The sequence below is a fragment of the Cydia amplana genome, chromosome 7 (genome assembly GCF_948474715.1).
Source record: "Cydia amplana chromosome 7, ilCydAmpl1.1, whole genome shotgun sequence".
NCBI lineage: Eukaryota > Metazoa > Arthropoda > Insecta > Lepidoptera > Tortricidae > Cydia > Cydia amplana.
Window position 1 is genome coordinate 19,887,458 of NC_086075.1, and position 144,179 is coordinate 20,031,636.

The window sequence follows — 144,179 nt, forward strand, 5'->3', positions numbered from 1 at the left end:
TCAACCTTTTCAAAGTGAAGTAATGGGTTGTGACGATAACTACATTTATCACAGCGAACAGTTGACTTACAATGCTTCATACTATGGGATGGCTTAAGGCACACGATACACAGTTTATTCTCTTTCACCTTGGAAAATCTATCAGTTGGCTTTAATTCTAGAAAACTGGGACATTTGCCCAGCTCATGGCCAGCAACCGCACACACTGGACAATTTAACACAGTTGCTGAGGGCACAAGAAGTGAAGATTTATTTTTACTTTTATTACCACTTGACACAGCCCTAGCGTCCGCCACCTCCAAGGCACGGATCTGTTTCTCGACAAATTCTTGCAAATTTCCAAATTGAGGGATCTCGTTTGAGTTGAACTCAAGTAGGAAAGCCTCCCGTGTTGACTTATCTAATTTTCCCCATAATAAATGAAAGAGCATAAAGTTTTTGTCCGGTAAACCAAATCTGTCTAATACTTGTAACGTTTCTTTAAATATACGATTTAATTTTTCTAATTCAACTGCAGATTTAGATTTGACCTGATCGCAATGCAACATTTTTTCATAATAACCAAAAGCTATCTGTCGTTTCCTGTCATAATAATCATGCAGCGCATTGTAAGCGTCAATGTAACTTTCGTCCGAAATTGGGTAGTTCTTAATTAAATCTAATGCCTTACCTTGACATGATGTCAGCAGGTAATGGAGCTTTTCAATATTCGAAATGTTTCGTTTATGAATTAATGAATCAAACAATTCTTTAAATGACAACCAATTATGTAATTGACCGTCAAACTGTTTAATAACAATTTTAGGTAACTTGGCCGAATTGTTTTCACTTTTAAATAGTTTATGATCATTTTCATAACATGTTTTTATGGCAGGAACCAGTTTCCGTAACCTGGTCAAAACTGACTTTAATTTTTGTTCGAAATCGACAGTAACCGAAAACTCCGCATCCATGTCTTTCGTTTTAAGCATAATTGCCTTTTGAGCGCGATGAAAATCATTAATTATAGGATTTAAATCACTTTCACAATAACCTTCTAGATTTACAGAGTCATACAACAATTCTATCCGCATGACCGCGTAACTCCGCTCGACCATATCCATGTCCACATCTCTATTGTTTGCGTCACTGTCCGAAACCATTTTTCACGCAATAACCACTGTTTTTATCGAAAATACAACGAAAAAACGAAACGAAAAGCAAAAACAATGTTATTGTCGCGTACTTTGACAGTTGACACAAGTGACAGTGACAGTTATCCGAATTGTTGTCACATGCACGAGACTACGATACGACCGAATGGATGAGCGGAATGATCTGTTACAATGTTGCCAACTAAAATTCTACTATTTTCTACTACTAAAGCCACTTCCTGTCAGCCATTAACCGAACTGAGAAAAATAAAGTTTACCCACAAGTTTATTACAAAAATATTACGACACGACAAATATGATATTTTAATGTAAAAATAGGTAACTTTTCAATGAATCCGGCCGAAGGAACAATGTTTAATCGAGAAATTGAAATAGAATAATATTAAGTGGACTGTATGAATTTACATTAAAGACGAAAATTTCTTTGCTATCAAATATTTCAGTATATCGAATTCACGAGAAATAACAACTTAGAACAGTGCACAATCACAAATGATGGTGAAGGTTCGCGCTGGTTCAGGCTCGCTTCCCGAGGATTCCAAGGTGGCGGACAACGTGCGAGCTCGGCTTACCGTACCTTAACCTGGAATACCTCCCTGCAAGGCCTGCCACTTATCCACGCGCACAATGCAATTGGCACTTCTCTAAATTACTCCGAAAATACAGAATCTGATCGAAAGTTGGCTTTACAATAGTTTTTTCACAATTTTAACTTGGAGCAACGTACGTTCAGTCGTCCAATTAGAAAGTTAATGGCTGCCGGAAATGGTTAGTGTAGTGGCTAACCCTACCGGATGTCAAAAGCTAATAGAGATGTCCCCAAAACCGATATTCATACGAAAGTTGAACAGTCCTTTAAAATAAAGGAATAAGAGGCAAAAAAAACGGTGATGATGATGATGTTAAAATACATACGAGTTAGGTACCTATAGGTATATACTTATTTATACAATTTTAGTGTGAGGGATTAAAGAGTTTTCATCTTATTTTTGTCACCTCGGTATTACACACCTACCACCTATGTTACTTTAATAATTAAATGTAAATAAGTATATCTGACATACATACATACATACGAACATATAATCACGCCTATTTCCAGGAGGGGTAGGCATCAGAGACCACGGATTTCCACTTGCTACGATCCTGATTGACCTCTTTCGCTTCCGTTACTTTCATAACATTTCTCATACACGCTCGCCGGTTTAGGGTGCTCTCGACCTGGCCTTTCTTCAGGATTTCCCCGATCTGATCGGAGAAAGTCCGCCTAGGTCTGCCCCTTCCAACTCTCTCTTCTATACTTTCCCTTATACACTCTCTTTGTCAGTCTGACATAGGCTATAATAAAAGATAAACAAAGCTTGTACTGGTGAAACACTCATTCATTGTATGTCAATTTGCGCTGGCACGAGTGTACTCGTTGAAAACTTCTCGTATTTTATCATTTTTCGCGGTTTTCAATGGCCTTTAGAAATGAAGATTTTTTGTGCGCTTTGTTTGTATCGCGGGCTTTCAATTTGATTCACAAAATGTCTGTTTTATTTTTGCAGTTCAGTAAAAAAACTGGCAAAAATTAACAGCCCAGGAAATTCAGGTCGCTTTAGGGGTTTTATTCTATTTGCACAAACCGAAACGTATTTCCGGGTAGTTTTGAGAAATAGGCTATTCTACATGTTTTACAAGTGTTCATTCATATAGCTTCGATAGCCAACTGGTATTTTTATTTAATGAATAAATAGAGTTAGACCAAGAAAAGTCTGCAGCGATTTTGACAGCCCTCGCAGTGCCAGTGTTATTTTAAATGTCAAACTTCTATGAAATGATGACGTATAAATAACACTTGCACTGCGTGGGCTATCAAAATCGCTGCAGACTTTTCTTGGTCTAACTTTATCGCTATAGGTATGCAAATAAAAATTGTTTGAAATTTAAATGATAAATGTTCTCAAAAGGCAGCCGCCCTCTTGTGACGTCATAATAGCAGTGAAAACTTTTTGTCGTTGTTAACTTGTTACAAATTAAACACTTGTTTCTGCTATAGTGACGCCAATAACGAGAAAAAAGCGGCCAAGTGCGAGTCGGACTCGCCCATGAAGGGTTCCGTATTTAGGCGATTTATGACGTATTAAAAAAAACTACTTACTAGATCTCGTTCAAACCAATTTTCGGTGGAAGTTTACATGGTAATGTACATCATATATTTTTTTTAGTTTTATCATTCTCTTATTTTAGAAGTTACAGGGGGGGGGGACACATTTTACCATTTTGGAAGTGTCTCTCGCGCAAACTATTCAGTTTAGAAAAAAATGATATTAGAAACCTCAATATCATTTTTGAAGACCTATCCATAGATACCCCACACGTATGGGTTTGATGAAAAAAAAATTTTTGAGTTTCAGTTCGAAGTATGGGGAACCCCAAAAATTTATTGTTTTTTTTCTATTTTTGTGTGAAAATCTTAATGCGGTTCACAGAATACATCTACTTACCAAGTTTCAACAGTATAGTTCTTATAGTTTCGGAGAAAAGTAGCTGTGACATACGGACGGACAGACAGACGGACAGACAGACAGACAGACAGACAGACATGACGAATCTATAAGGGTTCCGTTTTTTGCCATTTGGCTACGGAACCCTAAAAACGGTGATCGACGATTTGAAGTATTGACATGAATATATGTTCTTAGAAACCCTTGCCCTTTGACCCGTACGCATACTATCGGCGTGACTCAAATTTAAATAAAATACGTCAAATATATATGCTAAAGATAGCTAACTACTTGGATCGAATATGTCAGTGTCAAAAGTTGAACAAAAACAAAAACATCAGCTTTGACACTGACATATCCGATCCATATTGTATCTTTAGCAAATTGACGTATCATAAAGTTCAAATCAGCCAGCCTATTATGGATAGCTTTATCCATCTTTATCCACGTGATAAAATAACTGTCACTGTTTAACACCGTGGGAAAGAAAGTGACGGACACCGTTTTATCACGCTGTCACGTAGACAAGAACGACCATCATATCCGTACAGGCCGTATTACCTACAAGGTTTTGTTTGTGTAAATGTGTAATCCTAAAAAAGTAAAAACTCAAGCACGCTATAAAAAGAACAGGAACCTCACAAAGAGTTTAGTATGAAAGCGTTTTCATAATTCAGTTGAGTCTTGTTTGGACTCGTAGCTTTTGATACTGCGAAAAATCCATCCAAAATTGAAGCTGAATTTTAGCCTGGCAAGGCTTTGTGCGGCGCGTGTTTTGGGGTCGTGAAAGCGTCTACATTTCAGGTTTAAGGAAACCTGAATTTTGACGTTCGAGGAAAGTCTTTGAATACAAGGATCAAAAATTCACGTAATCTGTCTGGTGTTGTATGGGTTTACATGAGTCTTAAAAGCTTAAAGGCGAATGTAGTTTTACCCTCTTATTCATAAACGCGCTATAAACCTCAATTAGCTAATACATAATCGTTTGTCGTTGTAAAAGTTGGCAACACCATTTATAGGTCATAGACTAGGAATCCTCTATACGGAGTTTAGAGCAATTATTTCATGAAACCGATGCTGCTAAAAATACGGGGGTGCGGGGGGACGAGGTGAGCGAATCCCGTGTCGTGATTGGTCCGTTCAAAGACACGGACCAATCACGGCTCAGGATTCTGACACTTTGACTCGAAGATAGAGTAAAACTACCGTATATAGTGGCAGAGGGGGTAGCGTTACTATGCTCAGTCTAGAGGATGTCTTGTCTGTGTTTATAGGTACACTAGCGACCCGCCCCTGCTTTGCACGGGTTTACAAATTATACATAAACCTTCCTCTTAAATCACTCTGTCTATTAAAAACCGCATCAAAATCCGTTGCGTAGTTTTAAAGATCTAAGCATATATAGGGACAGACATACAGCGGGAAGCGACTTTGTTTTATACCTACTATGTAGTAGTAATCAAGTTTAATCTGGAGTAAATATTCAGAATATTTAATACGAGGCGAGGCATGCTACAACTTCACTTTTCCAGGGCGAAGTAAAGCTGTGGTAATGTGTAACTGGCATATCACCCATTATTGTAAAATTATTACATGAAGCAATTATGCAATCAAAAAGCCCCATACTTCATTTTGCATTGCACAATTTAGTCGCATTTTCTAAATTACGTTAACGCAAAAGCGACTTTGTGGGCTATAAGACAAAGTTTAAATTTCTCTGAAACATTGTATAGATAATTGACTGCGAAGTAAAGTAACGTTCTTAAAGGAATAAAGTCACTATATCTATGGAGTACTCAGTCGCTTAAGACATTAGAGTTCCGATGTGTTGATGTCTTAGTGTAGCACGCAAGCTTACACAGCAGGTTTTAGAATTTAATACTCTTTGTTCTCTTGCTATGTCTTACTGTTAGTAAATGTATTAAAGCGAGGTATGTTTCGTTTCGTGTTCGTAGCCTATTTCGAAGGATCACGTTTCAAGTACCTAGTTTAAGTAACTCTTGATAAGATCTCTATTTAAACACGCATACTTAGCTATTGAAAGTATTGGCTTTTTGTAATTAGGAATTATAATGTAATCCTGAAAAAGTATAAAAATTACATTTGTTTGTGATTTTTTTAAGATGTGGGAGGAAAACGGGCGGACGAATCGCCCAAAGACACCCGCAACACCAGAGGGTTTGTAAGTTGGTACGTCGCCGGACTTTAAGATGGGAATACGCTGTTTTCTTGAAAGTTTGAAGGTCATTTTTGTCCGAAAATACCTATCACAGGCAACAGTTTATTCCGCTACTCATTACGAAACATTATTAATTTAAACATTGTTTTAAAGTTAGATACCATGAAAATAACAACTAATTCGGAAAATACCGATATCAATAAATATCAAATTCAATAAATCTAATTTCCGCGAAGGTCTCCAATTTCCATCAGCCATTAGGCTCCCCAGTGTGTTAAATTAACAATTGTGTTCCCCACTACATTCGTAATGATAAATAACTATGCAATAATTCTCGCTGTGCCCACATTACGCGTTATATACGGCGCACCTGCGCCGGCTTAGCTTTAAGCTCCACCAATCGAGCTTAATTGGGCTTTTATTAATAAACTCGGTTAATTGCGAAACAAGTAAGTATTTGTGTAATACGAGTGTTTAATTGTTTATTGCATAGGTACTTAGACATAACACTTTAAACTCTCGCGTTTTGTACACATATTTAATTACAAAAACGGGTCTACCGTGATATAGTTTCAGTCTTTCCGTGATCACAGCTGGTGCAACTCAGCTGAAACGTCGAAATTTAAGGTAAAAACAATGTAACGGTAGACCTGTTTCTGTAATTTAATATAGGTACTTAGACATTTTGCCAGTTACCTACCTAAAGAACAAGTTGCCTTGATTAACATACGTTTTCCCGGTCGGTGACTTCTAATATAAGGCAAATATCATACGGCTACGCCCTGGGCTATAACCGCGAAAATCGGATTTCACAAATTGCGGGCATATTTCTCTGTCACTCTAATTCGCCTTCATTGGAGTAAAAGAGAAAGATCCCCGCAATTTGCGAATTTCGGTTTTCGCGGTAGCCCCGCTGTTAATGAAATCACGTTCTCCTCACGCTACTCCTCTGTACTCATCAAGCCAAACCGAAAACCAAAGTCCATTTAAAACTTAAATTATCCTTATACCCTAATTATCCCCAGCCACTGTTCCGTTGCTCGACGAATTCTGTTTTTGCTAATCGTATTTGGTGCCCATCAAAGTTATTATTAATTCAGAAGCGAGAAATTAATTGAGGTTATGTTTAGGTGGTTAAATCATCAAATTTTAGAATTCCTAGGATATGAACCGTTGAAGCAAAAGTATCAAACACGCTATTTGTTAAAGATTATCACTAAGACCCGAATTTATTACTTACTAGCGACCCGACCCGCAGCTTCGCATGGGTTACCAAATTATATCTTCCTCTCGAATCATCTATTTAAAAAAAACCGCGTCAAAATTCGTTGCGTAGTTTTAAAGATCTAAGCACACATAGGGACAGACAACGGGAAGCGATTGTGTTTTATACTATGTAGTGGATACTCGCTGCGTACTGTCATACCGGGATGGGAGCGAAATCGTTGCGCGCTCGCGGCGAACTCGCTACGCGCCCGGCTCGCTTTTAACTCGCTCGCAAATCGCCAGCGCCCTTCAGAGGAATCAAGTTGTTCGATAGTACGTACCTTACATTGGTTATGTAGCATAATTTGCTTGGCGAAAATGCCAAGGAATGGAATTCCTTGCCGGCGTCTATATTTCCGAGCACATATTACCCGGCAACCTTCAAATCAAGGGTGAACAGGCACCTTCTGGGCAGACTCGCTCCATCGTAGGACACGTCTTCGCCTCGGCTAGTCTGTGGCCATGAGTCACAGACAAGACATCCTCTAGACTGAGCATAGTAACGATACCCCCTCTGCCACTATATACGGTAGTTTTACTCCATCTTCGAGTCAAAGTGTCAGAATCCCGTGCCGTGATTGGTCCGTGTCTTCGAACCCCCCCGCACCCCCGTATTTTTGGCAGTATCGGTTTCATGAAAAAATTGCTCTAAACTCCGTCTAGAGGATTCCTAGTCTATGCCATGAGTAAACCCATTAATTATATAAAAAAAAGTACTGTCATTAGGCTTTTTGATAATACGTAGCTATTTTGAGCACTAGACATATCGACTTTCGAAGTATTGTCATTAGGCATCTTGTACAAAGGAATTTTGAATTTAGAAAATGAGATCGTTTGATTAAAAGTGTATTAGGACATGAATCTTTAGGAATTTCGTACATTAGACAATTTGATTTTCGATGTTCTGTCTTTAGGAATTTCGTACTTAGGATTTTTGATTTTAGAAATTACGCTACATAACCCTTACATTACCTATAATAAAAACGGGTAACTCGCTAATGTCATTCAATACTTACCCGATATAAATATCTGAACTCAGACATAAATATCTGAACCTCACGGAACATTTGTAATTAAGATTTCACATATTCACTTGAGGTTGCAGCTTAATTACTACAGAAACGCGGTGAACCAATTTCCCACGGACAGACAGGTGCCAGCGGCACTCATACCTGCCCTACGTACTATCCGTCCATTTACGGCCTAATCCATTCAGTCCAGAAATAACCCAATTTCTCGGAAGCTGATGCGCCGGCAAAGAGGCGTTTGCAGGACACGGACTATTTGCCTTATAGATGGAGCATAATTTTATGGCACCAAATTTAAAATCAAATTCAAAATTTGTATTCATAAAATACCGATGGACACATCATTATATCATGTTTTTTTAGGGTTCCGTAGCCAAATGGCAAAAAACGGAACCCTTATGGATTCGTCATGTCAGTCTGTCTGTCTGTCTGTCCGTCCGTATGTCACAGCCACTTTTCTCTGAAACTATAAGAACTATACTGTTGAAACTTGGTAAGTAGATGTATTCTGTGAACCGCATTAAGATTTTCACACAAAAATAGAAAAAAAAAAACAAAAAAATTTGGGGGTTCCCCATACTTAGAACTGAAACTCAATTTTTTTTCTTCAAACCCATACGTGTGGGGGGTTATCTATGGATAGGTCTTCAAAAATGATATTGAGGTTTCTAATATAATTTTTTTCTAAACTGAATAGTTTGCGCGAGAGACACTTCCAAAGTGGTAAATTGTGTGTCCCCCCCCCTGTAACTTCTATCTATCGGTTTTCAGATAGGTATGTTTAATGTTTAACGTATATGGAGGCCTAATTCTAGATATAACAATCACATCAGAACTTTATGCGTAAAGAGGTAACAGACAGACAGAGAGACACAGTTACTTTTGCATTTATAATACTGTTTATCTTACATCTTTAAACGAGCAATACTTGTATATTTATTTATTTATATGTATATAATATTTTGAGGAACTCGGAAACGGCTCTAACAATTACGATGAAATTTGCTATTACCTTGCTAATTAGGTCTTACCTCTGGGAAAACGCGCATTTTTGGGTTTTAATATGTTTTCCGAGCAAAGCTCGGTCTCCCAGATATTGTGCAATAAAGTGACATACATACATAATTATAATGTTACTAGCTTCTGCCCGCTACTTCGGCATCGGTTTGAATGATGATGATTGATTGATTGACAAAAACTATCCTATTTCCTTCCCCGCGCCTTAACTAGCTCCAAATAAATTTTATCTAAATCGATTCAGTCGTTTAAGCGTGAAGAGGTAACAGACAGACAGACAGCCGTATGCGAACAATATGATACGTCAAATATCAGATATTGAAACGTAATGGATCGGATATGTCAGTGTGATGTTTCTTTGTGTCAAAAGTGATGTTTCTTTAAACGAAAACGTAACTTTTGACACTTGACACGGCTAAGAGTTAGTTTCGCATAACGAGTAACTGATGAAATATTTTCTGTTATAAGACGAAAACGGGTTACACAATAAATAGGTATACAAACAGTACCTATGTACACATAATGCATGTCTGGAGTTCCGGCGTTGATGGATGGAGACGAAACATAAGACTTTCCGCCCAATTCGAACAATGCATATAAGATGTCACAGCGATACGATAACAAAAGTGACGTTTTTCGTTGAAGAAATGTCACTTTTGACACTGACAGATCGGTATCGTATCGACGTGACATCTAATAAGCATTGTTCGAATTGGGCCGTGAATTCAGTCAGAGAATATATTAGCTAAGACATCAATAATAATAGGTACAAATACTTATGCAGTTTTTCAACCCTCAATAAGAAGGGTAAAGGAGAGGAGAGGTTGTCAGATTTTGTCAAATCCTCACATTACACACACAAGCAAACTTTACGCACACTACCTCAATTAACTGGGACAAGTCAATGACTCCTAACTTTTTATTTATTGATGTAAAAGCGTTTCATTGTAAAAAGACGAAGGAGAAATGACACATTTTATTCAGCTTTCGGTCTATTACACGTGTGACGTATTTAAATGTAATTAATGCGCCTAATTCATTCGATTGTCATTGAGATATGTATTTTATAAAGTTAAACCAAATAAATCTGAAATCTTTAAGTCAAAGTCAAAGTCAACATATATTTTATTCATGTAGGCCTAGCAACAAGCACTTATGAATAGTAATTAGGTGTTACATAGACATATAATGCTGTTTATTACTAAGCATCTACTCTAAGGAGTTCATTTTTCCGAGGCGTGTATTCCCACAGCTGACTTGGAGCGTTTATGGCAAATAGAATATAATTAATTTCTAATACATAGTTGATATTTTTAGTTTAACGGATATATCATAATTTTAGTATTATACAAACTAGAATCCAAAAAAATTACATAGTTATAACTAACATGCAACAGAAAGTTTTCCAACGATCCCATCTGATTGTGTAACGATTAATTTATTCACAATTTATGCAAATAAATTAAAGGCACGAGTTGTAACACAAACAGCTCGTTTCGATAAGCGAGCGACGACCCCCGACTCAGCAGTTGGAGCAAGTATCGAGCAAATCTATGCATTAGTATGCGGGAGTGTTGTATGGGTGCGTTGGGATTATTTAGGCCCCTCGCCGACTTGAGCGGGTGCACGCCGGTGAGCGGGTTAGCGAAAAATGGTATGAGCAACGCTAACTGGCGCGGATGCGCGCGATGGATTTTTTCCACGACGGTAAAGTTGTGGAAATAGTACATTATTGTCGAGGTTCGGAAGTAGCTACTTGCAGGCTGAGGATTCGTTTTAAACGGACGACCTTGGGAGTCCGTTTAATTGAATCCGAAGCCAGCAAGTAGCCTTCCAGCCGAGTCATATATAGTCCTTTTCTCAAAAATGGTGCGAGAAATATAAATATTTTACAGAAGCAACGTTCTAATTCTCACAGAAAAAAGCAAAACCATTAAAAAGATATAAAATGCTTGCCGCCTTTAAAAAAAGAAAGTGTATTTTTCTGCTGAAAATACGCCAACGTATTTGAGACACCTAAATAGTCGCGGTACTAACATTATAATAATAAGTGCTGATCATCTGTTTGGCTGTTTAATGGACCTATGCCTTCATTTGATATGGCCATTTAAAGTTTTAAAAAGTTTGGAACTCGTTAAATAATGCGATTTGTATGCAACATTGCAGTCCCGAAATCGAGACTGCAATGTTTTTAACTTTTTAATTTTTTGAATGACCATAAACTATGCTATGCACTTCGCGACCTATTTTTTAACCGGAAACGTCGACTTTGTCGTCCATTTTTGAGAAAAAATTATAAAGTGAGCCGATTTTTCGAATAAGTTTGAACATGATCGGCTCACTTTATATTTCGTTAAATTTATTTGCGGGCGTGCATCCCTCAAGTCGCCGAATGGACTTACATGCTTATTCTGATTTTAATAATACCTACCTTACCTACTGACATCATTCAGAAATCGTGACATCAAAGTGATATTTAAATGGTGTCAGTCGCGCGTGCATTTCGCTCGTAGGTACTTACTTGTCCCTACATGTATTGGCGCGAGCGAGACGCACGATAACTAAATGATATCATTTAGATATCATTCCAATGTCAGTGTGACGTTCGAATTGGCCTGTTAGTTTAAATTGGCCTCCCTGTCGAAATAACCTCAATGCACCTTAACATTTCCACCTGCGACTTTACAATACAAGCGCGTGTTTCAGAACCTGGTAAGTTGCTTAATATACACGTTAGAGGATTTCTGTTTTGCCCTGTGGTTGACTGGTAGTTCTCTACCATATAATGCATTAAGTCCGCCATTTGTATTTGTGTTTATTATGCAATAGTTTTAATTAATAAATAAGTAACATAATAAACTTAATTTTGTGGATGAGGTCTTGGTGGCTCAGATGCCAGAGGCCGTGAGTTCAAGTCTCACCCAAGACAGTAATTTTTCCACTTTTAAATTTATTCTAAGCTTAATAGCATCGTTCGCAAACGTTTCTGCTTAAAAAAAAGTAACAATATCCTTGAGGGGGCTTAGCAAAATGTTGGTAATTAAGTTTTATATTGAATTTATACACCTTTTACCTAATCAAGGGGAAATGCCCTAAAAAAATTCACATGGAAACTAGACTATATTTGCAAGGGCACCGTACCCAAGCTATGTGAAAAATATTATACATAGATAGGAGGTTCTTTGGTGAGAAACGTAGGTACTCGGTTTTCCCGTAAACAGTCAGAAACTCAGAACCCGGGCCAGATACGTGTTTGCTTTGTATTTGTTTGCCCAGGTCGGGTGTTTTGAGCGATGGCCTAAAATTTGCTTCCCATGCATAGGCAAATGGGTCTTTTATACTAAAATCGTGGGTTGATGTTGCCACGGCGGGATTTCATTTATCACAGAAGCTGAATTTTATTGACTAAGATCGAGGTTTGAGTAACCGAGGTTCTTCTTACTTTTCAATTTGTACCTAATGTAGGGTATGCATTTCAGATAAATCGCCGAAAACACAAAATTTCGACTTTTTTATTTTACTTGGGTGGCTGCCGTGCCTTAACCTACCAACGGAGCGGCATCTGACGTCTACGAGAGTTCATTAAATAACAACAAGTTAAAAAGAGTTATGTATGTATGTATACCTATCCTCGTAAGACCCAGGGCAATTTTCGCGCTTTTGAATTTGGATCTCTCTTTTATTTCCATATGAGTTCAAAACTCGAATATAATTTGTACTTGTACAAGTGCACGGGGACTTACGAGGCTATACTTTATTGCATATAAAAATAAAAACACGAGAAACACAGTTACAGAGTAAATTAAATATAACAAAGGCGAACTTATCCCTGTATGGGGTCTCTTCCAATTAACCTTACTCGTTAGTTATCACCCGGCATGCTTTTATTGACCATAGAAATCTGTTCCTGGCTGTCGGGCTAAATGTAAGTCGTGGAATGCAATAACCTCCTTTTCAAGTTCAAATACCCTTTCAACCGAGCGTTCCGCGATAACAAATAAAAAAGTAAACGGTATATTCTGCGTGAGCGATAAGACAGCTCCCTGAGACATAACATATCAAGCCGTGCGTTACGTTAGTGGAATACTCGTAATGGTTGAGCAATAACACGAACGCAATTGTGTCCTGAAGAATAAAAGATAAAGACATACAGAAGCACGGTTTCATATTTAACAATTTTGAACTCAAACATTCGCGTGTGCTTTTAACTCGTAGCTGGTCGTCATTTGGAGCGAGGGAGACGGGGCGAATAAGAACAAAGTTACATAATTTAGATGTAATTTTGATAACGAATGTAACTTTGAATTGGCTGGTACTTTTTTGTAAGTAAAAAAATAAAATAAACGATAGAGTCTGTGCGGAAAGAGAAGAGTCGTGGAATTTATTGGGCCCCATACATTAGACTCTAAATGTTTGCGCCAAAAAGGCAGCCGCCATTGTCGTGACGTCACTATAGCAATAACAAAGAAACTATGGAAAGAAACGTCAAATGTGCAGTACAAATTTTCCGCGTTGTAACAAATTTAACACTTGTTTCTGTTATTGTGACGTCACTAAAAACAAATGCATTTTCGATTAAATATGTGACACACAGATAATAAAACTATTAACACCAAGTCTTAGTATTATTACTCATGGTAAACTTTCATAATTTAATTTCGATAAATGAAACTTCCCTATTACTTTAATCTGGGGGTTTTCACTACGTCTCCATGCTCCAAATGCGACTACTGTGGCCTCCTCTACTAGAGCTATATAAATTACGCGAAGCTACGGACCAATATCGTGACACGCTTGACATGTTTAAATGTTGACGCTACCTGATGGATGACGCAATATGCGAGCGCAAGACGATCGGACATATTTTGAACATTGTGCGTAGTAGAATTTATATGTGTTATTTATGAGACTGTACGAGGAACTTGAGAAATACCGTAGTGACATAACATGGATCTTAAGAACAGCCAATTTTCGTATATGAAGAAAATTGCTAAAGACGCGGTATCTACTACAAAAGTTTGTTATTGTGCTAAGGTTCAAGTACCCACAATGTTCAAAAGATGAATATAATGCGACACTGGAGGCCAATTTGAACTAAGCTAATTAATTTGAATTTGTGGTTGAAGTTTATAATTTTTTACTTAACCGAGCATCAATATTAGCAGGACGGGTTAAACAAAAACTTTGTCCCATTGTAAAGTAAATAAATATTTTTATCTAAATAGAAAGTATGATAGTCTCGTAGGGAGAGTAATCTCTGAACTAATAGCGCAGCATTCTTCTTGCGGGCTTAATCACCTCAGATTAGTTTTACTTACCGCAACTTATTCCGCCTTGAACGAGGAAAGAGAACCGTTCCTTGCAATTAAATATTATATAAATTACATCGACCAAAGTAATTACAATTCTAATGTAATATTAGAAATACGTTTTTATGTTTTTTTTGTTGTTATATATATATATATGCAAAAAATCTTTAAAAAAATTAGTATTTAAAATCAAGAATTTTCATCCCACGGGTCATCCACTTAGGGTGTAATAAAATAAATAAGTGAAATGAGGATGGGGCACGCGATGGTTCAACGACTTCTACGAGAAAAAATGCTTGATTAATAAAGGAAGGACGCTTACCACTCGGAATTACATACATTGAACCGCATTGGGCCGCCATGAGCGGGACAGCAATATAATTACGCACGTGCGATAGAGATAGGAACAGGCGGGTCGATGTACGAAATTGCGCATGCAAAGCGTCTTTTTTTTCAGGAAAAAAAATTATATAAAATAAAATTTTATAAAATTATATTAAAATCTTCGCTGGCAAAATGGAAACATGCGTGGAAACTATGATTGAAAATATTCCTTAACATGTGATGAAGTCAAAAGAAGTTTTTAGTTTTAACATAAGATAAAAACACGAAATAATATTTTCATGGAATCCCACATTCATTCTATAATAATTCCGAAAATACAAAAGGAAGGCGGTAGATACAGAATCCTGTCGAATATTTCAGCACAGTCGCGCTAGAATGCATAGCTTGACAAACAGAAATATATTTATTGGAAACTGTTGGTGGATATGGCTTTTTGCATTTAGGAAATGCAAGCATAGATTATTTAATACCCTACTACAGTAGATACTGTATTGTCAATAAAATTATATTAGATTACTATGACTAACGTCCAAATTGATTAAGACAAGAGACAAGAATTTTGTTTTTTATCAAGATGCAAAATAGCCAAAAAACAAAACCCGTCTGTTGATATTCGTAAATGCTGGCTTACTTATATTATACGCTCACTACTCCCAACGGTGACATGAGAGCGTTGCCAGCAATTTAGTTTTTGCAGCAGTTTCGTTACAACTCATAGAATGGGTCGTCATTCATAGAAATCGTAAAAGAGTACTTCTTCATTAACTAAATGAGCACAAGGCTAGGAATCTAGTTCCAAAGACGTTTAAATTTTACTTTAAACTTTCGTGAGTCATACTAACATTTTATTGATTATAAATACTTTTTTGTATTTTCTTCAAGAGTGGCATATCTAAGTAAAGATGAAATAATCCATGATTAATATGTGTGTAGATAAATCCGTATAATTATGTAACGTTCTGTTCATACTTGCATCATTAAAGCTCTCGTGTGGTGTTTTTATGAAACTCACTTTTAGCTCGTTTCATAAACCCGCACTCATATTTTAATGCGTTTCATTATGTAGCAGTCAATTAAGTTAATTTAAGAGTGGCGTATCTATGTAACGATGTGAAAAATCCATGTTACAACGCTCATAAAATATGAATAACAAATAGATTCGATTGTTTCCCGCATGGGCGCGCTGCGTTTGCTTTGTTATCCACTTCGCGGCGTAAATCCGAGCCGAATAACCCGAATACGTGATGCGTTTTTATTTTGCGGAATGAAACTAATAAAATATTGGTTTTAATGTCCCTTGTTGGTGTTTTATGGGTTAATTCGCATATGATTTTGAATATAAAATGTGTTAACTAGTGTAGAAGTCAGTGCGAGTTTTTTTAGAGGGGGAAACGCAAAATTGTAGTTTTTATACATAATAATAGACGGAATCTAGACTACATTACTAGACTACCTATTTAATAAATAACTGGTGATATAACCAAGGGGTTTTAACTAGCAAAATTTTGAACAAAGTAATACTTTTAGAGTTGTTGAGGTAAAACGTAAAAACCCGCGCGATCGGCAAATCTTCCGTCGCCAACTTCGCGCGGCCTATCTTTTGTTCCTTTCTAATTTCCCCTCTTAAGAGATGGAATTTAAGTTAAGCCATCAGATGCCCCGCCACGTGTAAACTAAATTCCTAGGTATATAATATATTATATTCATATTCATATTCTTTATTTGTATTGATCATACATTGTCACAGCCGCGTTATTTACATTATTATATACAATGGGTATGTCAGAAATATAATATACAATTAAAATTAGGTATCATTGTAAATATTAGAAAAATGAACATAATTAAATTGTCAATAATAGAGTAGCTATACCCCGTTCCAATACGTCACGAATAATAATATATATCCTAGGTTTTCATGAATAAATGTTAACTATTTGACCGTTAATCTTGAATTTTACTCCAAATGTAGTGAAATGTAACGCGCATGTAAACTCGCATGTAAAACGTAGGTATACGCGCAGAAAAATATGCTGGTCTGAAACCGCCCTGTGCTTTAAAACAAAGTAAAATTTTTAATGAATATAAAATATTCAACAGCATTTATTAAAGTTTTTCCTAAACTTTACCAGAAAACACAAATTTCGGTCCAACAGTATTTTAATTACGAACGACACGAAAAAATCCACCGACATTTTATTCAGGCAAGTTTACCAGCAATTTCTCATTGAGTCTCATTCATTTTTAGCGCGGCCTAAAACAAGGAGGCTGACTCTGTTTTAACGATTTCATATAGTTACCGTCTTGTTTTGATACGACCTTGCTCGTGACCAATCAGCGTTGATTAAATTAATAGTAATCTTTTAAAGCACGTGGCATGCACTTATTGGTGCGCGTGAGATGCCTGGGGGCCTAGCCAAGATGATAATCGTTGACAGAAAACGCCAGCCAAAACTGGAATAATGTATGGAAGTAGTCACGTGACTTATTGTAGTATCTGAGAATCGCATCCGTCATGACGTTTGACGATGTACCTACGATTGTTATCTTAACAAGTCCCCCTGACACGACTCACTCAAGATTGTACCAAAATGATATGAAAACCAACTTACATTAACTATATTAGCTAAAACCAAATTCGAACTTACGGTCATATCAAAATGATGTGACGGCCTGATTCGAACTTTAAGATACGTCAAAAATTTGCTAAAGATACGACATGGATCGGATACATTATGTCAGTGTCAAAAGTCTCGTTTTGGTTTGAAGAAACGTCACTTTTAAATAAATAAATATCTAAAGAAAGTAATGAAACACACGGATGACGGTTGACAAGTAACGGGATTTTATTTGAAAGAAGACCAGATGCATAGACACATGTTATACATATTCTTAACTAGATGGCGCTAGTAACCCTATTTCAAGCTTATTTTGATATAAATAACAACACCCCCACTATATCAAAATAACAAATAAACTAATATATAACAGGTGTAAACCAGTGAAACAATTTTTTATTTTATTGTAACAGCAATTCTACAGGCAAAAACACAAGTTATTAAATATGTAACTAAATAGGTATGTAAAATGATTTACTAACAAGAAACATTAATAAAAAATCATTTCTGAACTACACCAAGTGTTTTCATAAACCTATAATGTTTCACCTCTGGTAAACCTTTTGTTAACAGGTCAGCGGGCATGTTAGCGGTTGGCAAATACTTTGTTTCCACAATATCATTATTAATTACTTCTCTAATGAAATTATATCTAACATCAATATGCTTAGAACGCTTATGTGACTGATGATTATTTGCCAGCTTCAATGCACTCTGACTGTCATTGTATACTACAATTTTATTACTAAAACCCATCAGTTCCACTTCAAGGTTTTGCAAGTAAATGGCTTCACGGCAAGCTTCTGATAAAGCCATGTACTCACTCTCACATGAGCTCAAAGCAACAGTCCTTTGCTTTTTGCTCTCCCAAGAAATAGCAGAACCAGACTTCATAAAACAAAAACCTGTATATGACCGTCTGTCAATGGCGTCACTCGCCCAATCTGCATCTACAAAACCTACCAGTTCTGCTTTTCCTTTGGAATATTTCAAACAATAGTCTTTTGTTCTCAATAAATATCTTAAAATTCTTTTAGCATAGTTCCAATGAACATGTGAATAACAGTTATTAAATTGACTTAAATAACTAGTAGCATAAGAAATATCAGGTCGAGTTAATACTGATAAATACATCAAACTACCTATAAGTTTTTGATATGGCAGTTTTTCTTCACTATTATTTGTTTTTTCAACATTCAATTTACATTCTATAGGAGTCTCAACAGGATTGCAATCTTCCATATCAAACTTTTTCAACAACATCTCTATATAATTCTCCTGATCTATAGTAATGACATTTTTATCTTTATTTATATTAATTCTCATGCCTAAGTATTGTTTTACTTGACCCAAATTCTTTAATTTAAACTTTTGACTCAGTGCCTTTACAAGATTATCTTTTTCTGTACTATGATTTGAAAATATCAAAAAATCATCAACATAAACACCAACAATAGTTTTCAAATTATTGTTATGATTTTTTATAAATACACAAGGCTCAAGTTTACTCTTAGTATATCCTAAGTTACACAAGGTTTCATCAACCTTTTTATACCAAGCAAGTGATGACTGCTTTAAGCCATAAACAGCCTTTTTTAATTTTAACACTTTATTTGTATCAGTGACAGGAAAACCTTCTGGCAAATGCATAAAAATGCTTTCTTTAAGGTGACCATTAAGAAAGGCTGTCGTGACATCTAAATGAGTGATATCCATTTCTAACTGTACACTCAAAGCAAACAGTAACCGCAAAGTTGAGTGCCTAATAACAGGAGAAAAGGTTTCTTGATAGTCCACACCAATCTTTTGCGTAAAACCTTTAGCTACAAGCCGCGCGCGATATCTCACTCTATTGTCACAATCACGTTTCTTTTTTAAGACCCACTTACACTGCACTACACTCGCGTTATCTGGAGCATCGACAACTTCCCATACCTCGTTGTCTTTGAAAGACTGCAGTTCATCTGCCATCGCCTGCAACCACTGTTGTTTCTCAGGTCCACTGATAGCGTCTGCATACGTCATCTCATCTTCTCCCACGTAGCTGCTGGTGCATGTATTTGCAAAACCATACCGCTCAGGTTTTTTCCTCTGTCGCTTCTGTCTCTCTTCATTGACAGCGGCCAAACTCTCCGTGACCTCTTCTAGTCTCGGTGAAGCATCTTCTGAAGACAATTGATTCTCAGATTTTAACTGTGACAGAGCATCTGTTCTATAAGTTGTCTCTTCTAAAAACTGCTGCTGTCCTTCCTCTTCATGCTGTTCACCTTCATCATCCACATCAAGGTACTCTGATTCAGACTCACTGGAGTTAGACTGGTTAATCGGCTCTAATTTAACCACAGATTCCTCTGTCAACTCCCCCACTGAATCTGTGTTTTCTATACAAACTGTGACTGTATCCTCATTCTTCTTCTCTAAAATCACTACATCTCGACTTGTTGTGATTTGGTTCTTTACTGGATCATAAACTCTGTAGCCTTTTATGTTCTCAGGAAATCCTACAAGTATGTGTTTCTTGGATTTTTTGTCCCATTTTGTCCTTTTTTCTTTCGGGATGTGTACCATGACAGGGCTTCCAAAAATGCGCAAACCTTCTAAATTAGGCTTTTTTCCTGTCCACATCTCGTATGGAGTTTTTTCTATCCCCGACGCTACTGACCGGTTCTTTATGTATACGGCAGTATTGGCAGCTTCTGCCCAGAATCTTTTATCTAGGCCGGCTTCAAACAAAAGACACCTTGCTCGTTCCACGATCGTACGGTTGCTTCGCTCGCTAAGACCGTTCTGCTCGGCTGTGTAGGGGTTGGTTTTCTGGTGCACTATGCCTTCATTCTTTAAGAAATCTTCAAATTCTTTACTACAGTACTCACGGCCTTGATCCGTTCTTAAAAATTTGATTTTCTTGTTTTGACTGTTTTCCACCATTGACTTGAACTCCTTAAAATAACTTAGTGCCTCACTCTTGGCTTTAAGGAAATATATGAAAGTCATTCTGGTAAAATCATCAACAAAAATAATGAAAAATCTGGCACCACCAATTGAATTTTTCTCCATAGGACCACAGATGTCACTATGAACAACTTGAAGGCTCTCTGTGGCTCTTGTGCCTTGTGAGAAGGGTAACCTTGACTGTTTTCCTTCACAGCACACTTCACAGTTTAATTTACTTCCCGTGAAAGTTCCAGGGAAATCTATTCCATTCACCAATCCGTGCTTCATCCTGTTCAAATCAGCGGAGTTAATATGACCAAGGCGGCTGTGCCATGTCTGACCATCAGCTGTTGACGAGGATAACATACAGCTCGGTGTTGTTTTCAGTTTCAACTTGTAAACACCGTTGACTAGGTCTGCTTCTGCCACCAAATTCCCTAGTTTGTTGCGAATCCAACATTTCTTAGGACCGAAATTTACAGTATTTCCATTTTTGGTCAATTCACTGACTGATAATAAGTTAGTCGTAAGCTCTGGCACGCACAGGACGTTTGTCACGTTCACTTCATAACCGTGACTTGTCGTAATTTCCATATCTCCGGAACACAAAACAGGAACTTTTGTACTATTTGCTACGATAACGTCTGGAATATCCGGCGAAAACTCTTTATTTTGCAGCCAAGTTTCATTCGCCGTAAAGTGCTGACTCGCACCGGAATCCACGTAAAAATCACTTTTACTGAAGTCTCCACTAAGAAAAACAACGCTAAACGTGTTTGTCTGCTTTTTCTTGTCTGTTTTTTCATTTAACAGTGGACATTGGCTTCGATAATGCCCTGCATTCTTACACCTGTAACAGGTTATGTTCTTCGTGTTTACATTTGAGTTTGACGTTTGAGAGGTTTGTTGTCTATGCTTGCTAGTGTTGTTACACTTCTTCTTCAAGTAACTTTTTGCAACTAATGCTGAATTGCATTCCGTTTCACTTACTTGACTTGATTCCATATCGAGCAATTTGGTTTTTATTGAATCGGCCGTTATGCTGATTCCAGAGTGCTCGATGGCCATAATCATAGGCATAAATCGTTCTGGTAAACCAGCTAGCATCAATGAACCTACCCACTCATCATCGATTTTGAAACCTGTACCGGTTAATCTCTGCGAGGTTTCAACTATTTGTGTCACATAATTCGTCATGTTTTCACAGTTTTCCAATCTGATGGATATTAAATGACGAAGCAAAGTAATTCTCCGCGAAAATCCTGAATCGTCGAACAAAGTCTTCAACGTTGCCCACAATTGCTTCGTGGTCTTTGCATTCTTTATATGCACAAATAATGATGAATCAATCGTCAAAATCAGTTTAGCTCGTGCTTTTGCATCTGCAGTTTCTACTGCTGCTGTTGCAGTCCCGTCTGCTTGCGGTTCTTCCTTCAGATACTTGTTCGCGCCTTCAAGTATCAGCAAATTTTCTACTGCGAACGCCCAATCGTCGTAATTTTCGCGACCCTTAAGCTTCGGCACGTTCGTCAGAAAATTGGAAGTCATTTTCACGCACTAAACACGAAAAACACTAATACTTTTTAATTAAAATACGGGATTAAAGCCCATAACCTCTAAAGAAAGTAATGAAACACACGGATGACGGTTGACAAGTAACGGGATTTTATTTGAAAGAAGACCAGATGCATAGACACATGTTATACATATTCTTAACTAGATGGCGCTAGTAACCCTATTTCAAGCTTATTTTGATATAAATAACGACGTATCTTAAAGTTCGAATCAGGTCGTCAGTCGTTATCATTTGCGCGTACATTTTCGCTCGTATGTTTTCGTATAGTACGTATCGGCGCGAGCGAGACGCAAGGGTAAATGACATATAAATGACATCGAAAGTAAGTTTAGCCTCAAGAAGACCAATAAAGACTTCACAATTTGGTATGATTGGTCACGACTTTCACTTCACCAATCAGAGTGAGCGGTCTTCAAGGTCGTATCAAAACCAGGCCAAAATCATAAAAAAATCTGAAATCTGAATTTGGCTCAAGGTCACAAATTAGAAGTTGGTTTCGGGCACGAGTAAATCAAAACTTTGGTCCACAATTATCATAAATCTTGGAAGGGTTCGGTTGAGAGAGCTCGTGGGATAAAACATGCAAACTAGTTTTGTTAAGGAGCAATTAATATAATAGTGTTATCAGTTTTATGCGTGAGGGGTCTTATTTGCAGCATTGTTTTGTCGTGTGATACCATCAGTGTTAAATCGTTTCAGGTTCTTAGTGAAATTGTGTCTTTAAGTCTGTGAAGTTGCTGATAATTTTTTTCAGGGCAATTTAAATCAAATTACTAAATAAAATTAAGTGTTCAACGTAAACCAATATTTACGTTAAACATTCTAACTAAGTTTATTCACGAAAAAAAAACATACATTCTTAGATAAGATAAGATAAAGGATAAAAGATAGTTTATTCAAGTAGGCATAATTACAATGCGCTTATGAACGTCAAATAAAGCTGGGTAGACCGGCTCCAACCCTACACCTCTGCCCCGAGAAGATTTAAATCCCCCCTCAATTGGAGGAGGGTATCCCAATATGGGACCGGCAACAAACTCGGCGGGACACATCTTTTCAAAAATAATTACATCTTATAATTAACACGCATTACGAGAAAATAAGGAAAAAAAATACAATTTAAATTACTATAGAATTCATGCAATTATACACATATAGTGTAATAGAAATTTGATTTCAAAATATACATATGTACATGGAATCATACAAATTCTTACTTGTGAATAATAATATAAAATTCCACGATTAAGGCGTAATTCTAGGACGATTTTGATACTTTTGTTAGATTTTTCGTTTAAATTGAATAATATATGTATAATTATTAGATTTTGGTCACATTCATCAGCCCCTATGAATACTAACAACAAATTATCCAAGGCATATCGCGTCTTAACTGCAATCCAATATAAACATGACCTTCTTTTATAAAATTGTTTTAAGTCAACAGTTCGCCATTTCCACTGTTATTTGACAGATTTATTAATAACTTTGAAATTTCGTTGACATTCTCCGGAGGCGAACCGTAATTTTATTGCGCCATTAGACGACATGAATTATAATATACCTATATTTCGTTAGAATTCCGAAATTATTTACAAGTAAAAGCTCTTAGCAAATAATTCCTTTATTGCAATTCTACGAGGACACGTCTTGGCATGCAAATGGCGTATAATAACGTTTTGGCTGGTCAGTCAGATGCTGATGTTTTCTATGGGACAGCCAAATTTTTTTTTCGGGATGTCGGGGTTGGTCTCATAGTAATATTGCCGGTAATAAAAAAAAACATCTTGTTTATATAGTATCATATTTGGGTGTTTTATAATGTGTCACAGAGTAAAAAGACACCGCATAAGGAAGCATTTGCGAAGTTGAATTCTTCTCAATAACTTAATTTTGTAGAATAAATAGATAATAATAGGTAATTTTGACGACCGGTCTGGCCTAGTGGGTAGTGACCCTGCCTGTGAAGCCGCGGTCCTGGGTTCGAATCCCAGTAAGGGCATTTATTTGTGTGATGAGCACAGATATTTGTTCCTGAGTCATGCTTGTTTTCTATGTATTTAAGTATTTGTATATTATATCTATCGTTGTGTCGTGGGGCTTAGTCAATTTGTGTAAAAATGTCCATTAATATTTATTTATTTATTTAATACTTACACGAGGTCGAACGAGAACATAAGAACACTGACACTAAAATCTGAATCTGATTATGATTGACATCTGTATTTACAATATATGTATGTATATACATAGATTGTATAATGTGGTAAGTATGTCCCACAATAAAAAAGAAAAAATATATTAACATTTTAGACCATTATTTAAATTATTTCGTGAGATGAAAATCAGAATTAATTTGATTTAACGTTTGATTCAATTGACATAGTTCTGATAAACATTGAAATAAATTGACAATATTTCACAGAAAGTTTCTTTGTTGAGATTCAAATTAAGTAAAATTATCTGAATTCAGTAATACCGCACAGGACGTCCATGAACACAGTCTGAAAACTTATATAATAATCGTGGGTAGCTTGCAGGTAAAACCCGCCATATTAAATCGGACCAGCATTATTTGTTGGAATTTCACTGCTCCAGTGGAAATCAGATTAAACTCGGGGTATTTTGATCTGACCCGAAATAATAAATTCATATTTTTAATCATGGACCAGCCAGATATTTATTATTCTGTATGTATGAGAATACATATTACATTGTTAATGTATTAAATATTTTGGTATCCGAATTTTTATGTTTGGTGAACTTTTGGTAATAACAAATAACATTTAAAACATTTACAAATGTTTTCAATTTTTTAATTATAAACAAAAATTGTTTATATAGTACCAGAAAGAATACATGGTTAGTAAACCATGTATTCTTTAAGTATAACCTAACTGGTCCTTGCCAACAACACCGCTTCACAACTATGACAGTCAGTAAGAAAATTTGCCTCTCTATTTATCTGTACCCTCGTGCAGCCCAATGTACATTAGGATGTACACTCAGTTTCAATGGAATGTCAACCTTAAGTAAAAACAAAGTAGATGTCGGCCTCGGCTGGGCGGAGCTGGAGGAGGCCGCGCTGGACCGCGAAAAATGGAAATCCCTTCTGAGAGCCCTATGTCCCTGATGAGGGATAACAGGATACCATCATCATCATCATAATAATGTTTTTTTTAATAATACAATGATGGTGGCAAACAGGAATACGGCCCGCCCGATGGTAAGCGGTAACCGTAGCCCATGGATGTCTGTGACGTCAGCAACAGTGATGTTTTACAATTGTCTCACCTGTCACCGTGGTGAAATTGGGGCCTGGAGGCCTAGCCAAGATGTCAATCGTATGTCGACAAATACCAAACGAACGAAACGAAAAGAAAAATGAACTGGCGGTCTAGCATGAGTTGCGTTCTCGCGCGCGACTTCGATACTTGAAGTCGCGCAAGATGTATGTAGTCGCGCGCGAGAACGTAACTCATGCTAGACCGCCCGGAATGACAAATGCTACGAAAAGCCATGTGACTATTTTGATTATCTTTGACGTTTCCTATCAACGATTGCCATTTTGGCTAGACCCTCATAATTCATAATTCATATAGTTATTACATATAGGGTCAGTAGGTACACAGGTGTAACATAAAGCACTATCACTGCCGTATTCGAACTTCAAGATAGTGAATATCTTATAAGAGACGACACGTACTAGATCCATTCTAGATACGTTATAGTTTAGATTTCAACTAGTTCTCTTTTGCAGCGCAATTCGGGCAACCAATCTCACTTTTACGATAGATCGTGTTAGATATCTATTAGATGTGAATTAGATCTCTAAGTAATATCTTGTGGAGATCGTTCAAAAGTATCTCCAGAATCGCGGAAATGTCAAATTTGACAGGTTAGATCTTAAACATATCGTTATCGTATCTTGGCGATGTCTAATAGATATCTATTACAAAATCCGAATCGGGCCCATATTATAGGTAATAGTTGTTTCACGTGGGCCCTGTTAGGGCACGGCAATATCGCCGTTTTGTCGCCTAAATAGTGTTTAGTTTTTTAAGTTTATATAAAATGCATATATATGTTAGTCTGTAAGGTATTTGTAATATGGGCCTTGTTGCCTGATTTAAAATGTTAAATAAAATAATAAATAAAATAAAATAAATATTCTTAAATGATCTATTGAGTGTGTATGTATCTACACACTCAATAGATTTAAGAATCTATTGAGTGTGTGTGTGTGTGTGTGTGTGTGTAGGTACAGTTATCAATGTCTTATCATTTTAAATTGTTATATACCTAGTTGTAAATATCTGGAGAATACAAACGATTTTGAACCAATATTCATGCCCAAGGTGTACTATGACTAAAATATTCACAGAAATTTTTTTACTTATAACTATCGGACAAGCAATTCCGGTAAATATTTGTCACGACGTTCTCTTTACTAAGTCTTTGATAAATTTCAAGATAATTGCTGTTTATGTTTCTGAGAAAATAAAAATTCAAGAGAATTTTCTGTTGCTGAAAGGTTGTTAGAATATTCTTTGGCCTATTTCAGATTTTGGTAAATGGTCAAGTTATTTTTACTGGATGTAAATTTGAAGGTTAAATAATTTCTCTCACTTTAAAGTATCATTAGTTTTAAGTAACACAAATTATTAAGGAAACATTTTTTTTTTTGATTTATCAATCATAAATCATTTATTTGCATGACTAGGGTCAGATTAAAAATCGTAATAACATAGTCGTACCTAAAAGTTTTTGATATTATTTGAAGATTATAAATGTTTACCGACTCGTAACTTATAGTATAATCTGATTTTGACGACCGGTCTGGCCTAGTGGGTAGTGACCCTGCCTGTGAAGCCGCGGTCCTGGGTTCGAATCCCAGTAAGGGCATTTGTTTGTGTGATGAGCACAGATATTTGTTCCTGAGTCATGGTTGTTTTCTATGTATTTAAGTATTTGTATATTATATCTATCGTTGTCTGAGTACCCACAACACAAGCCTTCTTGAGCTTACCGTGGGGCTTAGCCAATTTGTGTAAAAATGTCCATTAATATTTATTTATTATTTATTTATTTATTTATTATTTATTTATTATCAACTGAAATTTAAATATGAATTGAGGTACGAGCTTGCTAACTATTAGTTTGTATTATAATTATAAAAATATCAAAATATATGAACAATTAATTAACAGGTCAATCCGAACGTGCACCTGTCATCAAATCGATATTTGAATAATAAGTTAAATATCATTCTGATGTCAGTGCACGTTCGAATTTGCCTGTTTAACGGCACGATTCGGGAAATGAATTAGACATTTACTAGATATGAAATAGTAACGATATGTGACGTTCCACGGAAAAAGGTACCTCATGGCCACAATAATATTGGAGCGGCGTTAATAATAGCGTAAGTGCCAACCGCCATAGGGTACCTTTTGCCGTGGAACGTCACATATCGTTACTATTTCATATCTAGTGAATGTCCAATTCATTTCCCGAATCGCGCCGTAACTCATAAACCGCGTAGCAATGCTACGGTTCTGCCTTACAATCCGTAGCACATCTACGTCTACTTACGTCATCTTTCGTAGCTCCGACTACGACTACGATTAAATTGCAGTTGTTTTGTAGTTTCAGTGTGGAGTGTAGTCGGGCGCGGAAACTTTTTGCATCCAGCGGGTGTCTTCGACTGTTAAGAACAGTTTAGAATAATCCAAGTGAAGGGTGGCCATGAGTTTAAGAAGGGCATTCTCAAAATAATTCCCAAGGAATAAGAAATAAAACTGTCTGAAATTAATATTGCGTATTGCGCATCGCATTATTCGCATTAATCTCAGCCCTTTACGTAGATTTTTCTGGCAGAAAAGTGGAAAACCTAATTATTTTAATAATACATAACCTTTACTATTACAGAAAGATGTTGTTTTGAGTTTTTCAAATTCAAAACACTCAAGGATTATGAATAATTCAATGTACTTATTCATGTTTCAATTTCAAACTTATATTTTGTGATAACAGTTTTGAATGATTCACAGCGAGCTTCACTAGGCTTATATACCCGTGAACAAGATGCATGTAACTGCGTCGAAATATCGGTAGCTTGAAAACAATACAAAAGGTAAACACGGTTCATATCCCGGTCGATATATTTTGTGAATATTTTTATACATTTTATATTTTTATACAGAGAACGATTCTATTACCATTGTACTCTCCTCTTAAAAATCTGGGTCAATATGTCACACATGTTAATTTCATTTATTGTGTGTTGTTCAACCTGCGGCATATTGCGATACTAGAAAAACATTGTTTACTTTCTTTCATCCCTTTGTCTAACAAAATATCACGTGTTTTCTGCCATATTGCGTTGTTATTATTTCCGGAATCAAAGCACACACAATATTGCATTTTTGTTTTATGAATAATATGAAGAAAATAGTAAATAAATAAAAATAGGATACTCCCTACATAAAAGTAAATAAATAAGAAGTATTTTTAACTCTGCTCTTAATTAGGTAGAACAGGATAAACAAACTTCTTAAGTGTATTTTAGTGTTTTATGTAAATGTGCTCAATTTTTCCTAACTTTTTAGATAGATAAACCTCTAAATAGATTATCCGTTAGATACTGCAAATATATCACGTAAAATAACCTAAATAAAATTAAAAGAGACTAGAGGAAACAATTGATATAATAAATTTTACCACACTTATTAAAGTCTTTACTGTGTCTACCCGGTGGATAGACATAGCCTCCTAAGGGCCAAGGTCCTACCTGTAGTACTTCTTCAGTTCGATGGAATTTAAACCATATTTAATTGAATCAGAGTTGCATTTCTTTTAACCTTTTCATTTAATCTTTGTCCGTATCCGTGATTTTCTGAACCCATGGTCACCCTGTCAACTCTTGCATGTAGCGGAGCACTAACGCCCGTTTGTCCCGTAATGTCCCGAGCTCGTGGTTAACGCCTCGCTACGTGGTGCACTTAGTAATGTTGAGCTTGTTAGGCTATACCACAATATGCGCCAAAATGGGTTCATTTTAAGAGCATTTCCCTAGAGTAGGTACGCTTTGATTTATCTAGTAATGCTAGTAAGCAACTTAGTAATTATCGATATTAAACTTTCGTGAGACACATTTTAAACTCAGGGCCCGAAACATGTCGCCAATAGCGACTAAAAATTCAAGTGAGTGAAACCGTTGTCGTATCTAATACCTTTAAACATATATTTATTTATTTATTTCTATATATATATTTCGGGGATCTCGGAAACGGCTCTAACGATTTCGATGAAATTTGCTATATGGGGGTTTTCGGGGGCGAAAAATCGATCTAGCTAGGTCTTATCTCTGGGAAAACGCGCATTTTCGAGTTTTTATATGTTTTCCGAGCGAACTCGGTCACCCAGATATTAAACAGTTTAAAGCACATAGAAACTCGCGTTTTTTCCTACGCGAAATATTTTAAAATTATAAATTATACGGAGGAGCTGTTACATTTGACAGCTACGCCCGAATATCCAGTTTAAAGTAGTAATTTGTTTGACACTTTTTTTTCTAATTCATTTCAGAGCGCGCGCAACGCGCATATGACATCTCTGAAATTACATGGTATGTGAGGTACATTTACTACGTCCGCGGTTTTCTTAACACCCGTCGCTAATGGGTCTACTGGACAATTGCCTTCATTATGAACTTTAACTTGTTCACATATTAGCTCACAATTATAGACAACCCGTCTAATAGACCCTATCGCGAAATTAATTTTATATTTTTGAACTTTTTCGTTAGGTATTGCGCGACGATGCCGTTTTTAGGGTTCCGTACCCAAAGGGTAAAAACGGGACCCTATTACTAAGACTCCGCTGCACGCTGTCCGTCCGTCCGTCCGTCCGTCCGTCCGTCACCAGGCTGTATCTCAGGAACCGTGATAGCTAGACAGTTGAAATTTTCACAGATGATGTATTTCTGTTGCCGCTAAAACAACAAATACTAAAAACAGAATAAAATAAAGATTTAAGTGGGGCTCCCATACAACAAACGTGATTTTTGACCGAAGTTAAGCAACGTCGGGCGGGGTCAGTACTTGGATGGGTGACCGTTTCTTTGCTTGTTTTGTTCTATTTATTGTTGATGGTGCGGAACCCTCCGTGCGCGAGTCCGACTCGCACTTGGCCGGTTTTTTTTAGTACTTTCACGTGAAAGTTTGAGTTAATAAATAAACTTTACAAAAAACAATATCATAAGCACGTACCATATTCCGTAATAATCTAACCAAACATAACGCAAAATGCTGCCCACATTCTATCGACGTGCTCCCAAAATAAGTATACCTATAGGCATATTATTTTCAATCAGTTTAATATGAACCTTATTACCAAACGCTAAGGTTCATATTTCTACGCGTGCTGGTAAGATATATTGGCTATACGAAGTTTCCTTATAGTTAATTCAAAGAAAACGTGTCCCTGCTATCTGTCCCTCTATCAGCTTATCGCATTTTGGGAGGCGTGTGTGCTTTGGTATGCCCATACGGGGCGTTGTTGCGATATAAAACGTTCGACATGAACATGATAACTAGTGTAACTTTGTACTCATTTTTGAAATCAACTTGCATACGAAATTCCCTCATGGTAACAATTTTACATATTTTTTAGCAACATAAAAATCTTGAGAACGAAGGTCGGTGACGCAACATTTAGAGATTTTTCTGAAAGCATCATTTAGAGTATAAGGGAATTTTGCTAAAGGCTCATCTACACCGCAGATGACCGGTTTTGTGTTGCAACCACCACTGCAATAGTAAGCAACAAGGTAAGTTACCTAATGTTACCGTTTTGCACGGCATTGCTCCACAAAAGTTGACTGCGGTGCGTGTGGATGCATCGTTAATGTAAACCCAGGGTCAATAAATAAACGTGCGTAAAGTTTAGTTAATAATGCGTTTATACACTATTGGCGAGTTATTCAGACTAAACAACGTTATAAGATACCCATATAAATAAATCCATATAAATGGAGTGGTAAAAGCAGTCATGTTAAATTGTCCTCGAAGCATCATCACATTGGCAAGCGTTTTCGCTCAAGATTCATTCCCGTACAGCTGGCCATACATTACGGCCGTTAGGATCCTCGATAAGCCGCCACAGGTACAGATTAGATGGCCCAAGTTTCGATGGCTTCTTGTTTCGGAGTCGCTTAAAAATGTGCTACCAAGGCACTTTGGCCTTTAATGCCGGCTTAGGCGTGGTAACGCGGTTCAGGGATAATAATCACTGGGAATTGGAAGACAATTGACATCGGGAAAACAGGTAAGAAGGAATAAAAGAACTCAACATACCTACTTGACAATAAATAGGTACTATATTTAACAAAACAAAATTTACAATAGACGTACCTATCATGAATTAACTTTACATCAGGAGTTTCAATAACATTCAATCTAACAGTTCCTATTACATAGTTTGGAAGGTTGGGTGAGAATATTTGAATTGTTACCAACTGAAATCAATTGGCTGACAGAGAAGTAGATAAAGTTTGGTTAAAAGTCCCGACTAGATGTAACCGAATAATATATATACATACACAGTTACTTAAATTTGCAATACAGTCCTAATAGTGCAACGTAGTGAGTAGAGTCTGTGCGGAAAGAGAAGAGTCGTGGAATGTATGGGGCCCAATACTTCCACGACTAACACTACTACTAAAATTATGTCAAGAAATAAGTTAAGAGATAAAGATAAGAAACTAAAAAATCTTATAACTTACATTATGACAAGAAAATACGATTTAAAAAAATGTAACAAACAAACCAAATAAAAAAACTGTCTAAAATGATAATGATACTGATGCCATTTGTATATTGTTGTATCATTTTATAACTTTAATATTATTATTAGTTTTGCTCACAACAAGTATATTACCGTATTGTAATATCTTTAGTATTAAAGATATTAACTGCAGAATTTCCCTTGTGTTAAAAAAAGTGAAAAAATTGTTTAAAATATAAAATACTCCCGGTTTCTTCCAACACCCGGTTGATTTCTTTTCTTTGTCGCACCGTATTTTATCGTCAGTTGCTTTTTTCCATTTATGCCAGCGAAGACTTCTTTTGAGTTTCAAGGAACTTGTTTGTTGCTAGCAATTGCGAATATTTTACAAATAATTTATTTTTTAATAGTGTCTATTCCAAATAGTTGCTGTCTATGTATTCCTATATCATATAGGTATGCAATGTATGCATTCTTTCTGCCAAGCTTGTGCAAAGTTAGCGTGGTTAGGGACTATTAACTATTTATGCTTTTCATACGTTATGTTAGTGAGAAATCCGTCGTAAATGCTCGTTTTTGGACCGCCGTTCACCAAAGTCACAAGAGGGAAATAATTTCCGCCAAGAGTGGGAAGAGGCACATTTTCATAACACCGTCGCATCTGACAACAGGTGACTTAATGTCCCGTCGTTTGTTTCCTTTATGTCTCGCTAGATGACACCACAGTGCAGACTCACAAAGCAGTAGGTACGTGCAGATTATTGCTAATATTTTTTTGTTCTTAGGGTTTACTGTATATCAACTTCAACCATGCTAAATTTGCATATACTTGGAATTAATTATGCATACACCTACTTGTCCATACTAGACGTAGTAGTATTAGCTCCATACTTGACGTAGCACTTGAAAACTTAACATGGTGAATTTTAACTTAGTTACATATATATGTATCATATACATGGCATCCGCATCAAATTTATTTGATTAAATAGTGATGCTACAAATTCAAGCAGGTACCAACTGAATTATGATGCCTATTGAGTTGTGTCATGATTATAAGTATATAAATAAGGTCAGAACACAATTTTGCTATTAACTCACTTCATATCATAATATCTATATCGTAGGTACAGGCAAGCTCTAGTGTAGAAACTCTGTATGATAATGTGAATATGTTGTGTAAATAACTATTCTTATTCTATTCTTATTCTTATATCACTTGGACATTCAAATTTATTTCTTCTTCTTCGACCTATTATATCTTATAATAATTTAATTAATTAACTGTACTGTTCTTACAATAGTTACTGCCACTTCGTAGCATCGTTACGCGGCCAAGGCATCAAATTACATAAGATTCGACGTAATTTTTCATTCCCACGCAACGAGAAAAGTTGGGAACGCCATTCAGGCGACCTGACTGCCTTAATTTTATTTAAGTGTCGCAATTATTCCCTGAGTGGTGCCATGATTGCTCTTCCGAGACAATTTTACTGTAAATTCCCGTCTGTTTTATAATTAGACTTGAATAATAAATATTGTAGTAGGAACATGAAAATATTTTTGACTCTCGATCACAAAAGAATGTTCTAGTCCAGTGATTCCCAAACTATGGCCCCTACTTTTGGTATCTTTTGAAACCTACTTTTGAAAGAAGAGCCAAAAGCCTGCACCCCTAGCACACGATTGGTGCGACAGTAACTATGTTAAAAAAAAGAATAGGGATGGGTAGGCTATCTCGCCGCGAGATCATGTCGCGCCAATCATGTGCTAGCCCGGCTGGAGCGATATTCTGATTTTACAATTTGTTAATGCAACTCTCGCGCACTAAGCAGCGTCACCGTATCACATTTATATCAAAACCTTAACAGATTTATAAAATCAGAACGGTCGTGGCTCTTTGGTCAAAATAAAGTTTTAAGACCCTGATGGGCCCTATTAAGGGTCAGCAACGCGCAAATTACACTTTTGAAGGTGCGTGCTTGATTCCCTTGTGTACAAAGGTGCGGTCCCCACACGTTCTTAATATGTTGTAATCAGAGAATGTGACGTCACGGGCTTAATGACGTCATCAGTCGTGCACACGTAACATAAGAGTAAATCGTGACGCAATGCTTTTAACGGGGGATTTAAAGCGTAAGCGTAATGAGTGCGCTTAAAGCGATGAAACGTAGGTACCTACATTATGTAGGTATGTACGTTATAAGCGATTTCACAGTTTAAAATATGACCTTGTTACATAATTGATTTTTGTTACATAAGTATATTGATCTGCAAAAGCAGAAATAAACCTATAAGCGACACTTTTTGGTCGATTTTTTTTCTATGGGGCACTTATATATTTCTTACTAAAACTTGTTTCGACGTAAGCAAATACGTACCTAGGTAAGTAACTAAAAAACCTATTAGGGGAGCCGGGGGCTTAATGTAACAGGGGTAAGTAGTAACGCCCAATTTTGACGGGGAATAAAAAAATAAATTTAAAAGTGGAAAAAACAGACGCACGCAGACGTCGCAGTCGTTCGCAGACGTTTCTGCTTGTTAAAAATTAAAATGGGGAATAAAAACATTTAAATAATTTTTTTGCTGAATTACTTTCTTATAACTCGAGGAATAGCGTAATAATAAACACCGCCATTGCCCCGCCAGACATTGAAGCGAGTGGATGTGCATACCAGCTCTGTTTCGACCAGGTATTGAAAAAAAATTTACGGGGTAAGTTGTAACAACTTCCAGTTTTTCAAAAAGTGTCTGGTGTAAAACATTTCAAAATTATTTTGTAATCGGAATTAGTGCTTGGATAAATACTTTACAAACCCTCATACTCAGAATCATAGAATTATACATATTTTAGACAATACAGGCCTTTTTCCTAAAACTGTTACAACACGCCCCAATTACGGGGTAAGCTGTAACAACTCTCAGTTTTTCAAAAAGTGTTTGGTGTAAAAGATGCGTAAACCATTAAAATCATTTTGTAATCGGAATTAGTGCTTAGGTAAATACTTTACAAACCCTCATACTCAGAAACATAAAATTATACATAGTTTAGACAATACAGACCTTTTTCCTAAAACTGTTACAACAAGCCTCCCGCTCCCCTACATACCGAAGAGAATGAATAACGTCAAAACGTTGCACTAAGTTTCCGTTTGATCCAACTCGAAAGGAAATTAGTTTGACTATTCTATCGAAGTTAAACCTAAATACGAAATACAGACACAATGACGTTGAATTTCAAATGCAGATTTTGCTTCAAGAAGCAACATTTGCATCGATATTATCTGTCGTCTTGGCTGTTTGATTTATTAAAGGTTCACTTCGTCTTCGAATAAATCATTGACTGCTAACATAATTATTAAGTTTTAATTGAAGTTCCATTTTGGACGCCGTACCGAGTGGTCGTGCCCAGAGCGAACAAATAAACCTCATAAACGCGCAACGAAACAATAGCACCCATCGCCAGATGGTCGAGCATCGCCGCGCCAACATCTAAGAGCCATCTCGCGCTAAAGCTCTCGGGTCGCTTGCTTACTAAATTACAGAATCCCGTGAAAGTGTTTATAGTTACGGTTATCAGCGCACCCCAATTATAAAATATTTACGTTTACAAGTGCGTTAATCTGTATGCGGCCCGTGCCTGCGCAAGCCTACCGTGACGATCGTAGGTGCGATCGCTGCTTCATCAGCGGTCCAACGTCGAGACGCGGCGTCTGTCGTCCCCGCCTACACCACGGCCAAACTTGGTGAGATCGCTCCGAATCTGCTTGCTCATAGGCTAAAGACGCCCATCAGGCCCTAAACCTAAATCCCTACCCTAGGTAGGCAACCTAACTACGACTAAAACTAGGCCCATAATACTACCCTAATCTACATAATAACTAGACATCAATCATATAGGTGCAGAATAATATATATATGTTGTATTCCAGAGAATCAATTATCATAAAACAAACTATATCGTAACTACTTACACATAACAGGAACGATATTTGGTATTACCTACCTACTTTACTCACAATAACCCGAAGGCATATTGCTCCCCGGAAAGCCCGAAATATCCACATCTGCCACAAAAAAAAGGGATTTCTCTCTGCAACTAGTTGAAACAATACCAACGCAACTTATTTGTAAAAGAGTACACATCTGGCACTATTCATAGTAGTTCTACAAAATACGGTCATTAACAGTAATAATTACGCAAGGCACTACCTACGCAAGGGTTGTTTGCCTGCCATTGTCTCCATTTACAGGACGCCAGCGTGAACATAATAAAACAGACGGCCACAAAATCCGGGTTCCTTAGACAATTCTATTATACTGACAATAACGCCAAGATCCTCACAAACTTCATCAAAGAGTCCCGTATGCAATACGAACGAATAATCTTAAGAGACATGCTAAATAAGTCAGGAACAACGCCGAGGCCCAGTAAGATTCGCGATACTACTATACTACACGGCAAAACAATAACCAAAAGGATAAAATGCCTACGAATGTGCTACCTAGGACACATCCTAAGACGGCCGTCTTAGGATGTGTCCTAGGTAGCACAACCAAAAACCAAAACCAAAACCGCACCTCCTAGAAGTAGCATATATAACTAATAGAGCCAAAAAACTTGAAGTTGGCAGACCACTCTACACTTGAACTCGCTGAAAACTCGCTGACACAGAACATGGACTATTACACCAGGCATCCATCTGAGTGGATCAACATGGCAGACGACAAAGGCGAATTCATCTAAGCAGCAAGAGAAATATATCAACTGGACGAAACCGACAGCGAATCAGACGAAGAAGAAACAGCACCTCGAATCAACGAGCAAATGCCATCTCATGAGGACATCGACGCTTGATACAAGATACTACGAAGACCGAAACGGAAACGACGAGCAGCATATCACCAACGCTCTCCTTCAACGACATAACCTACCCGACCTATCTTCCAATATTGGCTTGAGGCTGCATAGCCGGCTGATTGTAACTATCCCTCCCCATCCCAGAGCGTGTCACTCCCTTAAAATTTCGTCCCCTGGTATGCCGGCTAGTCCGGAGCGGGCATGTCCCCGGCTGGGTGTGGCGCATTCTTGTCTTGTCTTGTCTCTCTGCCTTGACTGCTAACATAATTATTAAATTTTACCCTTCATAGTACATTACCTCCTGAATTAAGTCCCAATAACAGGCCAACTCGAACGTACACTGACATAAGAATGATATTTGAATCATGTTAATTTAGGTAAATAAATAAATATTATAGGATATTCTTACACAGATTGACTAAGTTACCGTGGGTCTCGCCCGCGCCCATACATGTACGAACCAAATGTATCAGTTAGACGTCATTTTGATATCAATGTATGTTTGAGTTGGCCTTTAGTACTAATTATTATCATGGTTTTTTATCATATTTTTTAAGAGCTCGCTTTTTATCGTTGGACAACTTTTCATTTAATTCTATCCCGGGCAATCTTTTTGACTTTTTGATACAACACGACTTTTATTTTTTATTTGACTGGGTCAATGTAAGTTCTTCTTGGCTTTTCTCTCTTGTTGGCATGGGTAAAAAACTGAAACATAAAAATATTATGGAAATATTTTACACAAATACCGCAAAACTTAAGAAATTGTTGATTTTACAAGTATTTTGTTGGTAACTCTATTACTTTTTTTTATCAAAATCAAGATATCAATAGAATATAGATTCATCCTTAATAATCGCGACACAGTGATAAGACTGTCAATTTTCATATACTCGTAAAACTTCTCATTTAGCGATTTTCCAGCAGCAATTTTAAATGTCACATTGTGGTCAGTTGTTAAAGTTAGAAAAAAGTGATAACATTTCCGTCAACTATTCCAAATTCTACAACATGCTTGAAAAAGGTTCCTTATACATATACTTATACGCATGCGCCAAGACTCCTAACGGCCTGCCAAGCCACCGACCGAGCAGTTGGTATCCGAACTCGCCGGGGCCCTGCGTCCCGACCGTTGAAAACGCGTTCCAAACTTTCGAACTTCGAACACACACTTTTTGTTACTGGCCAGTGTTTTTGTGTAAAATGCGGTTGGACGTTGTGATGAAGTGGGAAATACAGTTGATAGTGTTGGGAATTTCAGTGTTGTTCCGCTGCACGGATTCCATCGGTAAGTTTTTAAATGTAAAATGTTAGTAATATTATTACTAAGTACCTATGTAATTATATGAACTTTTTTCGAGCCGATATGGACTATGATTAGTTTGTTGGCCAAATTACTTCAAAGATGTCGCTGTTCCCGACGCAAACTAGATAACAGTAGTATTATGTAGAGCCTATATAAGACGATGTCATATTTCGGAATAAATGACTGGTAACGTAGCAACTTGTTTAAACAAACTTATGTAGGTATGTTATTTAATATTTATAGATATAAATTATATATTAAATGACTAAAACAACACCTTAAAAATGATATAGTTCGCAAGGTGGCTACAAAATGCAAATTAGCAACATATATCGTCCCACAAAAATCAATGATGATATCCACAACAGGCTAAATAATAATTCAAGTTAAATTATAAGTAAATAAATAAATAAATAAATATTATAGGACATTTTTTTACACAAATTGACTAAGCCCCACGGTAAGCTCAAGAAAGCTTGTGTTATGGGTACTCAGGCAACGATATACTATATAATATACAAATACTTAAATACATAGAAAACAACCATGACTAAGGAACAAATATCTTTGCTCATCACACAAATAAATGCCCTTACTGGGATTCGAACCCAGGACCGCGGCTTCACAGGCAGGGCCACTACCCACTAGGCCAGACCGGTCGTCAAAGATAAGTAGGTAATTAAAAGTTATCAAATAAAGATCCAGGGCGTTAGCGTTGTTAGGTGAAGACGCCGGTTCGCATCCAGCCTCGGCCTTTGGAGGGCTTGCTCGCTTTTTCTACAGTTTATAATTTATAAATAAGTAGTTTATAGTGTGTGTACTTCAAAAACATTTAGTTATTTTACAAAATAATTTATCTGGATCCGTAAGTTATAAGGTTTCGTCTGATTAAACTTGTGTGATAATATACCAATTTGTTCAATTTGAGCTAAAATGTGGAACACACTAAATATGCAACGCGATTTCAAGCGCATATGCACACTGTCAGGTTTTGCATATTTTAGCCGATCCTACACATACTAGTCGGACTTGCAAAACTGAAACGGCCTGTTTGACGAACAAACTATTGAATTTGTTATATCCTTTAAATTATGTATTTTTCCAACGATCTAATACTAAATAAATTATAAAATACTACATAAACATATATAGTATAACACAAATTCGTTTCCTGCTGTCTGTCTGTCCCTATGTAGGTATGCTTAGATCTTTAAAACTACGCAACAGACTTTGATGCAGTTTTTTTTTAAATAGATAGAGTGATTGAAGAGGAAGGTAGGTGTATAATTTTTTAACCCGTGCAAAGCCGAGTCGCTAGTAAAATATCTAAAATGCATTGAAACCAGACCAATATCTACTGTTACATAAGTACAATGGTCCCTAATTATTAGGTGAAAAAGGAGTTTTATAAGCTACATTGTTTCCATATAGTGGTCTAGTCCAGATAGTCTAGAGGATCGTATATTCTACGAAATGAAACATTTTGGTTTGTAAAATTATGAGCGAAAACGAAACAAATACAAAATATTTTAATTCGTCATATCCGTGGTGATATTGAACCGAGTTCCCCGAACGCGACACACTGAATATTATTTAATGTTTTCGACTATTTCCAGGAAACAAACAATAACGGTTTTTTTTTCTTCTTTATTATTTCGTCGTTTGGACGATTTTGTATGAAGCAGAAAAATCTGTGAACCAATTTACATAGACATAGACATAGAATAAAATTATTTAACACCACATTGAAAAATGTTTACAGGCAATGCTATTTACGGTTTAGATTCACTTGTTTTTAGTCATGTCGCACGAGTGACTAAAAACAAGTGAGGCTAAACCGTAAAATTATTCAATGTTCACAACAGTTTAAAATTTAAACTGTTGTGAATTTAAACTTTAAATTCGGTCTGCGAACAATGCCATGATGCTATGATGATTTTGACTTTTAGAATTATTTCAAGCTTAAAGTTGTAAAAAATATTGATTCCTAAGCTCTTTAATATGCAAATAGGAAAGTGTGATTGACTATACAATCAACTTTTGCTTGCCTCAATAAAAATGTTAGGTACGTAGTTAAGTTTGAACGCAATCTGGTTGCTTTCCATCTGCGAACTAATTAATCTTTTAACTCTGGGAAAAAAATCGAAATACTATTTGAGATGAATAAGTTCTCATCTAGTCAGAGAGTCTTCTGAGGTTCTGCCGTTTCTCAAATACTGTTGTTTAATACTAACACTAATAAATAATTTTCCTAATGAATTAATATCTTATGAAAATATTCGCTGCATCGGCATTTCTATTAATTCTTTATGGTACATTTTGCACTTTCTTTTGTGTTTGGTATTTCCGGATCGATACGACATATAAGAACAGAATTTTCTTCCATCTTTAAGGCTGGCAACGTACTTGCAATCCATCTGGTCTTGAAGGTAACCGTGGACGACGGTAATTCCTTACCATCAGGCGGTCCGTTTGCTCGTTTGCCTCCTATATCATAAAAGACAAAATCGTGTAATTGAAAAGAGTTTTATTGGGTAGACTAGGTTTGTTTAAATTCGTCCGAAGCAACAAATTGGTTTTAGGTATTCGTAAAGCCTGACCAGTAATATATGATCATTGTCAAGAGGGCGCTGTTATTCTCATGTATAGGGTGACAGTTCAGTATAGTATGAAAAACTTAGTTCCAGTGTAATTCCGCAACATGGCGCGTCATCATACTTATATTCCTGGTCAGGCTTTAACATTGTTATGCTTACCCATTCTATGATAAAAAAACAAAAATGGATCATAGGCTATACGCTATGAATTTGAAAAATCAACTCTCGAATATTAACAAAAACAGCAAAAAATCTTTGCCGGCCAGATTGCTTTCAAAAATATTAAAATTCGAGCAATCGTCTCGCTTGTAAAAATATTGGTGCCGGCGTTATTCCCGAATCGAATGAGCCTTATCCGACAATCCGAAAATCGATAGTCGATTCGATAAAAATGCCAATTGCGATTATGAATATTCAATAGAGGCGGATAGGGAGCGAGGGCTTCTTAGGAACATTTTAAATAGAATTCCCGTGGACGATATTTTAGATTATATTAATTTGTACTTTATAGATATCAGTTACCGTAAAAACCCGTTTAAAGTAAAAACATGTTTATCCTAGTTAAAACTAGTTTTCCGTAAGGCCTCGGCGATAACTTGTTTTAGCTAGATTTTTTTCAGACAAAACTAGTTTTTTCAAAGTGCCTAAAAATATAATTAGTACAAGCAAGATAGAGTATAATAAACTATATGTATAATATTATAGGTATTCATTTCTTTTTTTGATGATTAATTAAATAGGTAATGTATGAAGTTAGTCAGGACATTTGTAATAGTATCTGTCATCCCGAAACACGTTTATGTTTGTTTGGCGTTTGTTGCGATGATAATGTTTGCGGTTTAGACCCCCTGTACACAATGTACATGGTATGGACCATGAGTTACTGACTGTCAAAACTGGTATATACGCTAACGTCTACGTAATTTAATTTCTATACATCTCGCTCGCACTAATATGCGAGTACTAGCGAGATTCATAGAAAGTAAGTCACGTTAAGTAAAGTAAGTAGTTCTCGATAGCGTTTAATGTCAGTTCCAAACTGGTGGTAGCCACACTTGTAACCCCAACCACCCCTTAAGTTCACTATTCTAAGAACCTTACCTATAAGGTATATTAAGTACCTATTGAGTACACTTCACTTTCTTACCCCCCAGGCACCCTAATTAGGGGCCTAGGTGTACCCAATTACCCCTTAAATTTGTTTAACGAACGAACAATTGACGTGGTAATTCACTTAGCCGCCATTCGGGAGTGAATGGAATGAGTTCCGCATTTATGATTTGCGAGTGAATGGCTTTTTGGTAATTATGTGGGAGATTATGATCTTAGGATTATTGAATGTGAATGACTGTAGATTGAATTGGCTTTATATTACGGTAATAGGGAGATTCTAAGTTAACAATTTGTATTGGTTTTGAACTGGCCTTGACACGTCCTTGACGATCGTCGTGGTGATTGGCGCTGATTGGTAATTTCGCTTGAACCAATCAGCGTGAGCGATCTTCCATCGGGCGCAGCATACATGTTTCCATTTTTAGCGCCTGTCACTATGCCCATCACTATCGCACTTACATACTTTACATACTTGTTAGAACGTGACAGGCATGGTGACAAGCCATACAAATGCTACCGCCGCAAGTTACTTCACTACTTCAAATAAAACATGAAAGCAAAAATCTATGGGGTAAGTATGTATCTATGGGCCTTAGTTGCCTGACAATAAATGATATTTGATTTGATTTGAAAAATGGAAACAATAAAATATTTCTCGGTAAAAAGAAACGATGAAAAAATAGACACTATTTGAACTAAAGAGACCTAGGTATGAAAGCCGAGTTTATTACGTGAATCCTATGTGTTATATTCACTCTTGACGTTAACGAAAATTGATTGCCCATTATTGAATTTGCATTATAATTTATTATTTTTGTCACAATCATTTTATCATTCTCCAATTCACAGCTAAATGATGAATGCATTCTGTAATGATTACCCCATTGAACGGGAAACATAATTGAATTTCGGCGAATTAAATTGTCTGAGTACGTCGTCATTATAGAATTGCTTGAAATAAAATGAAGACCGACATTTTCATCAATAATAATGTAATAAAATAAGAACAATGATTATATCGCGCGCGTATCTGTTGGAACTTACTTAATTACAACAGTGATGTTGGCGTGTGTCTAATATACGTACATAGAGTTCGTATATGTACTCTGGCTATATAGAAGACAGATGTCACATTTATAAATATGTCTTTCTCTTCTGACCGTTTGCCTGTTCTGACCGTTTGCGGATGCACAATACATTTTGGGAACTATTACTATGTTATTTCATTGAGTAGTCCACGTAACCAACATGGTAGCAGAGCGTGTACGTACGTACATACGACTTTAATTTTATTTCGCATGAACAAATCAGCGTGAGCGATCTTCAAGGTCGTATCAAAATGGGACAAAACCCGTAAAATAGTTACAACTGAATTGGGTTCTTGTAGATTTATATTGAACGTACCTATTTTTAACTAGCAAGGAGTAAATAGTAATTCGAATTTACTCAGCTAACAACGTTTTTTGAAAACGTATTTTTAAGTCTGGCTCGAGTTTTCTGGCTTCAGAAAACCTGCCATTGTACGAAATAGGAGCCAACGGACTTACGGACGAATTCTCGTACATACACATATTTTAAGCTCAAGGAAAAAGAAAAATCTGTAAATCTTGGCACTGCTAGCTATAATTTTTTTGTTAAAGATTTACAACATACCTATCAGCGTTGAGCTGAAGTGTTTATTTCGTATGTTAAATGAATTCGTATTTAGCTTTCGAATATTCATTTAAAATTTGTATACTATTATTTTCTTATTCTGGGAAAAATAAGTAGGAAATCTACGAAATTGAAACTTGTCCCAAATAGTCTGCGTAATTTGAGTTGAGTTACAAAAACCATTCGTTTTCGTAATTCAGATGATGATTTTCCGGACATACTGTGAAATTGCGTTTATATTGTACATAATATTGGAAACTCTATCCATCAAATTGTATCGAAATCTGACAAAGAAAATGGGCAACGAAATAAGAATCGGCCCTTAAATAAGAAATTAAATTATAATAATAATATGTAGGTAACATAGTAAATAATTGTAACGTAAAATGAAAAATTATCACGTTATGAAACCTTATTAAATTATGAATATTACCTTATTAAATCTTAAATCCAAATTTATTCTTCCTTTACCTGAGCAAAGGAGACCGAGTTTCCTAGCTTGCATGATGAATAGGTGCATTACAAAGTGTAGCATAATTTGTCGCAAGTAAGTAGGTCGTTTAAAATAATACCATTCCGCAGAATTTCTTTTTTAATTCTCGACGTCACGCCACTCTGTGATTACTTACGTACTATGCGACATCGTTGTGACAGTAAACCCTTAATGAAATGTACAAATGCTGTTTAATACAGACGAATGTTCCTGGTTATTTTGGTTTACGTGTGGACTGACGATCTATTTAATGGGCATTTCTACATGTATAATAGGCATATTTAAATTATCATTTGGGTATTTCTATAAGTTTTACTTTAATTTTAGACTTTAAGAATATTTATATTAGGTATTTTTACTCAGAATAACGAGCTATTTCGATCCTTATAAGAGAAAAAAAAGAGTCCCCAAAATATCATACTTTGTTTGTTTCGTTATGGTTGTACCTATTGAAAACGTAATCAAACGGAACCAAAAAAATCGGGGACCTTTTTTGTCCTGAATATTTCCTACCTTCCTGTCGTGGGGGGGGGGGGGGAATATTAACCCTTAAACAGGCCTGACGAATTTTTTACTTTTGATTACTGATTCGGGTAGATAATAGCGTTAAAAGAAAAGTAATTTCTTGTTTTTTTTATTACCATTAATTCATTAAAGAAAACCCGGTGGTTTTTATATGCCCTCTGCCCGTTAAAAATGGTGCTGCGTGGCACATATATGGCCACTGCCTTGTTAGCCATACAGAGTAGTTTTAAGGGTAAGTCACATCTTCACATGTAATCGATAAAATAATAAAACCACAATCTAATTAAGAAAATAGAGTTCGCGCGGATATCGTGGCTCATAAGATTAATCGTTGAATAAATAATTAATTTAAAACCAAAGGAAAATATAATATTTTTGCGATATATTTTTCTTAGTTTGAATGACTTTTGTACTATGAGGGTTCATTCATAGTAATGAATCTTACCCTTAAATGTCATGTAAACTCCCTGCAGGGCAGAGGCCACTTATAAACCACTCGAACGTGCCCCAGACGGGCAGAGGGTTCATATGAACCACAAACTTTTAGATCGAATATTTTATCAGAAAACAATAACTAAGGTAAGTTATGACTTACTACACATACATTATCTAACAATCTACCATAAACATAGAAAACAAAATACTTACCGTACTTTTTTTCGGCGTAGCGAACTTATACAGCGGGAGAAACGTACAAAAACTGCCATTTGTTGTCGATTTGAACTTGACAACTAAATTGTCAAAGAAATTTGTTTTGACACCTGTCATTTTTTTACGTTCCGATATCACCCACTTAATAGACTTTACGGTAATGACATTTTGCGGTCGTTGTATTTACTCAGCTCGTCAAAAAAAAATCATTTGCTATGTGGTACTTATAGATACACAACCTGTTTAAGGGTTAAAAAAAAGCATTGTTTCTGAGTGTAGGTAATTAATAAAAATATTCCCAATATAACCCAAAACTTGTTCCTTAACATTTAGACACGAGGCAGAGGGCCAAGCCAAGTTCAATTATCTTTACTTTGAAAATCTAATTTTACTAGAAAATGAACTCGTTGCTACGAAAATACGCACTCGGAATCTTCCAATCCGTTTCTAAAGTTTCCGTAAGTTCTTGAAAATACCTTTTCCTTGTATATTTATTTTGGGAAGAGTAAGTAATAATAAATCTGTAAAAGTGAACGAGAAATCCAGATATAGATAAGTGGAAATTTGCTACTTGATCTCTAACAGTCACGATTATGTGCCTACGCAAATTTGTGGTACCTATTTACTATTAGATTTCTATATTCGTACTATAAATGGACGAACTCGTGTGACCGTTTCTCCATTCAAACGAAGTGGCCATTTTCCTCTTTGAATACTATTAACATATTAATCACAGCATTCACAGCCCCTTCGATTTTTTATTTGATTTTAGATTTATTATTATTATAAAGGTAAAGCTTTAGTAATAAAAAATATAAAAAAGTCCATGAGATTCTCAGTATTCTCCTATACCCCCACGGTTTAAATGCCTCTAGATGTTTCCTTATGTCTTCAGTGAGTGTCCATAGCATAGTAGCACCAGCACCATACAGAAGAACTGAGAATCCGAGAATTGTACTTATAAGATATAATTCCGTACGATTCTTCAGTTTGTGCAGGGAAGTGGCGCGTGATGGCGAATAAATTAGTGTTACGACGCATAACGTTTATAGGTTATATGATGATAGTTATTGAGAGTAGGTTGAGTTAACCGGTTGTCATAACGAATTGATTGGGTTGCGTTTTGGGATGTTCTCGATTTATTAGGTATTCGAGTCTGTGTGGAAAAAGAAGAGTCGTGAAATGTATGGGATGCAATACATTATATGACTCTTCTCTTTCCGCACAGACTCTATAGGTTTTATATAAGTAAAATAATACGTATTAAACAACACGAGTTTATTTCGAAAGACACAAATTATTTACTGACGTTTTTGATGTCTTTTTGAGAAATAACAAGTTCTCTTTTACGTAACTGACTCAAATTAAAACAAAACAAATTTAACTATTTCGCGTGTGCATTGGTAGTGTTCCGGTACTGAATATATTGGTATTTACATTATACCTACCTTACAACTTATTTGTATATCTCATTATTAAATTAAAACTGAATATCAGTATGTCGTGTTTGTTAATAACTATGTATATACCTCAGGGTATGTGTAATCCTTTATAATACCCGGTGATTTTTGGCAAATCTGTAGATTACCGAAGTAGTATTAATCTTTTGCAATAACCTCCCCATTTTACGTACTTTAGAGTATTTTCCCCTTATTAAATCCTCTCAATAATGTATTTAAAAAAAACGTTTAAACCAAAGTTAATAAATAAATTAAAGTCACGTCTACCTTTTTGAAATTTCTTGGCCGTGCCCGAATCACTGGACAGCTGACATGAACAATGAATCTTTGTAGTCCTTTTCTTTGTAAATTATAGAGTTATAATTCGGCGTGAGATATTATTTAAGGCCGTGCATCGAAAAATAACAGGATCTTAGAAACGTGGCAGTGGCTAGCCCCGGAAACAAACAGTAGTGATTTTCGGATATATGTTTCTTGACTATATGATAAGTGATTTCGTAGTAGTCGAAACACGAATGCTTAAAATTTTCTCGATAGAAAATAAATCCAAACTTACGTGTTCATTTTTCGGTTTTAGCTTCGTGCAACTAGAAAACACATCCATATCCAGCACAATCCACCTTACAGCAAAGGTTTTAATCTAGTCTTAACTTTCAAAGAACTAAATATTAACTTATTATCCTTTACCGATGGATTTATTATCGATTTTTGATTTTAAGAATTCAACAGCAAACGCCCATTTTACGCAGTTCGGTTTCTCTTTCTGTCATGCGTCAAAGTCATAAATGCATCCTTTATGCCAGTAATGTTAGATGGCCGTCGTGCCTCAAAGAGGTAAGACCTATGTCACTTCGCGCAGCGCTCCGAATTACGTAAAATTTTAATATCCAATAAACGTTGAGTCGTAACTCCATTGAGTAGTAACGGAATCGGAGGTAAACCTATGATGGTGCCTTCTTACAGGCCTATACGTTACGCATGTGTGCGTGTTTGCTTAGCTACGTCATGCTACGTCGAAATCTATACTCTTTGTCAGTTACAACGGGTTAGGAAATTTCGACAGATATTGAAATGTATCGGTAGTTGTTTGGTATTTAGCCATCAGAATCTAACCGTAACTTTTTGCTTTATTTTTGTTTGAAAATATAATATCTATAAGAATATATTTTTTGCTTTTTTTCTATTGTAATGATAAAAATAAATCTAGTATTTTTCATGCTCAAATAATTTAAAATAATTGAATAAATATTAAAAACTAATTGATATTATTCGTTTTAATTATTAAGTTTGTTTGAATTTGAATAAAATATTTTATTTCAATAATACGAAAAGTTATTATATTTAAGTATCACTAAAAAAGGTCCCTACTTACAAAAACTCACTTGCACGGGCCGGGGTTCGAACCCGTGACCTCCGGTTTGAAAGTCGCACGCCACTACAATTTCACATAAGTAATTTACAATGACATGATACCGTGGAAAAAGTGAATATTACAATGTACTGTGTTACTATCATTTTATAGTTTATTTTGGCTTGACAAGGAGGAATTAGAAAAACGTGCAGAGCGAGAGGATTAAATCTCTCTGTCCCTTTCTTAAAGTAGCCAATCCTAATTATGACATCTGTTTTGATATTAATTCTTTGAACATAATTTGTCAATGTTCTTTTCATCGAGAAAGATTTTTATTAAAAAAATGTGTTGAATTTATATGTTTTATTTATGTTTTTTGGCATAAATTTCATTATTTTGACAAATTTTTATTGTGATGACAAACGATTTGATGTGATGTGTGAAACGAACGATGTGATCAACGATTTATCTAATAAAACTTCATTTAGTCGAAAAAAATTGTTGTCTACTATACCGGGTGGAAAAAAATTATGGGCCCTGGAGGGAAAGTGCCTTAAAACCTTAAGTTTGCTCATTTTACTTAAATGAAACATTATTGTTTTTTAAAGAAACAACTGCATTCAAAGATTTTTGAAGTGAAAACTTCTTTAGCGGCGCTGGGCACTTTTTGAGGTGGGGAAAAAATGATAAACTCGAGACAGCGTAAGGCGATCACGTGACCGTAAGGTTTAGATGGCCACTCATTTAGATGGCATTTAAATCAATAAAGAAAAACTCAATGACATTACATGAAAAAGGTTATAATCTTGTACGGGCTGAAATACGAGGATCTCACAGTTACATTATAACTATCACTCAAATATAAATAATATAATTCAATAAAGCTACATCTTGATGAAATCGCTAATAAAAGTGAACTCTAGTACTGGTGAATAAAACTCAAAATATCATGACCAAATATTAGATGCGAGGTCTGCAAGGTAACTTTACAATTTATATTCGAATTTTAAAAAATTAACGCTACAAATTTGAATTTAGAATTTTAAACCAGCTCACTGACCAGCAATTTCGGAACTAAAGTTTTTCAATAGAAAGGAGGATGGGTCAATTAGTTATTTTAGATTACAAAATTAGCGCATCAAAAAAATCAAAGTGCATAGAAAAAAGTCTCCTGAGTCATAATAAAATTGATGTCTCTTGGGTCACCAGAAAAGTCACCAGGGATAACGATGACCCAAAACACATTTAAAAGAAAATTTAAATTTTGTGTACTACCTACGAACATTTTTCAATAAACTATGTTTTTATAACATATTAGACCCAGGATAGATCTAATACCTCTTTTCGTACCCCGGATAAAATGGTCGGCGACTAAAAAAGTAACTGAAACGTTACGTTATTAGGTTCACGATGCCGCGTTGTACCCTTGCCTTCGTTGCGATATGTTTGGTAAGTCAGGAGACTTAAAAATGAGCCATGATTTTGGGACATACTAACAAATATTTTTTTGAATATATATAAATTTTAGCGGACTTCAATAATTTACCAGTTAAATTAGATGCAAATACCTTTTTAGTTAATCGTTAATATGATCTATTAGTAGCAGTAAAACACTTTATTGTACAAAAAGACACATAAAACATGAAAAAACACACATCCTTCGTATATGGTAGAATATATTTTTCACACTTATAAGTAAAAACCAAAACCGATACGCGATTGGGATACATTCTTTTTGTATGGGATACAAAAAAAAATCTCCTGGGTCACCAAGAAAAATCGACATATTAAAATAATTCTGTTCGTTTTTAAGTTCTAGTCAGATTGGTTTTTTGGTTATTTGAGATAAATTACAATAACGCTTAGATTTGAAAAATATGATTTTCTATTTTGTTGCGACACGACCCGGGTAATAAAAATACTGCGAATTTGAACTTTTGTTTGTTGTCGTTGTAAAAGGTATTAAAAAATTATGTAGGCACCCCTGACAATTGAAATTCAAAATTATCCAGAAAATGGGTGTTTCAAAAAGACACCCTGTATTCCTTATATAAAATAATCTCTTATTCAATAAAACATAATTACTAAACACTGATTTATTTCAAATAAATGCAAATCGATCGGATAAAAGATATGAATACCTACCTATACAATGAATACGAGTACAGTCAGCTGCAATAATATGTTACACACCGAAGGCCGTTTTGCGGTAGATCGTGTTAGATCTTATTTGTAGAGCCATAAGAGCGTGTCACATATTTTTGCGGCCGTCGAAGAGTAACATATTATTGCAGGTGACTGTACCTATGAAAAATTCGAGGGTTAAAAAGCATTTCAACCAAAGCATTTATAATAATAACGACTATGGACGCCTGCAACCCCAGGGGTATTGTAACCTCATAACAATAAGGTTGAAATTTGCATTTAGTGACCGCAAAGTCAGGTTCTGAGCGTAATCAAGTAAATCTGTTTTCATCATATTTTATCAAAAATAATCTTTTTTCTGTTCTTGTGCTATTTTCTTATTATCAATACTCTTAACTTATATGCTATCTACGCTGCTGCTTCTTTGCTGTTAACATCTTCCAAAAATAACAATAAATATTTAGGTTTATTAATTAATTATTTTATTGTTTGCTATTATGAACAAGTAACAACGCCATCTGTTTCTATTTTTTCCGAATATAAGTTTCTGGCCGACCGCAGCGACCGCGTATAATGGTAGTTAACTTCTGTAACGTTAGATGGTGCTAAAAGGTCACACAAACTTCACTTGCGGCGCGAAGCGTTTCCATGTGTGCGTGTTAGCGGGGAGGGAAGAACTAGCGGGCGTGGTTTACAAAGCGCCAGACGCGGCTGCAGTAGGCCCTTAAGTCTGGATTTAGTAAATATTGGATGAAAAATACCTGCTAAACTTGTTTTTGATAGCTTGAGTAATTTAAATTGAATGTTATTATATCTACAATTACTAATTACTTACCATCACAGGTACTTAATGGCCTTGAATTTTTTACCATTTTTATTTGGTTGATAGCAATAAAACCTTGATTTTTCATTTATTTACGACAATAGAACAACATCAAAGCTAAGTAAATACTCTGTACAATAAAAATTTTAATCGAATTTAAACTGTTGTGAGACCATAAATATAATCACATACTGTACTAATAACTATCTAACATTAAACAGTCACATGTCGCGTGAGTGACTAAAAACAAGTGACAGCCATCGAACTTTAAGATACTGACATATCCAATCCATATCGTTTCGACATCTAATATTTGACGTATCTTAAAGTTCGAATGTAGCTGTGAGTCTAAACCGTAAAATTATTCAATAAAACTTTTAATTGATGTCGGCTTTCTGGGAATTGGTCGAACATAACATTTGAAATTTTTCTTATCACACTAAACGTGTTCACCTATCCTATAATAAGTCTAGGAAATTTTCGGGCACAAGCACTTATCCCTTCTAAGGATGTTCTATAATGACTCTCAGTTTTTCCTAAAAAATCATAAGCGCCATGGTTTCGCCATCATTATATAACTCTCTTACAGCCTTCACGTCGGTTATAATGGCGGGCTTAACAAAGGAGCAAAAAGCCGACTATTGTTGAAGCTCGCCTAGGACTAAGCTCCATTATTATATTAGTTGCCAACCTTAACTCGTGATATTGATATCTAGCTTTGGATAAAGGAAACCTTACGAAATATAATGAAATGAATAAACCTATTTTTGTGTGGCGGCCGTTGCTAACTTAGGTATTTTATGCTATTTTCTTAACAGAGGTACCTAATAAATAAATATTAATTCAAGACTTTTAAGAGTACCTATCTAAGGGTTTAGCATATGCGTTTATTTGATGACCGCACGATACAATTTTGTACACCTGCATAGTGGGTAAAACATATTATAGATCAAATGTATATTTATTAACAGGGCCCGTACTTTTCATGCCGTTGACATCAATTTGACGTCACGCTGCATCCCAATTCCTAAATAGTTTTATTGTAATTATTAATCATTAGTCGTCAATCATTTTAATCATGTACAAATTACTTCAATAGTTTTCGTAATTTACAATAAATGACAGTAAAGATGACATTGTACCTACTTATTTATATTTTTCCAACAATACTTACCTAACAAATATATAAAATTTTAAGTAGGTAGGTAAATAAATTTAGTTGAGTGACAATAAGATAAAAGTCAATTAGACATCGTACTGATTATTTCAAGTATCGATATCGGTTATCTGCAGAGGTTATCAAAATGATTAATTATGACAAAATAATAATTGCAATCATACTCTATGCAGCGTGACGTCATTTTTGCGTCAACGGCATGAAAAGTACGGGCCCTGGTTATTAATCTACCATCTTTCATGTAACCTATGTTTAACAAAATAAATGAACTGAACTGAACTGAAGCCTATAAGCAGTTTACAAAACCTAAGTGTTTTATTATATACGTCTACAAAATACAGTAATATATCAATATCAATAGGTTAATTATGAATATACATTTTCCTACCTGCCATCAAAAAGTATGACACATAATGTCAAACCTTCATTGTCTCATTTCTTTATAATAATATAATATAAAAGCCTCTTTTAGTAGTCTCGATCAATCGCGTCTTCAGATCACAATAAAAGGAAATTCTTAAAAGCGAGACGCCCCCAAAAGTCTTTGTTGTCAGCTTTTTCCTCGTTTCCCGCGTTAAGGATGACTCAAGTTAGACCGGACCGTGTCCGGGCCGGAGCTTCCGGCGCTTACTTTTCTATGACGGATGACAGGTGATCACGTGATGTTTTCCATAGAAAACGAAGCTCCGGAAGCTCCGGCCAGGACACGGTCCGGTCTAACTTGAGTCATCCTTTACTAGAAGCTACTTTTGATGTTCCTGGATGGTATTTAATTTTTCACGCAAATATATGCGTACAATTATATGCGTTTTTAGGTTTCCGTTCCTAAAGGGTAAAAACGGGACCCTTTCTAAACTCTTATTTGAAAATAGATCCACAAGAAATGCTAGAAAGATGATGGTAGCTAGATGGTAGGTAACAGTTTGTTAAATTTCAATAATAATTTGGATTTAAGATATACTCTTTTGTAGATCTATTACCATGGACTATACTTTTTTCTCAAACCTAGTGTTCCATCTAAGGACACTAAGCACGAATAATTTAGTATATTGAACCCGCCTTTTCCTATCTCTATCGCACATGCATAATTATATTGCTTTCCAGCCCGCGGTCAATGCCACTGTGCAAGCGGGACAACAATTAATTTATGCGCGTGCGATAGCGATAGGAAATGACGGGTCAATGTACGATGTTCCTCGTGCTTAGAGTCCTTACTTTATCTACAAAACAGATTTCACCCAAACATGAAACACAGCAGCTTTTTGTGACTCAAAGGCATCAAGCACCCCATTTCAAGCATAAAAGGATCCTATCTGTGCCCGAGTACAAGATAAAATGCAAGTCAACCGCTCTTCAGGATCTCCGGTTTACGAGCACTCCACATTGGTACCACAAAAAGTATCTTATCGCCGCGCCGCCCTGCACTGTTATTGCGACAGCTCACCCAAAACAGCAGAGTTGATAGGTCAAGGGAACCAGACCAGCTATCATAATAATAATAATTTCTTTATTTAGAAAGAAACAGTCTCTTACTATAGTAATACATTATTATAATGAAGGGTTATCAGACTTATAGACCTACAGTTTCCTTAATTAGAAAATCATGAAATCATGGTCGCATTTTTATCACCTGTCATGATATGCGTCACTTTCGCGCTTACATATTTGTTAGAACGTGACAGCCATGGTGACAAATGATAAAGAGCCGGCCATCTTAGCCCCACAGTAAAAGATAAGATAAAGTTTATTAAGCTCAAAAGGTTTACATCATACACAGGAAAAGGAGAGATGGAAAGATGTATGTATGTAAACACTTTATTGTACATAAGACAGGTTAAGATACAATTAAATAGAAAGTATACAATGTACAAAGGCGAACTTATCCCTGAAAGGGATCTCTTCCAGTCAACCTTTCAGCAATTACAAAGAAAGAAGGAAAGATTACAGTCTAAGGGCCGGGACAGACGGACTGCAACCCGACTGCAACTTGTGTGGGAACTGCACGTTGCAGTTGGCGTGCAGTCGGCCACCGGCCCTAAGAGGGATGTTGCACATGCACCCGAAAATTATTACAAAAACGTAAACAACAGTTCTTTTTGACACAATTTCTATTTAATAAATCAGATTAAACGTATAGGTAACTTGACCTTGGCATCACTTTGTCCTGTTTTCATATATGTAGGTACATAAATTCCATAGTGGCTAGGTAAATGTTTCGACAGTTTTAAAACAGGAACTAATTTGAATATTCAGAAAAAGTACCCTATTACGATAGAATTGTAGCGCAGAATTGCGGCCAATTGCGGCAACAGGTTTGTGTAAGATTTTCCTATTATATTTATTATCTAATATATCTAAATTTCGATAATATTAATAGGTTTGGATAAACATACGAAATCTCGCACAGTTTCGCCTCGCCTCGGTATGCAAGTAAAATGACGACTCTGTAAGCCCGAAGGCTCGCTAGTAGTTGGCCTGAATAGTACCTACGTCAAACACGGTATTGTGCTGTAGTCGCTGTAGGCCTACAGGTCGATTTGCGAAACAGATATTACCATTCTATTGGTAATTAATTAATAGCAGGAAAAGGTTGTATGAATTCCTTGAAATCTTTATTACGTAAATTGGTGCTTAAAACGAGTGACACATTGAACGTTTTAAGGATGTTTCACGCTAGACCGGGCCGGGCCTGGGCCGAGGCTTCCGACATGTCATTTTCTATGATGGCTGATTGGTGACCACGTGGTTCTTTCAATATAAAACGAAGCGCCGGTAGCTCCGGCCCGGCGCGGCTCGGTGTAGCGTGAGTCAACCTTTATCCGGACTACAATGCGGAAACAACATCAAGGAATTATATCAAGGAAATTAGTAGTAATAGTTAGTAGTTATATTCATTAAATGTTTAGTTACTTAGCCTATTTATATTTCGACCACGAGGCACTGATATTAAAATCGATTGTTATGTATCATATTTACATGTCTAATAAATACCACATAAAGCATTAGCATAATATGACTCTAAATAATCAAATATAATGTTGATTTAATATTTGCAACCCGCCTATATGGTTAATTAACAAAGTTAGAGGAAATAATTAACCGACGAGACGCGCTCACAGGAACCAACCTGAAATAATCTCAGCAAAATATGGGGAATAGGTTAATTATGTTACGTTGACTATAATGTGATTTGATAGGATTATGGCCTTGTTTTCACATGATTATTCACGTGAAATAATAACCAAGGCTTTATATTTATAATCATTAAGTAAGTATAACATGTGTCTTTGTTATGTAAGTAGCGAGTTTGTTGCGTAACATAAGAATATTAAGATGCCCTACGTTTGAATTGTTACTCTCAAACTTTATAATATATTTTCTCTCTTATAATATAGCTTAAATACAAAATTAACATTATAAAGTTCGCGTTGTAAAGTATTTATTTTTAATCTAGCAGCCTAAATGAAGAAAAAAAGGTTTGTATGTATACAGGGTGCTTCCTGTAACAGGAGCAATAAATTCAACTGTAGGCTGTACTCCTCAAACTGACCAACATTTGTTCAGCAGTTTTTGAAAATTATGAATCCTTTAGACTTCCTCTTTTTCATACAAAATAAATATTGCCTTCAATGTACGCTGACATCAGTGTATTTGACGTTGCTTGTCACGCTTTAAACATAACAAAATTTGCAATACAATGCGTCTTAGAATAAACTTTAAAGTGTAATAACAATCAAAACATGAGTTATTTTTAAAAGTTGCTGAACAAATGTTGGTCAGTTTGAGGAGTACAGCCTACAGTTTAATTTATTGTTCCTGTTACAGGAAGCACCCTGTATACATACACAGTATAAACATCTGCAGTGTCGCATCGCTTTTTTCTTCCCACTTGGCCCGACACTGACGTGTCTAGATTGTAGCGTCGTTCACTTTAAGCTCTTACTTCCATAATCATAGTGTTGGACGCCTGCCATCGCGCGTCCTTACAGCTACACTCTTAACTGACCATAGTTGAACTCTGTGTCTTTACAATAACGTTCAGGTTCGGTTAACAATGTGGTTGTTATGGGACTAGTCATAAATCTCAAGAACGCTTCGTCATGGGCTGTCCGTTATGAAGGTATGACTAACGTATGTTGGAAGCGATTCAATGTTTTTGTAATGTAAAATGTTGTCACGTAAACACTTTGAATGTCTACAGTAGGTAGCATGTTACCACGGACTTACCAGTATTTACCAAGAGAGCATTTTGTTTCGTGTGTATAGTGCAAAAGTTTGCAATCTAATCTGGCAAGCCCCTTTTGGCCCACTTTTAAGTAACTCCAGCGCGGGGGCACCGAATTTTCTGACTTTAGATAACTTGAACTGGGTCAAAGAGGACGAGTTTTAACTAAGTTCGCTAAAAGGAACACATTAAAGTGAGCAGCTAATTAAATTAAGTGTGTTATTAGATAAGTTCTATACATTAACACATAGGTATATTTATCTATACCTACTTATAAGCACCTTTTCACTCTACCACCTTTAACTTTCTGTAATTGGATCAACTTTTAGACACTTGGGTGTTTTTATTTTGTATGGGATAAATAGTAAACATAAAACTCTTTGTTTCGCCAAGTCTGTCTGCCTTTCCGTCTTTGCTCTTAACCCGCGCTCTTGGTTTGTACACATTTTTGAAAAATAACACTGGTTTATAAATTTCTACTTACATACAAATTACTTTTTCAGTTTGATATTCTCCGTTTGAATCATCTTTAAGGCACTTTTTGCTACTTAGTATTAATTTTAAACAAAGAACCTTAAACTTTCGCCATATCCCTCTGTCTGCCTTTGATTTAACCCCCACATAGTATAGTTGGATAGGATATTCAAAAAATAACACGAATCTTAATAAACCATTTTTCGATTGTCTCATTCTATTGAAAGTACTTGAGCATATTAGTAAAATCACACTAACTCTGAGTCGTTCTATAACATAAATTGAATATATAAATAACGAATATGTAGATTGGATCCTGCTACATCATGGTCCAGTGTAACAAGCCATCCCCGTCCGACCGATATCATCATTGAAATGAACCACAGAGAATTTAGTCCGACATCCCCTCGATCGGGACCACTCTCCTATATGACCGACAAACGCATTGCTAGGATCTAGTAACCTAACCAATTTGATTTTCTGAATAGCGTTAGTCAGATGGTATTAGGCAGTCTATGTATGTAAAGTCTATGTCTACTATATATGTCTACTTATACATAGAGACTACTTAGTAGTAGCAAGAGTGTATAATGAATTCAATACTAGTTTGTGGCCTAGGCGCTTTTGTAAATTAAAACGTATTATTGCATCTAGTGCTTCTTAAATCACTTTCCTTAACTTACCCACTATAGTGCCAACATTTCAATTTTAGTAGCCCAAAATGAATTTAGCAAAACCAGACCGAGAGTAGGTAAGTTATTGTTACATAACCTTGTTTATAAAAAAGTACTAATATTTTTATTGTAAATTAAGTTGAGCACTACTATTTCCCACAGCAACGAACGTCTACCTAGTTCCTTCGGCAAACATTCTGGTAAAACAATGCGCCGCACGAGTGCTCGGCCAAGACCGCCATTTATTTTGTTGCGAAATATGCTCCAGGGCATACTAATAGTTAGGGAGGCGAATAGGGGAATTTTCGGCAATACTCGAGCGTGGCAGTTTAAGATATGAGAGATACCTTAGACCTAATAGAACAACCTTGTAAAGTATTTAGCTCTATATGTAGTGACGCGCGCCTAGGATAGACGATCAGATTAGTAAAAAAAAATGGATAGTCTGAAATACTCGAGCGCGTCAGATTAAGATATTGGGGGTTGATTTTAGTGTTTAAAGACTAAATTTAACTAATCTGACGATAAGTCCTTGACGCCGCCGAGTTATAGGGTCGTGAACTTGTAAAAAAAAAAGTTAATCCGGCATTCTCAAGCGCGATTTTTTTTTATTTTATTTTGAAGAATATAATCTAAAACTTACTAAAAATACAAAATCTGCCGGTTTCCGCATGACCGGAAGTGTGGAGGAGCCATTTCGTCTTCCTAAGAACGCGTTGCGGCATATAAGTCGCGAACGATACATTTTACAAAGAAAAAGTTTAAATAAACAAAAAAGGTAATTTTATTTTACACAAAAAAGGTCTCTTTACATTTTTGTCCAAATAAAAAGCGCGGCCACGGAATTTTTTGAACCAAAAAACCTTTTTCGGTCAGATTAAGAGAACCCACCAACATTTTTGTCAGATTAAAAAAATATGCTTTCAGGATACCGAGATAAACCTCCCCTATGAAAATCTGACGCGCTCGAGTATTTCAAAAAAACTTTTTTTTTTTGCATTTTCAAAAATTCATCGTAACTTATCGTCACGCCGAAATCGTCAGTTTTTTTAAAAGAAGCTTCCTTGGGGCCTACTTAACACCCCTTCCGAAAATCTGACGCGCTCGAGTAAATTTTTTTTTTTTGCATTTTTGACTACTTTATATGCCTACCCCCACCACGCAAACCGGCAGATTAGTATACCGTTGTTATCAGAGGCACTCGGGGCATACGTAGTATGAATATCTGACGCGCTCGAGAATGCCCAAGTAACTGTTTTTTTTAACATTTTTGAAAAACCGTACACGCCAAACCCACCGCTAAAATGGTTTTTGCCATACGAGCTTTTCTTTTCGAAATTATTTTATCTTTCGATTTTGATAGGTCTCGACGGCGCCGTTGAATTACGCCATTTAGCTACCTCGCCTCCCTAACTATAAAGAAGGTATTATTTCGGATCGGCGGCTATTGAGCACGGTTATTATTACTACTACAATTGCGACGTTCTAATTTAGAGATGAAAACCGTTGAATAAATAATAATCTTACATTCCGTTACAAATAATTTCTAGAATCAAAGTATCTATTGATTATGATTTTTTTCAGAATTTGTTTTTGATAATTTTAACGCTTAAAATTATAATTTGAATGATTTTTTCAGTTAAAGGTAAACACGTTTTTTGAGTAAATACCAACTTGATATTTTACTTTTCCGTAAACTACTTAGGTACATTTTTGAAACACAAACGTTGTTGACAGCGGCCAGATCATTATCCATAACAAATCCAGATCATTATTATGTTGCTTTGGTTTTCTTTCTTCCTTATGCACATGGACCCTTCTCTGATGAAAAGCCACATATTCACAAGCCTGTCCTGGCCAGGTTTACCTCGTAACAATACCTTCCGCCTATTTCACCCCGCGGTCACAGTATCAGTCGTAACAGTGCGGTTGACTTGACGTCCTACTGATGGATAGGTAGCACATAGAGTTCTATAATTGAAATGCAGCAAGAAAATAAACCTCATTCCTCAACCGGATGTATTTTTAATTAAAACTCTATTCAGAAAATTGTCGAAAAGCCGAACTTAATTACGCCTTTTATACACATGTGAATAAAATAAATGGTGCCGTTGAAAATATTTAAAGATTTATAAAAGGCTGTGAGTATTTAAATTGTAGGTAGTTGCTGCAGGCAACGAAATTGGACATTGAAATTTAATGAATCCCATTGCCGACGCCGATGTCCGTTCGATAATCGTTTATAAATATATTGGTTCCTACCGAAGGAAATTGTACGGGCGAATTGAAATCATTAAAAGTGTTTCTCGCTCGTCATTCACATGAAGATATATTATTCAGGAATGGAATGTTGGAAATAAAATCTTATCGAGCAATAAATATACTTTGGTTTGATTTACTCTCGTAGCTCAGATATTATAGTCGGATTATAATAAAGTAAGGATGCTAAGCACAAAGCATTTCGTACATTAACACAACATTTCCTATCTCTATCGCACGTGCATAGTTATATTGCTTTCCTGCCCGCACACTGCATGGCATTGACCGCCGCCGTCGTCATCGGCGGGACAAAAATATAACTATGCGCACGTGCGATAGAGATCGGTAATGGCGGGTCAATGTATGAATTTCTTCGTGTTTAGCGTCCTTAAGTACATTTAAAACGTAAAAAACGTAATTTTGCAAAAACAAAATATGTGTAACTTTTTTCATTAAAATGAAGTATAGGAAGTTAAGGGACTCGTTAAAGACTTACTTGCAAGATTTGATTTAAAAAAACATAATATAGCAAATTATCAAAAAAATCTGGGTGAAATAAAAAGTGTAAAAATTTAGATATTCCTATTTCTGTGTAAACAATGACGTTTCATCGAATGTTAGCTGTTTATAAAAAGAATAATAAAAAATATTCGTTTTGTTCAACAATTTAATTTAATTTAATCTTATTCTACAATTTGGCTTGATTAATTCTTATGTAAACAGCCTTCGAACAAAGCCAAATCAAATTATCAAACGTTGCCTCATTTCAACCCACAACCCAAACTTAATTTTAATAATAAATTGCCATACACGCCTTATAATTACAATACTCTGTTAGACTAATTGTACGCTACGCTGTAGCTTAATTGAACGCGAAACAACGAGCAAGGCAAATTTTGTTACGACTTTCACTACCGACAAATAAATCCGAAGAATGTGTATCTCAGTCTATCATGAACCCAGACATACTATATCTGTCGCAGTCTGATCGTATAATCCGCCGTATTACATTACGGCTAGCCGTTTTTTAAAACAGGGGCGTTTTGAAATGCGGCGGTTTAACGATTAGCCGGATTGAATGCGGCTGAATGAGAATCCGCCGGAATGTATTCCGCGCCATACGTTCTTCAACACAGCTAGCCGTAATGTAATATACAGCGAGTCATTAGCCGCCGCTTTGACAGTTTTTAGTTCCCATTTTTAACACTCGTGGCGCTGCCTGATGACTCCTCTACACGATGGGCCAACGCCGGCCACTCCAAGGGACGCATTTATGCGTTAGAGGGAGCAAGTGATATTGCTATCTCATTCTACCGCATGGCTGCGTCCCTTGGAGTGGCCGGCGTTGGCCCATCGTGTAGAGGAGCCATGACATAACAACAACAAACTATGACAAACGCTGGGGTGTCCATCAAATCTGGAGTTCGTCGGACTGTTTCTTTTCAAAAAACATTTCCTTCGCAACTTAACTAGACGGATCCCTGCTTCGCGGGGCTCCTATTTCCGAGCGGTTTGCCCTTCGGGCATCTGAAGCTATCTAACGAACCTAACCTACCTATCTATTGATTTAGTGAGACGTCCGTGAAAACATTACACTTTGGGGAAAAAAGCGTAGGTAGGTTAACCTAAGCTAACCTAACCTACTTAAGGTTAGGTTCGTTAGGTAGCTTCAGATGCCCGAAGGGCAAACCGCCCAGAAATAGGAGCCCCACGAAGCGGGGCTCCGTCTATTTAAGTTATGAGGGAAATGTTTTGGTAAAGATACACATTGTGTATTAATTGTCAATTAAATTGCAAACATCGTCAAACTCCGGTTACGTAGGCGACCGAAAGAACTGGTCACTCTACAATCTAAATAGTAGATACGATGCGGCTAAACGTAGGCCGCCTTATTGAAGAACGTATCGCAATGACAATCCGGCTAATCGTCGAACCGCCGCATTTCAAAACGCCTCTGTTTTTGAAAACGGCTAGCCGTAATGTAATACGGCGGATTATACGATCTGACTGCGACACAATATATCCAACATTAAAATCGCAAACTAACGGCTAGTTCTGATTTTTTATATGTTATTAAGGCCACCTTTATTTAATAAGTTTGCAGCTTAGAAAGACCTGAGGTAACTTTGCACCATTCGAAAAACCGTGATTTTGTCGTACTTTTTTTGGTATTCTCAATATATTTTTGGTAGGTATATTTTTTTCTGGTTAAGCGAAAACTGTATAGTTATACAGTCCTGCATCAAACGTTGTGATAACGCATAGTAATTCAAGGGCTTAGTACGAGTAGGGCGGCAATAGAAAAGTTCTAAGCTTTAAATCGGTGCTTAATTACTTCAAGCTACTCTGTATGGCTGGCACGTATTTAATTTTCAGCCGCTTTTTCACTATCGACGAGCGATTCTATGTAGAAGAGAGAGAGAGAGAGAGAGAGAGATTTGAGAGACAAGGTAGAAACTACAAAGAAACTGATGGTTGTTTCAAGATTGTTTGTGTACAATTTTATTTTACATATAATAAAATAATAAATAAATCCTAATATAATACCTCGTAGAGAGGTGAAAAAAGTGTCGAGTTATGTAGATGGTGGTTTGTTACATTAGTTTGCGTATTTATTTCCGCGGTGAAAGGATAACAACATTAATTGCAAGCAAAAATAATAAGTTATTATTTCGTGGACTAGCAAAGACAATTTTTTTTCTAGATGACATGGTTAAAAAACGCCCAGAAACTCTTGCCGGATCTCACAGCAACGTCAACACGATCAAACGCGTCACGTAGCAGTCATAGCATCAATCGCCAGATGACGGCCATCAATCCGAGGGCAGGTGTCGTGCCACAAGCTGCGAATGAATCCCGACATTATGTTACAATGGCTTGGGACATAATGGTAGTTTTAACTTACGTAAGGAGTTTGAGACGAGATTTGTACAGTAGAACAGACACATTCGATTTTTTGGACAGTAGAACAGGGAAGTGAATAGTGAAGATCGAAATTTGGGTCATTATAGTGTTTTTAGCGAAGAAGGAAAAACGAGAAATCTCAGCAGTTTCGTTAGGAATTTTACCAGATATAACTATAGTGTTATTTCGCAAATATCAGTTTTCTGGGTGCGAGTAGAGTGAGATAAAAAAAGGAGACGCACAGGGGAATGGCATCTATTCTAAAGGGCAATGTGTAAGTATAACCAGTACCTAAGTCTTAAACAGTCCAACTAACATATTATTGTTTTGGAAGATTTGACAGACCTTTTTTTAATCATTGGATTTTCACTTTCACTTATGTAATTACTTTTAAATAAAAGGTGATCACGCAAGCAATGAAACTTGTGTCAGGTAAATAACGTGTTGAACGCACAATAATCTCAGCAAGCAATTTTAGTGAGCCCATTTAAAATGTTTACGAAAACTGCATGTTTAATTATAACAAAGCACAACCGTTAATTAAAACAAGCGGAAGAAACAGCACAAACAACAAAACCCACAAAATAAAGCAGGCATTTTAATAAGACTGGCATTCGCATTATTTTCCTCAAAAACAGTCAGTCATATGTCAACCAGGCGGAATAAAGTCGGTCGTAGCACACAAGTATTATTTATCATCCGGAGGGTTTATCTCGGGAGTGCTTTCATAAAAACGGCTATGTGCCCATAACAAATGGCCATGGCCCACCCTTTCGGTGTTCACTGAATTACTCGCAATTCTCTGGTACTTTATAGAAAAACACTCCATCTGTCTCGCTGGGGTTAAACATTGAGGTGATTTATCGGAGTAATTCGGAATTAGTGATTGTTGGTATTAATAATTGGATTATTGGAGTAAAAAGTTGATTTGGTGAAAAGAAAGTAAATAATGGTCATAGCAACTTATTATACATTATTAAGGAAGACTGACGCTAGACCGCGCCGTACCCGGGCTGAGCAGACGTCCGACATGTCATTTTCTATGACGGTTGATCGGTAATCACGGTGCTTTCCAGAGAAAACGAAGCGCCGGAAGCTCCGCCCCGCCGGTCTAATGTGGCCAAGTGGCTACAGTAACAGCTAGCTTAATAGACTCCATGTATAGGAATAAGTATTATATCTATGAAATAGTATGAATATGGCTACCGTATTTTATATTTTTCTTCTTATTTTTAAAAGTTAATTATATAAAAATTTATATATAATTATGATTATCACTGAATAAATGATATAATATGACCAATCACGACACCCGATCAATCACGCACTTTTTAATTATTTAACTTTTTTGGAATGTTCTCCTTTACGACGTTCAATGGATCAGCTTTTATTTATTTCAGGACAAAAATTTAGTTTAATGGGATAAATTCATGTTGGGAATAATTTAGTAAAATTACTTCAAAGAAAGCTTTCTCATAAAAGAAGAAAAACTGATTTTTGCTTCACGTTTATCAAAGCCACAACATCATACACCACAGATTGTTTACGGGAAAAGCCAACAAAAAACAATCTACAAAAAATAACATTAAAAATCATGCCAGCGCAACGAAATTTTCAATTCACAAACACCCTAAAATTTTAAAGGTGTGTTCGCTGTCTGAGGCATAAATGTATAATAATAAGCAGGTTCTGGCAGCTGCCAGGTGCAAGCCTTTTCTTGGACCGCGAAATACGGGGAATAAGCCGAGGATCAGAATATTATTACGTCACTTGATTTTTACATTTTGAAGACTGTCAGAAGCAGACATATGTACGAGTAGTTGCATTAAGAAGACCGAAAATTGTAAAATATTTTCACTCGCCAAATATAATTTAAATACCGCTTTTTATGTACGGTTCGTACAGTAAAATACGTTCATCTTCAAGAGTAGGTACATATAAAAACGAAACTAGCTTTTTTATAATATGAAATTTAAAATAATATATGGGTAACTGGTTATCAATTATTTATTCAATTCGATCTAAGCTAAACATAATTTATATAATTTATGATAAAATAAGTGTTAAAACATGAATATAAAACTAAAACTAATTACAATTAAAATAAACTAGAGCTAAAAATTTAAAATATCTATCAAAAAATTAGATAACTGGTTGGATTACTTTATATCTTGCCATATTAACGCGGTATATACTCAAACAGATTTTAAGCTTTCCTCATATTGAAGTGAACGTACAAAAAAAACCTTGTTTTCCTCATACTCTCAAATAGAAAAATTCAGACCTAATTAACTAATTTAAACGTAGAAATAAAAGTTAAGGGTTTACAAAATAAAGTTTGCTTAATCCGCCAACCAACATTTTACTATCCAAAATCCTTTCATCCATTCCCGTCTAAAACGATGCACGAATGACATGAAAGCTTATTATGTATGCATTAAGTCTCTCGTTGAGACATTCTTTTTTATCCTCATACCAAAACGTTACATATTTATACCAGTTTCATAGAAACATGTAACCTTTTGGATTTAATGTAGCCGTGCATGTTATGTGTATGGTTTATATTCTTGCGTTCTCCTAACCAAATTTGTTGCTTGCTTAGCGCACGACGCCAGCGAAATAGATGCGAGAGATGGCTTTTAAGATGAGCGTCGCGAACTAACGTATAATTTACGATATTAAAGTGTAGTGGTTTTAATCAAACGTATAAATAAAACTAGAATGTATAACATACGTTACAATCTATTCATTGACGGAAGCTCAGAAGTCCCAAACTTGGGGTTTGACAAAGAGCTACGTATGGAGCGCAGCATATAGGACGCTGCGCTCGACTCAAAATAAAAGACGTAGCTCGGAAAGTGGCTCAGAAGAAATGGGACTGGGCTGGATTGTGGAATGCCGGGAAATTGTAGGCCAAGATAAGCACGAAGTGGAAGCCCCACGAGTTAAACCGAGGAGCTGGGATACCTCGTCGGCGTAGGCGAGATAACTAAGACTCCTTTTCTAGAAAGTGGCTAATATAATCGCACCAAACAGAGACGACTGGAAAAAGAGGGGGGAGGCCTTTGTCCAACAAAGTGGGACACAGTGGACTCTTAATAATAATAAAACGTTGGAACGTTCATTAAAACGTTGTTTATTTTTGTTTCAAACATTCCTGAAACAAAGATCGCAACAAAAGCAGTGTATGATTAAACTATGCACACCTCATTTCGTTTTGCTAGCCAAATCGAGTAACGGAATAGCTAAAGCATTTCCAGCGCAGATAATGTTCGAGCCTTTGTTTGGAACTCGCGTCAAACGCATATCTGCTAATTGAAGATGCGCCGCGCCGTGAGCAGATAGCTGCGCCCAATTTACGCACCGACCCGGAACGAACGAACGATAGCGCCTTTGTAGCGCTAATCGCGCGCTATCATCGTTTTCCGATATCAATGTACTTACGGTACACAAACTCCCTTCGAAGATCTTCATTCATAATGCTCAACGATCATACTTCTGGAGACAAACCAGTAGAACTCTTAACCATGAGGAAGTTTAGCTAATGTGGGTCCCGGGATCATGTTATAATAGGAAATAGTTCGTTATCTTGATGTTGTGTTCTGTGAATGTTTGGAGTGACAGTTTCTGTAATGGTACTTAAGCTTTATGATATGTGGCTGCTGTGCATGGACGTACGCACGGCGGGGCATGCCCCACCCTGCTGTCTGACCCGAAATTAAGATTTTTTTTAAATTGGACCAAGATTTATAAGTTTATTTACTTCTGCCCCACCCCTTAACAAATTGTAGGTATAAGGGAACTCTGAGTGGGTGGACAAGAAAATCAAAATTTTCGCTCTCGAAGACCATAGCAACCATCTATTTCTTACACTCAAAACACAAATGTATATTGTATAAGTATTATAAAACTTATCAGTTTAGACCTACCTAATATTACACAATAACGCCACAATAATTTTCGCTTTCCTTTTCGGGTTAATACAAGGCCTTGACCCCAGTAATTTGTCACTCGACAATAGTCCTTACACGATATGACATAAGAATCAGTGACTGAAACAGTGTTTGGGGTAAATTGGATTCCTGCTGAGACAATAACGCTCGATCGCCGCGTTTTCTATTATGAGATTTTTTATGTCCGATGCGGGGCTGGGCTCAGATTGTGGAAAGCAAGACGGGTATTGGTTTACTGATGAGTGAGGTCTCATTGTTTAAGAAGAGGAGAATGGAATGAATGATAATTGAATGGAGAGGCAGACAAAGTAGAAAAAATTAAAGATGGCGCTGACACATTAATGTAATTTGTGATTAATGTTTCTGCACTACATGCGGTTGTCAGTGTGAACTCTCTGCAGTGCAATACGGGTCTATATTAAGAATAAGAGTGTCAGTGGTTTCAGTAAGCTTTCAGACTTTAAGAATATAACCTATAAGTCTTTCTAAAAACCATCTACCCTTTTTGATATTTAAGAAAATATCCTCCCAAACATTTTGAATGGCTCAACCCTTGTTAATTAAGGGACTTTTTAGGGGCAACTTCTCAAAATCGCACTTGATTTCACCTATGTCAACCCACAACCAGACACCATCATACCTTTGACAGTAAAGGGTCTCACCCATTACCAGTCCGCCTGATGCAGTCTCTGGTCCTATCGGGTGGCCTACCATCCCAGGTCAATAACATCTACATCCACAAGCAATTAATGCCTGCCGGCAATGGCCTGCTGGCACCTCTGCGACTATACACTAGTAGTTGAGGGTGGTCAGTTTTCACCCCAAGACCATAGACTGTCCGGCCGATATTTATCGACGCTGAGCGGAATCGTCAAGCAGCCACACACTCTCGGTTCGTATTAGTCGTCAGGCCGAAACCTGAAATGAAACTATTAGTGTCTGGCCATTTGCGATTAACTGACAGACGAATATCATCAGGCGAACTGGTAATCTGTGGGCCCCTTTAAAGCTCAAAAGTCTTCCACCGCCCACTAAACTTTCCTCAACAATCCGTCACTACAGTGAACTGTCGAAACTCAGACAATGCCGTTTTAAATTCGCGTAATCAGACCTTTGTCAGCTTAATTGTACGCCTCCAGAGCCGTCATTGTTCTAGCCAAGTTTGGTTGGATATCAATCCTAAGGCCGTTGACATACTGGCACTGTTTGTGAGATGAGAGATAGAGCAACCAAGGCGTTCGTATCGTAGTGTTGCTGCTCTCATTTTGCTGTCGCACCTAGTTTATTTTGGTGCATTTATATATATCACCGTAAAATTGTAAACACTCGTCAGATTATAATCTCGCTAGTTACATTATAAACTGACGGTAGGAAGATTATAATCTAACCTAACCTAACCTACGTTAGATTATAAACTAACGGGTTCACAATCTTACGGTGACATATACAAGGTGTCCCAAGAAGTAGTGATATACTGAAGCTGGGAGGTAGAGGACCTAGAGGGCTATCTGAATCACCCCCATGTATGTTCCGCGATTTTTCGTATTTTCGGAGTTATGATTTTTTTTAATTTTTCACCTATCTCCGAGTACGATGAGATTTTTATTTATGGTGACGTGAATTATTGTGGTAGATGCTTGATTTTTTTTGTGTGCTAAGCTGATAGATAGGCCAATTCAGTATGGTAACATTTACTATCGTTAGATCTTTGAATGGAATTAAAAAAAAAAAATAATGCCAAGAAAGATAAAATTACCCAGTATGTTTTATTTTTTAAGCGCCCTTGAAGTTGTGAACATACTGGGTAATTTTATCTTTCTTGGCATTATTTTTTTTTATTCCATTCAAAGACCTAACGATAGTAAATGTTACCATACTGAATTGGCCTATCTATCAGCTTAGCACACAAAAAAAATCAAGCATCTACTGCAATAATTCACGTCACCATAAATAAAAATCTCATCGTACTCGGCGATAGGTGAAAAATTTAAAAAAATCATAACTCCGAAAATACGAAAAATCGCGGAACATACATGGGGGTGATTCAGATAGCCCTCTAGGTCCTCTACCTCCCAGCTTCAGTATATCACTACTTCTTGGGACACCCTGTATATTTTCACAATGTTCATATATATGGTGGTAGCAAAGAAAATCTTACGGGATGCACGTAGTTAAATGAGATGGTTGTTGGTGACGTTATTCGATTTTTGCTGTTTTATCGTGAATTATTGTACTCAATATAGCTTTCTCTTGTGATCGCGTACCAATAATCATATTATGACAATTTGTTTTACATTAAAATATTGCCACAGTGAACAATCTGCTGATAGAATCTGCTTACATCTACAAATAAATTTTAAAAGGAAATTGTACAACCGCTTCCCTATACAAAAGAAGTCCTAATTTTCCTTTCTGGATAGTGACGTTATGGATTTGTTTACACGATTTGATGTTTAACCATACCCTAAGAGCATTTATAGTGTAATCTTAAAGATTTTCATACGAGTATGATTGAGTATGTTTAAAATGCATCACAATTATGACAATATGAATATAGCTATATGCCCAGCAACAGGCTGATGATTTAAAAGGTTAAAATAATGTGCCTTTATTTATTTAATTACTTAAAACACACTAGACAAGACACTATTATTTTTATTGTCAGTGTGCCCGACCCCTTTTGTTAAGATTTTGCAGCTGAATCAGAGGCCTTTTGAGAAGTTGCCCGTCGGATTGATTATCATTGAGACAGTGATTTAGATTGTTGCCGTAATTCCTTTTCGACGGATTAACTTCGCAGTAAATGTTTATATTTGGGAGTTCGTGACCGTTATTATACTAAAGCTTTATGATTGAATATTAAAATTAATATTCAATCATAAAGCTTTAGTATAATAACCACAAACCACAAACTTTACATCATAACTAAATAGTTATGATGTAAAGTTTGTGGTTGAGTCCTTAAAATTATCCCCTTTATGGAATCATTGGTTGTTTATTAGATAAATAAGAAAAACAAATGCAACTAAATATTTACTTAATCCTTATAATTAAGGCTTACTTAGCTTACTAAGTAACTCTTCACGTGAACATGTTCAAGTAAATAGAATCCCACCAAAAACATTTTCATGTAAAATGTTGCCATGACGAAACCATAAGGCTCGCACTGACAAAAAGTTATCAGATCTCTTGTAGAGCCAAGCTTCTAACTCTACAAGCCCTAACTTCACAAACTACACCTTAGTCAAAATATGTGGCTTGACCGTTTCGCTACTGTCACATGGACGTAAGGTGAAAAATGTATTCACTATTCATTATTTTTTATAATACAATAGTTCTTGGAGTAACGAAACGGCGAAAAGTTATGAGGGTTCAAAAAAACGACGAAGCGCTTCGAGAAAAGGTAGGTAGTGCCCTTGCGCTTCGCTTTGCTCGTCTTGGCGGGGGCACTACCGTGCCCCCAGATTCCGTAAAAGTTAATATTTAAAAATCGTTTAGTACCTAATATCGCTACCGCGTCGCGCGTAAGAAATTTAAAATTCATATAAAATAAGCCTTTTGCGTAATGTCAGTAGCTTTATTTCGTATTAACATATACGTTAAAAGAAAATAAATATAAATCATATTCAAATAAAAAAATAAGTTGTCAGATTTCCTAACAGTTAAAACCATAGCCACACTAAAACCAACGAGAAAACGCTCCGTGTACTTGGACACTCTTATATTTCATGTTGATTAAACAAATATTGTAACTGCGAGAAGGAAACGCCTGCGGGCGACCCCTGAAATGTATTATACGGAATCGTCCTATAAAATTAACCCCCGAAATTGTATGGCAACGTAAACATCGTTGTGCATGTGTAATATTTATGAAAATAGTCACGGAATAACAGGGTTTGTTAATATTAAACATTTTTCAAAAATACCTAGATTCGATAAAGGTAAATCAAGTAAAATCATGTTAGGATATGTTCACCGTATCTTTTTTTGGTGTTTACGGTATTTTTCACCCGTGTTGTGTCGCATAAGTACCTATTCATATTATTGATAATTATACTTTGTATTGTATCAGATTTCCGATTTTTGTATATATAAAACCTCCACCTTTCGAGAAATATGTTCAAATGTATAAATTCTCAATATTCAAGATCAAAAAGTTTTGTGACAAGAATTTAATTTCTTGGATCAAGATAATACAAACATATTCAATCAAAACTACTGACCTATAATTTACCTATCTTTACCCAAGATCTAATACAAGAGATTTTATTTCTTGGACGAAGACATTTTCCTTATATCAAAATTCAAAAAGTTCTTGAAACAAATAATATAAGGAATATTATTAAAGTTTTAATACATTTTTTATTCGTCTAGACTGCTTAAATCATATTAAGTTATTTTTATTTTTTTCTATAAAAGGTAAAAACTAAATAGGGAATACCTTTGTTCATTCCCATTACAACGATACCTAATTATAATTGTCAATACAATGTCGTTTTTCACCTAATAATGAGTAAAATGTAACCAGTTCAAGGCCCACTCAATAATTAAATTCCGTTGCCGCAAACCACATTAAATTCACGTTGCAATTAAACTAGTTAAATATTGAAAAGTGGAACAAAAGAGTTAATTAAAGGCGGAGATTGCAAGTTTCTGTTAAACGAGGCCTGTTAGTTTTTTACTCGGGTAATGAGGTACAAGATAATTAGAAACTTATTTGCGATTTAAATTAATTAAATAGCAGTTAAAACTTGAGTAAACAGCTTTGAGCCTGTAATTATTGTGTGTATTAAACTTAGTTAATTATACGTTACTGAAGCCTCAACTATCCGTCTAACTTTTATAGGGTTTTGGCATGAGTTTATTTTGTATTCATTTCGTTGCAATGAATTCACACACAATATAAACATACGGTCGTACGTTAAAAACGTATAGGTAGCGTATTCGCGGTGTGCTCATGGGACTTGGGCGTACCATTAAACAAATACTTCTGTTGGGCGTTTTATAACCGTCTTTGCAGAAGACAAATACTTTTAGCCCGATTTTCACCCCCTTACCGGTTAAATTAACTATAGACAAATGTAGTGGAGCTGAATGTGGAGATTCATTCATAATAATATTTTATGGAATGTGTATACGTAGTACAATTATAATCTTAAATTAACTTTATGTTTAATTAGGTATGTTATATTCGATTCTAAAATGGCCTATTGTACGCTAGTACCTGACTTTAGTTTCCTATTTTGTACTAAGTAGCTATATAACTATATTATGCCTATTACTATGTATATTCAAGCTGCTATCAGTGCTGTGCTGTCGGCCGGTGATAAATGACGCCTCGAATGATGAACTGTTGTAACTGGACATATTGATTGGGAAAATCTGTATAAGTGCCCTAGTTAAATGCTGCACTGCAATGCTGTCTAAATCGGAATGTAACCTTTACGTATGTTTCATTGTTAGAATACTCGTAAAAGTTATGTATGTCAATTGTATACAGGATTTATTATTAACTTGATACGAATTAAAATAGTAATTTAAAAACGCACCACGTAGAATCACAAAATAATAAATAGGTACATTTATTAATACCTACAGATTGGGAATAATTTCTCCAACATATTTTTATTTTTCAGCTCAGAGCAAACTCAATTTATTTTATTTTATTACTTAAAACTCAATTTATTAAAAAAAAGGGGTAGGCAAAGAAAACGAGTAACACATCATCTGTTTAAATATAATATTTTTAACTAGTAAAAGTAATTATTTTGGCCAAAATTTTATGTTAATTTAATGTTTAGGTAATAAAAGCTACCTACCAGCAGTTCTCTTAACTTATTCTCTCAAATCTAAGACAACTTAACTTTCACACCACTAAGGTCACTTTCACTGACACAATGGAGTCAATTAAGAAGTCTGTGTCGGAAATGACGGAGCAGTTCAACTTGAAGATGGCGGAGTTCCAGGGCCAGATAGACAAAGCCGCTCCAGGTAGTCCCACTGTGGCATCTGTTGCTTCACAATTTGAGGCCTTCCGAGCATTTACTTTGAAGTCGCTGGAAGCTCTGCAGCATCAAGTGGAGTTCCTGGCCCAGCAAGTAGACACCCTGGAGATGCGGTCACGACGGAAGATACTTCTTTTCCATGGCGTGGCTGAGGCTAGTGGAGAGGATACATCGGCACGGGTTGTTGAGTTGGTGAAGGAACATCTGCAGTGTGAGCTGGCTATTGAGGACATCGCTCGGAGTCATCGCATGGGTCGGCCTAGAAGCAACCAAACAAGATGCATATTGGTCAAGTTTCGCGACTTATCCGATCGCAACAACATCTGGTTTGGCAAAACCAAATTGAGGGGCTCCGGGGTGGTAATGTCGGAGTTCTTAACAGCGCCTCGACATGAACTCTTTATGGCGGCCAGGGAGCGTTTCGGAGTCCGAAGTTGCTTTACGCGAGACGGCAGCATCTACGTTTTGGGTAAAGATGGTAAACGCAGCTGCGTGTCTGGTCGTGCAGATTTCGACCGTGTGCAGGTCGCGGCGTCGGCGGAACCGGCGGAGCCGGCTCCCAAGGCAAGTGATGTAGGTGCCCCAGGTCAAGCTGCTGCGACTACTGCGAGTCAACGAGCCGGAAAGGTGAAACGGCAAGCCGCTATAAAGCCTCGAGCCTGATTACTGTATCATGTTTCTTTCTTGCAACTCTTGTTATGTCAGTATTTTTTAGTTCATTTCAATGCTCTTTTTCTTGACTGTGTTGTTTTGCTGTGTATTTCTACCTTCTTTTAGTTGCTATTTCTGTACTGATATTATTGTATATTTAGTTTAGCCGGTTAACACTGCTTGTTGTAACTTTTTGACAATTACATGACATGATGACAGATGACGTTGTATGCAATGTTGCCGTTTAACTGAAGCGTTTCGTATTACGTCAAAATTTTTGTTTATTTATAATTACTTCATTGTCGTTTAAGATGTTTAAATATTCCGTATTTCATACTGCTGGCGGGTAGTCAGTTTACTGAACAATTTAATAGTTAATAGTTTAGTTTATTTTTTTGTTTTGTTATTTATATATTTTTATATTTATTATTATATATTTATACACAAAGGCTATGTCACATTCAAGTAATATAAGCATTAATAGTGATAGTGATGACTTTCTTTCCTTTTCTTCCGATTCAGATGGTGAGAGTTTTCACAGCCTCCCTCCCCCTCTGCATGACGTACTTGACAGACAACTTTCTGACGTTCCCAAAAACCTCAATATAGTCCATATAAACGCGCAAAGCATTCCCGCTCACTTTACTGACTTTTTGATGACCTTCGATTCTAGTAAAATTGACGCTATTCTCGTATCGGAATCTTGGTTCAAACCCTGCTTACCCTCTATATCTTATTCCTTGCCAGGCTACCGCTTGGTACGGAATGATCGTGCGTGTCGCGGAGGTGGAGGGGTTGCAATATATATCCGTTCTCATATTCCTTTCTCTATTCTTACCATGTCGCCTCAACCACTTTCTTCTGACACCGCAGAGTACTTGTTTCTTGAGCTGAGCTTCTCTCACTCAAAACTCCTTCTTGGCGTCTTCTATTCTCCCTCTCTTCGAGTTAACTACTTTAACTGCTTCGAAAAGCTTCTTGAAGATCTTCTACCATCTTACAATCACCATATTATTATGGGCGATTTTAATACATGCTTACTCAAAAATGATTTTCGCTCAAACTCTCTAAAATCTATTGTCGATGCTTGCAACATGACCATTTTACCTTCTGAACCTACACATCACTTCCCAAATTGTTCTCCATCGCTCCTAGATCTTACTCTGGTCTCCTCTACTGATCATGTTGCTAAATATAATCAGTACTCTGCGGATGCCTTTTCCTATCATCATCTTTTGTTCCTTTCATATAAAATCCGTCCCCCTAAGTTGTCTCCCAAGGTTCTTCTTCAGCGCAGTTTTGGTCGGATGAATGTTGATAAGCTTCGCGAAGATGCTCTTTTAGTTGATTGGAATGCGATATTGGAGGCGGATACCATAGATGGAAAAGTATCTCTTTTCAATTCTCTTCTTACGCAGATCTACGATATTCATGCTCCGATACGTCCGATTAAAATCAAACATGTTCCTGCTCCCTGGCTGACTAAGGAGATTAAGTCACTCATATCCAAGAAAAATTTGGCCAAATCTAAATATAAAGGCAACCCGTCTGACAAAAACAAAAGCAGGTATCATACATTGCGTAATAGATGCAGTACCGTGTGTCGTGATGCCCAGAGGAGTCACATCCACAGGTCTGTTAAGAATGGTGATCCTGCTAAAGTCTGGAGATTTCTCAGGTCGTTAGGAGTAGGGAAATCTGCACAAGATTCCGTTAACACTAATATTGATATTGATCGCTTAAATCACCACTTTTCTACTTCTGCCACTTTTTCTGGACCAGTTAAATCTGACACTCTCAACTTTCTTTCTAACATCCCAACTCCTGATCACCCATCCTTCTCTTTTACTCAATTCATCGACAGTGATGTTAAGAAGAATATCTTAAATATTTCATCCAATGCCGTCGGGGTGGATAGCGTTAGCCGTAACATGATCTTACCTCTCCTTGATGTCCTTGTACCTGTTATTACCCACATCCTGAACCACTCTATTTCCTGTAATATTTTTCCTTCACTTTGGAAAGACGCTGACGTCATTCCCCTTCCGAAAAAGTCAAATCCTTCCTCTTTCTCTGACTATCGCCCAATTTCTATCCTCCCTTTCCTTTCCAAAGTCCTTGAGCGCCTTGTACATCATCAGTTAACATCTTTCTTAAATAGACATGAGCTCTTGAATCCTTTCCAGTCCGGCTTCCGAACGGGCCATGGTACGGCTACCGCACTCGTAAAAATTACCGACGACATCCGAGCAGGAATGGACAACAGAAAGGTCACCGTGTTATCGCTGTTGGATTTTAGTAACGCTTTCAACACGGTTGATTTTGACGTTCTGCTCGGAATTCTGCATTCTTTTAATATATCTCCTGCAGTGATTGATTGGTTTAGTAGTTATTTAAAAGGTCGTCGGCAACGCGTAAAAGTTGATTCTCTCTGTTCTTCGTGGTGCAGCACGCTGGCCGGCGTTCCGCAGGGTGGCGTGTTGTCTCCTCTTCTTTTTTCTATTTTTATAAACTCAATTACTAGTAATCTTTCTTCCTCATACCACCTTTATGCCGATGACCTACAAATTTACTCTCAAGGCACCATTAGCGATCTACCTATGATTATCAACTGCGTAAATCGTGACTTGGGTAACATTTCGGATTGGAGTAGGCGTTACGGACTTTTAGTCAACCCAACTAAAACCCAAACGATAATTGTGGGTAGCTCTAAACTTATTCCTAGGATTGATTTTTCTGTGCTACCTTCCATTACGTTTGATGGTGTCCATATTCCATTTGCTAAACAGGTAAAAAATCTCGGGATCATAATAGACTGCACTTTATCTTGGATCCCTCAGATTAGCGAGGTAAGCAGGAGGATGTTTGCATCAATGGGTGCACTTCGCCGACTACGTAACTTCTTGCCTTTCGCCACCAAAATTGCGCTATCACAATCGCTTCTTATGCCTATATTAGATTATGCCGACACCTGTTATCTGGATCTTATTGAAGACCAGCTTAGTAAACTTGAACGCCTTCAAAATCTTTGTATCAGATTTATATTTGGCCTGCGTAAATTTGACCATGTTTCCAACTTTCGTGCCCAGCTCAAGTGGCTCCCTATACGTCTTCGACGTAATTCTCATATATTAGCTCTTCTCTATAGCATTCTTTTCAACCCCGCTACTCCTTCATACCTTAAAGAACGTTTTAGTTATCTCTCCTCCGTCAGGCCTTCACGGAAATATCAACTTGTTCCCCCTCCTTCTTCTACGAAATTTTATAATGACTCCTTTACGTTTCGAGCTGTTCGTCTGTGGAACAGTCTGCCGTTAGACATTAGGTGTGCTAAAACTCTCCAAAGCTTTAAAAACCTTCTAAAGAATCATTACTTATCTCTTCTTTAATGTGCCGCTGTGTATATATTTATATGTATATATATATATATATATATATATATATATATTTACTTATATATATATTGTGTTTGTATTTTTGTATGTATTTATATATGTATGTGATATTTGGTTATTTGGTTGTACCTATTGGTACATATTTATATAATAGTATATGATCGAATGTGTAATCTTCTTATTCCTGTAATTTATTTCGTGCTCTACCTGTTTTTAAAAGTTTTCTGTTCTTTATATCCTGCTACCCCAAGGTTGTCTGGAAGAGATCGCTTACAGCGATAAGACCGCCTGTTGCTACCTTTATTTACACTGTAAATCTGTTATTGTATTTTTCTTTGTGGTGCAATAAAGTGTATTTACTTACTTACTTACTTTACTTATTTTATTTTATTTTAGTACTTTCATATTATTAATTTACGTTTAAAATACTTAAACATGTTCAGCCGAAATGAAAGTAAGAATAAAATATATCACCTCATTTAAATGTTTAACGGTGATCTCCCAAAGGATATATTTAACACTATTTATTATATCCAGACGAAATGTAGTAAAACTGCTCCCAAGCTAGTAGTTGAGTCATCAATAAACAGACAAGGTAATCCTCGCTTGCGAGTAGAGATGTGACATGGGAATATTCCCTGTTTTGAAAATATTACCCATGGAAATATTCCCGTTAATACTCCTTAATTTCAGATAATATTCACAGAATAAATAAATGAAAAGTTTCTGTCATCGACTTAGCGAAAAGCCTCAAGAAAGACACGATTTCACATTGTAGCTTTTTTTAGCCAAAAAAGAAACATGCATCAATAACATAAATAATTAGCCAATTTAGATATATTTTAATTTAGATTTGTTTTTCATTCTATTATAAGTAAACCCCTATTTGTAACTTAAAAATGTTATTATATCAATAAATAATTATATGACATTCTGGGGAGTTAGTTATTAATTCATCCGGTCATACTGGAACTTTGTATATGTATAGAAATAATCAACATTAATTTAGTGTACTTACAGTGTAGTGCTAAAACATATACACGTTTTGCCAGATAGTGTTAAACTATAAATGTTATACAGTGAACACACAGCACACCTGTTTAGAAAATACTTTTAGGAATATTCTCACCTGAGGAATATTTCTGTATCATCCCATCACTACTCTTAAGTCGCTAAATCACTCCCACTATAAGCCCGTCTATATAACCATCTAACGCTGTAACCGGCTAAGGCTATGCTCACAAAGGAATAATCACTCACGCTACACCTGGATTACCGCCCGTGGGCTAAGTAATTGACAAACTAAATTAACAGGTAGTTAATAGGGTTTGCTGAAGTCACACTGAAAAGGAAGTAATTTTTAAATTAATTAGGTAAATACTTATTGAGGCATGATGTTATGTTTAATTGAGGTTGTGCAATGAAAAGGATTTGTATTGTATTGTATCATTTTTTACCCAATAATTATTTATTAAAAAATAAAGCCTCCCCAAAACCCGTTTTGTTCTACCTCTTATCCTTAATCGGGTAATCACTACAAACCAGTAGAGATTAATCACAAAACTAAGTACTACTTTAGTTGTGTTTATACATATTTACCTACCTCAGTTCAGTAGGTACTCAATGACTAAGAACAGTCAATCATGCGAGGCCTCATCAATCAAGACTGTTTTGTACAGGGGAGTGCGATTACAATTCGGCTTTAAGGGCTTTTCTATTATTCTCGTAATATGCATTACTTCGATCATTTGTGACTTTCCATTAGAAAAGAGTCCTTATGCTTCAGGTGCATGACATTTGCGGCAGTGATGCAGTTGGAAGTAATATCGAGCTGGAATACTGCTGTAGTAATGCTGCCAACTGCACTGCCGCAAGTTTAAAATTTAATATGAAATTATCTATAAAATAACCTAATTGACGTTTCGTATAGCAATGTAGTCGACTGCATTACTGTAGAAGTAAGTAGGTATTGCAGCGCGACATTACTGCCGACTGTATTACACAGCTGGCCAACTTTATTGTCACACGTGCAATAGAGTATTTAAGACCAAGTTCGGCCTGGCCAGCCACATAAGGGCTCACGCTAGACAACGTCCATGATGTTTATTTAGGGTCGCCGTCATCAAAAACGATGAGGAGGACTATATATATATATATATATATATCACTGCCAGAAATATCAAAAACAATGATTTTCCCCCGATTTTCTATTTTTGCATTCTGCTCCCAGTAACGCTGTTGTAGTCGGGTCTCTATTGTTTCTCAAAAAGTTTTAATATGACAATACATTACTTTTATAACTTAAAACTTTATGGGAAACAAAGGGACCCCGTTGTAGTCGGAATAACGGTAGGTACCTGCGCAGTGCATTATCTATTAGGCTTAGGGTTTGCACGACGGATCCGAAATGTATGGGAATATCCGCGGATCCGGATCCAGATCCGGATAATTTCATACATTACGGATCCGGATTACAAACCCTAATTAGGCTGCTTTTATTAGAATATACCATATTTCGAGTATTAACCATACACACAAATAACATTTATCCGTATTGTATCCTGGCAGGGTCGCCATATAAAGTTGGAACCCAGGTCTAGGTAGAACGCAGGACTCTTGATTTAACTTAGGAGTTTAGGTTACACGTGTTTCGGTGGGAAGCTTACACGTGTAAGGTGTCCAGTAGCTTGACTTAACTCTCCGTATATGGACTACATTTCTAACTTAATATGGAGGAGAATCATATTGCATGCCTTTCCTTATAATACAATAATAATTATTATGTTACTTATACCTACATTCCATATATACCCACCGTGATCTATGACTACCAGTCAATCATGCGAGGCATCCATCACGACCGCGCTGACGTGAAGTGTGATTGCTATTAGGCTCGTCGGATCTCTATAGGAATGTATAGTATTTTGAATACATATTTACATCACTATCTACATATCACTAGTACATAGTATAAAACAAAGTCGCTTCCCGCTGTCTGTTCCTATGTATGCTTATAGATCTTAGAACTACGCAACGGATTTTGATGAGGTTTTTTTTAATAGATAGAGTGATTCAAGAGGAAGGTTTATGTATAATTTGTTAACCCGTGCGAAGCCGAGGCGGGTCGCTAGTTTTTAATAAATTAATAGCTCTGTGAGTTGTAGACCTCGCAAGCATTATTAAAAACTGAATAAATGTATGGTTACATAAAAACTAAATTTACAAAAGAACCTCCTTACAAAATTTCAAGAGAATAGGGTGAGAATTTGTTTACCCCCGGTTGAAGTTGTTTCTAGCAAATTAACTCAATTACTAGCTCCTTGATGTGTGCCTTGTTTAATACACATTAGTAGTACTAATCACACGCACAAATCATACATACCTACTACGTGCACCCAAAATGTTTAGTATAAGAGTTATTGCATGTTCGTCATCATCTGTATATCTCTCATGCCTAGATGACGCGTATGATTTTTATTTTGAGATGGATACGATTTCTATTTCCGAAGTTTTCGCTAGAATTGCTGACGTGCCTCGCATGCCGCACTGAACTTGACCCGAGGGACAGGGCTGTCAACACCCCTGCCTTCTGGGCACGTTTCTTTGCCCCAATGTCACTCCTACCTCAGTTTGGGCACTTTTAGAAGGAAAGTGGTCGACCGCTCTCCATACAAATGTAGACCTCATCAGAGGCATTTTCCTCCATGGATATTGACATTATGAATTTTTATTTATTATAAAATTTGGAAGAATGAAAAAACGGGGTGCGTTTGAGTTGACGCAGCCGTTAGCCTTTAAGGCCGTGTAAAACTCATGATGAGTGTACTTATCCCAGGTAGGTCTACCTCATAAATTTGTTTATAACTTTTAATTAATTTTCTTCATACATATATTTCAAAAAATATTGTTTTATTCCTTCTGGACCCATGGGTGGGAGTTGGGACACTCGCCTACGTAACATTACTTTTCATAAATATTTTTTGTGACACGATATTGACCGAATCATATTTTTAGATGTAGCTTTGTAGTTTCAGAGGAAAAAATCTTGTGAAAAAAAATAAGTGTTTTACTATTATATACTTGTAGATGAAAATAATAATGTGGATTCTGTAGAATTCTCAAATATGTTGTTGTATAGGTACAGGCTTACTTAACTTGTTTGTCTCAATTTAGCCAGCTAAATATAGAGGCGCTAACACCTACCTACATACTTATAAGTACATTATCATCCAAGCGAGCGAGCGAACTGTTATAGGTAACTAAACTAGAAAGGAGCAGCGTAAATTACTAATGGGCATGTATGAAAACAAGAAAATTCAATGCGATGGAAATGCTTTGAAAGATCTTTTCGTTTAGAAATTCATTTAAAAAATAAAGCAACGTTTCACGGCCTTGCACTCCCCAAAGCAAACATGTCATATCGCTAAGTTATAAAATATCCCCAAAATCTTATTGGCACATCATACGATGGCCAAGTCAGGTCCCTCGAGCACGATTAGACCCGAACCTCATCCCTAACACAAACCACTTTACGTTTGCCGTCGCCCAAGCTGGCACTGTCTTACTGAATTTGAATTTCTTAAGGCGGAAGACAGTTTCGCTGACTGCAAGTAAAGTTTGTGAAGCCTGTCTATTTCTCCGACAGGAAATATTGTCAGGAATTCCCGTGGGCGCCGGGCAGCAAAAAATGTTCGAAATGTAGCTAATGTTGGAACTTAGAATACTTCGGGCGTTCGTAACATTTTGACGTCTTATGAATTTGGTTAGCTGCTCATAAATATTCATTCCAATATTTCTGTTAAAATTAGTTTGAGAAACGGTATTTATTTGACAGAGACAGAGAGAGATATTTGAAGTTTCATTTAAAATTTGCAATGTTTTAAGGTATTTCAATAAATCAAACCTTGCAAGCAGAATTAAAATTAACTCACTCGTTGGCATACAATATATACGTTAAATAATAATAGTTCAATTTAACATTAGACGTACATAGCTTCTATTTTGTTTAAGCTATTATGGCTCGTATATAAAAGTTTTTTTATATGTAATTTAATATCCTTTATCACCCTTCTGCCGTCTAGAGTACTTACGTTTAAAACATTTCGGAACTTGACAATAGAATCCATTTAATCTCTAAATTTGTACGTTTCAATATTACTCTATTTACAACGTAAATTACTTTCTCAAAGGCACCGCTTTGTGTTAAGGCCTCCCAAGATTGTGTATTTAACTTCGCTTAATTAGTCTTCATTCATTTTAAATTATGTGTACGTAAATAAGACGTGAATAATTAAGTTTACTTACACCTAATTAATTTAGACTAATTTAATTAATTTGGTTTAAGAAATAGAAGTAGATATGTTTACTGAATTTGTAAGGACGAAATATTCTCTCCGCCTACCCTATAATCTTAATAATAAGTAATTGATGTTATGTAGGTGTTTTCTAATAGCAATAATTAATGAGGAATTCCTTACTTTTTACCGGAATTTCTAAACATAAGCACATGTAAAAAGAACATAAACAATAATCTGGTGCTGTGTTTGCTTTAGGTACTCATTGCAAAAACATTGTTTTTGTATCACATATACCCATTCATTTCTAAGGAATATAAAATATGCAAAGGCAGACTTTCAGTGAACCATAAAATTACTATTTTGATGAAATCGCATGGTAACAGCTCGAAATCTTATCGTCTAACCCACTCGCAGTGATAATGTATTTTCTCTCGTGTGTAGATTTGCCAGCAAGAGGTTTTTTTTTATCAAAAAAGAAAATTCAAATCGCAACTTGCTTTTCGCTGATTTACTGTGTTATTTTTAGTTTTACTTACACTTACATAATAGGGAAAATACGATATTCAGTAGCAGTATATGCATACAATATTCAGTAAATACCTAGTACGGGTATAGTCAGTATCAATAGTAATGGATGAAACAACGCCTCAACGCCTTAAATAGTTAGTAAGATTGTGAACCCGTTAGTTTATAATCTAACGTAGGTTAGGTTAGGTTAGTTTATAATCTCCCTACCGCCAGTTTATAATTTAACTAGCGAGATTATAATCTGACGAGTATATGAACATAAAAAGACATTTATCTTTTTGTTTAGCTATAAGACAATCAGATCAGACAAAAGTGCTTTTGCCGCGTACCTAGTCTGATCAACTACTTTTGATGTTGATTGTGTGAGTTACAAATATAAAACTGTTTCTTTACACATGTTATATAATACGTGTGTGTAAAAGGCTAAGTATAAAAAAGGTTCTGATTTACAGCTACCCGGAACCCATTCTGCCGTGGACGTGTTCGAAGTTATTATAACAAAATTGCTAACTTGTCACTTGTTGGACGGCTTCGGGGCTGGGTTTTGCTCCAACAAACAATATTTTAACACAAAAAGAACAAGGACAACTTTATTTGGCCGGCTGGTCGTAAAATATCTTGGTGCAGATTAAATGATTATTTTCTAAAGTTTAGTTGCCTCCTCCATAACAAAACAACTATTTTTAAGAGCATTTGAAGTCTGTCAAAATTTCTTGAGTACCGCATTTGAAACTCATTTCTAATAAAATTATGTGTTCTTTACTAAACAAATAAACAGGGACAGATTCTCAAATATTTTATTCTGCCAAGACTGCCTGACGGCAGAATTAAAAATTTAAATTCGTATGTTGAGCAGATTCCTGCGGAAACGCCAAAATACCACGTTCTTCGGCCAACTGTCTATAATGTAGGATACGAGTATGACCCTCTTACAATGACAGAAGCTCCTTCCGAATGCATTATTACTTTTCGACGACATAACGTCCTTATTACGCGGAAATGGCACAAAATGCATTCGTAGAACTCGTTTTAGTGCGAGCATAAATCAAGCGAAGCCAGAATATGAGCCAAGTCAAATTGGGCCATAAATTTACTAAAATTGGCACACTTTTGATATAATATTGGGATATGACTTCTAGAATGCGTTTTATGAACTTTTGAACTAAGCATTATGTGTCTAACGTGTATTTTACTGTATATTGCATTGAAAACTCTTTTAGTTTAATTTACTGGCTGTAGATTATGATGAGCTTTCTGACGTCTATCAGATAAATTAAGCTCTACTAATAATTAAGTACTAAACTTATATACTACTAAACTTGACGACCGGTCTGCCCTGCCCATGATGGTCCCAGGTTGAAATCTTGGCAAGGGCATAAATATTCGTGTGATCAGCACGGATATGCTTTTCTTGAGTCATGGGTGTTTTTATTTAAGGATTTATAAATAATTATATATTATATATATCGCTGTCTAAGTACCCACAACACGTGCCTTATCGAGCTTACTGTGGGACTTAGTCAATTTGTTTAATAACTAATAATGTCCTGTATTATTTATGAATTGTTTATTTATTTACAAATAAGACCATATAACGCAGAGAGCACTAGAAATAATGGTATCTTCTTGTTGTTTCAGATTTGCCAACATTCGTGGGTCCAGGGTCCAACGTGACAGTAGCAGTGGGCAGAGATGCATCACTCACGTGTAGAGTGGATAATCTACAAAGTTTCAAGGTAGGTACATAAGTAATTGAACGTAAATAATGGTCTACTAATTTTATCCGCGTTGTTAGACAGTATTATACAATAGCCTTTGAACGAGAAAATGTTTAATAGGAACGGATTGTTAAAATAAACGGAATATCAAATAATACAAAATATTGTCCGGCAACAAAGGACCATAGACTATACATTCTACTCTTGTGTTAAATACATAGTTCCATAGAGTAGGTAATCAATGTAATAATTTGATTACCTATTCGAAAGCCTTATATTTAAAGCCTTCTACAACACAATTAAACGAACCACAAGTACTTATCTGTAAAGGTGCCAGCTTAGACTTAACGCTGTCTGATAGAGATCGCTAAGCGTTTTACCAATAAGACCGCCTGGCCCGTCTGGCTTAATTCCTCATCGTTTTCTTCTGTTTTTTTTAATGACACGTTTAACCTCAACCCAATGTAATTGTAACTATGCATTGTATATATCTATAATCCCGACATGAGAGATTTCTTAAATGTGTAACTTTTAATTATTCCGAGTGGCCCTGTAACAGCTGGAAGCTATAAATTAAACTGTAAGCTGTACTCCCCAAACTCATCTACATTTTGTTCAGCAATCAAAAAACCACTACGATGGGGATTTTTTTTATTGTTTACGTTTCAGAATGCGTTACAACTAACGTACCTAATAGGTCAAAATACTCTTAGAGGAAAACAATAAGACACCCAAAGGATGACCGCTCCCTATCTCGATGGTGTTTTTGGGAAAAAACAAAATCCAAGTTGGATCCAGCGAAATAATATTATAAGTCTGGACGTTTGTTTATCAAGATTGGAATGAATGGGGAGGGAAAAATACTGCTCTTAAGAAATTGTTTATTTTGCGGAATAAGTTTCACTTACATTAAATATGAATCTGATCTTGCTTTGGATGGTAAAATGAAAACGAGTTGTTTTGTAATTATACTAGCTTGGAAATGATAACTTACAAAATATTTGAGTTATTTCGTATTAATGAAAATCTATACCTACCTAGGTATCTACATCAAACGGTCTCTGAGAAAAACTGATTTGCAAGACCGAAGCGATCCCGTAAGTGTTCCGTGAACAAAGTTTTACACGGAACACTAATAATAGGAATACATTTTGAGTGTAAATATGTAAACAAAATGAAATTGCCATTGCATGAAAATAACTCTTATAATGCAGGTTGAATCCACATGGAGCAGCTAAAACCAAATGAACATGTTTTGTGCCTTTCTAAAAATAAACGAGCGTAATATAATTTCGTACACCCCAACAGATTTATTGAAATAAAAAAGGTTCCTCATACAATTATGAGAACTGATAAATTATTTTTATGTGACAACCCTAATCTCCAACGCGTTCGTTTGCTCGCCAGCTGAAGTAGGTCATTGGTGTGGGAATATTAAACTGAACCCATACATTTTGAAGTAATTTTAAAATTGTTCGCGAGTTGTTGGTAACCGAAAATTGCGTGAGTTAACTGCCACTTGGAAGTTTGCATGAAATGTTTGTGTTTGACGTTTAATGTTTCGTTATAGTTCAAAAGGGAATATGAAAATATTAAATCGAAAATAAAAAAAGTAAATAGGTACCTACTGCACATATTTATTAAATAGTAGATTAAATAGGTACAGTTAGCGTCAAAAGTAGCTACCATTCTCAAATAACTTAAAATATCTACGTCAAACGGTCTCTGAAAAAAAACGCATTTGACCGATTTGCAAGACCGAACTTGTTCCGTAAACGAAATTTTGTACGGAGCACTAAAAAGAGATACATAATATTATGTATCTATTTGGAAGAGTATTACCTACACGATGGCTGATAAGTACTTTTGGCGCTTTATTTCATCCGTTATTATTGATGCTGATTGTGCCAATTGTTACATTTTGTATTCTCTATTCGTAGTAAGTGTAGCTATTACGGAATTCAATGCGGATGCTTGCTACGAGTACGTTGTTCTGCAGAAACTCGAATACTTGACTCGTTACCGGGTAAAATGATGAGGAAGTTTAAATGGCATTTAAGAAATAAAAGAGTAAAGAGGAAGATAAAAGAGGTAATTGGTTACTTTATAAACAAAATACCTAGAGAAAAAAGTAAACTTCGAAAACGGGGTAATTTTTAAAATCCCAAATATCTACTAAACCAGAAGCTTTTCATAATTTGGCAACACTTTCCAATGCATCTCGCTTGCTGTTAGTAGGTACCTATTTGTTATTTTCAAAATTAAGTAACCTCTTTTTCGAAGCTACCCCTTAAAAGTATGAAAGGTACTTCCATCCATATCATATCTTGTTATTGTTAGGAATGAAATGGTTAAAAATACAGAACTTATGATTTTAGCATTCTACTGTATGAAAACGTATATAAAGGAAAAAAAACAACGTTGCTGACGTAAGCTCGATATTCATTGTTATAAAATGAATAAAAAAATCTACAACTCCGTTAAAAAAATATATAATTGTTATTCATGACGTGTACCCTACCGTGCACTGTACAGCAGTGTTGACTCTACGCTTTATATCATACCTAGTAAATTTGGACTGAATACCAAAAGGCTTTTTCTCCGTATACTTACGAACCCGAACGATGAAATGATGCCTTTCACCCGAGTTAAACACTCTACTTTTCATTTTGAATACGAGACTTTAACATGACTAAACCTATACATTTTTATACTATTTCTTGAGTGTACTTTCAATTAACAATTTAGGCAAAAGTATCGTTATTTATGGAATGGGCCGTTAACAGAATGGAAATTGTATAACAAATCCATTTAATTGCTTATCGTAAAAGAAATCGTACTTGGAACGTGAAATGCTTTAGTGCAGAAACGTATCATTTTCTGCACATCTTTTAATAGAACAACAATGACCCTCTTTCAGATCATGAGAACTGATACCTAATAGTTATTTTCGATAAAGAGGAAATTCGAAACGAGTGGAGATAAATTAAAACACGACCGAAGGGAGTGTTTTAAATCGACACGAGTTGCGAATTACCTATTCGCACGTGTATCGAACAACGTTTTACAGTATATATGGCACTTTAAAGTTTCGACATACGCACGAAAAGTGCTATTTTACGCGGAAAAGTAGCCCCATATGTACTGTAAAATCTTTTTTGACTCACCACCATTAAATACTAAACCAATTTCTTAACCAGGTGGCGTGGCTCCGCGTAGACACGCAGACCATCCTCACCATCGCCGGGCACGTGATCACGAAGAACCACCGCATCAGCGTCGGCCACGGCGACGGGACCTGGACCCTGGGGCTCAAGGACGTGGGCCCGAGCGACGGCGGCAGATACATGTGTCAGGTCAACACGGAGCCCATGATGAGTCAGACGCATCGGCTGCAGGTTGTCGGTTGGTTTTGGTTTTTTACTTACTTTGTATTTAAATGATAACAGTTTTCTTTTGATGTAGGTAAGCACATTGTTACTAGTGAATTCTCAGTACAACTTGAATCTCTGGTGCCGTAACGGATATGTGGGAGGCACAAGGGGGCTGATTTATAGCCACGTCAAATTAAGCCGAATTATCTTCCATAATAGTTAAATTAAATGGCTAGGTTCTCATAAATATTCTGTTACCTAATGAAGATTTTAAGCGATGCAAAAGTGGTAAATTTGAAATCATCGTACCAAAATGCCGAATTTTTGTAATTTTTTTCTTTCTTATTACTCCATGAGTTAGTTAAAAAATGCTGATATTTACGTTCCATCTTTTTATGACAGTACCTAGATTATATCGCGTGTCTGATCGTATCTAAAATGATGTCGTCATAATTTGGGAAGGAGGTTATTTGCACGCGCCCGAAATATTAGGTGTCACCGGAGTCAATCAAGAGAATAATGGGCTTCAGAAAACTGGGCAAAAATTGATGGTTTCGAACAATGGGACGGAGACAAGTAGAGGAAAGGAGGATTGAAAACCTTTGTATTCTGTTGACATAGCTTTGTTTTGTGAGTTATGGTTTGATATTTCAATATTCAGCACAATGAATGTTGGCGATTTTTGGAGGATTTACCATTGTAATGAGTCTTTTGGCGTTCGTTCCGTATCACTTTCGTTGGAACGCATTGTGAAAGTCGCTATGGACCTTTTACTATTGTCACTGTGATAAGGTACCTACGAAATGGTACGGATATGAAATTCCTTAACCGCAATGAGTAAGCTAAGAAACTGTAAAGGACTATGCATCAAAATTGCCCCAAAACCAACTGAGTTGAGAGTTAGGTCATTAGATAGGTATTTTTCTGTACTTCATTTCGTTCTATGGGCACCAAGCGGAATTCCATTGCAGAACTGAGAATTTGGTATTTTAGTCAAAATGTCGTCACCCTTATTACCTAGGCAATAGAGTCCACCGCCGGGCGAGCGCGGCAAATCATTCTGTGCGCTTGTCCGGCGGTGCGTTAACATCTACCCTGCAGCAATTAATTTACTTACTTGGACTTTATTGCCTAGGTAATAAGGGTGACGTCATTTTGGCTAAAATACCAATATCTTAGGTCTGCAATGGAATTCCGATTGGTGCCCATAGAAAAAAATTAAATACTTACATAAATACCTATCTATTACCTTACTCTCATTTCTGTTGGCGTTGGGTCCAGGCTCCATACAAAGTTGCCCATGGTCCTTTGTGACACTGACCAGCATTATTTTTCTCAGTTCCGCCAGACATCGATGATGAAGCGAGCAGCGGCGAGATCCTGATGAAGGAGGGCGAAGACGCCGCATTGAGGTGTGTGGCGTCGGGAACCCCGCCCCCGACTATCGTCTGGAGGAGAGAAGACTCTAGGCATTTTAGGATTAACAATTCAACATTAGGTAAGTGTTGATTTGACGTCAACTGTATCTAGACATAATGGCACTGTTCTATGTTAGTGCAGTTTGAATCCGAGCTATGCAGCATTGTAGCATGACATTGCTACCGACCGCACTGCTGCCGTAAATGTCAAAAATCCGGACAAAAACTGCTACTGCAGAAAACGTTATATTTAATAAATAATTACTTAATATTGACCTTTTTGGACCTTTTCTGCTGCAATGCGGTCTGAATACGAACAGTTAACAATAGAAATAAACGGATGAGTCAGAAAGATCTAAACAAATGTTGTTATTAAGAAAATAACATTTGTGTGTGCTTTTTAAACGCCTGCCGTGCATAGCGTCTGTTACTGACTGTACGACAAATATTGACGTTATATCTAATAGCGACTGTATTATTAGTTTGATCAGGAGATATAACGTTGCAAAGGAAATAAATAGATGTCCGTAAATCGTGTCACAGTATGCAGCAAACGACATAAATTGGCCAAAGACAATATTCAGTCTGATATACAACCACAGAACCCCATAAAAAGTGATATTTATCACCCAGCTTCGAGAATTAAGTCACGGACGTACCATTCCGTTCAGCCGCTGCACATACGTTATGCCCAAAAACTGCCACAACTCAGCAGCACAGAACTTTGTCGTATTCCAGCGTTGGATGACATGTGCAAAGTTCGTAACTCAAGCTGCCGCTTAACTGTTTGGGAAACTATACGTTCATGTAAAGATATACCACGGCTTGTCTTTGTTTGCGAACTAGATTAATATATGCAAAGATAACACTGGTAGTTGTAGGTTTTTCTGCTAAAACCACATGGAAAGCGAAGATAATGAGTAATTGAAGAGAATAAAAGAAGTGTAATAAGAGTGAGTGTAAAATAAATGTACTTTCGTTAAGTAGGTACTATATGAAAGTGGAGAAATTTATAAAATACTTTTGCGCGCAGCAGAAAACATTTTCGTAGATATCATTTTTTATAAGTAGGTAACATTGACAACAACAGCCAACCTTAATTTAAGTTTTCTGAACTGTAAAAACCCGCTTTAAACCCTGAAATTGTAATATTCAATTATCCATTTTAAATTCTTTGAGGTGTGGATATTAAAAAACTTTGCAGAAAAGAACCCGCAGTTTCAGCAATTTAAATAACAAAGGTAAAGTTTTTTCAATAAGTTTTACTTTTTTTGTTTAGAAGTACATGATAAATATGCAGACAAAATAAATTAAGCCTTTTCTTTTCTGAAATATACTTATTACTAGCCGTTGGAAATGTTTTAAATGTACTCATCTTGAATTTTTAATCCTATTGTTTTTTACATGCCTCAAGTGAGTTAACGTATCTAAAATTCAAGGCTATTTTGATTATGGCTATGTAACTTAGTATTAGTAAAATTTATGTTTAATCTAAGATCCTAGAGATAGTACGAAAATCTTGGCATAATATGTAGCTATAGTCCGTCAACCAAATCTTGTCAGTAGCAATGTAAAGCAAACTAAAGTAGGGCAACACTCAAAGAGCAGTATTGCGCTAAGAAAAGCAGCAATGTACATCGAACCAACAGATTTTTTTTTTCCGCTGAGCGCGCCCTGCGTACGTCAATTCAAATTGTCACTCGCGGTTTATTGAAAAAAATTAAAACATGGACGGACAATTTAAAAGCGATGTTAAAACAATGTTAATCAAAATGATGAACAAAGAAGATATCAAAAACAACTGCTTATATTCTCTTTGTTCCCTATCTATGTCTTCTAAGTTTACTAAAATAAAATCATATCAAAATGCAGATAATTAGATAGTGCATATATTTGTTATTTACAATATAATATGCCACTTGTTAATGTAAATTAGTGTACTGTTCTGGATGAATATGACATACCTGTGTAATTTTTTTGATTGGTATATATTGTACAATATACATATTAAAAATAAAACAACTGATATTTGGGTGTTTATTTTATTTAAAGGTAAATAAGATAAGGGTCACTTTTCGACTTGGATGCGTTGTACACGTACATAAACCGCCATAGGTAAGTATTGTCTGAAAAGATACTACGTACTACGAACGCCTTATATTGGGCAAGATTTAATCCTGCAACAAACATGTATGGATTAGGTAGATATTGCGAAAGAACGGCGATATAATCAAGGCTCTTAATAGTGTTTAAAAGGTTTACCTTTGTAAATAGTCACAACTGATTGCTGAAAATATTAGACATGTGGGCCTATAGACGGTTTCCAGGACACAATTTATGGTCTTGTTGGATAGATTTAGGCATACGTTTTAATTTTATTTATGCCTTTTAACCCTAAAACAAAAAAACTGAACATAATCTTAAAAGTTCGAAAGAGTTCTTCCAATACTTGTCATAACCTCAATTTTCAGTAATGTTTACCATCAACGAGCATGATTGTACATTGTAGGCCCCTTAGCTTTGCTTATTCTTATTTAATGTATTGGTATTTAATGGTGACAGCAGAAATATCTCTTGAAACAGAAACGATTCAGAATGAAAACCAAATGAAAACAAATAAGGTGACGGCTGTCATTCACGATCCACATTCCACAGATAAAACACAGATGACACGCGTTTTGGAATTATTTGAACACAGTGTTGCTAACCCGCGATTTTTCAAATTTGCCGCCTTTTACTACTGACAAGATTTGGTTGACGGACTTTATAAACTTATACTTGTGTTCGTTTGAATAAAAAATAAAGTGAATTGTGTTTGCCTCATCATTTTGTGGCTTTATATTGATAGTTAATTTAAATATTTCAATAATTGTTGTGTTCTTTTTGGATGTGTCAAAAAATATTGTTACTCTTCTTCATATTATTCCGCGCGTTATCCCAGCATTTTTCCTCGGCTCATGGGAGCCAGGGGTCCGGCACCTAATCCCAAGAATTGGAGGAATAGTCCCTATGACGAAATTAGGTAGGTACATTGACCTTAAGTGGAATCGTACAATTAATGTAGGTATTATTGTGTTTTTATTATTGGATTAAACGACACGTGTAACGATCACATTTATTGGGAATACTATGTTAACTAACAATTTCCGCAGCCTATCAGAGACCTTGGCGAGACTCAATCTACTTATTACAATGAATGTTACTCAATATGGCGCTCATTGTAGCATATTACACCAATAACTCTTTATTCTTCGAAAAGGATCTACTAGAAACCCTTGGGTACCTGTATTTATTGTCCCAATGTTGAAATATTAATATTATGTGACAAACGGAAATGCTTAGTTAAGCATATAGGGAAGACCCTGTAACAGATGCAGCAATAATACCAGTAGATGATTATGCCAAAAAAAAGTTACTTATATATAAGTGTTACTAATAGGCAGGTAACTTAAGGAGACGCATGTTACCTACTGTAGGCTCAAGCGGCTACAACAATAACAAGTGGACAGTTTAATAACAGCTAGACGTCACAGTTAAAGTTATAAGAGCTACCAAAGTTCGCTTTAACACAAATATTCGTTCCAGTGTCCAAATGGAACGGCGAGTGGCTGAACTTGACCGGCGCCGAGCGAGCGGCGTCCGGAGCGTACCTCTGCATCGCCAGCAATGGGGTCCCGCCCTCCGTCAGCAAGAGAATCATCATTAAAATTATGTGTAAGTCTATCAACTAAAGGTATTGTAGTAAAGCAACCTTAAAAATTTGACACTGAACATTTTTGGTTATTAGCGAATTTTGTTTCCTAAGTAGGTATATTGTGGAATCCTAAGAGCTCAAACTTATATTTTTTCGCTTGTTCATAATAACGACCGAAGTAAAATATTGAATGCAACTTGCATTTTGAATACTTTACTCATAAGAAAATAAGCTATGATAGGCAATAATGTAAAAATAAATTTTGTTTTATATTTTTCCTTACTACAATACACAGACAAAAACCTGTTTTCCTTACAAGAAACATTTAAGAGCTCTAAAATAGTACATTTCGATGCTAGTGCGGAAAGTATGTCATTACTTCACGAGTACCGAGACGACGGGACGAGTGAAGAATGACATTTCCGCACGTGTATCGAACGACGTTTTTTAATACAGTTGCGAAAAAATAAGAAAAACAACAAGTAAGGAATTCGAAACTTTTATATTATTAATTCAGTAACACCATTGTAATACAGTTAAAAAAATAATTTTTTTTTAAACCGTTCTATACTTGGTCAAGCAAATCTTGTCAGTAGAAAAAGGCGCGAAATTCAAATTTTCTATGGGACGATAACCCTGCGCGCCTACAATTTTTAAATTTGCCGCCTTTTTCTACTGACAAGTATTGCTTGACCAAGTTTATCTTATTTATTTTTTATTGACATAATAATTAATGGCACAATTTGTACAATTATTGAGTGTGATATTGAAAGTTTTCGCTGGTAAATTAAGTGTTTGGCTGAGTGAGTTATTAATTTCACATGTCTGTGAAGATTCTGTCACTGGGTCCTTATGGTCCTTATTGAGCTGCAATAAATGTTGTTTGCCAGATTTTAAGGCACTTGGTCCAGTCCGGTTTGCACATGAGTCAGTATTAGATGGGCCCTGTTGTGGTTCCAAATTTACATATGGTTTTGACTGTTTAGAGGTGCCTGGCTTGGGTTCAAAATTGGAATTCAATTGACAGGGATCAGGTTGAAAGTCAAAATTTACCCCCGGTTCAGAGGAGAGTCGAGGTTCAAACACATACTGTCTAGAGGGGCCTGGTTGGGGTTCAAAACTGTCAGGGTTGTCCAGTTGAAATGTGGATACTTGCTTTGTTGGAAACTCTGCTGGGCCCGGCTTTATGTTAATTGATGATGCTATTTTTTGTCCAATTTTTAGTTTGTTTTGTACCGAATTTTCAATATATCCCTCTGCAACATTATTTGAACGCCAGCCCCCATGTCTCTTCAGAGTTGTAATATCACCACCAGAGTCAGCGAGTAAGGTGGCCGACGTCCTTCTAAATGTATGTCCTGTATACTGATCAGCATCGGGCAAATTCAAAAATTTGGCTATTTCCTTGGGCATATTACCAAACTTATTTAGGCCTATGACCTGTGCTGTGCATTTACCTTTTTGGTAATTTTGGAAAAATCTGTCACTTTTGCCCTTTGATGATCGTTGACGTTGATACTTTTTGACAATTTCGATAAATGGGCCATCAACAGTAAAAGATCTTGGTATTTTGTTTTTGGTGTTTGGTATTTGTATTAATAGTATATTTCCATGAGTTTCAACATCTTTAAGCGTAATGTTCGCCAGTTCCTCGCGCCTGCAAGCTCCACAAACCCCAAATATGAGTGCAACCTATGAACAAAATCACACTTTACTTATAAAATTAAATGAATTACTTAACTTATGATGAACTAAAATCATAAATTTGAGTGAATTCGTACCTTTGTAGCCAGATATACATTATCTGGAGCATCATTAATAAACTTTTCCACGTTTTCTGCCGTTAATACTTTTGATTTTTTACTTTGATAACCTGTAGATTGTCTCTTTAAAAATGCAGTCAATTTATTGTAACTTTTGATATCAATATCATTCTTTGTCTTTATCATAGTTTTTAGCATCGAGTACTTAGACCACAAGGTAGAGGGCTGATATTTTTTCGACAGTTCTAGAAAATAGGCTATAATAACGTTTTCTGAGAACGACTTTGCCTTATGTTCCGATTTCCAGTTCACAAACTGTTCATAAACAGCAATATACTTATATTTAGATGTTTGTGGCAAAGCACTTTCATTAGCAATGGCCGCCTTCTCATCGATATCTGGCGGTGTGAAATCAAATTCAGAGTCTGATTCACTCATTTTTATAAGATACTTTTGGAATCTTAAGATTGGAAAACAAACTAAATCAAGTCGTTGTAAGTTCGAACTTCCGCAGTGAAAATTTTTGACATTATGAAGAGGTGTTTTTTTTAGCTTTTATTCGACTAGAATGGATTTTGTTTTTATTCTTGAACCACTTCAATGAAAGTTTTTTTTTCAAATGCATGTTCTATAAGTCATAAACAGTTGTAAATATAAAACATTGTACTATTATTACCTAAGTATCGTTGTTTACGATTATTTAAAACAATATCGAATGTTGCCTTTGGAAACTTAAAACATACTTGCAGTAAGAAAAAAACGCCTCTTCTTTGACAATACTTTGACAGGCGTTTGGCGTTTCGGCAGCTATTCCGTTCCATTCAGACAACTTATTAAGAACGGTTTTTCAATATTCAATATTAAAAAATAAACGTATTATAATGATGAAGAGGTAAGTAATAAAATATGAAATATGTATATTTTTGGTATTCTTACATTAACAGTAGGTTTTTATGTTGATTACGACGTTTAAAGGAAACTAATATTAACATTCATCAATAAGTAGTCGTGAATTGGAACAAGTATAAATTTAAAAAAATGGAAAAGTGAAAAGCACTAGTGCGAGATAACCAACTTTCCGCACGCTAAACAGCTACGTAAAGTAGCACTTTTTGAGCAACTGTATTAAAAAAATATATTCGTTGTCATATCTTAAAAAGTCCCACAGTTTACTAAGTAGAACTTTATACCTTTAACATTCAAAAGCAATAGATGTCATGTTTGTGCATATCACGAATAAATGTTTCTTATTTCTTATAAAAAATACTATACAAAACAATTTGTTCTATTCCTGTCTCACGCTGTTTTTGTTACATCATCCTACATTCTTTTGCCATTTAATGTCAAATAACTTAATTACCCACTCCGCCTTAATGAAATTGAGCTCAAGTTCAATAATTTAATAATTTGAAACGCGGAAGTAAAGTTACATGAAATTTATAACTCCTGAGTTTGTAATTTACGACTAAGATTACATAAGACTCAAAGTTTTATTTAAACGGTGTACCATCGCCCACGCTGTTAACTGACAGTTCATAAACCTTATTACAAAAGGCATAAGGCCTACTAATGGACAGTTAAGAGTGTTGCTGTTTGTATCATCTCCTATATTTACAACAGGGAACTAACGCAAAATTGTACCTCATAATCGTAATTTTCATATTCTGAATTCAGAACGCTCGTCAGTATCATTCTTACACATAAATCTAAGAAATTCATTATTTGAAAAAAAAAATTATGTGGAAAATAATATGGAATTCAGATTATGAATTCAGAGAGCCATTCCGGCTGTGTGAGGGGCCGCCTTAAGTCCACGGGTTTAGGGCTCGGATGGTTTTAATGAGCGGGTTTAATGTAATAACTGTAAAGTAAGAATCGGGATGGAAAGAAAATTTAATGGAATGGAGCTTAAAATGGGAGTCAGTTTAATGTTGTCGTGATAAACACAATATTTGTTTTGACTTCGTAAATGAGAAAATAAGCATTTTAAAACTAGTGGCTCTGTGAGCTGTAGACCTCGCGAGCATAGCTTATTGGGACCGTGCACGATGACAGCGCCACACAGCGGTTTGACCATCAACAATACAAAGATTTTAATTTATTAAAAAAAATACGAAGTTTAAGTGAAAAAAAATACAAAAAGTTATGTCTTACTGGGGATCGAACCCAGACTTTCTGTGTGCAAACAAAAAAAGCGATTGTTTACAAAATGCGCCATGATAGTTGTAAGCTAAGCTGACGAAATTCGGCTACTCATTCTCGAGTACAAACTAAATATCTAAATACCGCCTAAACCAGCAATACATTTTTTCTGCATTTTTTGCCATTTACTATGTAAATATGTCTCAAAAAGAAAATACTCTTATGATATCGATACGACTATTTGTTTAAGCGCGAGGTATCACAACTCCTCCATTTTTGAAAATTTCCAAAAACGGGATCGGCAAAAAAAAATTATTTACTCATAGAATCTGGTCACAAAATTTCACGAGAATCGGTTAAGAATTGCGACCTGTAGAGGAGAACATCCGGACATACAAAAACAAAATGCCCGAGTCAAAACGTAGACCTTCGCTACGCTTCGGTCAATAAAAAACAAGTAAACTTGGATCGAATAATTAGCTTTTCTTATGTTATAATCATTGTCATTGCCTTAATGTAGTTATGTGGGTTTAATTTAAATAGGTTGGTAGGGATATTATGTAGGTATACTAACAATACATTATTAATATTTTACATGATAGTCGAGTTTCGTCCACTACTACTACTTGTTCTGCTTTGCACCTACATTTAGCAAAATACACATTACATCATTGGTAACAAAAGCCATTTTAATCTCCAACCAAACTCATAAGCCTGTTTTGTTACAGTTGCCCCTTCAATCTGGGCAGGACGAGTCGCCATCCGCGCGCCTGCAGGCAGCGCCGTAACCCTCACTTGCACTGCGGAGGCGTTTCCTGTACCACTAGTCTATTGGACGCTCAACGATCAGAAACTCACTAACAGTAAGTGCTGTCAAATGTCTAGTTATACAGCTAAATTCTTGGTAGGATGTGTTAACATCCGCGCACCTGCAGGCAGCGCGGTAACCCTCACTTGCACTGCAGAGGCGTTCCCTGTACCACTAGTCTATTGGACGCTCAACGATCAGAAACTCACTAACAGTAAGTGCTGTCAAATGTCTAGTTACATAGCTAAAGTCTTGGTAGGATGTGTTAACATCCGCGCACCTGCAGGCAGCGCCGTAACCCTCAAGTGCACTGCAGATTCCCTGTTCCACTAGTCTATTGGACGCTCAACAATAAGAAACTCACTAACAGTAAGTGCTGTCAAATGTCTAGTTACATACAATCTTGGTATTAACGAAATAATAACTTCGCTAGGATAATACTCTTACTAAATTATAACAATAGGAGAATTATAAGCTCTCTTTCTTAACTAAAGATTACAAAGTTTGAACTGAAACTGAAACAAGCACTTATCCTTATAACGATAAGCGGCTTATCACTGATTACGGAGAACTTTACTCACGACACGAAAAAGCCAGAAAAAAAAACCGTAAGAAAAAGTTTATAATTTAACAATTTGTTGTAGTTTTGAACTGGTTTTGATACGACCTTGAGATCGTCTTGGCGATTGGCGCAAATCTCACGTACGAGTTTCATTTCATTCGCATGCACCAATCTGCGTGAGCAATCTACAAGGTGGTATCAAAACCATAACAAGTTATTTAATCTGAATCAAGTTCTTCGGAAAGATTTTAACTTCAAGAGAAGTTCGTAGCCAAGTCGTTTAATTTATTATAGTGTAGGTAGTGTTTCAATTACGGTGAACTGTACATTGAAATTACTCGGCATTTTGTTAAATTATCATGAACTCGAGAAGTGAAAATGATATTTTAGGATTGCTGACGCTATCGCAAATTAGTTTGGCGTCAGGCGCTCGACTGCGTCCAAAGCAAAATTCACTTCAAAATATAAACGTAAACGTCAGCTGTGTGTACGGTTCAATTAAGAGCCACACCGTACCTGCCTACGAGTAGCTGCCAACTGCCATACAATCTAATGTACCTAACTCTATATTCTGAAATAACGTGTACCTATTTTGACATGAGGGTGAATCAACTTTTACTTGTCACACGTTGCTATGGTTACGGTCTCCTGAGTCACTCTTAAAATTACCCTAGGTTTTCGTATTTAAATGAACCAAACTTGCATTTTATGGTAGTTATATTAAGACCTTTCCATAATGGGACATCTTATACTTTAGGTTACGAACGATCTTAAATTCTATTAAATAACAGAGCACCTAATATAAAAAAAAAAAACCTAAAAGACCACTAAGTCTTCCCCGTATTTAATTAAGTGTATAAACTTCCAACCTTTCGCGTTTCAAGATTAAAAATCCCATTTGTTAAGAAAACTTCTAATTAGAAATCTAGGGCGGGATTTTTAATTACAACTTTCTACAGGCCCGCAATGTATGCAACGAGTTCCAAATTAGTTCTAAAGTTCAATCGAAGGCGTATAGGATGAAGTTGACTCATTAAATTTCATTTCAAAGGCGCGTAACTGATACGAGATGGATAATTTAGATATTGGAGTTAGGAAACTCATTAAGCGAGCTTAGATAAGTGGGCAAGCGCTGGTTGGTGGTACTTCATTACTTGATAAGTGGAAAATTGAAACATCTAAGAGTTACTAAGAGTATCTATTCTACAAAAAGAACGCGGACTTATTTTATAAGTCTGTACTTAAAGGTGCATTCACACCGCAGATAAGTTTTGTGGAGTAACACTCTGCAACACGGTAACATTAGAGAAACAGTTGCTCCACAAAAATTAACTGCGGTGTGGATGGACCTTTAAGCAAACACAACTTTTTTTCGTGACATTTAATTATGATCTACTAGAGTCCCTGCAATCTTTCCGGTATCATATTAGATGATGCCAGTTTTAATAAAGTTTGAAATAAGCATTTTGATTAAGTAAATTTCACTTTTACCTACGATACGATACGATACGATCATTTATTGATAAAAAATATTTTTGCTTATCAAGAGGTACATAAAATCTATCACAATATTTGAAAGTAATTTGGCTAACTAACCATTGCTATAAGTTATAACAATCATTTTTTTTTTTCATTTTCATGGAAATTTCTAAACACAGTCGTCATAGTCATCCAGTTCTACCTTAGCCGGTTTCCACCATGTCACTGTCACCTAATCATCGAATAAGATCTTTGTCTTTAGTGTAGAAAATCAAACTACAGCGATATCACTTTCAAAGTACAATATACCTAGGTACACGTGGCATCTATTCATGATATTACGTCTGTGAGTACCACGTACGTGTGTAAGCCGAATTGAAAGTGAAGACGTAAATACCCCAGGGCCATATCAAAGGGTAAAGTAAGGTAACGTCAAAAGATTTGAGAGGTCCAATAATGGAACGGGTTGGTCTTTTATCTCCAATGAATATTCGATCAAAGGCAAGTATTTGTATTGTCCTTATGTAATTCTATTCTATTGTTCGTGGTATTGTGATGTTTCATATTGTTTTTCGTGTAGGTATAATTTCCAATTTAGATTTGGTGATACATTGTTTTATCGTTTTTGTTTTATTCGTTTCTGTATCTACGAAATGAAATCGAATACATCAAATAAAACTTGGTTCAATGAGGAATACAATTTTCTGACTGTATAGTAAATACAAGAACGAAACAATAACAAACATTAAATATTCCGAGGTAAATATTTATTAACTTACATTGCGAGAAAATGGTAAACATGAACCTCTGGAGTTGCAGGCGTCCATAGGCTACGATGACTGCTTACCATCAGGCGGCCCGTATGCTTGTTTGCCACCGATGTGGTATAAAAAAGAACATAAAAATATATGGCCATCCATGTTCAACGAAAACCAGTACCAACTTTGTTCCTGTATCTGATTAAAATCCAGAGGTTACATTTAACAGCATTATTATTACATTCGCATAAATTTCAAAAATATAATTTATATTTTATCAAAACGATAAAATTCTATTTATAAAATCCCTTAATATGAAATTATTGGTAAGGTGAATCAGTAGCGGTTTCAAAGTATTCGTAGAGACATTGTACAGGTAAAACTACATATGTAAGTCTTTAATTCCAACAAGTTCCACGACTGAAATACCATAGCATGGTATTTGACGATTAAGAATCAAACCTGTATATTATTCTCAGTTTAATAATTACAAACTTCCCCGTTCTGATCGGATTAATCATAGAAATTGTTAAAGTTTTTGGACAAACTGACTCAACTATTACAACTATAATATTGTACATTAATTAATTTATGTTAATATGTATATTTATTAGTGATCTCGTGTAAATTACAAGAACTGTTTCATAACTTGTTTTTTAGATACAATGTAATAATTTTGCTACATACAATACAAAAAATACTATTATAATATGTCATTAGTTAGAAGTAAGCTATGATGCTGTGCCCTTACAGGGTCCATGTGAGACATTGTACATTTATTCTGACATCTATACTGTACCATGGTTGCAATAAAGAATTATGAATTATGAAAGAACTATATTTCCCCCAGGTTCCAAGCATAGAATGACCGTGTCATCCCGCGGCTTCCGCCACTCCCTATCGCTGCTCGTCGCTGGCGTGTCGCGCGCTGACGCGGGCGCGTACCGCTGTGGCGCCGAGAACGCCTACGGGCGTGCACATGCCGAATTATTGCTGCACAGTAAGTGGCGTCATTAACTCGTCACTGTACAATAAGTAGGGCATGCAGTACCGGTCCCGGTACCAAGAATTTCATTTCCCGGTTCTGGGTATAGCCGGAACCGGGATTCCCGGTTCTTCCCGGTTCTCTAGGAATCTTATGATTATTTTAAGAAATTGTTTGTGTTAGCGTTAAGACTTATTTTCATATAAATAATTGCATAAATATTCATAAATGACTTATTTTATAAAAAAAAAACACTTTATTAGGATTCCAACCTATTTTACGAAATTAACCGGCACACTTTGCCTCCGCCTGGGCTTTAAGGTGTACGAGCCACACGGCCGTAGTTGATGCACTCAGCACTATGACGGCACAGATACGATAGAAGAAGATATAATAGAAGGGTCAAAAGGTAAAAATTCAACCCGAGAACGGAATATTTTCATATAAAACCAACTTACTTGAAGAATATTCGAATATAATATCCTAAAACTAAACTACTATTGAAATGGGAATAATACGCAAACTGATGAGAACCGGGAAGTACCGGTACCGGGTCTTCAGTACCGGTTCTTTCAGCACTATAAAATTCCTGGGAATTCCCGGGAATTTGAGAACCGGGAATTCCCGGGAGCATGCCCTAACAATAAGTGACGTCACTCCCTGTGACTGCTCGTCACGGGCGTGCCACGCGCTGACCGGCCGCACGCTGAACTAGTAATGCACAGTAAGTGACGTCACTCTGCAGGTTACATCCGAAAGGCAGCAGCAACGTTACTGCTGCAGCTTTGACGCGGGTGACGTCATTGTCAATGTTCTTGATAAATTGCGTCGCTGTCGTTGCCGCATTGTGGTCGTGACTAGAAAATTCGTTACTCCCACATATGCAATTTAATACAATAATTAGCTACAAAATTTCCTCCAACATTGGAAATAATTACAATTTTAAAATTATTATATTGTGACACGTAATATGTGATATACATAATATAATATGCCGATTTAAAGTAGACTACTATCATGTTGTAATATATACTCGTGAATGTGTTTCAACATGATCATGAACTATATCGAGGTTGTGATATAGTTTTCAATTATAAAAATAATATTGGAGCACGTACCCAGTGGGGAGCAAAGTAGGCATATTTTACGATAGGTAAGCGGTAATTATATATTCTTACTCCTCTTTTTGTTTCAGCGTTAACAACAACAACAACGACAACGACAACAACAACCACGACAACGACAACGACAACAACAACAACCACGCCGCCACCCACCACCACCACTATATTCTGTAAGTTGAATGATTCAACATGGATTCATCAAAATATTGTACCTACACGTAATCGGAAATACTTTTGTGTTTACACATTAATTAATGTTACTTATTCCTGCTTCTGTATAGACAAACCAAAAAACAAATAGTCACGTTGTTAAATTAAAATGTCCAGAGCCCGTACCATGAGTGCGTACCACGACAGTGTCAAAACTGACATTTACGCTATCGAGAACGTAATTTACTTTATATACATCTCGTTTGCACTAATATGCGAGTACGAGCGAGATGTATAGATATTAAATTACGTTCTCGACGGCGTTTATGTCAGTGCCAAACTGATGGTAGCCGTACTGAAGTAAAATCAAACCTTTAAAAGCTAGTCACAATACTCGCGTCGTAATATCACAATGGCTTCAAGGCGGCCGCTAATGGAATCAGCTGTTTGCACTCTCGGATATGAGCCACTATGTCTACATAACGTACTGTTGCTAGAAAATAGTGATGGGACAATAATAGGAATATTTTCCGTTTTGGGAATATTTTCCGTAGGGATATTTTCCCGGAAATATGAATATGCCATGGCGGCGTCTGGTGAAATCAGCTGTTTGCTGTAAAAGAAAATGTTGGGATAACAAAATAACCAATACAATACATGTTACAGTTGCTGTCACATTATAAGTATTATTTTATGTACCTACAGCCACATGTTACGTATACATACTCATATAAAGTAATATGGTAAAGTAATGTATAATTCTTTAATACACCAAATGGAAACCACAATTTTGATTGTTTCCTTTTTTTATTATCTGAAATAGAAATGATCCTTTCCGGAAAATTCCCATAGGAATATATTTCTGGGAACGGAGTAACCTCAGTCACATCACTAGCAGGAAGGCACTAAGAATGAATGGAAGCCATATATTGCGAATGCCTTTTGGACTGCATAATTCCCCCGCAAGTATAGTAAAACACTTTTATTGCGAGAAAGTAGAACAGGATACCTAATTAACAAGCTTCATTCGTGTAAAGGAGGACTATACCACTAAAAGCATCTCTTTTCATTTAAATTACGCTTGAATACTTTAGAAGATTATAAAAGCTGGTAGACACTAAAGTGGAAGAATTTCGCATAAAATAGAAATAGTTTAACGCTTAAAACTAACATACTTAACTAGTATATTTTTTTTATTTATTGCAGAAATAAAATAAGCTAGTAATACATACGGGACGATTACGTCGTTTGACTTTAAAGCACGAATCATTTCGCATTTTCTAATTTTAGATTTTCGCGGTTCGAGTGTAGGATTTGGCATATTTATGTGTCAGAAAAAACGGGATTATTTTAGATTTGTGGTATCAAAATTTTGCTACGTTAGAAATTGGAGCTACTGTGCCTGAGCGCTACATATTATGATATATACTACCTATAATCTTACTTACTTGATACGTCTGTACGTAGTTAGTTGCTATAGTATGAGCAACATTTAAATGAAATTTGTGCTATATATAACTTTCGCACTAGTAACGAACCTACGAGTATTTACTTACTGTTCTAAAAAGGGGTTTTCCGTAAAAGTTGAAAACGAATTCGTAAAGGGAACTCACAAGTAGAACTTGCTCGTTTGTGGCAAAAGTCAAAGTTACGCTGCTATTTCATTTAACTGAGTATGAAGAAAAAACTGTTCGTTATAATGAAATCGGAACACTTGGACTTCTTTATGTTTCAACGGAACGTGAATCATGGAATACTCATATTACCTATTTATTTCAGTGTCTATCCGTCTGTCACAACTATTTTGCATATTAGAATTACTTCTTAAGTGATCCAATAAGATATTTATTTGCCAACCAATCTGCTGAGGATGATTCTAATTTAACAATGGTAAATGGTTTTGATATGACCTTGATGATCGTCGTGCATCTCTCGCACAAGTTTTACTTCATTTCGCATGCAACAATCATCGTGCGCGATCTTCAAGGTCGTATCAAAATAAGATTAAAACCGTAACAAGTTCTTAAATATGAATCGCGCTCCATGTCGATTTCCTTAAACGGATTATATCCTAGCAGGGTTTGTAATGAACAGGTTGTTTTCAGATGACGTAGAGCAACACCTGGAGCAGCTGCATCGAGGGGTCCTGGAGGACCCCGCGCTGGGGGACCCCTACATCGTGCTCAGTCAACACCAGATGCAGAACCTTGGTAAGTGAACACACTCTTGTCGACTGTTTTCAGCGTATATAGGCCATATAGAGTCTAAGCTAACTCTGAGGGTTTACCGACAACATCGGAAATCGCTTTCTGATGTCTTTCGCTTTTGCATACTAGAGCGATAGAGAGGCAGATAACGATTTTTGATTTTCCGATATTAGCGGTAGACCTTCTGCACCTGACTTTGAAGTGATAAAAAAAAATATAAAAAAATATATAAGCCTCATATCTCCATTGAAATTAGACGTTCACTTCCAGCCTCTTTTCCCTGCAATATCTGTGCAAATGCAAAGTTACCAGTTTTTCATTATTATTCGTTAAATCGTAGTGTTATTCTGCTATCTAACTTTATTTATTAAATTTACACCTGAGTGAAACAACAGACGAGCTTATCACTAAGTAGAAATATCTGCAAGACAACATAAAAGCCGTCAAGTGTGCAGGGGTAACTACATGTCTGTACATGTCTTACTAGCGATAATCGCGTAAAATCGTAAGCCGTTGCCAATAGCAAATCCTTAATAATACCACAGGGATTGGAGACGCCACGCCGTCTTAAAACTATTTGTTATTTCCACACTTGAGCGCGCTGAATCCTGCACTGTTCAATTTCAAAAGCTTTATATTTCATTTCATTTCACAGCCAAGTGAAGTAAGGACTTAGTTGAGACAAATGTGTAACTTGGAGTGGAGTAACTCGGCTGCATTTGTTCTTTAGACCGCGGTAATATTTTGTCAGTGAAACTTTAGGAATGGGGATGTTTAAGTTGTTAAAATATGAGGAAATTACCGCGCTTCGTGTTGTTCTTGTAGCTCATTTTAACATTACGCTTCCTGCTGAACGTCTCATAAGTTTGTCAGACTAGTAAAATGTTTCCAAGCCAAAATTGTTGATTGTAATTTTTGGAGTTCATTTGTAAGGAGGTTTTCTTTGCTGTGTAGTTGGGTTATTTCGAAGTCGGTCTGAGTTCCATTAATTCTGTTCAGCGCTTAGACCTCTGGTCAAAATAACTCAACTTCCGTTCTGTAGATGAATATTTGAGGAAAGCTATTTTTAACAATCATTGTCAATCTTCTTGTTACCGGTTCAGTAAGTCTCCGACTCAACTACTAGGTACTTAATTACTATCTATAAAATTGGAAATCTTCAGCAGCTTTTCTCTTCCAGACATGGCAACAACGATATGACCAGAGGCCGGGCGCGGCGCCCCATGGAGCGAAGGCTGGCCGCCGCTCGCCGGCCGCGCCGCGCGCCCCGCCCTCCTCTGGGCCCCCCTCCTCGCCCTGCTCTCAGCCGCGTGATGGTGCGCATGCACATAGACTTTGTTGCCGTTGTGTTTGTAAATGGGTTGGAAATCGTTTTGGTTATGTTTGATCGAGAATATAAATAGTTTAAGGGGTAGGAATAAATTTAAGTATAATCGAGAGCATGATGATGGAGAGATGTAAATTGGTCAAATTTTGAGTGTGTATCGATTCCAATGGGAGTAAGTTATGGTTATATTCATTTATTTAAGTATATGTGGAGGAAACATACCAGCAGTTAGTAATATACTGTAAATAAAGGCAAGTAGGTATTTACGTATAAAGTTTTAATTGGAATCGATATTATTTTGCGGACGTATGATGAACACTATTATTGACGTGATGAGGATAATAATATAGGTAAAATAACGTTATTTTATAATGCCGCTCGATACAGAGAGACAGATTCTTTATAGTATCATAATTAGAGTCTGTGCTGAAAGAGAAGAGTCGTGGCAGAAACGGGAACTAACATTTTCATTTTTATATGGCAATCAAACCTTTGACACCTGTCTTGTAAAAAGTAAACAAACTTCATTCATTGCATATTTTTATGTGATTTTTATTTAAAAAAAACGCAAGTTTTATGTATAAAATATTTTCAAAACACGATAAAACCGTACATAAAACCACAAGGAAAGTTATATTTAACATTGTTCGGTTTTGTCAGCGGGAAGAAAACGGCTAAAAGCCGACTATTGTGTTTCCGCTATTCACGGGTATTGATGTTGTATTTAATATTAAATTATTACCTATTTAATAAGCCCACTAAGTAACTTGTATCCGGTACACAATCGGTAAGTATATTCATTCAAAATATATTCATTTTCATAAATATGCAGGTCATTCATGATCTTTAAAATACCTGACAAATAGTCTTGATACTTGCTATTTTATGCATATTTATATGTATTTTTTTTTTCAGGATTGAGCAAAAGTACCTACGGTATCTCGAATAAAAGATCGCTAAGTAGGTGATATGCAAGAATTTGTATTTAAAGAACTTTATTTCTCAAAAGAAATTATACATTTCACTTCGTTTTGTAATTTACGTGCCAGATTCAAGCACATCCAATTCAGATGAAGATAGTTCTATGAGTGTCCCTGGTTGTTCTGAAGCTAGCTCAAACATAAGTGACATTGAATATTTTAATTCAGACTTCGATTACAAAGAATAAAACTTTTTCTAATAAAATATTTCTTTATTTGTAAGTTAGTTTACTAGGTTCTGTTAGTTACGAAATTATATTTCATATTTAGCAGTGACTTTTCGGCGAAGTAAAATATCGTGAGATTCCCAATAAGGCCTACCTAATTATGGACTATTTTTATATCCCAGATAGTAAAATTACAGTTCTATTGCCTAATTTCTACCCGATCTACCCGGTTTTGTATTAAAATAACTGTTGGTCTGCACAGATTAAATAGGCAGTACATAAATGAGACTATCTTGTTTGGTACTAAAATGACAGTTGTATTGGGCAGATTCTTAACTAGTTTTAGCAGTTTTGTCAATCGCACTGTCACTTTTTAGTATCTGAGACAAAAAAACAAGATCTTAAAAAGAAAACTAGTGCCTGCGCTAAATCAAAGGATTGAGTTGACGAGCCGACACCACCACCAGGCTCCGTTTAGTAAGCCGTCGCAAATAACCGGAACAAAAGGGATTCAAGTATCACCTTTAGTGTCGTACTATAATCACGTGACCAGTGTTGTCAGCATAGCAAAAACCATAAAATAGCACTGGCGCGCCCTCAAATCCCACGACTCTTCTCTTTCCGCACATACTCTATCATTATCACATCGATAAATGTATGCATCACACGCCCGTTGGTTAAACACAAAGATGTAAAAATTAAAATAAGTACTAAAGAGTCCTTTTTAGTTCATTCGCTTTACGAATTTTACTTATATATTTTCAGTGTTAAGCTAATAATGGTACATTAAGATGTTCGCTGTACATAATTTTGCACAGATCTAGTCATATCAGATAGAACACGGGGAAATTGTCGTTTGTATAATAAGTATACGTAATACCCCTCGTCCTGATTAGGCTTAATTAAAATTAAACGGTGATGATAAAAGACAGTTTGGGTTTTTTTAATTCTCGTTGTAAAAACAGAGTTTATCAATTCTTGATAGATATTCGTGACCTTGAAGATATACTCCATTATTCATAAAATTTCCACCAACAAAAAGCGGAATTGGGAGTGTGCTCCAATCAAGTATCCAAAGTAAGTAGCTCCAAGTAAGTAGAGGCATTGCATGCGCCCGTGAGGGACAGAAAATACACAATTTGACGAAATTAAAAATGCGTTTTGGCATTCCCGACAACATTAGGTAAACAACCGAGCACAATCGAGACTGTATCTTTTGTCATCCCGGCACATTTTTTCTTTTCGTTTGACGTTTGTCAATATACGATTGTCATCTTGGGTAGGCCTCCATATCCGCTTTGATGCCGACTGTACGGAATAAGTATTATACCAGTTCAATGATTTTTGTCGTAGTCGGTACCGTAAACCGGGGTGACTTTCAAATGCAGGGGCGACTTCGATATTTCAGTTTTTCAGCCGTTACATATTTTTATTCGGATATTTTAGTAGTAGGTAAACAAGTATGTATAATAATCTAACTTGTTACACGAACAGTTCGAGAAAATAATGAATAATGATAATTTAGTGGCAGTTTTAAAACTATCAAAGTATCCCCAAAATTTCCTAAAGTCACCTCGTTTTACGGTACTTAAATTGTAAAGGTATCGTTTCAAGTAAACCATCCATGTCATCAAAGATAAATTAGTCAGTGGCGTACTTCGATGGAAATCCCTTCAAGGGACAAAGGATATGGGACTCGATACTGTAGAAGAAAGGTTCATGAGATTCTGGGAATGTTACTATTGTGAAACATTCGCAGAGTTTCCGGGCCGCTTGATTACGGGACTGTTTTCAGTTTATATTTTAGTCTTTATTTGCGAGGTGAGGTTGTAATGAACAAGTTTTATTATGTAAACCCAAAATTTCGAAAAAATGGCTGCGGTATATATTTCAGTAGTAGTATTAGATGTCATTGAATTCTATGAGACAGACATTTTTTTTTTCGAGATCAAGTAAAAAGTTGTTCAATATACCTTACATACCTCGCGTATGACTAAACTATAAAAACAACCAGTATACAAACAACATCAGTGGAAATTTGTTTCCTTACAAAACAGTAAAAGTAACGTAAACAGAAGAGCTAATTGTCACCAACGTAAAAATTATTTCTGTTGATAAATGTCCCACAGGACGTTGATTTTTTATTGAAAAAGGCAAATGAAAAAACTCGCCAGGGCCTAAATCGATCTTCATCCATGTAGTAAGATTTTAATTTGTTGATCGACTGAGGACATACCTTAGGTAATGTCTTATAAATGTTACATACAGGTGAGTCATTGTGTGTTAAAAAAATAAGCTGGTATTACCATTTGGAAACGTCTAGAATAATAACTGTATTAAACTGTTCCCTTGTACAAAAACTAATAAAGTTTTGAAAACTCCTAGCTTATTTATTTCTGGCCCATCACCTCCTTATATAGGTATTTACAAGTACGTAAGTATACAAATCTGTCGGCACCTAAGTACGACTTTCGTACAACAATCGAACTTTAAAAATTTCTTAAACCTTTCACGCGCGTGTTTATTTTTATTGTAATACAATGTGGAACTATTTTTTTAAATATTTATTTATTATTGACGCCCACGACTGCAGCCCAATATCAATAATATCATCATTTCAGTTTTTAAGCCTCCTGAATAATACTAAAACTAGCATTAAAATATAACTAAAGCCACAATAGTATGGCTAAAATGCGTTACACATCCCAGTAAAGTGAGGAAATCAACCTACAGCCGTAACTATCCGTTGGAAAAGACATCGCCTGGAGTGTTATTTTTATTTTCTTCTCTCTTTAAATATATATTCCTTACTTTCATCTTTTGTCGTTGACCGGCCTTTCCTCCTCAACCTCAAAGCTTCGACCATGGCAATCTTTCACAAACATTCCCTTTTAACTTAGTGAATGTTTGCCTTTTGTTTGTCACGAAACAAGTCTTCAACTTGGCAACTTCTTTATTCTTACCTGACCTTACTTGGGCTCATAGCCGCGGGTATTTGACAAATTATTAGGCTCAACCTACTTTGTTTGATAAAAAAAATCTTTAATGAGTTTGTACACTGTACTCGCCAACTGGACTCTGCTACCTCAAATGTTTTTTTTTTACTTTGAAATCTGGCTGGTTTTCAAAATTTGGCACTAAAAAGTCAAGGTCGTCAGTTTAAGCCTTCTTGACGCTTAATAGTTCTAATGATTTTGATTAGGAAAAATAAATATAAAAAGAGGGTCAAAGATTTTGTTTGTCCTACACTGCCAAATTAAGGGTTAATTAAATTAATCTCTCTCAAAGGCAGAGAGTTCAGGCTTCTACAAACAACAACTAACCTAACATAACATGGCCGATAACGATAAACTAGCTGCATCCACTTGATTTAATAACAAAACAAACATAACTAGCGCCGACTGAGGCATTAATAACGCAAGGAAAACATAACGTATGGTTGGCAGGCCGTTATTTATGGTGAGCCAGGAATCTTCATTATTGTACGGGGTAAGTATATTCTATGGTTTGGTAACACCTTGCTTCATTGCGTGCGTGTTCGGTTGTGTATAATAAGCTAAAGAGGTTGTGAGTAAATGCTGAGTGTCTGTTTAATTAATTAATGGTTTAATTTCACCAGCTGTCGTCGACTCGAACCAATTTGGTATCACAATTTCCCGGATGCAGTAAAAAAAATAACTTGGGTATACAACTGATGTTTAGAACAAAGAACGCTTTATTTTAACCCAATCCATTAATTTGAACTGTCGCGCGCTTCTTCTATTAACTTTTCCTTTTTCCTATAAAGCGTGGAAGTTAAATATATCATGTTGTGTATCAATCATTGTCAACATGTATACATACTTGTGGGGTTTGTTCCTGGTTCGTCGTATTCCTGTTTCGTCGTATTCCTGTTTCGTCGGATTCCTGATTCGTCGAAATGTGCTAAAAATGCTAGAAAAAGTACGATCACTGGTGATTACGTTAAGAGGCCGGTATCGATTTTAGCAGCAAAAATGTAAAATTGATGGATTTAGTCGATGAAATTGTACACCTTTTGTTACGTAATAGAAATAACAAGTACTGGTATCTATTAGCACGTCTTCTTATCTTGCACTTGTACAGATCATTTTTTTTGAAAACAGACTCACTAAATTAGTAATGATTTTTTTCTGATGGACGTTTAGGTAAACGCGCGCAAAACACTGATTTAGTCGATCTTATTTGGAAATTTCGTAAAGTTTGGACTACTAAAAATGGTAATTTTGTATTACACATATCCTGTACTCCAACTTTCATAGACTACATTTTTGTTATATGATATTGAACAAGAGTAAATGAAAGTTAGACGAAATCAATTTTCACCAGAAATTACTTCAAAACAAGTGATTTTTTTTTCGTGAAAATCGACTTAATTTCAACGTAATTTTGATACTTAAACAATCTACAATATTTCCTGAAACTGTTCTGATACATCATTTTGTATAATTTACCATTATAATTTTTTGATGAATTTTTAAAAACTGCCCCTTCTCGTCATATATTGCCGGTGACGCACGCTCGAGACCTCATTATTAAAAGGCAAGATGAGAAGACGTGCTAAAAGAAACCAATACTTGTTATTTAGATATTACGCAACAAAATGTGTACAATTTCAACAACGAAATCTATCAATTTTACATTTTGACTCTAAAATCGTTAACGGAGCCTTAAATATTCATATTTAGGTTGTAAATACTGGTTTACTGCACGACATATTTAATTATATGTGTATAATTCCGACTAAACAAGAATACGACGAATCAGGAATCCGACGAAACAGGAATACGACGAAACAGGAATACGACGAACCAGGAACAAACCACTTGTGGATTCTATAGGTATTTTGGAGTTTCTTGAGTTTCCAACGTACTGATACGCGATTTGTGATTCACTTGTTGAAGTAACTGAGATGAACATGACAATAAAAAAATCTTAATTATTTGCATAACATATTGACAATAAATTATTTTCTTAATCTGTCAGCTCCCACGGCTCATATATAAGCCAGAACGCTTATGGTACATTTCAGAAATGTCACGCTTTACATATCATAATAGTCATAATAAAATATCCGTTAGGTTTTACATAACGGTGATAAAATGTCACCATTTTGATATCGGAATGCCAGTTCGAATTGGCCTCCTAGTCTTACATTAACTGTAAATTATAGCGAGTATGTACCTACAAAAAAAATATATTCAAAGTGAAACAGAATAAACAATATATCTCTCTGAACTGCAAAAACTGTGACAGTGGATAAACGCAGGAGTGACAGTGGCCGGGGACAAAAGCGGAAAAGGGTCCAGGGGACTTAAAGAAATCACATGAGTCCACCAACTGAAATAACATGATAATCTCACTCAAATATATTTTACGTTGTTTTGATTATCCTATTTAACGGTAGTGGTTTGTTTCCACGAAGCGAACGTTAGCTAGGAGCGGCATTCTGATTCTGAAATATTGGCGGTTGTCGATAACCGACAATATTTCGAAATCAGTTTTTTTATCATTCGATGTCAGAAGGATTAAATAAGGATTCAACTTTATTGCCTCTATTGTAAGCATAGATAATAAGAAATATGTATCAAAGGAGCCACTTATGCTGTTTCTAAGAAGTGGGAATGAACTTTGCTTCTTTAGCGGAAGGTGCGGTGATAAAAGCGAGACGATCAATAGCACCGATGCAAACTTAATTCCTCTGAATCCTAACATAAACAGTAACCCGCATTGCTTAGTGATCATGCTAGTAAATAATTATTGGTACGCGCAGGATGCACTGCGAGTACTGCGACTACTGCGAGACTCGTGTAGCTTTAACAAATTGTACAATACGAATACTCCTTTTGTAGATCTGTCAGAATGTAATTTCATACTCGAACCAGAACGAGTTTTTAAGTGTTTAGAGTACAAAATAATACTCACTACGTATTTTAACAACTTTGATACAATGTAGACTAAACATCGCTCTCTAGGTAACACCTCGTATGATATTTTTAGGTAGGTACGTTAACTCTAAGCACCATTATTTTGTACTATCGATGTGACAAATTTTTGACAGTCTTTTAAAAGCCGAATATTCACCAAGCTACAGAAGAATAAGCCATAATACCAACGTTTCATTATGAACCGGCCTGCACCTGCACAGCGTCTTAATATTCGCAACATGGGCAACCAGAGAGTAATCAATTATGGCGAATGGCCTCCGAGTGGAGCTAATTCCGCCAACCTGAGCTTGGATTAGGTTCGTAATAAACTAGATGGAGCTGAGGTCTTAATCTGGTAATTATTGTTGTTTGCTTAGCGTCTTTATTATGTGAAAAAGGGTACAAAAACTGTAAAATATGAAAATACGCTCAAAATTACGGCTCTGGTAAAATATACTGTTTTAAACCAAAATGTTACTTACTAATTTATTAGTTTTCTGTATAGAGCAAATATCAAATATCTTTATTTTGCATAAAATATGGTACAAAAGATGGACTTAGTAACTAAGAAGCACATGCATACTTCACCAGCAACTGGCATGCAAAAACACAAATACGAGCTATGCTACTCTATTAATAATGTTAATAAATCCAGTATTATACATGTTACTTCTTATTATTATAACGCTAAATACAAATGTCATACTTAATCTAATTCCAATTGTCAGTACCTATTTAGTCATATTTGAAATAGTCAAAAAATTCATTAATTGAATAAAAACATTCCTGTATCAACCAACTCTTAAGTTTACGCTTAAAAAGACTTAAGTGGTAATTCTTTCAGATCATCTTGGAGACAGTTATAAATTTTTATTGCCATACAATAAGCGCTCTTTCCATATAATATTGTCTTTTTAGCAGGTATGACGAGACGATTAGGGTATCTTGTATTAAACTGACAAATGTCCCTATACGTAGTAAAAAGTTCAGGATGCAAATAAACAAATTTCATGTAAATACATACTTGGCATAGTCAGAAGTTTCATATTTCTAAATAGAGGTCTGCATGAGGTCAATATATCTACATCACAAATAATATGTATGACGTTATTATTGCTAAAATGTCTACATATTAGAAATCAAACTTTCCAATAATGACAATCTAATATTTTTGTCTGAAAACCACACAAGTAAGAATCAATATACCTACCTAGTCTGCTTTCATAGAATCACTTTGATATTACGTCAAAAATTCAACATCCAAAGTTAAGAGAAAAGGGTCTAAGGCTTAAAGAATTATGCGGAAAGTTGATCCTGAAATTAGGAAGCACGCGAGAATAAAGTTCGCAAGTTTATGAGGTCTTATTTCTCTGACAATGGCAAAGGGACATTTTCTCCAGTGTTTTTGGAGTTTTTTTATATTGTTGGTAGAAACATTTTTATTATGTAAATCTAATGCCCAAGCTTAGACATGTATCCGAAAATGTAGTTTGAGAAATGTTATTAGTCAAACTGAACAAATTATCTTAATTCCTTTGCCTAGCTAATAAAAAAGCGGCCAAGTGCGAGTCGGACTCGCCCATGAAGGGTTCCGTATTTAGGCGATTTAAGACGTATAAAAAAAAAACTACTTACTAGATCTCGTTCAAACCAATTTTCGGTGGAAGTTTATATGGTAATGTACATCATATATTTTTTTTAGTTTTATCATTCTCTTATTTTAGAAGTTACAGGGGGGGGACACACATTTTACCACTTTGGAAGTGTCTCTCGCGCAAACTATTCAGTTTAGAAAAAAATTATATTAGAAACCTCAATATCATTTTTGAAGACCTATCCATAGATACACCACGCGTATGGGTTTGATGAAAAAAAAATTTTTGAGTTTCAGTTCGAAGTATGGGGAACCCCAAAAATTTATTGTTTTTTTTCTATTTTTGTGTGAAAATCTTAATGCGGTTCACAGAATACATCTACTTACCAAGTTTCAACAGTATAGTTCTTATAGTTTCGGAGAAAAGTGGCTGTGACATACGGACGGACAGACAGACGGACAGACAGACAGACATGACGAATCTATAAGGGTTCCGTTTTTTGCCATTTGGCTACGGAACCCTAAAAATGCATAATATCAAAGTAGGCAATTAAGCTAGCTCAAGCACTCAAAACGATTAACACAAAAATCGCTTTTTATGAAATTGGGATAAGTACAATTTAACTAACTTGTCCAATTTGCCCATCTAAAAATGTTACTATTTTAAATCCATTTTTAGGGTTCTTATAGATTCGTCATGTCTGTCTGTCTGTCCGTCTGTCTGTCCGTCCGTATGTCACAGCCACTTTTCTCCGAAACTATAAGAACTATACTGTTGAAACTTGGTAAGTAGATGTATTCTGTGAACCGCATTAAGATTTTCACACAAAAATAGAAAAAAAAAACAATAAATTTTTGGGGTTCCCCATACTTCGAACTGAAACTCAAAAATTTTTTTTTCATCAAACCCATACGTGTGGGGTATCTATGGATAGGTCTTCAAAAATGATATTGAGGTTTCTAATATCATTTTTTTCTAAACTGAATAGTTTGCGCGAGAGACACTTCCAAAGTGGTAAAATGTGTGTCCCCCCCCCCCCCCGTAACTTCTAAAATAAGAGAATGATAAAACTAAAAAAAATATATGATGTACATTACCATGTAAACTTCCACCGAAAATTGGTTTGAACGAGATCTAGTAAGTAGTTTTTTTTATACGTCATAAATCGCCTAAATACGGAACCCTTCATGGGCGAGTCCGACTCGCACTTGGCCGCTTTTTCTAGCTTTGCGAAAATTATTTGACTATTTAAATATTAATCTGATTTAACGTTATTATTCCAATTGACAGCTGTAATGATAGTTGACAACTTAATAAGAGTTTAATTGTAAATTGTGGCGAAGCTTTGACAACACATTTTTTGCAACAAACTTATTTGCTTTTGACTAAAGACGAATACTAATTACGAATAATTAGTAATGACAAATGTTATTTTTCCTGTTTTGTTCTGATTTTTGTACAACAAAATGTTTTACTACTACTAAAGACTTAAGTATGTATGGACACGTACTGCCAAAAGGGAGAATAAATAATAAATAACAAGAATTCAGCACAAAGACGAACAATCTCGGCCAGCCAAAGCCTGCCCCATTATCAAATTATCTCCCACACCGTACGGCTTAACACGTAACGCCTTATTGCCAGACGTGGATCCGGTAAATTATTTATTAATAGGCTGCTCGCCTCTGTGCTGTCCCTGGGACCTTATGGGGGTAATGCTAGGACAAGACATGAGCAAATTTGTTTGTGTCGAGAGCGAAACGCAATATTTTGTTTTAAAAACTTCGTCGTCAAAATGCTTAATATAAATATTTCACACTACTATAGTGGACTAATACGTGTCGTAGGCAAACAGTAATTACGATTGTATTCAAAAGATAAAAAAAAACTAAGTCTGATAATAATAATGGAAGCTTTACCTAATTTCATACAGATACAGTTTGGTTCTCATTGTGAAAACTTTTATGAAGCAAACAGTATGAATGTAGCTTATTTTATTTCTTCATTCCTCAAGTCATCAAATTACGTAGTATGCCAAGCCTAGGAGTAGCAAATCGGTAGGCGGAAGGCGGATACCGCCTTTCTTATATCAAGTCGTACTCCTGTCTTTTCGACATGTAGGTATTTAAAGCATAGAAAAAAAACAGGCATGAATTACAGTTCATTGAATAATATATGTCATCCTATTAAATGTAATCAAAAATACAAACACACAACAACACAAGTTTTAGGGCTTAAACAAAGCTCGTTACGTCAGAGCAAGAAACAAAACTAACCCAAAATTAGGCTAAAATCGCACAACGCTGAGCTTCGCTAGTTTAAGTTCGCCGCTTTAGTTAGTTAAATTAACAATGCATGTTTACATCCACGCAACTTGCTGCACCGCACCGGCATCGAACAAACATTAGCCAAATTACAGAGCAAACGAAACTAAACAGCAAGCATTCAATTCACATACAAATTACCATGTATTGCGTTTGCGATTTCCAACACCCATCTATACCTAGCTTTATAAAACAAAAGTACAAGTTCGCAAAATAGAATTTTAGAAGTACAATTTTTGGGTCCCCTTTATGTAAACTAACAAAAGATCCCTTAATATTCAAATTGAAATTAGGGGTTAGGAAAATATTTTCATAAAATTCAGTTCTGTCCGTTAAGAACGGTATTAAGTAAATTTCAATTTTAAAATTAAATGGCTGAATTTTTTTAGACGAAACCGTCAGGTGTCATGTTTGACATGGGATCAGCGGACTATTTAAAATGTCTGATGAAAGAATTAGATAATCTCTTAAAGAAGCATCAAATTAATTTTGACATGTTCTGGGATAAACATAAACCCTTTAAGGTAATTCTAGTAAAGGTTATATAATTCCCTCCCTTAACGAGAATCAAATTATTTAAGTATTATTATTTTATAAGTATGTACCTATTTCTTGAAGGTACTTAATTGATCTTTGTGTTAACCTGATCCAGCAATTTATTTCTAGTAAAATAAAAGGTTATATTTTATCTTCCTATCACGTGTACTGAGTTGGCCGTGTTTTTATTTATTTTTTGTTTTCAAGAAACTGCCATTTTTTGACGATCATAATATAATATTCATGAAAATTTACATAGCTTTACAATTTAATTTAATGCTATTGGTAAACAAATAAATCTAATTATATATTTAAACTAGGTACTCGTAAATAAGAAACGCCTCTGCACACACTAAATCCGTGCAAAGGAACTTACCTCCCTGTATTTATTTATTGAAACCCCTGACATAAATCTAATTTAAAACATGTACGAAGGAGTGTGTCTTATCGAGTAGAAAGCCATGTCGTTGCGATCTCTCGTGGGGCGAGCACGGTATACGTTGCACACGACCCACACTGTTAACGGACAGTTCGTAAACCTTATTACAAAAGGCATAAGGTCCACCGATGGACAGTTAAGATTCTTGCTGTTTGTACATCGATTTATTTCCAATAGGTAAATCAGAGAAAAACAGTTCTAGCCTCTTAAATTATTGGGACCCTTAAAAGCCTGTCGCGCCCATAGCACAAAACGGTTACTTATTATTTACCGTAAATTTCAATACACATAACGAAAGCACTAAAGGTGTAGGTAAAGTTCAACTCACACTAGAACGGTCCGGGTCCGATCCGAGGTACCTATTCAGCACTTCATTTTTCTATAAATGTTTGTTGCTGGTCCCATATTATTGGGATACCCTCCTCCAATTGAGGGAGGATTTAAATCTTCTAAGGCAGGTGGGTTGGAGCCGGTGTAGCTTTATTTGACGTCAGTTTATCATCATCATCATAAACTGACGTGCCGATAATAATTATATCAATAATTATATACCTAGCGCCAATTTTTGTCTACAACGTATATGTATCTTTACCAAACGAACGTAAAGGCACATATACATTGTAAATAGACATTGTTTTACCTTCCCTGCCAATAGACTCAATTTATCTGGACACCCCTCAGTAATTAGCGCCTTGCATTTTCTCCGGGCCCTCCGGCTTACGCGACGCATAAAATTACGATAAAGCCGGGTTATCTCGAGCTAATGGCCGGATCTTATTTATACCTGGGCCGTAAATCTACAATTCCACCTGGAATCCATGTATTTCGTTGTTTGATGGTTATCGATGGAGGGAGGAGGATGTTTTTATGGGGAGATTGGAGAGCTTGGTCTAGATACCTTTTTTAGCAAGCAAGCACCTGTGCAAGCAGAGTTAGATAGTAGGTATAATGCTTTTCTATAGCATCAAATAATTTCCGAGGTATCAATAGTTTACTAATAGTCGTCTTGTGATAGTTGCGTCAGTATGTGCGACGTTTTGGATAATTATTTTATAAAGACACACAAAGCACCCGACAAGAGCAAAGCTCTTAAGTTATGATGATGATGATCTTATAAAGAAAAATAAAAGTCGTAAAATTAGTAAAACATAATGAAAATTTATTCATCATTTGGACCTCTAGTGTATGTGAATAAATTAATCGAGAGGTGGCCTTCTGTAAAAGGACCCTTGAGACTTTTCTTTCAGTATTAATTTATAAGAATTGTTTCTTTTTAAAACATAATTTGATTCCTGTTTCCTTTTTAAAATCGAATAACAAAAATCCACGTCAACTTAAAGAAATTCCATTTTCGCCAAATATCCTGCTTTAAAAATGCTTTTGCATTTTGAATCTTAACTCTTCGCTATTAGGTTTGAATTTCAACGTTTATTGGCTTCCAACCTATATGACTTGACGCCAACACAATATGGTTGATATGTATACAAAATACTAAGCAGTCATTTGTCCTTTATGGCTTCATTTTCTTTGTCGCGAATCATTTGGAGGGTTTTTATTTCTTTTGAATCCAGCTCGTTAGGGTCCCTCAATTATATTAAAAAAGGTTTCCTTTGATATAAGTGAGAAAGGTAGGTAGGTATATGCGCGGTACCTATCTAAAATAACTGGCGATTGTTGTAATAACAATGCATAAATTTAATAAAGGAATAAACAAAAATATATTTTTCTATTTTTATTGGGACACCTGCTGGGTGCACTAAAATAAATCAGTCTTGACATACTGAACTATGTCACGACATTATGCTTAGTGGAATAGTGTTTAGTGTCGGTACCTAATGATTAAAATAACTCAAGAGTCCTACCAACCTAACTCTGCATGGCATTTGTAATGACAAAGCAAGGCAATGTCATCATAAATGTCAAATTTCTAATCAAATAATGAAGTTTATAATGACACTCCCTCGCTTTGTTTTGTTCAAATCAATGTAAACTTAGCTTAGATATTAGGCTCTATTGTTTTATATTATATTTTGTATGAGATTTTTTTTTCTAATTTTTACTTTTATATTACCTAGGTACCTATGTACATATTATATCTTATCTTATAGTTTTCTATGTGTTTAAGAAACTATTTATAAATGATTATATATTATATGTTACATATATCGCTATCTAACACAAGCCTTATTAAGCATACTGTGGGACTTAGTTATGTAATTTGTGTGATAATGTCCTTTAATATTTTTTTTATGAGTAAGTATTAAACTTCTTTATTTTCGAAACATAATAAATAACACCTAAAATAAAAACTTACCTATAAATAAAAAATTGGCCTAAGTCGTAGTCGCTCGGTAGGGTACACAGAAGCCTGGCCGCATTGCCCCGCTTGATGGCAATGCTGATCCGCTGGGCAAAATATTGACCAGCCCTCTCTGGTCACCAGAAGCCTGTATAAGGCGCTTTGACAACTCCTCATAGAGGCTACGCGCGCTAGGTCCCCACGGCCCCAGGGTTTCCACCCTTATTTTATTTATTTATATCTGCACGGAACCCGCAGTTCACGGGATTTGTCACTTAACCAGTGAAGTCCGTCAGTGAGATCTCAGGAAACGTCGCGAGTCCTACAATGGCTGATTTTGCGCTCCTTTTATTTTTCTTACCCTTTGTTTCAATGAATCTACAGATAAAGAAAAGCTTCAAAATGATAAAAGTGTTATGTGAACCGATTACTTAGTTCAACGTTATTAAAATTAATGTAGACATTTTGAGATTGGATTCAACTTTTCCCATTATTAATCATTTTCGTTCGTCCTCACACCCTGATGGAGCTTAAAATAATGAACGAGCACTCTGTGGTTAAAAAAAATCTATCCAAGAAGTATCTGGCTGTGAAATGAGCTTTCTGCAGAGGTAGAAAACCTCTGCAGAAAGCTAACTAAAAAAAGCGGCCAAGTGCGAGTCGGACTCGCCCATGAAGGGTTCCGTATTTAGGCGATTTAAGACGTATAAAAAAAAAACTACTTACTAGATCTCGTTCAAACCAATTTTTGGTGGAAGTTTACATGGTAATGTACATCATATATTTTTTTTAGTTTTATCATTCTCTTATTTTAGAAATTACAGGGGGGGGGACACACATTTTACCACTTTGGAAGTGTCTCTCGCGCAAACTATTCAGTTTAGAAAAAAATGATATTAGAAACCTCAATATCATTTTTGAAGACCTATCCATAGATACCCCACACGTATGGGTTTGATGAAAAAAAAATTTTTGAGTTTCAGTTCGAAGTATGGGGAACCCCAAAAATTTATTGTTTTTTTTCTATTTTTGTGTAAAAATCTTAATGCGGTTCACAGAACACATCTACTTACCAAGTTTCAACAGTATAGTTCTTATAGTTTCGGAGAAAAGTGGCTGTGACATACGGACGGACAGACAGACGGACAGACAGACAGACAGACATGACGAATCTATAAGGGTTCCGTTTTTTGCCATTTGGCTACGGAACCCTAAAAAGTAACTCCTTACTCTACCATATGTTTTTTTTCCCACCGTAGTGGTAAAAAATTACCACGCATACCAAAATTATATAACATAGTTAAATTTTTATAAAATTTTAAATATTCACCCCTTTTTGCTTATTTAGCATCGCTAAAACAACTTTATCAGCCATTCACAAAGTATAAAAACAATTACGAGAAAATTGTTATTTTCTCAAACAATTCTAGCGCTAAAAGCGCCGTAGAACCTTAACGTTAGGCAACAAAGGTCCCCCGCGCAATCAAACGTTGGTTAATTAAGGACCATGTCGCTCTAAGCCCCGGGGCCTGGATGTTTTGCCCGATCCCGGAGAAAGTTACAATATTAACAAATTGACATTTCTGGGACAGTTTTTGGGAAATTAAAAAATTAGGTAAATTACGAGCGAGATGGATATTTTAATAGTCTTTGTTTAATGTCTGGCGGCTACATAAGACAACGAAATAACTGAAGGAAAGCTGATCGACGAATTTATTTCAGAACCAATAGGTGAATATTATTGACGTGCATCTATCGGTATTGATATTAGCTTTTCTCTTCACAAAGAGACTTAGGTACCGTAAAATGTGCCTACTTTGCTTCTAAATATTATATAAATTTTAAAATTATGAAATTGTGAAGGTATGTTGATATTACATGCCAGTTTTAAGCATACCATCGCTATTATTATGTTGTAGTACTTGAGGTTGTGATATTTATAGTTTTCATATAAATAAAAACTGTTGGCGCACAATAATCCAGTGAGGAGCAAAGTAGGCGTATTTTACGGTGTCATTTATTGTATTTATTAGGGTTTTTTTCATGTAAAGAACGTGAAGCCGGTATTTAAAACAAATAAACAAATTCACTTTGTTTACATTTCCGAAAAAACCGTGTACATAGGTATAATGTAGGTCACGCCGTACACAATCCACCTTTAAATTGTTTTATTGCCAATGGGGCTCTTCAAAATCTCCATTAGTCAGCGCAAACAGCCGGGAAGGGTATTAATGTATTTCACCGTACGCCTGAGACGTTGCAATAACAAATGCTAACATTCTTCAGTTGAAGCAGAGAAAAAAAAAATGGAAAGGTGCAGGGGGGGCATTTTGACTGCGGGAAAATTCAACTAATCGAAATATATTCCATGTTTTACATTATTGACTAATAGAGTGCCATATATGTCCAGATAGCAAAAAAAATCGTAGTGTGTCCGGCACTATAATATATGTCGTCTGTGGTTACGGGACTTCCCTCTATCAGGATACGGGGGATGTAGCCAATAGGATTATTAATCCACAACGCTAATCGAAAATTATGATGTCTTCGTGATTTTTCATTCGCATTTGTCCATTTGATTTTTCAGTTTTGGATTCGCATAAACGATTACCGATTGTCACCTTGGCTACGCTCCCTGAGCCTCTATCCTGTCGTGAGCAGACCTCAACAAAACTACTGAATTACTGAGAAAACAAATAACTTTTATTTTTTTAGTACGTATTTACATATCACACGCCTAAAATGTCCGTATCACTTCTGTTGTAGGCATAACAAATAGGCAATCGGAATGCTTAATTTAGGATCGGCCTAGCGCATATAACTCACTCTCATCTGCATTTACTATTTACTACTTCTCCTATTTCGCATCAGTACTGAAATCAGTAGATTCATTCATTTATACCTATGTATGTTTAGTGACAATTCCAAATTATGGTACGATCGATATATGGTATCGCTGATCCTATGAGAGGCACAGAAGGTGGCCATAGGAACTCTGTGATAAAATAACGCAACCAAATTGTATTTAGTATTTGTTAGAATTGTCTCGATGTATAGGTATTAGTTGCCTGTCGAAAGAAGAGTATGTATCAATCGTGACGTTTTTGACAAAAAGCTTGTTCTACTTCCTGTTATAATTTCACGATGGAATATACTTATGTATATCACATTCCTTTTCCACTTCATTGACCCTCATTCCGTCCTTAGGTGCACTCATTGACGCGTACGCGTGTGCCAGACGCGGAAGATAGGTATCGCACAAATATTTGCTTTCATTCATATTCGAAGTCCGCTGAGCTTTTGCGGATGTTTTGGTGGGTACGACGAGTGGCCTTGGCCTCTGTTCAAATATCGGAAACTCGTGTAAGGTTTTCAATACAAAGAATATAATAATTTTATGTTCAGCTTTCTAATTGTGATATCAGTAACATCACGAACTATGGTGTCCCTAAAAAAAATTAAAATGTATATTGTTCTTATTTGTTAAATAAAAGTAGGTAGGTAGTGTAGAAATACACTTGAATATTAAACTTAATACCTATTACATATTTATACATATATATATTTATATAGTATAGCCTATGTCACACGGTATGACGTAAAGATTCTAATTATATATGATATAATTTTTAAATCGGTTAAGGCATTCAAAAGTTATGGTGAAATTTTAATGTGAAAGCTAAAAACGATACACTCTTTTTTGGGCAGTCGTGTAAAAATCTACTGCAACAATGTATTTAAATTATACTCGTAGCAAGAATTATTTTGATATTCGTTAATTTATTTTAGTGTTCTGTTAACTTGCCAAAAATACTGTAATATTTAGGTCACTGCGTCAGCTTTTATTTTCATAATCACCTTTATAAATTGAAGTATGTATTTTAATAAAATAGCAGAATATGAATTCACAGAATTCTACAAATAAAACGTAAATGCTCAGCAATGCTAACTATTGTAGGATTTTACAATTGTAAATGCCGCAAAAACTCATTCGCCGCGCCGCAATATCACGAAAGTTGTCGAACGGTCCGAACACGTCCGGGACTCAAATAATAAATAATCCCTTAAACTTAGTATACCTTTACTTTTCAACCCTTAACAATAATCATTTTAACCTTTAAATTCCTACAACCCACATTTAACATGTAAATCCATTGCAATCTACCCGATACAAGTTTAATTTGAAAAGGTTTTAATCCGGCCATAAATACTGCGTTAATCATGGCCGTGGAACCTTGGCTCAGCCGTCGTATATTAAAGCGTTTAGTTCTGAAGGTGTGAACGTTAGGATTTAACGTCGGGTGTAAAATCTGCGCAAGTACGTTAATTTCGTTTTTTTTATGTTTTTGTTAAAACGCTGTAAAAATGTTGGTATGCGGAATTCGCTAGTATATTAAAAGTCTACTGGATTTCTAGTAAGTTTTAACAAGAAAAATGCGTGTATCAAAACATAAAGTGGATTTAACAAAAATGTAAAATGATAATATATTTAACTAGTTAAAACAATAATGTAAGTCGCATTAATTAAACTGGTTGGAAAACCATGAACTTGCCTACTCACACGTACTTACACGATGGAAAACTAATGCAAATCGGACCACAATTTTTCAATGACCGAATAGAAGCCAAATTGATGTGATTTTAATGACGTAAAAGAACCGAGTAAGAAGGGTTTAATTTAAGGAAGTTGCCGCCTGCGGATTAAATTAATGAAGCCATTTTTACAAGCAGGTGCTGCAGATTGCAAGTCTTATTAAACTTCTTTTACATTGTAAATAAAGACGAAAAAGTTACGATTGATGGCAGTAAGTTTCCTGTAACTCTTTAAGGTGCATCTACACACCGCAGTTAACTTTTGTGAAGCAACACGGTAAAATTAGGTAACGCAGGTACCTAGTTATAAGTAAACTGCTGGACAGTGTTCCACAGTTGCTCTACAAAAGTTAGCTGCGGTGTGGATGCACATTTATATATTTTATGAATATGAGCTGTGACACAGTTTGTTGAAATACAAATAAGTATTTACTTATTATAAAATTTTGATATATTTTTTTAATTTATTTAGGAAACAAACAGTCACATACAAATATGTTTAAACTTGTAGATATACAATAAGACCTATAGTTCCATTAAGTATAAAATAATGATATTGGTAATAAGTAGAAACAGGGCAAGTACGATTATGCCTATAAATAGGAAGATACACAAAAGTAACAATTGGATCCACAACTTATAAAGTACCTACCTAAGTATCGATCATGCTTACAAACAAACATACCTTCTATATTTCATAAGACTGTAAAACAATGTTTTTTTTTTCTTTATTTTTTTTTAACAAAGTAAATAATAACATTACACTGCTATGGGAATATTTGACTCCGCAGACCACTGCTATATTTACCGAAAGACAATGAGAATATATCTAGATTTATGAAGTTAACATTATAATTTGTCACATTTTGTAAGTACCTATCTAAAGTATGCACACGAGCTTCGAGGAATTGTAGAGGATATTATATCAAATCAAATCAAAATCAAATCAAAATATATTTATTGTATGGTTATGGGTTTACAAAGGAGGTACAAATGTTTCATGTTCTCCATAATATTTTGCCTTAAATACAAAGGCGTACAATATTTGGTCTTAGAACTAAATTCAACGTACTTACATTTAACAAAATTTATATTAGCTAATTTCTAAAATCTTCTTCTTCAGCTCAAAAATACACGAAACTCGTGTGCGAGTGTTAAATCTAGGCATATAACTCTGCGATCGTGTTAAAGATTACGAAATTTTTAATTATTTATTGCTTTATGACACAATTTGTAACCCAAGCGCTTGCAATTCAAAGATAAGTAGCAATTTAACTTTAAACCATGTGAATAAATACATTGTAAGCATGAACCTAATATTCTAGGTCCATGATTGTAAGTAGTAAAATATCATAGCTTCCATAAATAAAACTGCACAAGTCACACTCCCTACTCAAACGCTTGCATTTTTCACGTATAACACCCATAACCCAAAACCGTCGTTTTCTCGCCGTAACCGAGCCATATTTCAGATTTATCACATACGTCGTTTTCCCCTCCTGCCGTGTCCCAAAAGGGACGAAAAGGTGCTTTACGTTTATGTTCGTCGTCGGGATTTGCCGTTTAATACGTCATGTTTTACGCGATAGTGTTTTTGTATTCAAATATATAGGCACATTAATAATGTTCAGATTACCAGTTGTAATTGACTTTTGCTAATGTGCTTAGTACTTTGCGGTGTGATTTATTCGGAGGTCGTTATTGCTGGGAATGTTTAAAAGCTATTTGTTTTGTTGTTTACAACTTTGTGAATGTGAATCTGTATGGCCGTTCTACAACTTTGGATATCAAGCCCAAATGGCCTTTAGGACTTTACTTACCAGACATTGTAACACTTCAGTAAAATTCCTGCCTCATACAGCTAAACATAGAATGAACTGTCACCTGTGGTATTTCCGGACCTCTATATTATAAAAAAGGAGCGTATCCCACCTTAAAGGCCTCCTTCTTCTTATTCTTGATGTACCTACAGGTTGCTGCATTTGTCACCCTCTTTTCACTTCCTCCTCTCATCTACTCTAAGGTTAACTGGAAGAGATCCCTTAAAGGGATAAGTTCGCTTTTGTACTTCTCTTTTCCTAATTGTAAGTTACCTACAAAAAACTTTACTTTCACTTAGGTATTTTGTTTGATAAGAAAACCTTGCTACAGGTGGTTGTTATTTCAATGTTAGCAAATACCTACTTACCTATAGTTATTAAATCTGTTGCCATTCTTATCTAATTAGATACGATGATCAAATAAATTCATATATTTGCATTTCTAAAGAGCTAAAGATATTTTTTATGTTCATTGAATTCATTCGAAGGTTGGACTTTTAAATATGTTTAATTCAATTAGACAAAAAAGCAAAAGGCTTAGGTTTTGAAATCAATTATTTGGCTCTTAATTCAATAATTATCTTTATTCCCTTGAATAAAAAGTAGATAAGTAATTTTAGTACAATTTCTTTTAGTTTGAAATATTTCTCTCTGATTTGCGAGATATTAATTTCATTCAATATTCTCAAAATTCATATAAATATAGCTTTTATTAAAAATAAAATATTAAGAAGAACCTGGTCTCATAATATTAAATTAGTGATGTCATTTAGACTAATTTAATAAATTGATTTTGATCTGGGACGTAGATAACTAAGTCCAGTTTTTTGTTTTAAATTATTTGACGACCGGTCTCGCTTTGCCGGTAGTGACCCTGCCTATGAAACCGGTGATCCTGGGTTCGAATCCCGGTAAGGGCATTTTATTTGTTATCAATGTATTTGTATATTACATATATATTATATCGTTGTGTAAGTACTTACCCACGACCCTTATTGAGCTTGTTGTGGAGCTTAGTGAATTTGTGTAAAGATGTCCTGTAATATTTATATAATTATATTATTAAATAATAAATAATATAATTCCTGTCATGGCGCAGAAAAATTAGGGGAGCCGACCCAACCTAACGTGGGAATTCAAACTTCAAACTTCAACATTTATTCAGCAAGGGCACTTTTACACGTCAACATTGAATTTACATACAAGTAAAAAAAAAATACCTACATCAACAATTATTAAATACAACTGCAACTACCAAATCAAACTAACGTAATACAATTACTTAGAGATGTATAAGGTATCTTAATGTCGAATTACATAAAAAAACTATAATATTAATATTAAAATAAAAACAAAACAGATACATGGAGAGAAAAAAAATCTAAACTTATTTAGAGGTGTAAATACTGTAAATGTCTTTATGTGTCAGAACTAAAAAATAACATAGTTTATCAAATTATCCTTAGAGATGTATAGGGTCTCCAACAGTCAGAATCCTGTATGATTAACACATTCATTAATAGAAAAGAAACATACGAGAACCGAATGAGGCGTCTCACTGCAATTAAATGAAAATATAAAGTTACTAAATATATTCGTGTTAGCTTAAACAGGCCCGTCTCCACAAACAGCACCCGTTCACGAGTACGACGCGACGCGTATCTCAGCCATCGCCTCCCTCAACCTTCATTCGGGAATGTGCAAAGAAGAAGAAGAAATAATAAAAATCCTCTTTGGCGGATGAAATTAAGTCGGCAAAGTCGATGGCACGGATGGTAAAATTATAAATTATTCTAACTCGGTTGTTAGGAAAAGTAAACGACAAAAAACGTACCACTATCAGATATCAAAGAGTTCTCATTGGTGCATGTATTTCTACTAAAGCTGTTATTTTTTTCTCGCTATCTAGCTCACCTTTATTAAACGTTTACCTGATACTTTATGTACACTCTGCACTCCAGTCAAATGCTGCGAGCGAGCATTTAACATCAAAGGCAATAATTGAATTTCATCAAACGGTGAAACAATTGAAGCTCGTAATTCCTTCAGCGCACTCGATTTGATTGTTCTCGATTTATTGATTCTGAAGGGATTTTATTGAATTATAAAACCGTCCATCTGCGTCCTCGCTCTAATATGACAAGAGCGATAGAGATGGAGATAGATATTCTCTTTGAATTTCGATGTTGGTAATAGTAGTCTTCGTTTTTCGTTTGTTACACTTTTTGCTGCAATGTCAGCTTATTTTTTATTGAGTCCTAATGAAATGCTTCTTTCTTGCTTGAATCTGCTGTTATAAAAGTGAACAGTTGTCTGCAATTTAAACTTTATAAAATAATATCTGGGTGAACAGTTGTCTGCAATTTAAACTTTATAAAAACATATAAAAATTCGAAAATGCGCGTTTTCCCAGAGATAAGACCTAGCTAGATCGATTTTTCGCCCCCTAAACCCCCATATAGTAAATTTCATCGAAATCGTTAGAGCCGTTTCCGAGATCCCCGAAATATATATTATATATATATATATATATATGTATTTAAATATATAAATAAACAAGAATTGCTCGTTAAATGTATTAGATATTTGTATCTGAAAAATCAAAATTTTGTGTGATGTAATTAATGGATGACCCCTTACTATCTAAAACGGCGCGATTTTTCAAAAACTACTGGCTGAATCTACTGCACCCTATATATTATTATAGGTAGAAATGATTACTAAACTGTAATATTATATTTAATAATATCAGAAAATTGCTTGTACTCGCACAACCCCTACGAACTTTGATGAAATTACATTCCATATTTTCTCTCCTTATTATGTTGTTGTTGTGCGCGGAACTCGCGGAAGGCAACAGCAAACATTGATAATGTAATATTGTTCTCAATAAGCAAAGATTGAGCTACGATGCTCGCACGTTGTGTTCTTAGATGTACTGTAAGACAAACATGAGCGTGTTCCGAATGGTTACCAGAATGTTGGCCAGGCAAGTATCGGGAGTCCAGACTCATGGTACGGGCCAACGTCTACGTAATTTACTTTCTATACATCTCGCTCGCACTAATATGTCAGTACGAGCGAGATACATAGAAAGTAGGTTACGTTCACGCAAGCGTCATGTCAGTGCAAAACTGGTGGTAGCTACACTGTTTAGTGCGACCTCGAGACAGTTAAAATTGAATACAAAATTATGCTAATACATAATATCATGAGAAAACGATAAAAGAAACGCGAGGAGGCCGAGGAGGCCTTTGCCCAGCAGAGAGATACTAAAATAGGCTATTAAAAAAACATCGCAGTAATTACAACATCAAGAAAACAAGCTCCACACTAAATAACAGTACATATCCTTCTATGCCAAGATACTACGTCCAGTTGAAGGGAGCCTAAAGAGCCTAAGGGTAGAGTATTGGATGGCGTGCGCTTATGAAGGCACCTCTGGGGCCTCTGCACCTCTGGGATACCTTGAATAACAACAGTATCTTCTGCATACGTTATAAACTTAACTGAAGATCGCTTTATTGCTTCGGCAGGCAGTTGGAATGGTTCCCTGTACGTATGTATACTTGCTACTTGAAAACTGGGGATATTACTGTTAGTAATTTTTAAACAAGCATTAAACAGTTGTGCAATTGTATTAGTGTTTGTTCAAAGACAAGTATAGTTTTATAGTTATTTTAAACTTGAAATCAAATATACACGGTCATATTTAACAGCCACTTTAACTTAATTGGTAGTGATCCTGCTTAAGAATATCGAAGTCTTCAGTTTGAATTACAGTTTGATTTTAAAATTGAATTCAATTTAATATTTTTATTACTTTAAACACTTACAACTAGATTTTACCTAACCTGCTAATGGAGATTACAATAATTATTTTTAATATGAATGTTCTGAATAACATTTTGAGAAACTCATTGTTTGAAACCGGTATTAGGTTGTAAGCTAGTTCCTGGAACTACATTTGGATAGCAACTCCTTGTCTTGATGCAGCTGTGGCTTTAAATCCGGTTCCGCTTTCCTTGTTTATGATAGTTACATTAAGGTACCGTTCGGTTTCAGACTGCACTAGGGTTATTGCAGCAGTATTATGGCGCAACGTTATTGCCGACATGCATTGCTGCCAAAAATGACAAAATCGTTGTTTGTACAAATATTATACTATTTTTTTATTTTATTTTTTTATCCGTAATACGTTGTTGTCGTATTTTGATTATTTTTGGCAGCAATGACTGTGACTTTGTTAACGTTCTAAAAACACTCATTGGTTCTCCAGCATTAGAAACCTCAATCCTAGAGTTACATTCCGGTATTCGCATTGACCAAAGGAGTGGGATTGCAAGCTAGTCAGCCAAGTAATTACGTTAGCGCAACTGCTATTTGTCTTGATGCAGCTGCGCCTTTTAATCCTATAGCATCTTCCTTGTTTATGACAGTTATTAACAAACATTACAGGATTACAATACTTTACCGGAGCTTTAAGCACAGCCGTTAAAGTATTATGTAAAATAAATTGTTCTTCTGTTTCCTCGATGTTGCATGTTTTTTTCTGTATACATTTATTTAATATTTAGTTCACTATATATATATGTATATTCATTTCTGCCTATAGTATGTTTTTTTTCCTACTACGTTTCGTGATTCTGTGATTGATTGTTTTACCTGATGGTCTCATCGGAAGATCAGCGCTGGAAGTCGCCAGCATGATGTTGAGAGGTGATCACATATCTTATGTGTTTTTGCTTAATCTTCAATAAAATAATTTGATTTATTCCCTGGTTGTCCAAGTGCTTTATATTACTTACTGCTATGCTGTGAAATTTAATTAATAAAAATAAATAAAAATAAATTTAGTACATTTATGAAATTACGTATTCGGTAATTGTGGAACCCTAACACACGTTACTAAGTATGTTTTCCTCCCTCTATTCCGTTACAGTCCCTTTCCGAATCCTTTTCACTATGCGGTAATATTTCGACATAATATCCACTTAGGGCACCGCGACGGTTTCCGCCCGTTTTTATCGTGCCAGATCCTTCCGGACCTTTGCGGAATTATACATTATAGTAAAATAGGCAGGAAATAAAATGTAAATAAGAGGGTATTCTGATTAACCCTTTGTTTTAGCGGTTAACAAATGTGCTGTCGCATTTATTCGTAGGCTTGGTGTTTTATTATTCAGATTTCAGATTTCAGATTTCAGATGATTTATTCGTAAATGTACATATCATTTACATGTCAAACAATAAATACAAAATATTCAAAAAATAAAAATTAAATTATTATGTTGTTAACACATTATTAGGTACATGAGGATGCATAGGTACATATTCTTATATTATTTTAATTTACATGGTGTTAGGATCAATGATGATTTTCCAGAAACTCGTTTACATTGTAGCACGCAAGGTCAATAAGGAATGATTTTAGTTTTTTTGTAAATAAGGCATTACTATCCTGTTTTTTTATGTGTTCAGGAACACAGTTATACAGATGTACTCCCGCAACGCTGAGAGCCGCGCGAGCCTTGGCTAGACGTGTGCGCGGGGGCATCAACAGGTGCCGACTGCGTGTAGGTCTTTGGGTAGAATTCCCGTATGTTTTATAGTTATGTAGGTTGCTACGAATGTATGTACAAGCAGTCAGTATGTAAACACTTGGTAAAGTAAGGATTTTATGACGTCTGAATATGTCTTTAGCGTGATGGTCTAACGGTTTTCGGTCTATAACGCGCAAGGCTCGCTTTTGAATCTTAAAAACCCTGTCACGATTTGCAGACGTTGCCCATAAGTCGACCCCTTGAATTAAAATTGAGTGAAAGTAACCGAAGTATGCTTTCCTCAAGTTGCTAGGAGATAAGGTGGGTGCGAGTCTAGACAGTGCATAGCAAGCGGCGGACAGTTTGTCACATACATAGTCAATATGTGACGACCATGTCAGCCCCGAATCTATAACGAAGCCCAGATACCCAGCTGAGTCTACCTGAGGTACAATGGTGTTATTGGTGGTTGAAATATTTAGAGGGCTGTATTTCTTTTTTAAACTAAAATGTATAATGTTAGTTTTTTCCACATTTAATAACATACCGTTGGAAGAGAACCACCTCGACATGTTTTCCATGACTAAGCGTAGCTTTAATTTCAAGGCTTCCACCTCATCAGCATGAACTATGATGCACGTATCGTCGGCAAAGATCACATATTCCGGCTCGTTACAGGCAGTCGTAATGTCATTAATTAAAATCAAAAACAGGTTATTTCCCATAACCGTTCCTTGGGGTACGGCACAGTCACCAATCGGTTCCAGATCCGATATATTACATTTTGTATATTTTAGTGACTTCAACATTTCAAGGAGGCTCTTGATTCAATTTATTGTTATGTTTTGTTTTTCTTAATGTTGTACAGCGACTGTTAGAACATTACCTCACATTGCCACGTTATTGTCAATGTTAGTGATGAATTAACTAAGAGTGATACCTACTTACACAAACAAATCTGTAAAATACGTACCTATATACTCAGTGTATTGTTAAACTGTCAAAGCAATTTATGAATACCTACTCGCTGAGCGAAAAACCCATTAGTTTCCAAGAAGCTTTTGTTGGTTGGAATTTGAAAGCACTTCCTCGAGTCCCTTGGAGCGCTAAGCGCTGCACATTTGTCAAGTGATGTGCAGTTTGGGGTCATTAAAGCGTAAAGACTGTCCACAAAACTGAAAAATGGTATTGCCATCTTTTTTTATTTGCTGCAACGATGCAAGTGTGAAAGAGAACGCCGGTTGTCACTTGGTTTCGAGGCTGTTGACTATTGGTTGTTGACTGATTGATTGATTGAGCATAACTTCGATGGTATATATACGTACATATTATGGCAGTGGCTAAGTTCTATGGACTTTTAATTAGTTTGATTGCAACCTATGGCGATAGCGCAAATAACCTTATATTCTTCATTTAGCGGAGCTCCATCGGTTCAATCATGGATTATGCAATCACTTTATGACGTGACTTTGCGGTGAGATGAAATTCCGCCAATAGATTGAATTATTTGCTCTGAAATTAATTAACGAAATATTTGCATGAGTATTTACGTGAAATCTAACTATACTAACATTTGTACGCCTTAATGTGGAATGACGCCATACTTTTACAACTTATTATTTTGTTGACTAATAATTGAAAATTTTGGAAGAGATAGTCTGAAGATCCTTACAAAATTTCATAGATATGATCCTTACAAAAGTTGTCGTCGAAAAACAGAAAATTCTCATGTTCAACCACAAGACAGTTTGGTGCTATAGTAGAGTAAGGGTGGATTTCCCCTTTGGACTTAAATTCTCCATTTGTGTCTAAGTATATTGTTTTATTTTGTGCAAAACATTATAATAGCTATACATTTTAAACAGTTATGACCATTTTGAAGATGTTTTAAGTAGGTATATGCGTGGAGGCACGCTAATTTATGAATTGCTTATGCTTACCTACTAATGTCTATTTGTAATTATTTTATTTATTATTTAAGATATTTAAAGAATTTAGTCAATGGATTAGTGTTTCATCATTAAATATAATATTTTGTTAACACAGGCGTATTTTATTACATGATCAATTTTAAATATTCATTTTATGCTACAGCAGTATTAGTAACGGGAACTTGTTCGATTTTGTAGATTTAATATTTTATACATATAAAAGGTATTCCTGACAAAGTCCAAATAAGTAATAAGAACATCGAATCATTTTCGACCGGCTGTAACGTGCTGCAAATATTCCATTTGCCAGCCTGAATTTTTCGGAATAAGTAAATCGTATAGGTATTTATGAACGTAACAAATACGGATTTTGAGACTCTGATTGTATTATTATTAAGTTACCGTATCGACAAAATACATGTTCATAATTATAGTTAATTATTTATTAGGCTATGAAATAAATAAATACATACTCCGTATGACCCAAACTGAGACTTGGCCTCCGACACAAGACAGCGCCACTTTTGTCGCCAATTTGTTGACTCGGAGTTCACCCAGCGGGACTAGCACATAATTGGCGCGACGGTATCTCGCCGCGACCCGTCCCTCTTTAATTACATACAGTTAGAAAAAGACGGGTAGTCTATCTCGCGACGAGATACTGTAGCGCCAATCATGTGCTATAGACCAGGATCTCTAGAAGAGTGTCGTATGCATAATTGTTAGACCGCAGTTTGACTTCTGATCCTTGTAGTAGGGCTACAAGAAACCTGATGTTGGCGGGCTGAAAAGTGGTGCCGTTCCCCCACCGCCCCCTTGAAAATCCCCTATAAAATGTTCATAGATTTCGAGATTCTAATGGTTTTAATTTATTTTCAATAACTAACTCGTATTAAAATAAGCTGCTATAAGATATACCGTGATATATAGAATAGATTGACAGAGCTGTTTTTGACGGTCGAGGCGTAGCGAGATCGTCAAGTAATAAGTTTTAGGAGCAGTTCATAGATGGACTAGTAAAATAACTTGCACACTACAGGGAAGTTAAATCAAATTAGATAGTTTTAATTGAATATGCAGGTAACAAAATGATGATAAAAATCATACAAATTAACCTTTTTGTAAATTTTTTATTTACTTTTTTCAAAGTATTTCTTCCTTATATTGATTTAAACTAACCCGATTCTCACTCATACTTTTATAGAAAGTCCCGTCTTAGTTATAAAAGTATTTCTTCCATTTTATGTCTTACCAACTATAATAAACTAACATAAGTTTATACAATTTGTATTTACATAGTGACATACATTTGAGCGTTTTTTACAGGTGCACGACATAGTGCGGCACGGAGTTTTGCATTGACATGGCTTAAGTAGCGATTCTGGTAAAGATTTTTTCGTAATTTTCTTTGGGTACAAGCCGTACAAGTATCCATGTTCCTCGTAACCAAATTTGTCAAAATCTATATTTTTATTTTCAATTATGGGTTCAGAAGAAAATTTCCAGAGATAAACCTGTGCTGAAACTCTTTTTAAACAATGCAAGAATAGTGCATCCGAGGTACATATTATTCGCGACAAATGTATGCTAAAACCTATGTTTTGGCATATAAATTGATGTCTGTATCACAGCCAGTTAGAACTTGGGTAAAAGCTGCACCTTATAATTAATTGCAGTCTGTAATTAGTTAGCAAAGTATTGAATATTGCATGAAATTTCTTGAACTGTCGAATTTCAATATTGTAATACAATTTTGCGTTAACCCCTCTTAAATGTGCCGAAACTAAAGAGCATTGCGTCCACAGGGAGTGGTTCTATTAGATAGCTATCTCCCCTATCAATTTCCGGCCAGAACTGGAACGCATAACCGCTATAGTTGTGAGACCAATTTCCTCCACGTATTAGTTTTTGTATGCCCATTGGTTGCATTCATAGCCAGCCTGTTCAACTTGTTAATATCACCTAGGTAAATGAGATATATATGTTGGTTTATTTATAAAAATAAAAAGCCTTTTATTTCATGCAAGTAACATAAGTTAAGTACACTGTTTTGGAAACAAGCTAAAAAAGAAAGTGTTAATATTATATAGGTATATTGAGTGGTGTACCTATTATTAATTATCTAGTTTTAAGTTTATTGTTTTGCACGAACCCCTCCTCTAGGTGAAGGTGAAGGTGAAGGTTGGTTTATTTATATGTATCTATATTGAATCCGCTCAGGACATACTGCCGTATTCGAACTTCAAGATATTCACAAGAGACGACACGTGCTAGATCCATTCTAGATACGTTATAGTTTAGATTTCAACTAGTTCTCTTTTGCAGCGCAATTCGGGCAACCAATGTCACTTTTACGATACACTGTGTTAGATATCTATTAGATGTGAATTAGATCTCTAAGTAATATCTTGTGGAAATCGTTTAAGAGTATCTCCAGAATCGCGGAAATGTCAAATTTGACAGGTTAGATCTTAAACATATCGTTATCGTATCTTGGCGATGTCTAAAAGATATCTATTAGATGTCTATTACAAAATCCGAATCGGGCCCCGAGCAAAATGGCGTACTCTTGTGTTGGAGGCCAAGATTAATTTTGGATCATAGCGCCGGCCATATAAGTTAATAAGTTATGACTATAATTATGACGATTTGATTTATTTGAGGTCAACACAAAAACTTCAAACTCACCTATTCGTATCCTACTAGTTTAGATATTATCAACTTTAGTGTACAAAATTAGTAATATACTGCAGTCAAAGTGTGGGTAAGTATTTATCAGTTATTTCATTACCTTTTAACAATTTAAATAACATTGACAAAGAAATATTATGTACCTAAGTATCAGAATTATTTTAAATAGTACCTTTTTTTTTCATCTGCACCGGTATTGTAATCTGAAGTTTTGTGACTATTCATACACAATTAATATAGAGAGCGTCACAAAATTGACATAAATGGGTGATTCTTATTCTTATGCATTTTTTGTGTAACACGTAAGAATAGCATGTATTTTTGTGAAAATAAGTAAACTCTATATCAATATACTTAGCAATTTACCTCTAGTTTTAGGTCAACCTAAATGTATTGTCCTGAGAGGTTTAGAAACATATAAAAAAAATTACAAGTGCGAAATGTCACGGACCGTGTAGTGTGACTTCCCCAGATTTTGTGATAATTGTTTTTTTTTAAATATGAAGTGATTTTGCAATAATTTTTATCAAATATAAAACACTAATCCTTGTTCTACAACACTGTTTAAAAATTGTATGGATTTATAACGATTTTATATAATTTTAAACAACATACATTTTGTGATTAGTTTTCGCATCACCACCGCGCGTGGTAATATAAACATGCAGTACTCGGTAGAAAATTATCTTTACTACTGGTAGCCTTATTAACGTTTTTTTAGAACAGCAACACTGTGTTGTTGTCAGGTTTACAAATGGCTGAAGAGAGAAGTTTTGTCGAAATTTATTTATTTGTGTTCATTTGAAGAAACGGTCAACCTTAACGCGTCACCGCCGTGTTAGAGTTTTAAAAGTAAATTGCAGTTTCACGTTATTGTTTGTAATATAAGATATACCTCATACATTGCAGATTAAGCTAATTATTTAACATTTGCAAAATCAAAGGAAATGTTTATGTAATATAATCGAACATGTTCCAAAGTATCACGACCGTGGCCTCAAAAATCTGTCACCGCCAGTGACTTTTGAGTCCACGTTTGTGACATATAGACACGTGGTCGTGTCATTCTTAATTCGTTTGATTAATTTAGAGGCATATGCACTTTTCAGAAATGCATTTTTATTAGCTACAGATCATTTGCTATTATTGCCCGACTGCCAAAGCAAAAAAAATGTTTTTCGCTTGTATGTATGTATGATTTGTATCAAATTCTTTGTCACGCTCTACAGCCTTTATAGTTTGACAGATTTCAACGTCTGAGCTATCATTAGGTTTGTCGTAGTCATAGCAGTGACTTAGGCTATGTTAAAATAACTATATAAATCAAAATAGCCGAGTTGGCCACCAAAATGCCGAAATGTCACAACTGAGGGACACTTTGTCACAACCGTGTTTATGTACTCATTTTATTTACCTTTCCTGAGGGTATTAAGCTTGACCATATGAATCAAAATATTGCTTTTTGTATGTACTTTTGATATATGTTATTTTTCACATATTATTATATGTGAAAAATAAAAACGTTTATGAAAAAAAAATTTTTTTTGGACACAATTTAAGAATCACCCAAATGACAACACTTTCTTACCTAATATAAAAAATACTCGTGCTTTTGAAAGAGATCAGCAGCTGCTATTAATACTGACTGTACCTCAGTATAAAATTAAAACATTGCTTCTCAGTAAATACATGTTTTAAACTGGACACCATTCCGTAAAAAATCCGTAAAAAAACACGCGACAAAAGTTTAATTATTCTTTTTAATTATTTCGTTAATTACGAACGAAAGCGTTCATCTTCAGCCTTTGTTGGTCCCGTATCCGGCGCCCATTAACTTTTAATTTGCGAAATTAAACCTCACTCAAAGAACGAATGGGCGAATGAACGAATGGTGACCGGTCGCTCGTATGACAATCCGCGCGTGTCACTCCCCTCTTTTGTAGAGGGCTCTCGAACAGAGTGTAATAATGTGTTGAGTGGGTTTTTTGTTCAGGTTTTATTTTTGTAGTATGAGGAAAGTAAAGTTATATTTGTTTGTTATAGCTGAAGCCTAGCCACATAAAATATCGTGGTGATTTGTTAGATGTATTTTCCGATATTTTTTTTTTCTTGTATAATAAATTCCGATCGTCTTTTTTCCCTGTATAAAAATTTCCGCACGCCTTTTTTCCCTATAGATATATTTCCTGGTATATTTTTTTCTTGTATATATAAATCTGAACGCATTCTTTCCGTAAGTTATCTACACGTATAAACTGTATAGAGGATTAATAGGCGTACTTCTGTCAAGTGCCTAACTAAGTACAACGTTTCACTCGTTTGATTTGATTACTGATTGGTAAAATTCCTTTAAAGATAACTAACCATGATACACAAAATATTCCACACAAGATTGCAAACAGGGTCCAAGCAAATAAGAAGTTTTGCCCCTAGTAAAATGAATGACCATGAAATTTTTCGTTAAACAACAAAAATACAGGGAAAGAAGGCGTTCAGATATTTGTGTATAAGAAAATAAATCTATCGGAAAATATGTCTATACGGAAAGAAGGCGTTCAGATTTATATATACAAGAAAAAAATATACCAGGAAATATATCTATAGGGAAAAAAGGCGTGCGGAAATTTTTATACAGGGAAAAAAGACGATCGGAATTTATTATACAAGAAAAAAAATATATCGGAAAATACATCTAACAAATCTCGTGGTAGATATCAATAACTTTCCATTGTGTGTTGGTGTGTGTAGGTATAATAACATAGACACAAATAACTAAACCTCAAAGGTCACTTGAACAAGAACTAGTTTCTCATGAATTGATTTAAGAGTGACATTCGCATGACAGCTGCAGCTGCAATACTGTGGCGGCTAACTGCTGCGGCGTGGACACGGGCATCTCGCTCGCACTAATACAAGTAGGGACATGTGCGAGCGAAAGGAATGCGCGAATGATACCTAACTGACGGCCCAATTCGAACAATGCTTATAAGATGTCACAGCGAAACGCTACCAATCTGTCAGTAGGTATCAAAAGTGATATTTCTTCGAACAAAAACGTGCATTTTATAAGCATTGTTCGAATTGGGCCGTGATTGATATGATTATAATATCATTCTAATTATCGGTTTAATGTCAGTGCTCGTTCGGATTGGCCTGACCGTTAGTTAGGTATGCTTGTAGTGAAACACACACGTCCTAAATTAAATTGGTTGTCTAATGTAGGCCAAAAACTTTTAAACGAAACGAAGAAAAGTAATAAAAAAATCGTCATAATCTTCGTTATTTAATGCCACCCGTTTAATATTCTCGTCTCGCGTCTCGTTAAAACTAAATAAATAATTCAGAAAGAGTAAAATTTAAACGGTTTCCTTAACGAGCGTTCGGTTTGGGCCACTCTGGCTCTGCAATTAAACTGTTAATGAATAACGAGTGCCTCCGAGCACTCCCGTAATATCCCTGAAAAAATTATAGCCTAATAAAACTTTAGGCAAATTTTTAGCGAAATTGGGCGTCGCGGCACTATTTTCCGCAAGTACTTTAGTTAATTGCCCGGCAGGGGTAATACATATAAATTTGTTAATTTTGGTGACCTTTTAACTTTCACAGCGGTTTTTAATGGCCAAAAGATAACTTAAAATATGATGAAATTCCTCGCACAGCTAAAATGGGGAATGAACTGTCGCCCACGGTATTTCTGGACCGATACGACCTTCAAGAAAAGAGCTTACGTTCACTCATCCTAAATGCCGGCAACGCACTAACAACCCCCCCTGGTGTTGCAGGTGTCCATGGGCGACGGTAATCGCTTAACATCAGGCAATTCGTCTTCTCGTTTGCCGCCTATATCATTAAAACTTTAACTTTTTTTAGTAAGTACCTATAAAATAAATTGCCAGAAAAATCTATCTGTGAAAGCGTAGCCTTTAAAAAGGAGCAGTTTCGAAACCAGAGACTGTTTTGATAAACAAACTTCCACAAGTTGTCGAAATCCAACAAACTCTGTATCAAACTTGACTTTCAGGCACAATTTTGCACGTTCCCATAAACGTGCGTTCAAAACGTACCTACGTTTACGTGCTAGGTACCTGCCTAGCGAAATACGCCAGGCACGTGGTATGACGATAACGGATCACCAAATGAACAATGCTCTTTGATTCCCTGACGTATTTGTTTTGGCTTATAGAGTTCAATCACTTTTTTAAGCCTATTATGCTATTGAAGATTAAAATAGTATTGACGTCCAATAAAAAAATAATATCTGGGTGACCGAGCTTCGCTCGGAAAACATATAAAAACTCGAAAATGCGCGTTTTCCCAGAGATAAGACCTAGCTAGATCGATTCTTCGCCCCCGAAAACCCCCGTATAGCAAATTTTATCGAAATCGTTAGAGCCGTTTCCGAGATCCTCGAAATATATATATATGTCGGAGCGAGACACCAGAAAGACGTATTGCAGCATTACAGTTCATAGTTAGACGCCTGTAAAAGTCGATTAGCAATGTTTGGCTACATATTATTTGCTTGTAACGGAATCATAAAGTTGCGTAGAGAGTAACGCCACCATCTATTGGCGTATTGATGAACTAAGATGACAGGTAGAAGGCTTTGGAACGTCAAGAGGGGTATCTTGAGTGAACGTAGGCACGAGCAGGCATTTTTGTCGTTATGTTGGTAGACTGGTCAGGCAGGTTTACCAACTTGAATTGGAGGCGGGAGCGGTTGGCTCCGCCGCTGGAACTGGCTTCTTTCTTCTTGATCGGACCGCGCTAGAGATCGGACGTTAGCCAAGCTCGTGCCTAATTCGCTACGTTCCTGAAGGCTTACACCTGAAGGATTATTCTGAAAGCTTATAGATTCTCACGTTGTTTAACCGTTTAGCTAAGTGTTTTATTCCAAGTGTTATTTTGATTTCTTATGTGCCATTAGAAGCTTACTTTTGTAAAATAAAGATTTGAACGGTTTCATGTGATCTTTTTATTTTGATTCAAATAATTTTGGAATAGTGATTGGTCGTTTTGATTATTTAGTACTAAAATATAGTAGGCACTAGTATGGGTAACGAGTCTGAATGTTTATTTCATGCGTTGGTAGCATACCTACTATTTTGGCTGTGAAGTAATACATCTAGGTACTACCCCCACGCGCCCACCGCCATCGGGACCATCCGTCGCCGACATCAGCAAGTGGAATAGATGCGGAGTTTCATGTATTGCTTACACAGCCACCTGGGAGCGTGGTGTATTTCTGGTGACCTACATTCCATAATCTGAACACGTGGTAAGGTAAGCTCACGTGTCTAACCTTGATTGAATGGCGAGTGTAATTCATTGTTATTTGGTGAGAATTATTGTGAAATTGTGAATTATGATTGAGGCAGTCGAGCATAGCGGTCGTTACGTGACGTCATGTCTGGGATCGTTATGTTTCTTTGTAATTAATTTTTGTAATCCATTTAAATCGAAGCAATCTTGAGTTATTTTGATTTGAAATCCATACTGTTATTTAAAACCAAGTATTAGCTATCACGACGTGATATTATTCATCGCTGACTTGTGAATCTACCCTCAATAATTGATTTTTCATGAAAATACAATTAATTTTTAAAATCCATTTAAATCTAAGTGATCTTAAGTTATTTTGGTATGAAATCCATATTGTTAATTAAAATCAAATATTGGCTGTCGCGACGTGATATTATTTCATCGCTCACTTGTGAATCTACCCTCAATAATTGATTTGAAAATACAAATAATTTTTAAAATCCGTTGAAATCTAAGTGATCTTAAGTTATTTTGATGTGAAATCCATATTGTTAATTAAAATCAAATATTGGCTGTCGCGACGTGATATTATTTCATCGCTCACTTGTGCATCTACCCTCAAAAAATATTTTTTTTTTTTCATGAAAATACAATGCACCGTTAGATATTGATCCTGCTGATTTACCAATGCATAGGATTTTGTAATCTTTACCCTGTAACGTTTAGTAATTAATAAAATTGCGACAAATTATTGCTCGTAATGCCGTGATAGATCACAAATCGTGCATACTATGAAAATCAGCGCTGCGCAGGCAATTTGTAATGAAATGACTGACGCAGCGTATGCTGAGCCCGTTCCTTTTGCCGCACAATTATTCTTATTTTTTCAATCCTTATGTTTTGTAACCTGTATGCTCTTTGTGTTGCAATAAATGGTTTCTTATTCTTATTCTTATTCTAAACATGAGCTACGCATATGAAAATTAATGTTACAGTGTCCTGCAGCCAGAGCCGAGCGAACTTGCAGACACCATTACGCCCGTGACACAGAAGCAGCTGTGCAGTATCTTCTGTGCTGGAGATTTGGAAATAAAAGGACAGGTTTCGTTCTAATTGTTTATTAGTGAATTTTATTTTGAGTGTAATGGCGAAGCATAACAGTCGAACGTAACTAATAAGCTGTCACTTTTCGTATTGGCCCATTTTACCTTGTTACTTATTTTTGGAACACGTGTTTGTTTGTTCATAGAATGAAATAAAACACACTCATTGAAGTTTAAATTTTATTCTGAGATTTTTGAAGTCCCGTATACATTGGAAACATGTTTTTTTGTGTCTGCTACCTTGCATTTCATAAACCTTTTGAGTTTAGCCTGCATACATGATAAACCTGATACCATGCAAATGATGATTTCAGTAACAGCCAGCTATGTTGAACCACATCGTGTCTCTCGCAATCTGCCGCAGCAACGGCAACGGCAATCGGAAAGGATCAGCCTCCGTGCTTGGGTTGGACCTCACCACCACCACCTTTGACTTGGTCGCGTGCATCATACTTTATTAAGCTGGTGAGCAGTTCCCATTTCGTTGGGATTATTTTGAGATGTTTTACTTCTGCATAGAAGTCTTGAGCGAGTTTCTGTTGTTAAAGCTAAAGAAGAAAGCTATCTTTAGTGATTTTTGATCAGTAATGTTCAGTTTCAGTTGATCAGTTGACGCTGATAGTACCAATGGTTCTGAGTAACATGATTTAAAGACCTGTTTTTATTTTCTTTTTTTTGGAATTCACTGTTAACATTGTTTTGCTTTCGACGGACTGAAAGCTTGTACTTTCGTAGGGCTGAAATTACGCCCGATGGACTGGGCACTACTGTTTTGCTTTCGATGGACTGAAGGCACGCCCGATGGACTGGGCAATACTGTGTTGCTTTCGATGGACTGAAAGTATGCCCGATGGACTGGGTATTGTTTAGTGACCGCATCAGAAGTGCCGGAGCATGTAAGAGGTGCACGTGGTCTGCTTTTTATGTGCAGAATGCTCTTTGCGAGGAGTAGCACTTACGCGGCTGAGATGGTTACTTCTGACGAGGGTCTGGTATCTGCCGAAGGACTGGCAATGCACCGAAGGACTGGTGTTGTTTTGTTAAAAATGAATTCCCGTTTATGTACTGTGTTCATATGAGTAAAATCAATTCAGAATATTATTTATTTTAAGATGTCTTACAAAAATTTAGATCACATATGACCAATTTTTTTTTTTTTAATGCCAGATAATTTCCCCGTAAATTGATATTGACGACAATAGTAGTGATACTGTCGA

General features: G+C 35.8%; 1 protein-coding gene and 1 long non-coding RNA gene across 2 annotated transcripts; both read left to right on the plus strand.

The window, feature by feature from the left end:
* Positions 1–37,677: 37,677 nt before the first annotated feature.
* On the plus strand, positions 37,678–105,757 carry LOC134649672 (lachesin-like). The gene is made up of 10 exons (XM_063504510.1): positions 37,678–37,853; positions 83,863–83,960; positions 87,143–87,347; positions 88,656–88,814; positions 92,320–92,448; positions 97,062–97,196; positions 100,791–100,940; positions 102,121–102,219; positions 104,305–104,409; positions 105,587–105,757. Exons 1-10 carry the CDS (start codon positions 37,769–37,771, stop codon positions 105,604–105,606), a joined length of 1,185 nt encoding a protein of 394 aa, XP_063360580.1. The 5' UTR covers positions 37,678–37,768; the 3' UTR covers positions 105,607–105,757.
* LOC134649681 (uncharacterized) lies at positions 92,765–95,218 on the plus strand. Its single transcript, XR_010096983.1, has 2 exons — positions 92,765–92,910; positions 94,799–95,218. It is a non-coding gene; the product is annotated as an uncharacterized LOC134649681 (long non-coding RNA).
* Positions 105,758–144,179: the final 38,422 nt, after the last annotated feature.

What these genes read in the sequence shown, in the direction of transcription:
- LOC134649672 (XM_063504510.1), top strand. Translation starts at nt 37,769, where the DNA reads ATGCGGTTGGACGTTGTGATGAAGTGGGAAATACAGTTGATAGTGTTG. An exon ending in AATCATCATTAAAATTATGT is followed by an intron (nt 92,449 to 97,061) that starts GTAAGTCTATCA and finishes GTTTTGTTACAG; the next exon opens with TTGCCCCTTCAATCTGGGCA. An exon ending in CGATCAGAAACTCACTAACA is followed by an intron (nt 97,197 to 100,790) that starts GTAAGTGCTGTC and finishes TATTTCCCCCAG; the next exon opens with GTTCCAAGCATAGAATGACC.